This window comes from Simochromis diagramma, unplaced genomic scaffold (assembly GCF_900408965.1).
Source record: "Simochromis diagramma unplaced genomic scaffold, fSimDia1.1 OVJJ01000205.1, whole genome shotgun sequence".
Classification (NCBI taxonomy): Eukaryota; Metazoa; Chordata; class Actinopteri; order Cichliformes; family Cichlidae; genus Simochromis; species Simochromis diagramma.
This window is the reverse complement of record NW_024386782.1, coordinates 14,696,521-14,833,431: the sequence shown is the minus strand read 5'-3', so window position 1 is coordinate 14,833,431 and position 136,911 is coordinate 14,696,521. Positions and strand designations below refer to the sequence as shown.

The 136,911-nt window shown below is 40.5% G+C and overlaps 9 protein-coding genes across 15 annotated transcripts; 2 read left to right on the top strand and 7 right to left on the bottom strand.

Moving 5' to 3' along the window:
- Positions 1-32,191: 32,191 nt before the first annotated feature.
- insl3 (insulin-like 3 (Leydig cell)) lies at positions 32,192-34,043 on the bottom strand. Its single transcript, XM_040022107.1, has 2 exons — positions 33,720-34,043; positions 32,192-33,550 (listed from the first exon to the last, which is right to left on the bottom strand). Exons 1-2 carry the CDS (start codon positions 33,910-33,912, stop codon positions 33,354-33,356), a joined length of 390 nt encoding a protein of 129 aa, XP_039878041.1. The 5' UTR covers positions 33,913-34,043; the 3' UTR covers positions 32,192-33,353.
- A 1,573-nt stretch (positions 34,044-35,616) lies between these two features.
- si:rp71-39b20.4 (potassium voltage-gated channel subfamily V member 2) lies at positions 35,617-41,522 on the bottom strand. Its single transcript, XM_040014000.1, has 4 exons — positions 40,996-41,522; positions 40,264-40,897; positions 39,602-39,727; positions 35,617-38,376 (listed from the first exon to the last, which is right to left on the bottom strand). The coding sequence occupies exons 1-4, from the start codon at positions 41,520-41,522 to the stop codon at positions 38,059-38,061; spliced, it is 1,605 nt and encodes a 534-aa protein (XP_039869934.1). The 3' UTR covers positions 35,617-38,058.
- Positions 41,523-42,663: 1,141 nt separating this feature from the next.
- On the top strand, positions 42,664-45,721 carry rps28 (ribosomal protein S28). 2 transcript variants are annotated; one of them, XM_040022105.1, is made up of 4 exons: positions 42,664-42,729; positions 43,033-43,080; positions 44,794-44,916; positions 45,604-45,721. In XM_040022105.1, exons 1-3 carry the CDS (start codon positions 42,691-42,693, stop codon positions 44,914-44,916), a joined length of 210 nt encoding a protein of 69 aa, XP_039878039.1. In that variant the 5' UTR covers positions 42,664-42,690; the 3' UTR covers positions 45,604-45,721. The 2 variants fall into 2 exon arrangements, with proteins under 2 accessions (XP_039878039.1, XP_039878040.1); XM_040022106.1 differs by having other exon boundaries at positions 44,794-44,936.
- Positions 45,722-60,167: 14,446 nt separating this feature from the next.
- On the top strand, positions 60,168-66,492 carry angptl4 (angiopoietin-like 4). The gene is made up of 7 exons (XM_040022103.1): positions 60,168-60,813; positions 61,598-61,708; positions 61,830-61,923; positions 64,426-64,539; positions 64,631-64,726; positions 64,907-65,191; positions 65,299-66,492. The coding sequence occupies exons 1-7, from the start codon at positions 60,286-60,288 to the stop codon at positions 65,481-65,483; spliced, it is 1,413 nt and encodes a 470-aa protein (XP_039878037.1). The 5' UTR covers positions 60,168-60,285; the 3' UTR covers positions 65,484-66,492.
- A 2,565-nt stretch (positions 66,493-69,057) lies between these two features.
- Positions 69,058-85,667, bottom strand: LOC120727679 (dipeptidyl peptidase 9-like). Of its 3 annotated transcripts, none has more exons than XM_040022101.1 (21): positions 85,511-85,667; positions 84,121-84,204; positions 83,738-83,976; positions 83,419-83,531; positions 81,718-81,891; positions 80,207-80,375; positions 79,854-79,964; positions 79,112-79,240; positions 78,948-79,009; positions 78,735-78,835; positions 78,335-78,512; positions 78,078-78,237; positions 77,873-77,952; positions 77,026-77,178; positions 76,259-76,394; positions 73,007-73,152; positions 72,687-72,833; positions 72,438-72,590; positions 71,867-72,009; positions 71,093-71,204; positions 69,058-70,187 (listed from the first exon to the last, which is right to left on the bottom strand). In XM_040022101.1, the coding sequence occupies exons 2-21, from the start codon at positions 84,174-84,176 to the stop codon at positions 70,095-70,097; spliced, it is 2,655 nt and encodes an 884-aa protein (XP_039878035.1). In that variant the 5' UTR covers positions 84,177-84,204; positions 85,511-85,667; the 3' UTR covers positions 69,058-70,094. The 3 variants fall into 3 exon arrangements, with proteins under 3 accessions (XP_039878035.1, XP_039878033.1, XP_039878034.1); XM_040022099.1 differs by having other exon boundaries at positions 80,207-80,378; positions 85,511-85,666; XM_040022100.1 differs by lacking the exon at positions 85,511-85,667 and adding an exon at positions 85,269-85,504 and having other exon boundaries at positions 80,207-80,378.
- A 420-nt stretch (positions 85,668-86,087) lies between these two features.
- On the bottom strand, positions 86,088-88,630 carry rps15 (ribosomal protein S15). The gene is made up of 4 exons (XM_040022104.1): positions 88,520-88,630; positions 88,036-88,121; positions 87,392-87,626; positions 86,088-86,250 (listed from the first exon to the last, which is right to left on the bottom strand). The coding sequence occupies exons 1-4, from the start codon at positions 88,520-88,522 to the stop codon at positions 86,137-86,139; spliced, it is 438 nt and encodes a 145-aa protein (XP_039878038.1). The 5' UTR covers positions 88,523-88,630; the 3' UTR covers positions 86,088-86,136.
- A 3,246-nt stretch (positions 88,631-91,876) lies between these two features.
- On the bottom strand, positions 91,877-98,072 carry cnn2 (calponin 2). Its single transcript, XM_040022098.1, has 7 exons — positions 97,890-98,072; positions 95,246-95,367; positions 95,053-95,119; positions 94,592-94,729; positions 94,374-94,490; positions 93,532-93,678; positions 91,877-92,954 (listed from the first exon to the last, which is right to left on the bottom strand). Exons 1-7 carry the CDS (start codon positions 97,944-97,946, stop codon positions 92,649-92,651), a joined length of 954 nt encoding a protein of 317 aa, XP_039878032.1. The 5' UTR covers positions 97,947-98,072; the 3' UTR covers positions 91,877-92,648.
- Positions 98,073-102,760: 4,688 nt separating this feature from the next.
- crsp7 (cofactor required for Sp1 transcriptional activation, subunit 7) lies at positions 102,761-108,464 on the bottom strand. The gene is made up of 3 exons (XM_040022093.1): positions 107,662-108,464; positions 106,545-106,619; positions 102,761-106,453 (listed from the first exon to the last, which is right to left on the bottom strand). Exons 1-3 carry the CDS (start codon positions 107,731-107,733, stop codon positions 104,783-104,785), a joined length of 1,818 nt encoding a protein of 605 aa, XP_039878027.1. The 5' UTR covers positions 107,734-108,464; the 3' UTR covers positions 102,761-104,782.
- Positions 108,465-109,770: 1,306 nt separating this feature from the next.
- On the bottom strand, positions 109,771-132,339 carry crtc1a (CREB regulated transcription coactivator 1a). 4 transcript variants are annotated; one of them, XM_040022094.1, is made up of 15 exons: positions 132,131-132,335; positions 128,949-129,065; positions 127,355-127,480; positions 125,931-125,992; positions 125,422-125,516; positions 124,503-124,588; positions 124,377-124,417; positions 123,717-123,907; positions 123,426-123,571; positions 123,205-123,297; positions 120,373-120,471; positions 118,843-118,947; positions 116,182-116,265; positions 115,888-116,065; positions 109,771-115,115 (listed from the first exon to the last, which is right to left on the bottom strand). In XM_040022094.1, exons 1-15 carry the CDS (start codon positions 132,254-132,256, stop codon positions 114,910-114,912), a joined length of 1,755 nt encoding a protein of 584 aa, XP_039878028.1. In that variant the 5' UTR covers positions 132,257-132,335; the 3' UTR covers positions 109,771-114,909. The 4 variants fall into 4 exon arrangements, with proteins under 4 accessions (XP_039878028.1, XP_039878031.1, XP_039878030.1 ...); XM_040022095.1 differs by having other exon boundaries at positions 114,910-115,115; positions 120,373-120,468; positions 132,131-132,339; XM_040022097.1 differs by lacking the exon at positions 118,843-118,947 and having other exon boundaries at positions 120,373-120,468; positions 132,131-132,334.
- Between the last annotated feature and the right edge of the window lie 4,572 nt (positions 132,340-136,911).

The window sequence follows — 136,911 nt, the reverse complement described above, 5'->3', positions numbered from 1 at the left end:
TATAGTACTGTATAAATTTACCAGCCAATTTGTTGTGGACACCCATTCAAGTGCTTGTTAACATGAATATCTAACAAGCCAATCACATAGCAGTAACATTTAGGCATGTAGACGACCTGCTGAAATTTAAAGCGAGCATCAGAATGGAAGAGAAAAGTGATTTAAGTGACTCTGAAGTGCTGATCTGTGTGGGATTTCCCCACACAAACATCTCTAGGGTTTACAGCCAATGCTAAAAAAAAACAAAAATAAAAAAAACAGACTGCAATGAGCAGCAGTTGTCTGGGTGAAATGACTTGTTGAGAGCAGACAATCGAAATTATCCAGAAGAGCATCTCTGAATAACACATTGAACCTCAAAGCAGATCAGCTACAACACCTGAAGACCACATCTAATGAGATGCTTAGAATCAGGAACTGAGGCTACAGTTCATAAGGGCTTGCTGAAATTGCATAACAAAAGACTGAAAACACTGTTGCCAGCCTCAGTTTGTCCTGTACAGTTTGGATGGCAGGGTCGGAATTTGGATTAATCAAATTGAAAGCCTGGATCCGTCCCGTCCTAATGGTTCAGGCTGGCAGTGATGGCGAAATGGTGTGAGGGATATTTTCTTGGAACATTGGGCTCCTTAGTACCAAGTCAACATCATTTAAACACCACAACCTACCTGAGTATTGTTACTGAATATATCAATCCCTTCTGACCACATCTCCTCTGATGGCTGCTTCCAGCAGGATAAATCTCCATGTCACAAAGCTCAGATAATTTTAAATTGGTTTCTTGAACATGACATTGAGTTCACTGTATTCAAATGGCCTCCACAGTCACTAGATCTCAATCCAACAGAGCACATTTGGGATGTGGTGGAACAGGAAATTTTAATCTTGGATGTGCAGCTGACAAATCTGCAGCAACTGTGCGATGCCAATCTGTGGAGCAAAATGAGGATGTTTCCAGCATCTTATTGAATCTATGTCATGGAGAATATAGACAAGTCTTAATGCATTTATTAGGTACACTAGCAAGGTGTACCTAATAAAGTGACCAGTGAATGTATGTGTACATTGAAACTGGTCTTCACAGGGAATTGTTGAATTGAATCAGGCCTGTGGGCTTTGTCCACTTCACAGTCAGTATGCAAAGAGGGTGAGTGAACCTTTTCACTGTGTGGACATGTGACTGTTGTATTGAAAAAGACTCCTGCATGCTTTTGTAGTTTCATGGTCTGATGGCTAGTATGTAAAAGTGTAGGCACAAACAACTCAAACACAGCATTTTAGCCAAGAGAGAGAAGCGGAGACTGAGCCAAAGAGACAGGAGAGGATAGAGGATGGAGATGAAGACGCAGCCAACTTTTACATCATACATTAGCCATTCTTAATAAGTAATAATCCTTCCCTTAAAGCTGGCTCAGCCATTTGAAGGTTTGATGGGTCCGAAGACTGCAGAGGTGGCACACTTTGCCTAACAACTGGAAGAAAGCTGTGGTACACTCTGTTTTATAGCTATGTCTATGTACTGCAGGAATTTGGAGTAGAGCTCTGGCCAAGGCTGCATTAGAAACCTGAGCATTTTCATTAAGTAATTGGTCGCTGTGACCTGTGTGAGTTCCTAAGCAAGATGGAGTTTCATTTGCTAGTTTGGGAAGCAATGTTACTGCTTCCACGTGAATAATTAAACCAAACTTTACAACTGCTGGACACACACAAACACCCATCCACCAACCAGCCACACATGCCAAAACCCACACTTTATATCTCAGTTTTCCTTTTTTTCTCCTTTCCTCCTGGTCCAGACCTGCAAAACAGCATATTGTGTGTCCTCGTCTCTGTCGGGTGCTGTAGGGAGACACTGTGACACTAAAATGGTAGAGGAGGAAACATGGAAGAGGCCAGTGGCTGCAGCATGTAACACAGGAAGTAGATAAGAAACCTGTAATTACAGAGAAAGAGAAAACCAACCAGGGTGAAGCGGAGAGATGTGTAAGAATTTGTGTGTGCGTGAGAGAGAGGAAGAAACTGATAGTGTGTGCATATGTGAGAGAAACTGGACAGAGAGAGAGAGAGATATCTAAAAGAGCAGGTGCACCATCACAGAACAGATCAAAAGAGTTCAACTGAAAAGAAGAGGAAAACAAAAAATGTGCTGTACTGTGACATAAACCAAAAAATGATTATACACAGGTACAGAGATTAGCCATTAGCAAAACACCGAAAACATCCACACTGAAAGACACGTCATACCTGTTTCTAATGTTCTTTGCATCTCACTATGTTTTGTGTAATATATCCAATAGCATTTATTTAATATTAATGTGACAAGCTTTACATTTACAGTATTAGGTAAACTGATGTGACTTTGACTTAAGTGTTTGGCACGACTTGCTCAGAGACACTTTAATTGAGCACATGTGGGGTTTCAAACCAGAGTCCAGCTCCTTGTTACCAGCTGCGACACTATAGCAGGTATTGTTTTCAGCTTGTGTGTCTGTGTTTGGTGTTTGTGTGTGTATATGTGTACTTGTGTCATCACTGCAAAACAGCACTCTGCTCCTGGTGACGTTTACTGTAACGTGAACTAACCTAAAGGTGGTTTTAACTGCTTTAGCATAAAGTACATCTACGAGGGGCTGATTATGCACACCAAAATGGTTTGTACAACAAAGCTGAAGACAAATGGACATCACATCCTCTGTCATAAACTGTCATAAACAGAGGGAGATGCAGCAACTGTTTGAAAAGATTTTATGGAAAAAGCCTTGAAAAAAACAAAAATTCTTCGCTCCTATACCAGCGTAAATGTGGAGGTATGGTCTGAGTGAGGACACTTGATGTGCACCCTATTAAAAACAAAAAGCAAAGAAAAAAGGAGAGAAATCACACTGAAGGAAGTCAGCTGTTAATAGAGTTCTTTCAAAATAAAGGTACAACTAACAGGTTAAGAATAGTTTAGCTAAGAGCAGTTTAGGCTAAGGTTTGCTATATAAAGCTTAGCAATACTAACATCAAATAGCATTAAGCTTAACTGTATGTTGGACCAGTGGTCCAACAAACAAAGAACTGGTCCTCAAGGGAACAAACCAGAGAAGGAGAAAGAAGTAGGCCTGTGTTGGACTAGTGGTTCTCAACTGGTGTACAAAGAGGTAAACGAGGCATTTTGAGGTACATTTTAGGGTAATGAGATAGCATATTAAAACAGTACAATGACAATGCTTCCTTAACTTTAGATAAATGGGTGTAGGTTGATGGCAATGGATACCTGTGTGCACTCTCACAAAAGCTTTCATGCATTACTAAATCATCCAGAATATTCACAGCAGCATCAGACGTGCTGTATGTGGCCCGTTTAACTTTTGTGTTCCATAATATTAAAAACAGTCATAGAAAACGGATGTTAGACCAATTCACATCTCATAAAGCTGATTTAATCTGATGAATGTTAACTTATTTCTATTAGGCTAATTTAACTTTAATGTTAGACCTTCATAAAAAAAATGTTTTGAGACTTACCTAAACTTTCATCAGTTATCATGAATATAATTACATTATTTAAAATTAGTGCGGTGTGCCTTAATGATCAGGTGTCACCACTGTTGTGTCTTAGCACCAAAACAAAACCGTGTAGCAGATAATGAGCAAAAATATATGATACAGACTACACATTCTGCACGCTGTGAAATCAGGGCTGAAATGGAGGAGATTTTAAACTGTCCAGAGTTATGGACATTTCATAGAGGCCAAAACGGAGAGAAAACGATGCGTTTTCAAACGAAAACGCATTAGTGTGGACGTAGCCTCAGGGAGGAGCAGCCATCTGCCACACCTGGTTGGAGGTGAGAGGAGGAAGACCGTACAAGAGACACGCTGTGGTAGAGGACCCAATCAGGGTGATACTATGAGGTCTTTAAAAGATAAGATGAGGCCTGATTGTTCAAGACTTTAAAAAAAAAAAACAAAGAGAAAAAAGCCAAAATCTCATTTCAGCGTGCACACCTTACAGTGGACGGCAATACTGTAACAATGAGACTTTATTTATTTTCCTCTTATACCTTACATGCATTGAATAATTTTTCTTGCAACCTTTTGCCACTCGTGAAATTCTGACAGATTGTCATAGATCTGGGAAAAATGTGGATTAGTTGTTATTTAACAGTGTAGTCTGATTCTTGTCATTGCTCTCTTGTTCTGCACAGAGGCCTTACCACCAATTGAAATCCAAATTAGTCACTAAAGTAATTGCAAATCAATAATATTGCAGCAAGCTTTGTCAGTGGTGTAATTTTGAGAATAAAAAGTGATTCTGCATCCTAAATGACCAAAAACTCATCAAAGTCGCCAACAGTAAAAACAAAAATTGCACTGCAGAATTTTCATGTTACTGTGACAATTAGGGAAACACACACACACGCACACCTCTCTATCAACACAGATTAGGCAATTTAAGAGAACACCAACTTTGAAGTAAAACGAGTGCACGAAATATAAAGGTAAAGGTCTCCACCAAAGATCTAAAATAAAGTTACACTTTAATTCATTGCTTTTAGGGTATGGCTTAGTGAGAAAACCCTTTTTTTTCCTTTTATATTTCAAATAGCAGTCGTAAATGACTTTATCACTGCACAAGCACATCGGAAGGCTGTTATAAAGACAAAGCTTATAGTAAATATCATATGTAAACAATGTTGTTAAGTTAAGCAAAGGTTTCCAAATCACTTCTTTCCACATCAACTTCTCCACATTGTTACTTTTTTCCATTATAATGGCTGAGTGTATGGGAGCCATCTTGATATTCACTGCATGTTATTTCTATGGCTGTCATCTCACTCTAAAACTACTTACTGGGACAATGCCTCAAAGCCAGACTTTGGTGCAGTGGAAGCAAAAGTAGGCCTTTATACAGTGACCAGTGAATAATGTGACACATATTCTGCGGGACCAGTGCAGCTTGCCTGTGCTAATGCTGATATGCTCCACACATGATGAACTACCTGCGATCCCAGAGATTAAAAAAAAGAAAGAGTCGTGACTCAGTTCAGCTGCAGCATTAACACGCTCATGGTGCAGTTAGTGTGAGATGATACCAAGGGGCAGGCTCGACACAGCGCGTCTGGGAGATACAGGCTGCCAGCCGCGGCAGTGGCGGTGGAAGGGCCCCGTGCCCAATGGTGGAATTTATCTCTGACAACTAAGATCATTAGTCAGATTTGCTCCACCACTCAAATGACTAAGCAGCTTTGCCATCATTCAGGAGGAGGCAGGTACCGGAAGAGTCATTGTTAAATATCAGCTGACATGTTTGCATCCCACTGTCCCATAAATGAGCGGAGAGTCCTGCAAGGCGGACAACTGTGATGAAGTGTTTTCTATTACTGCCACGGAAAGGGCCAAGGCACAAGGAATGATGGAGTGGCCCATGCAGGCAGCAGCTGGAATGAACAGACATGCCAGGTACCATCCGAGATGAGATGGGATCCCATTTGAGGAATTGAATAAAGGAATACCACATCCAGGGTGGAGAGACAGAAGAATGAGTGTTCTCATCCACCTCCAGAATATAACCCAGAATCCAATTAGTCCCCTTGAGCCACAAAAAAACAAACAAAACAAAAAACACACACATATACGTTCAGTGAGTAACACGTTGATATAACCGTTTCTATTGATTTAGTGTAGTATTATATTTGCTATAGTGTGTAATGTTGAGATTATGAGTAACAAAAAACCTTTTTATTTTAGTAAGATGACAACTAGACACAGCAAAATCCTCACATGAATGTGACACCTACTGCCCTTTAGCTTGTTTATCTCCACCTGAGACGTCATCACATTTGCTTTAAAGTGCTGTACATCATACAACTTTTAAATCTGATCAAGATGTGGCCGTGTTAATGCAGTAATGACAGAAGTGTCACTGGACTTTGCCTGACGCCGGGTCCGCGTGACGTCTTCTCGGCTCACAAACACCAAACACCTGCCCCGCATTTTCTGGTCTGGCCTTTGCAGGAGCACTGGGCCATCACCCTCTTTTCACAGAGCACAGCATTGCCACCGCACTAAATAGAGCAGTTGACGATGAGGGGAAGTGAAAGAGAACAAAGAGAAAGATAGAAAAACACAGGGCAAGGTTCATTTATAATGCAGCCCGGTGTGTGTGTGTGTGTGTGTGTGTGTGTGTGTGTTTGTGCTCCTACATAAGTGTAAAGCTAGTTAAGACATGATATTTGATTGTATGTGTGTGCGCACACGTTCCAAACATGTGCCTCTGGACGTATGTTTGTGCATCAGTGTGTTCTTGTGAACAGATGTGCACACTGGTGCACCACAGTGTGGGCGGATGGGACCAGCGTCTGACTAGAGAGGCTCACTTTGTCCAGTTGTAAAATATGGTGATGAGAGATAGAGAGGCGAAAGCTCATCACTAATGCAAAGGTTCAAAGACTTGGTCCCTGTCTCATCATCAGAGCCGCAACAAACACAAAGGAGATGACCAACTGACCCCCCCCACCACCACCACCACTCCATATTATCCACAGCAGGAGAAGATGGACTGTGCACTACTCTGTGAAAGGCTCATCTTATGAAACCTACCTTTAGAACACACTTAATGCCACCTAATGTAAGGACAGCAAATTGTAAATAATGGCGCACACGTGCAGCATTAGATTATCTAATGCAAGAGGATATACCTTTATATCCCACTCTGCACACCAGTGAGAAAGAAACTGTCCATTCCTAGTTACTCAGTATAGGTGTGTGGCAGATAAGAAGCTTCAGCTCTGCAAATAAAAAAAAGAAAGGGGGGGGGGGGGGTCATGCACTACTGCTGCAAGGTGTGGAAATGCAAATAAAGGGAGACCCTGCAATTGGAATTTCATCCTGCAATCTTTTCAAACCCCGTCCTTTTGAACTGATGCTGATGGGAAAGAGAATGAGCAGGAAGGCAAAGAAATGAGGAATACCAGGAAAGAAGGGGAGGACGTACCTTTTATTTGATAGAGATTGCACAGGAGCTCTCCTTGGAAGACACATCAACGATGATTATAAATGACAGAAAGAAAATCAATAGTCTCCTGCTAAGAATAGGGGCTCCCCCAGTCATTGCCGTCTCCTGTCGCGTGTAGCATGGAATGGAAACGGAGGAAACACGTTGTGAAATTTTGCAAGTAGCTTATTGTTACAGCTGCTGGCTGCTCTCGTTTCTTTGCGCCTCGGTATTTTCCCCTCTTCCAACTGTTTGTGCGCTCACAAAACGCGGCTTCTGCTACGGAAAGTGTCCCCCTCTTCTTCTTTTTTTTGAAGAAAAAAAAACTGATTTATTTTACTTTTTTTTTTTTGCCTTGAGTGCTCAGTGAAAGCTCATTCCCATTCTCCGAGTCACGAAATTAATTATAAGGAGGGACGTTTTAATAGGATTTAGAGAGGAATCGATACCATTTGGACTTTTTTTTTTATCAATTCAAGGCGATGAAATAAAATCTGACACGGTGTGGGTCTCGTGGATAAAAACAGAGATGTGAGCCGGGGCAAATCATGAAATGTGCTGGATGGGGACTGATGTGTGTGGGAGGGGGAGGGGGGTGACCTTGTGTGAGCTGACTCCCCCACCCGCCCCACACCTCCTCCTCCTCCTCCTCCTTCTTCTGAATTGATGCGGGGATTCCTGGTGCTATTTTTAGCCTCTCGGTCGTGGAGAGCCGTGCGTGGGAGGAGAGAGAGCGAGAGAGGGAGAGAAGAGGCAGCGGGAAGAGGAAGAGGAGCAGCGGGTTGATGAGGAAGAGGGAGAGATGGAAGAAGGAGAAGAGAGGAGAAAGAGGTGAGAGGGGGGTATTTGCATGAGGGGGGGGGGGGTTCCCATGCGGACTTCAACTGCAGCAGCATCCACACACAAAGCTCCACGCTGTGAGGGCTCTGAATCGTGACCAGACAGCCAGGAAAAAACAGAAAAGGGAGCGCCGTGTCCCCCCCCCCCCCCCCCCCAAACACACACACACGGACACACAGAGGGAGAGAGAGAGAGAGAGAGAGATTTCTCTTTGATTGTAATTAGTTTTTATTTATATTTTACTTTTGCTTTTTTTTTTTCAAACACCAGCCTTAAATTAGGTCTTTGAGAAAGATGGAGGAAGAGAAACCGCGCAGAGGTGCATGACATTACATGAGAGTGATGTGAGAATGATCAGCTACAGTGCACGGTAATAAATGCAATATTTAAAAAATATACAGAAATAAATACTTTAATACTTAATCACATTATTGTCATTTTAATTCAATCTAAAATTACTGGATGAGATTAAAGTCTCAGCTGTGTGATGTTGTATCAGAGGCAGGTGTTCTGCTTTAAAAAGGGGAATTTAAACTGAGCAAACCTTTGCATCTGATTGTGTTTTATCCCAACATTTAAACTTGGTCACACCACTAAAGATTTCTATTTAATTCTTCGATTTATTTCACTCCTGTAATAGCAGCTGAACTCAGCATTTGGCTTTGACGGGAAAATTATGTGCAATTTTCCTTCAGTAACAAAAAAAAGAGGGGGGGGGGGCATTAATGCACACCATTAATAGCCTCAGCTCTTGCGTTTCTATACAGCACGAACCCAGCAAATTAAGTCATACAATTAGCCGCACAGACTGAAATCACGAGGAGAGGAGAGGGACGCTTGGCATATGGAGAGAGGTTTTATTATTTATCACCAGAGGACTATTTTTAGCTCGCGCTGCGCTGTGTTGGCGTCGCGGTGTTTCCGGGCACGTTGTTGGCAGGCTTCCCCGTCACCCGCAGGTCACACGGTGGGGAGATCCATACATGCCATACTGCAATGAAGGGGGGATTAAAAAAACATGCAAACGTCACAGAGAGGACTCCTGCTCAGCCTGCCAGCTTCATCGCAGGCGTGCAAATACTGACAGAAACAAAAGCAGGCACCTTCACCGGGGTAGGAATGCGTCAAGGAAGAAAGAGTAAATCAAGTAGACTCTTGGGCAAAACAGCTTTTTAAATACAGTAAAGCTCTTCTTTTATTTAATGTTATTATTTCCAAAATGGCCTTCAAAAACAATACTCAGTAAATAGTCACTAATATTGCTTTTATATGGCAGAACAATAAGCTGCAGGCAAGTTTTTTGGCGTGTGAGGTAGAATTCAAGTATGATGCATTAATGACAATTTTCAGTTTTCTTTCCCTATTTTTATGCCATTTTTTGCATCTTTTGCGTGCTGTGGAACCACCTGAATAGATGTGGGCTGGTGAGCTTAGTGTAAAAGGAATCGATGGAGTTTCTACAAAGGAGAAACTGGACAAACATTTATGAGAAAAGTGCATTTAGGGTTGAACGCATCCTCCTAAACTGGGAAGCAAAGAGGACGAATGCATGCAGTGAACAATAAAATGAATTATATAAAGCAAAAAGACAAAGAGAGAGAACAATGGAGGTAGTGAGGAATGAAAACAGGGTTGCCTGATTGAGGGGGAGGACGGTGGAGGGACAGGGGAGCGAGACAGATAGAGTGCATTAGGAATGATTGGAGAGGAGCGATACAGAGAGAGGAGTGGATGGGGTACATTCAGATGTTCTGGATGATAATTCTGCCTTGTGTCGTAATGAAAAAATCCTGATGCTATCTGGATGCTGGAAAAAGCTGCCCCCCCTTCCTAGGAAGAGAGTAAAGCCACTTTAGATATAGCATCTCTTCACTACCAAAGTTGTCCCCAAGGCATGGAGTGGTTGCAGGCCTGTGCTTGCTGCCTGTTGCACTGTCTGCCCTCCATCTATTCTGCATGGATGTCTGGATTTCTGCCACCCAGCCTGCCTGAATGTCTTCTTATCCGTCAGTCTCCATGCGTCTGTCTGTCACTGTCTGGCCAGCTGTTTGTCCATTCTGTGTATTATTTGTATTCCACGTGTATCTCCGTGGTCCAGCTTTTCTCCGTTTCCTCTCTGACAGACTCCCTCCCTCTCACGTCTGTCTGCATGTTGACGCTAGGTGCCTCTGTCTATTTGAATACCTCCATTTTGCTGGACGTCTTCGCTGCTCACTGCCTGCTGCACGCCAGGCGGCCTGTCTGCTTCAACGCCTCGTTGCCTCCCCTCGGCTTCAGGAAACAAGACGAAGCTGCTGCCACACCCAAAAACAACATTAGGCCTACTTTGTTGGTCACGATCTAACCTTTAATTTGTGAATTTACAGCTTAACAGCTCTGTATGTGTATATTTGAGTAACTGTGGCTAATTTAAAATGGAGCTGAGGGAAATGCAGAACAATGACACAGACACAGTCCTAATTAAGGAATTAAAGCAGCTTAGGTTTATTACGTGACAAGGTCCATTCATCTGAGAGTTTAACCGTGCACCTTGAATTTGCTGTTCAGGGTGCGGTTTGAAACTGACCTCATGTTCATGGTCTTTAAGCATGGTGAAATATCAGCCATTAACAGCATTGTTTTTAACCTTCAAGGGACCTTCAGCTGTATTTTTTCACCGATTCCTTGAGGCTACAGAGTATTTTTGCACGCAATTGCTAAACTGGTGAGACAGCCACATCTAGCTTTTGTGAAACTAAATTTATTCATTGATTTTTGCTGCTTATAAAAAGAAAAATATCCATTTTGATAAAGGGGCATTTTGGAGGATTTCAGTTAGTGATTTGAAACTAAATTTGCAAGCGTTGTAGCTCAATCAAATCACCGTGGAGAAAACAACCCATCAAAACGTAGTTGTGACAGCTAGTAAAGCAGATATTTATAACTGTTACGTAAGTTATGATGCTGCTTTTAATAGAAGTGACGACTGTTAAAAAAACAGACAACATCTGGTAAAAGAAATGTCATAAGTTTTAGTTTTCTGCCTTTAACCTCTATCTGGTCAACATCACTGCCGTGTAGTTACTGCCCTCTGCTTACTTTTAAAGTCAGATTACAGTAAAAGACCAGGTCTGCATTAAAATGCTATTTTACAGTCTATCTACTGTAATTAATAACAACAGTTTCTTACTGTAAAACGTCTTTGGCTCAGTGTGCCATATATATAAAGATATTACTTAGTGTTCCTAATGTTATTTCCATTAAACAGTTCATTACTTTAATATGTAACATGGAGCTACAAAACCTCACACCTGCACCCAGAATTCAGTTTCACATCTTTCTTAAAATTATGACAAGGTATCAGTTTTGTCTATATTCCCCTGCTCGTTGCGATGGATGGTTACAGGAATGCTGCTGTGTTGATGTGATTAATCACCACAGGTGTCTATTCTCAGGTGCACAAACACAGGAAACTACATAACGCATGCACGACTATCAAACTCTAAACACCAAATTTGAGCTGAAAGAGTCGTCACAGCTTTTCCAAATATAGATTTCAATTAAAATGTTTACATTCCTGTCAGTTTGTGCACAAAGAAAAAAGCTGTGTACATCCAGAGCATCAATTATATCCAGATGATTTTTACAAATAATGCCACGTAACTGAAGAAAATTTATTTTAGTTTTACAGCAATTTGTTAAATGGTAAGACAGAGTCAGCAGGTGTTTGATTTAATGCCTTGGCTTTAATGAGGGCGTGCTGCACACAGCAAAATACTTACGTAGACTGGACGTAAAACAGTAGCGAATCCTTGTTTTTGGATGGTGCTGGAGCTTCTTCCAGACTGCTGTGTTTTGGATCTGATGCTGTTTGTTCTTAATGGGCCAGACAGATGTGGTTGCTATCCATCAGGCCACATCTTCCATGTGTCACTAACAGTCTATTTCCCCGTGGTGCTGCCTCTCTTTAAAATGTGTCACTTTATTGTTCTGATTTCTCTTTCTTCTCCTGGGAGTGGAATATGATTTCACAGAACATTAAGTGGATGGGATCTAGGGGAATAGAGTAGGGACCGGGGATGGGAATGGCGGTGGCAATGGCGTAGAGCATCGGTGATCTGGCCTAATTAAGCCCTCTCCCCATTTCCCTCCTACCCCCTTCCTCCTCCACCTTTACTCCCACCCAGCGGTCCCTACTCCCTGTGCCTACCCCCCGTGCTCTCTGATAGCTTGGTGACTTTCACCGTGGAGTGTGAAGGACGAAGGAGTACTTCTTAAATCGTAATCCGCCTGACTTTGGGAGAAAAAGGATTAGTCTAGCAGTAGCCTGATTCAGTATCCTGTGTCTGTCTAACCCACATGTCAAGTACAAAGATGAAGAAAGGGTAAATGAAAATATATTAAGACATCAGAGCAACTAAGGTTAAACTTTAATGCAACCTAGTCTTTGTGGACTGAAATTATACCAGGCTATGAAGCCACAGATAGCACAGCACTGCATCCAGACACTTTCACCTTAAATGCTGTGGAATGCAATCTTCTGTTATCACTTGATAATGATGCTTCCTCCCTAAGCTATATTAGGGTTTATATAGGCTACATTTCATATGAAGGCATGACCTCATATTATTTTAATAGCACTGACCCAGGTATCATTGAGTGGCGCCAGGTGGATCCAGGCTAACCTTGTTTCACCCATGGCTGGCGCAATTAGTAGCTAATCATCTCCTGTCATTAAAATCATAGGACTCTGCCAAAAAGGGAAGACCCACAGAGGTCACGCAGGGACGAAAGCCCTATATACAAAGCACATGCTTTGAACGCACAATTCAAACGAGGAACAATTGTGAGGGGCGGAGGAAGGGAATGCATTGTCAGAAGGAGGGAGGAAGTCCTGCAGCTACAACACATGCCCCCTCCTTCGCATCGGGCACGAGGCAAGTGTAGGATGATTGATAGCGGTGCCAAGACAACATCTCGTCAGGGGCCCAGTGCACAAGGGTGCCTAGCAGAGCAATGATGGACGAGCCTGTAGACCCTACATAAAAATCGAACCCGGCATATATAACACATTCCCAGCTCCCTTTCTTAACCTGTAATGTATCGTGATAGAAATTTGTTTCGCAGTCCATTGCCACAGACAGTGATGGATGCCAAAAAGAAAGAGAGGGAAAAGGGGAAGGGGAGAGAGAGGACATCAGGCGCTGGGGTGTGAATGTGTTGTGTGCATGTGCTGAGATAAACCGAAGGAATCACTGAGAATCTCTGTCATACCTTTTGCTGCTGTACACTTTATATACATATATATACAAATCTGCATAGACTAAGAAAAGTGAGCGCAGGTGTGCAGTCATCTATTCACACAGAGGTTCAAATAAATTAATAGTAAGGCTAATCTTACATTATTAGCACATGATAGACGCATGTATTTGTGGTTAAATCTTCAGTCTGATAGCCCGGTTTCAGCTAAAATTCATGAGTGTTGAGCATTTGTTTATCCAATAACATGCACTAAGTTTATGGTTGACTGATGACAGAAGCTAAAATCTGAGGTTGAGTGATCCTGCTGATACCAACCAAGCATCTGTAGGTAAGATGTGTTTGGTGCTTCCTTGTTTTGGAGAAGGCAAATGAGCCCGGCTGGGGTAAAAAGACAGCCAACTCTGCGTGTATCACTAGCATATCACTCAGCAACACCAAACATGGAAAACTGGCCTATTTGAAGCAGGTAAATTTTACAGAGGATTCATTGCCTTTATTTCATGCTTTTAAATATGTTTATGCATTTGCACATTATTTAAAGTGCGGTCAAATTTGGATGAGACAGCCTGAATCTAACTGAAAATGCAGAAAATATTAGGCTGCCTTGCCGAATATTCTGGCAAACTTATATTCAACCAAAGAGACGTATCCAAGTAGCTGTATTTAACTGCTGAATCTGATTGGATTGTCTCAATTTTGATTCAGGGAAAGCCCTGATTGGTAACTTCTTTAGTGAATTACTATGTCTAATTGGGGAGCCAGTGCTCATGTGGTAGAGTGGGTTGTTATCTTTGCTATTGCATGGTTGCTGGTTTGATCTCCAGCCTCTAGCACACGTCTAAGTGTTCTTACAGACACCGAGCCCAAGTGCCCTTGACCCGATGGCAGGCCAGTCTCTTGTAGAGTGTGCATGTGGTAAAATGCTTTTGCTATCATCTAATATTATGAGAGAACATTCAACACATCACCTCGCCCTCTGTGCTGGGACTGAGTTTGTGCTACTTAGAAATAGTCAAGTGATTAAAGTAAAGGCCTTCTGTGGGAATTGTCATGTGTGCACTATATATGAGAACACATGAGACCCATATGCATGCTTGAAACACACACTGTGCACGTGTGCTGCTGCTACATGACCCATCATCACATCGCAGGCTCTCCCAAACCCACACACACCCACACACTGTGATTTCTTTTATGTGCAAAACGCTTGCAATTAACACAAATGTGTTCATATTTATGTTTTAAATGAATAATTTTACATTTAGACTTAAATATACTTAAATACTTAAATATTACTTTAAGTACTTAAATATTATTTTCTTGTGTTTTTTGTGTTTATTAATCATATTAATCAATCATTTGATTAGAAATAACCACTAGATACTCTGTATTGATGCAGGTGGCACCCCTCTGCCTCCTTGCACATGCCCGCCCATGTGTTGTGTTGTTTATGCCTTCTTTAACGCAGACTCACATACCTGCCTGTGCACAGAACACCGACCACCACGGTGCATTGTTAGCCGATCAAATTGACTTGTCGTCACGAATCTCCCAGTAGCTGATGAATTTTAGATGGGAGCAGATAATACCTCGACAGAGGAGGCCTCCCCCCACCAAGGCAAGAGAGGCTGCGCACTCAGCAGTGAAGCGCTGCCCACTGAGACCAAACCCCGGCTGCTGAAAGATTCCCTTGCAGTTGCGTGCTGTATAATTGTGGGTGGATTTCATGTAACTCGGAGAGCTAGAGGAAGTGTGTCCATGTGTGAGTGAGCACGTGTCAGCAGAGAGAAAGCGAGAGGGATGATGGAAAGAGGTATTCATCTCCATCTATCTCTGCAAACCTCCAAATGGATTTAGCAGCAGGCCTCTTCATCATGAACTGCAACGGACTATATTCCAAAGCCGTAGCTGTAAGAGGAGCCCCTCATGGCTTAAGTTTTTTAAGTTAGTGTATGTGTGAGAATGACAAGGAAGGGGAAAAGCAGTGAGTCAGAGATTTTGCATACATATGCATGGTTTTGGATTACCTACCCCACATGCAGATCCACATATAAGTATTAATAACTGTTTGTGACATTACTCAGCACATAACGATTATCACAGGGGACCTCTTTACTGGTGCCGCAAATGTAAACAAATGGTAGCCAGTCACAGCACAAGTAAAAGGTAAAATGTTCTAGCCACAATTATTTTTACAGAAACACAGTTTATTTAAAAAATAAATAATTCTAAATTATTATTGCATACACAATTTTATAAAAAAAGAAAGAAATGATCACATGATTGTGAAAATCCTCTATCCAAAGTCCAAAAATGACTGAATGGGACTTCATGAGATGAGTTAAGGAATGGGGTTGTTTTGACAATGTTCCCATTACGTCAAGTCAGTCCTTTTTTTAGACACTGACTAAAGCTCTTGCTGGAGATTTGAATAAGCAGAGTGGTTAAACTGAGAGAAAACATGGATTGAAACAGAATTCACAGAGACGGTATGATTTATTAAACACGGCGAGGTTACATTTTGATTTGTTGACATCTTTGCTTTAATTTCCACAAGGATCAGAAAGAATTGGACTCATATAATTGATGCAAACACATTAAAGGACAGTTCACTGCGCATGACTGGCATGCTTAGTACACAGCAAAGTGGGACGTATGTTATGTAGCTGAATCTTGACATGTTGTAATGCAAGAACTTTGTTGTTTACGGTATTGGCTGGGCTTCTATCTATGCATGAATCGTCATGTACAATTGGCGAACGTGTCTTGTGTGCTCTAACTGTTCTGTTGGAGCTGTGAATTAAACCTGCCCTGATTTCAGCTGAATAGACATTCTGCAGAAGACTTGAGAATAAATGAGAAGTATATATAGTTTTATATTTTAATATATATTGCTTTGACTAAATCAGACATTTAAACAGCTGCAAAATGTTGTAAGGGTCTTTTCGTTATTTCTTGCTGCGATAGGCAGCTCAAGATCATGTGTTGTTGTGAAACACACACACACACACACACACACACACACACACACACACACACACACACACACACACACACACACACACACACACACACACACACACACACAGGCAGATAGAAAGACTTAAAAGATGAAAACAATACCACATCAGCAGATGACTCTGCATTTTTACACGGTTCCCCTTGAGTTTTAAAACAGATTTTACCATTTTGCTAGAAGTCTTGTGTCTCTGAATCAGATTCTTTTTTTTGATGTTTGTTCTTTGTAATCCACGTTAGTTTCTTAAAACCTCTGGTTGCTTCCAAATGTTATAACCATTGGTTTGTTTTCCAAGGTGACTGGACCTTTTCAGCCCTCAGCTTTGGAACTCTGCCCGAGCAACTCGGCTCGCCAACTCTGCAGGGTCTTTTAAATCACTTCTTAAAGATCACTTTATTGACTTGCTTTTTATTTGACTAAGTCTGTATTCTTTTTCTGTTCTTACCTGTTTGTTCTATAGTCCTCCCCTCATTTAATTCATTTAGATATTTTGTGTGCCCCTTGCTGATTCTGTTAATCTTTTGAGGTCTATATCATTTTTTATCTATGACAAAAAAAAATTTCATAATGTTGTATCGTGATTGTCAGGATAGCTTTGGGGTTAGGGGTCCTTACACCTCAGTGGGCTCATGAAAACTGGAAAAACAATCTAAATTCTGATGCCTCTTCAATAACTAATTATACTCTGGTAGGTTTAAGGCTTAAAAATTGAAAAATTGAGCCCCAACATGGCATGTAGAAGTCTAGGCACTATTCGTGATATTTTTGCCTAATTAAAAAAACAAGAGTGTGACATCAGCAAGTTATTCCCCAAGACACCCTGGCACAAGAAAATCCTTGTGGTGATGTTTTGTTTTGGTCTGTTTGCTCCATTTATTCACCTACATATTTTATGGTCTTAGTTTCTTTTCATTTCTCTAAAATAAAAAAGGTGCATTTTTGTTTAAGACTCTAGGTCAGAAAAGCTTCTCATACAGCAACACCTTTATTTGCATTGAAAATGCACTGATAAACACAATATATGCCCAACCTTTCCCATGCAGCAGAAAGATAAACGTGGGGATGAAAATTGTGAATATTACACTTGCAACATCAATAAGGTGACCCAGTCATATTTCTGACCTGTTGCCAATTAATCTCATCTTTTTAGCACCACATAATTTTCCAGCCTTTTGTTGCCCCCATTACAACCTTTTGGTAACGTGTTGCTGCCTTTAAAATTTAAAATGAGCTAATATTTTCGTGAAAAAGTAAAATGTTTCTCAGTTTAAACTTTTTATATATTTTCTGTGTTATATTGTAAATAAAATATGTGTTTCTGAGATTTTCAAATGATTTTCTTCTGTTTTTACACAGCACCCCACATTTTTGGATCTGGGTTTGTATATGTTTACCTGATGGCTCCTGTAGCCAAAATTGAGTTGCAACGTTAGTCCCTGTCATCTGCTGTGTAAAACAGCTTTGTTTAACTGAATGTCAAACAACCGTATTTGCTCTGTACAGAGTAAACAGCTCAGCATCCTGCGACTGTAGCTGAAAAAGAGTCAATGAACTTCACAGTATTTTAGTAGCCAATAAAAAAATAATAATAAAATATAACAAAAAACACAGGAACTTAAAAATAGCCTGCCCTTCTCCTGCAACTCTCTCCTTGTGCTTCTAACACCTCCATCAGAAAAAATAGCTAGTGTTTACAATTGCTATATATGTGATCAAACTGAGTCCGTGCTGACTTTTTTGTTCTCATGGGAGTCAAACTATTACTTCTTCAACTTCTTTCCTACATACTTGATTTGGTGGAAAAACCTGTTATTGGCCAAAGTCTCCCAATGACAGGCTAGTTTTCCTCAACCCTGAAAACAGATCCTAGAGCACATGAAGGAGTCTAATTCCTTCTCAAACTGCCTGAATCACAATGTGGTAAAAGTCTCTTAGGGATTCTTTTTTTCTTTTTTGTAAAGTGATGCCAAAAATTATGATGACTACAGCAATTTTACATGTGCGTTCCTTCATTGCCATTACGCGTGTGCAAACGGTAAGAGCTAAACTGATCTTTACTGATATAAACTACCTTGATATTTAAATCCATCTCTGACACAGTAGAACTCTCCCATTCAAAGACGCCGTCAGTTAAATAGGAAAGATTGGCACCAGCTAATTAACATATCGAAGGATCTACCCAACAGATGGCCTTGGATTATATTCAAGGCTTGGCTCAAGTTAGTGTGATGGAAATGTCTGACACAGGAACTGCCTCTCTGCATGCTCATCGCTACTAGATACATGTTATAGTCATGAATACTTACCTCAACTCCAGGAAAAGTTTCATCCCTGAATGATGAGCTGATGCTTGATTTTTGGTCTGTACCAAAACCATTCAAAAAGACCACTTTGCTCTGTCTGTAGAAACTTGTGAAAAACTTTTGAGTTACTTTGCATATGTGTAATGAATCACTGATATCCTACCCTAACGTCAGCTATGGGTGAGCAAGCAGCCAGGTACATTACCAGTTTAAATCCTGTAAAGCCTTAAAGCTGGTGACAGGGCCACCAGTGGGCCAATGGTACAGTAGCTGCTGGAAAATACATTAGCTGATAAGATGGAGTACTTTGCGTAATAGTACTAATAGTGCTATCCATTGTTTTGAGACCTGATAGCAAAAGTCACAGTTTAAACATGCCTGCTGCTGGAGATGAGACTCATGAAGAAAGTGGCTCTATTGTCTTGGGTCTGGATTTTATTAGAAGTACAGCTAACGTTAGATAGTATTTTGCCACATTCAAAAGCTTTGTTGGAATCAGAGTTGGTTGGGGTGGAGGCTGGGCATACAAAGCACCTGACTCTTACACCAGGCTGATCAAAGTTTTGTTTAAATGCAAAAACTGTCCCACTTATTTTTTTTTTAGTAGCATAAAATTAAAAATACCATTGCCCTTATTAGTAGAATTGCTTAAGATTAAGTTACAAGTTTGAATACAACATAAATTGGCAGTGAATATATTAGTAACCAGTATCAGTGCTTCGTAATTGCACTGAGAGAAAACAGAATCTGGTTACATTTCCTACATTTGCCTTTGTATTGCATTGAAATATAAAATCATCAGTTCAGGGATGTTTAATGGAATCAGCAGCTGTTAGTCACATCTGTGTGAGCGCACAAGCCGAGCCTGGTCTTAATAGTGAAGCTACGGGATTTACACAGATCCAGGTTTGAGCAAAAGCAGGTGATCACTGATGCAGTACTAGCTCAAATTAAGTCAGTATTTTAAAAAACTATGTAGTTACTGTCACTTTCCTCCGCCCCTAACTGGTTGTATTTCAAACATAACATTGTTGAAGTTAAAGCTGCTAAAGACATATAATTTTTCAATACAGCCCGCGGTTTGTGTCTTAAATTTGTGCCCTTTTCCTTTGAGCAAGAGCATGGTGTCATACCGCATGAATATATAATCTAAGAGATTCCTACATTTCTAATAAGTTTCACTGTGGAGGAAGAGTGTGGAAGTGAAACCGGGAAACAATAAATGTGACCCGACGTATTTTTTACTTGTTGAGTGAATGAAAAAGACATGAAACTGACAGAAAGAAGGAAGTCTGATACTTCAGGCTCATTAACATGCACATTAACAAGGGTCTGGTCAGGCCCCAAACATCACCTTGTCTAATGTTGGAAGAGAAATACACAGGCTGATGGAGATCCTGCATTGAGTATTGATGAGTGTGACTGGATAGGATGACAGCACAAAGTGAAACCGGAGACCCCTCACAGAATGAGATGGGGAGGGAGGCGGTGGTGGCTCTGGTGGTGTGATTTAGCATTTTAACATTATCACTTAACAAGACAGGCCTGGCACTCGGTCCCAGTGTAGGCCTAAAGAGAGCAGGTGGTAAGGGAAGGAAGGAGGAGAGACATAGAGGAAGAAAAATTGAGATGTTCAGCAAAGACTTACCCATCTTATTCACAAGAGCACAAGAAAGGAAGACTGATAGACATGGAGGGAAATGGAGGAAGAGGAAAAAGAGAAAAATGGAGGAAGGGTGCATTTCCACTGGAAATTTAATTATGCATGGCAAGGCAGCTGGAGCAAAAGAGCGGAAGAGTAGTGGATGGAGAGGGAAAGAGGAGAGTACCCACCAACGCAGAGGAATGAGGAGGCAGGTTAAGAGCAGGGGGAGTAGGAAGGGTAAAGGAGATAAAATATGAGAAAGTGGTGGCAGGCATGGGGGGTGGAGGTGGTTCTGTCATGCTTAAGGGTGGATGTAGGTGGTGAAAGTTGAAATATACACATGAGAGCCCATTGTGTCGGCTGAGCGGTAGGTGATTACGCATTCAACAATTATCGTGTTCGGTTACTGAAACGAGCATGTGAAAAAAAAATATTTCAAAATAAGAGTGATTAGCATTCATATTCAGTATTTGTTCTGCAATTACATTATTATATTATCAAGATCAGCAACGCCACAGTGAAGGGGAAACATAAGCTACACTAACTTTTGTCATTGCATGAGTCATTTCGTTGCGTTCATACATCTCACTATACTGCCTGTATGTGAATCTGTTCTCTAAGTCACTCGTTAATCAATCATTTCGACATAAAGAGTTATTTATGGTCCCACAATTCTGTCCATTTGCATGTGCATTTCAATTTGAACACCAAGCCGAGGGTGATTTCACCCAGTGAATCCCAACAGCATGTCACTGGACCTGGATGATGTATTCGTTGGTCAAATGTTAACAAGTGGGCCACAATCAATAGTTTTCACACAACGTCAGAGCTACTGGGACACGCCCACATCAAAGGCAAAACAGTAGTGTACTCCTTTGCTCTCCAGTCATCCTTTAGTTTAATGCTGGACAGCTGCTGTGCTACCGGATGCACTCAAAGTTTATTTACAGCTGCCAAAAGATCGTAGAGTATGACACACACATGTGAACACACCTCTTGTAAACCTGCCTTAAAGTAGACATGAAACACTTCATGTATAAAAAACAATTCACACAACTGAGCTTAAAGGTGCTTAAAGTTAAAGTTTTTAAAAGATTTTTAGCACCAGTGCAGAGCATGACAGCATTAGGTTGGTTGGTTGCTTGTAGTCAATAACCTTACATTAGTTTACGTTAGCTAACAAAACCAGTAACTATGGGGAAAATAAAGACACCAAAACTAAAACTGAGTTTAAAGGCATCATTTTTGTGCTGGCCTTGGCTGTAACAATGAGTTTTATGTTAAGAAACCAAGGATGTATTGTCAACTTTCGCGCTATGTTTCTTTGGCTGTGGGAATCCCATCAGCATGTCTGCAGGAAAAATAAGGTGAGTGTGTGCGATCGACAAAAAAACCAAACAAAAGGGTTTTAGAGACAGAGATGCCACACTTTTTGGAGACCCTTGTTTAACCTTACATCATCTCATTAAATTGATTCCTTCATATTAGAAGTGAGGAAACGCGAAGCACAAATGTAAGTGAAGGATACCATAAGACCCAAATTGGGGTTTTTTGCGTTCTTTATTTTTGCTGCAAACATGCTGAGGGATGTCAGGACCCCTGATCGTGCTTCGATAAGAAAAATAGTTATGTTTGTGATGTGCTTAGTAACCTGTTGTGTTGTAAACTGCTTGGATGTACTTGGGAAAAGAGAAAACGTTTTATTGCAAAAACTAGTGTTGATTGCATCAGATGAATGCACCACTCAGTACATCCGGCCAGAGGAGGAAATCACTTCCTGACTCCAGCTTGTCGGTCATGTGAACCACCTGTCACCTGACTCAAACAGTCTTTCCTCCACACAGTGCACACATAAAGCACTTTACAAAACCAAAAATTACAGCTAACAGGTGGATTTTCCTATTTGAGTGCAGCTAGCCAAAAAACAAAGAGCCAATTACTGCTAAAGAGACAGACAGTGAAAGTGGACAGTACATCCTTGGCTTCTAAGGAAAAAACTCATTGCTGCAGCAAGAGGCAGTACAAAAGTGATCCACTTAGTCTGATTTTTGGTTTTAGTGTCCTAATTTTCCACTGAGTAATTTGTTCTGTTACCAGTTAACTAACAAAAATGAACACATGTGGCCATGGAGGTGATTGGAACACACAGTGATTTAAATATGTGAGTCGTTACATTTGGCAATATAGTGTATAGAAGAAGTGCCAGTGTTATAGACAGTGCTGGGTAGGTTACTTTTAAAATGTATTCCACTACAGATTACAGAATGCATGGCCCAAAATGTAGTCTATAATGTAAAGTTACTCAGTGTGAGTAACGTATTCTGAATACTTTGGATTACTTAATATATTGTCATGCTTTTTACAACTGCATGAATGTACTATTGCTGTGTGATTTTTATTACAATTACTGCAGCCTACTTGCCACCGAGCTAACGTTGACTGACTTGATGGATAGCATTAAGAACCTGCTAGCTACAACTAGTCATGTGCAGTTCTGAAAGCAATACCAACTAAATTTTTTAATCTTAATATAAAATGAGTAACATTAGGGTGGACATTAGGTGAGGCTGCACTTCTTGCAGTGATCTCTTATGGAAAACTATTTCTGTATCAGTAATATGTTTTCTTTCTGTCTGCTTTCAGAACTGCACATGATTATTTGCAGCTACCAGGTTGTCATGCATCCTTTATTAATAGTAATAAATCACACAGCAATAGTACATCAAAAATACTGAAGTGGTACATAACCCAGGTAGCTACCACAACTAAAACAAGGTAGCTGCAGTAGGCTAACATTAATTTTTTTTTAAAAAGAACTTACTTCCAGATGTTTGTTTAGGTTGGAGGTGGAGTCTTTTGATGCTGAGAGCAGCTTGGTTGCTGGCAAACAGAGTTTGCATTGCACGGTCAGATTTCGTCCATCCCTTTCTTCTTTAAATGTGAAGTGGCATTGGAATTTTCAAGTAAGAAATGCATTCCTGCCTTTGCACTGCTGGCTGTGTTGTACTGGCTCCGGGTCCATTGTGTAACTCACGCCACCAATATTAACAGGATGCTTACATTAGAGCCTCTTATTGCGTGTTTTGTTAGGATTTCTGGCAATGCGTGAAATTACCAAAATTAGAGATGGGATAGACAGGCCTAACATATGAAACAGGAAATTGCTGCCGTGTAATCTATTTATCTCAAAAAAGTAACTGCATTCTAATTATCACCTATTTAAGTGGCGACTGTAACAGCCTACAGTTACTCATATTTTGTATTTTAAATAAGTAACGCCCACACATGTATTCCGTTCCTCCCAAACACTGGTTATAGAGGGGGTCAGGGGTCCAAGGCCAAGTAGTATGTCACAATAATTTACACAATTTGGTAATGAAAAACTTAAAACACTCACATTGCCAATAAAGTAATGCTGTGCTGTCTCAGTTTAGCTAATTATTCGGTTCACAGTAGCTTAGTTCTTCTGCAGCAACCATGGTAGCCAGCATGAATGAAGAGGACACTAGACAGATGGGTCAATACAGGTCAGACTTTGGGAAACACTCCTGTGTTTGTTTGTTTGTTAGACGAACTATCAAAGTGCATTACCCCCCCCCCCCCCATTATATACTGGATGTGTAAAATCCGTGTTAACATTTTGCACAATATCGTGTAGAATGTATTTTTTCAAACCAAGCTTGCTTGACTTTTCCGACTTTGGGATCCAAATAAACCATCAGACCACTGCATCTGGCTACAAGTGCTCTTGTAGCTCAAAACTTGCACCTGTACAGAATATACCAAAAGTAAAATAATAGCCATTTTACCTCAGACACACAGCTAGACACTGCTCTGGGTCAAATCTGTACGAAAGCAGTCGTGGTACAGCTTCAACTCCTGGATCAAACCATGAGATTCTCACTGCTGCTGCCTTCACGTGAGAATTGGATGAACCCAGAATCTCTGTTTCTTCTCTTTCTTGTTCAGAAACACAGCTCATCATTGCTTGATGCCATTTTCCTTTTTTTACAGTGCTTTCTTTTAGGGCAAATATTCAGCAAAAACTAACCACATTTAGTGTTTATGTACGTCACATGACAAGTTTGGAGCCAAACGGTACTGAATTTTGTGTCGCTTTTTTACAACATGCTGTGTACTGGCCTTCATTCTCATTTATAAAGTAGAAATATAAGCCCTCTTCTTCATGTTCACTTCCCAGGCTCAGGTGAAAACTTCTTTAGTGATGCCTTTAATGCAGGGGGGCAAACCCCGAACAATTAAGCTATCATATTCGTTAATGGGTCGACTTAGTAGAAGTGACAAAGAGCCAGCGTTTCAACTTTTTTAAAAGGTACCTCACTGTATTAAGATACTGTACCTGCTGTTGTTCAACTCCTCTGGGCTTAAGTAATGCTCTGACTCTCTCTCACACACACATGCACAGAGGGAGAGAGAGGCAAACAAAGGCCAAAGTGCGTTACACAAAAAACACATGGAACATGCACGCGCACACTCATAACATCTCAGCTTGCCAGGAAGCCCATGTCTCTCAGTCTCTCTTTATCACACATCCTGATGGGCTGGAGAACTGGAAGTTTCACAAGCAGCGTAGCTTTGATTAGGTGAAGCATACTGAACGGACTGCTCATGTTTTAACAGCCACCTCCCCACCCCCGAGACGGTCTGACGACAATAGTGAAAGGAATTTCAAAAGAGACGAACGGGCGGGAACGGAGCCCCCATGTTTGTGTGTGAGCAGCGGTTTTGTGGAACATTTAATGTGTTTTATTTCACTTAATAGAGTAAGGATCTCAAATAACGTTTAGACAGCCTTCCCAGCATTGATTTCTCCACAACATCATTTAACTCCGTTTTACTATTCCATCAAGAACAATCCTCTCCTGCATCTGCACAGCGGCTTCTTTTAAACGTACATCCGTGAGACGGTTGCACATCAGCTAAGTACTCCCACTGTGGAGTGTTTTGTCAAGATTACATCAGCTACAAACAGCCCAGTCACACATGAGCGTACGGAGGGACGAGCCGGAGGGAGTGATGGACGGAGAGAAAGAGGTGCAATGGAGCAATTGGGAGCAGCTGTGAAAGAGCAGCTGGAGTAATCGCTTTTCTGGGCCTGCCCACCGCTGTCTCCCTCTCTCTCTCCCTCTCTCAGTCCCTGATCGTTTTTCTCCTTGTAGCCTTTTCACTCACTCAGTCACTCACACACACACACCCTGACAAGCATTTTCCATCTTAATCAATTCTCTATTTCTTCATTGCGCTTGGAGCCTAATCTCCTGTTTTGCTTGTGTCACTACCGTGCCCTGCAATTATGAGGAGGTTACTCCGCCTTCTACATTTCAACGTCTGCAAACACGTGGTGTGGACGGACACGCGTGCACACACACATGAGACGACTGCTGGGTCTTTGAGCTTCATCCAATTAGCTTCAGCTTCACATGGGAATTGCATCAGATTAGGTGCTACCAGGTGAGAAGCACCCCATCACATTTATGACATTTTGTGAGCACCCCCCCATCAGGGTGAGCAGAGAGGTGTTATAAAAATAAAAAATCAATATGCAAGTTGCAAGGTTAGAAAACCACATAAATAACTTCTACTGCGCTTATTTGTTCAGCACTGAGGATCTGTGTCATTTTTAGGTGCTGAAACTCTTTTACAAGCTCAGTCTGCTTTCTTTTGATTAGAGTTGTTACAGAAAGTGACTCAAATAAATGTAAAGATCACCTTTTTTAACAAGCTTTTATTTCTTTTGTTTTTGATTTTATCTTTTCAACCACAAATTAGTTTTCTTTAATTTGCTCGGTCGTAGGGCAAGAGGTCGGGTGAGAGGATACAGCCTGCACAGGTTCGCTAATACAGAAAGATGGATGACCATTCACGCTCATTTTCAGCCACCCTACAGCCAACTTAGAATCAGCAGTTAACGTAACATATGCGTGTCTTTGGACTGTGGGAGGAAGCTGGATTATCCACACAGGTACCAGGAGAACAACTTTCAGACACAAAGGACACAGTCAACCAATTTTTTCTTTGAATATTTTATTTTTAATCTCACACAAAAACAGATAATTATTGTGCTTATTCATTTGAATTTTGCTTGACTAACATTTTTTGTTTTTAATTAACATTTTACAAAACTACATGCAGTACTCCGAAGTACCCATAGGGGTGCTAGTACACCTAGTTGAGAAATACTGTCCTAGATAAACATAAGGAGTGCTTATTAAAAAATTATAGGTATGGACAGATTTGTTGTTCTTCTTCTTGTTTACCACAAATTATGGGAAGTCTGCTTACACCTGGGAACATTCCAGTAATTCTGATTTGAGTACTTACTGAATATTTATTTATGCATCTATTTTAAAAAGTAGTATACAGCTCACAAACGCCAGACTCTTACACTTACTTACACTTTAGTACTTTGTGGTGTTAGTAACATGACTAATAATTTTTAAAATGTAATCCTTGTAAACAAAAAAAGAAATGTTCACTGACAAAAAATAATTAGAACCTAACTTAACAGAATGACAGACAAGTGTTAAATTAATCAACAGAAAATATCAAAAGGCAAATGTTTCACTTCATTATATGTTAAACGCAAAGCTATTTAGTAACGTCAGTGAGTAGCTTGAGGGGTTACATGTCGCCGGACAGATATCTGCTATTTTCTGTCCCTCTCTGGACTAACTAATAAAAGTAATAAATGACCAAACTTTTACATAATACTATCTTAAATGAAAATGCACACAAAAAAGTAGGTTTTTAATTATTCAGCAGTGGCATTACACTCAGCTGTAAGCGGTAGACTGGAGCATCACTTTATCTGTGCTGCACTGTGGCACTGAGCTCTGCAGCTGCAGAAAACCTGCCTGCAGTTGCTTTAGCGGCTGCTGCTGCCACACTGCCCTCTACCAGTTCAACTCTATTAGTTCAGCTTCACCACCTCCCAGCGGCCCCAAGGTTGTGACAAAGTGGCAGTTGATGTCTGTGTGTGTGTCTGTGCGTGTGTGTGTGTGTTTGCTGGATGAGCATCTTGTCTTCCACTAGACAGATTAAGGGGCTATAATAACGAGCATATGACGGACTGTATAGGGCGAGAAAGTAATTAAGGGAGCTAAGGTAATAACTGGCTTTGGTTTGGGGGCTGTGGGCAGTGAAAATCTGAGGACATTTAAGTTGCAGAAGAATGAAACTGAAGGATACTGACACTCCTGGCCCAAAGCACTTTACAACAAAATATTAACAAGCACTGCAAAACAAGAATCTCTGTGGCTATATCGCCCTCATAGATAATCACTATTTGTACAGGCTTTTGGAAAATGTAAAGTAAAGCATAAAGTCTGAACTGTTACCTTAATAAGTTTGATAACTTTTCCTATTAATAAAGACCCCCCCCCCACCCCCACCCAAGTAATTAAGTAAAAGATACCACAATTAAATTGGCAGAAAAGTTGCTGCTTTCCACTCTAATATAGAAATGTCTAATTTTTTTACTCTGTTGTTGTTTTTTGTTGTTGTTTTTTTACAGTGAGTCCACAGTAAAGGACATTTTTTTATGAATAAATGAAAACTTAATATGTTAAAGTTACAGGAAAGTCTACCAGAACCTGTTCTGTAATTTTACATATTAGCTTCACTGGTCCAGCTGAATGTGTCCACAATGTAAAATGAGTTGTCTGATTTGAATCATGGCATGCAGTTAAGAAATGCAAGCATCTGCAAAAAAGAGGTTTGAAAACAGGCAAAAAGCATTACAGCCATACTACTTCACTTCTGTTTTTCTCTGGAAAAACTGTGGTTTATTTGCTTTATCTCGTAGTACCAATGCTAAAGATAGGGAAATATAAATCCCAGATGACAGGAGATAAGAGAACACCCAACAACAACGGGCTTCCCATGGGAGCAGTCTGATTGCACAATGCTCTTGAAGCTGTCACTGCTGGTCAGGCCATCTAAATGCTGCTGAGCAGAGGAGAAGACAGACCCATCATTTTGCAGTAGATGGTGGATGCAGCAGATGGAAGGATAACAAAGTTTCACAGTATATGGGATGATGTTAGGAAATGGTTTTCTGCAGATGAACTAGGGATAGGTCTGAAAGATGTCTTATCTTTTTTTAGAACTTTCAGGACCGCGTACACTCTGTTGATGGTGTGTTTATTGGTTTACAGAGTCCTCATGACCGCATAATGATTTCAGATTTGATTAAAGTGAAGCTTTGGAGCTGACCTTAAATAAAGCAAACATTAAATTAGTTTTAAAACTAGCTGGATGCAGAACAACAGTGGAACAGTGAGTGATAAATAAGTTTCTGCATTGTAAATTGAAGAAAACAGGAGTAGGGGAGGAGTGTTTTTCTCTATCACAGCACAAAGAGCACCAGTTTGTCCGATATCATTACTCATATCTGTTCTGGCTGCATGTGCCACTTTCTGCTGCTTGCTGCTTTTCGTTTTTTTTTTTTTTCTTTTCTTTTCTTTTAAAAGGTATGTAGATAATTAGAAGTTACAACTTATTGTGTTAAATCTCGTTAGTTTGTTCAGTGTTTGTCTCTGTCATATGATAGAGTGAAATGTTTCCTGTTATCTGTGTCTGGCTCCATGGTGCAGTGGTTTGCACAATTGCTAGAAAGTGAACTATTCCTTGTTTGATCCCAGGAGGAGACATATGTCCCCTGGGGTTTGTGTAAGGAAGACCATCTGATGTATAAAAAAAAAAAAAATCTGCCAAATTAAGTATGCAGAGCTACCTGCCGTGGTGACCCTTTGTGAAGAAGGGAGGAGCTGTAAGAAGCTCTGCCGGTTCAAGACACAGTCTGCATATTTAAAGTATTATGTTACACATGCACTCACCGACCACTTCACTGGTGCACCTTTTCAACCGCTTGTTGACATGAAAGCCTAGTCACCCAGTCACATGACAGCAACTCAGTGCATTTAGGCATGTCGACATGATCGAGACGACAGCTGATTTAAGTGACTAGGTAAATACTAGAAGGGCTGGTCTGAGTATTTCAGAAACTGTTGATCTACTAGGATTTTCGTACACAACCATCTCTAGGGTTTATAGAAGATAGTGTGAAAAAGACCAAAAGAAAAGGCCTCATCAGGCCTCAATCCAATGGAGCATCTTTGAGAGCATTGGGAGATTGACATTGTAGCCTTGCAGCCGTCAAATCTGCAGCAACTGTGTGATGCTATCATGTCAACATGGACTAAAATCTCAGAGGAATGTTTCCAGCACCTCGTTGAATCAATGCCATCAAGAAAAAAAGGCTTTTCTGAAGGGGATCCCACCCAGTAGGTGTACCTAATGAACTGGCTGCTGAGCATATTTTAACATATTACTGGACTTACAGTTTACAACTTGCAATGCAAAACAAGCAATTTGTTTTAACCCTCACCAGCTCTGCTATCATATAACTGTGTGTAAGACTGCATAAGGAACAGACTAAATTTCTCTACCCTCCATTAAGATTGGATTAGTAGGAAGTATTCTGGCTTTTGAAAGAATACCCTCAAAAACACAGAATTATCAGCAAAGTTAAGATTGGAATAATTGGAATTTGATGGGAAAACCTGAGTTATTGAGATATTATTAGCAGCATTCAGAAAAGTTCCCAAAAGCACTAATATTAGCATTGTTATTAGCACAGACGTATGCAGAAGATCCATTAAAATAAAATCTGAGATCTTTGAGAACAGGATCAATCATTCACACCATTTCCACGATCTGGAGGAGAGCAGAGCCGATCTATGCCATAAAAGGGGGAATATGACAATCCCGGAGTAAACCTCATCTTCAGGTTTGCCGTGTGAATCAAGACGCACAGCCTGTCACAGAGGATTTCTTTGACACAACGTCTGACAGCTTATGTTGCGTAAAAGCACGGCTTGGAGCTCTAACAATAAAGGACTCACAAAAACAGACATGTCAGTCATTGTCCTGACTTCTGCTCCCCTCTGCACACCCACGTGTGCTCGCTGGTCACAAACCTGCACAAACCACATGCACATTGGTAAAAAAAACAAAAAAAAACAACACGCTTTAAAAAACAAGCACAGCCACGGACTTCAAATGGGTTTCCCGGTCTCGTACGCCCACACAGATTATGCAGAGCACATAGACATATGCAAACACCGACACATGAAAACATGAAACCTCTACACACACACACATTCACAAAGTATGGCATCCTTAGCCTTGACACTTTTACTGTTGGAAACAAGAGCACTGAGAGCCATTTCATTTACATGCAAATTGACACCCACAAGTCCACACACACACGCGCACACTCTTGCCTGACGTGTATGTGTGTGCGTTTGTGTGCTCATGTGTGAGCCGTGTAGCTGCTCTGCTGGCACTCAGCAAAGGTGCTATTCTGCCCTGCTGCTTTACCCGCTCACTGAAACTAGACACAAAGAGATAGAAAGGCAGAAGGAGAGATAAAGGCTCTGATTTCATTTTCCATATTTGGTTTAGCAGCTTCTCAGTTGACAAAACAGGCATGGACAGAAGCCCACCAGAGGGGCCCCCCTGCAGCCGTGCGTTTGTCATCTCATGTTGGCACTGCATAAGGACGGGTTCAGGCCTAGAAGTGTCCTCTGATCACATTTTCCCTCTTGTCACAAGGAGATAAAGGATCACTCGAGGTGATTGAGCATTTTACGATAATGAGCTGCGAGAGGCTGATCATCGCAGCAGGAAATGTGGCTGAAATACACGAGAAAAGAATGGGATGGATACAAAAACAAAAACGCGACACCCTTAACCTGACAGAATTAACCAGCTCATGCACAGAGCGATGGATGGGTGTCAGGTGGGAGATAGCAGTGTAGCACCTCGCATAAAATCTGATATCTGTCACTCTCTGCTGGTTAGCATGAGACACTGCATCAAACCTTTCATGAAATCGTTTTGTTTTAGTTCACATGTGTTCTTCTTAAATTGAATTAGGAATAATTTTACTTCATAATTTTCATGACCTACTGTGGGGCAACTATAAAACTGCGACTATGCTTTTCTCCCCGTCTTTGCAGGACAGCAAATATTAGTAATATTGTACAAGCTGAATTATGCTTATACACTTCTTTTATGCAAGTTATGGTGACTAACAGCAATGAATCTGTGGGTGTAGGAGAATGTTTTTTGGAATTATCTTATAATTAGCATAAAATTATATGTGAGTGAATGGGGGGGAAAGATGAAGGGTGACTGTAGTGTTTGTTTGGTAGTTTTTGTCCTTTCATACCCTTTTTATATACATATGGTGCTGTGCAAAGGTCTTGAGCCATCCCTTATTTCTTTATAATTTGATTGGAAAATGCACAATAGGTGTTTGTATAGTTCTAACAAGCTTCAATGTGAGAATTGACATTTATTCTTCAACACAGTCTCTCTTAGTTCTCTAATCTGACATTCAATGCTCTTCTTTGGATGTCGAGTGGCTTTTTTTCTGTTCTCTGTATTTATAAATAATGTTGAGGTGCGTGCTCTGGGGAGGCCAGTCCATGACTGATAGCGATCCACTGTGTGTTTTTCTATGCAGGGATTCTTTCACTGCATTGGCAGTGTGTTTGGGGTTATAGTCATACTGAAAAATAAAATTGTTGTCATATGATGGGTCTGCATGACAGATCAAAATCTGACCGCAATTCAAGTTTGATGAGATCCCAGATTCCACTAACTGAAATGCAGCTCCAAAACACTGCAGACAGCAGACACTGTGTTTATCCTGGCCTCTTCCATATTTATTGTTGAAGATTTGAACCCACAATTTCTAATTTAACTTCATTATTCTGTCTCTGATAAGGCTTCGGTGAACAGTCGATGATCAACTGAAGGGTGGGGATACATGGGTCCTGTGTCAGGTCTTTGCTGGATTTTTTTTTCTGCTTCTTAAGGACATCACTTTCAGATACTAATCATATTCTGCAGATAGTTTTTCATGCCTACCACACTGCACACTGCACTGAAATATGCCAAGTTTTCACCTAATAGCTCTTCAGGAATCACCTCGTTGGAACAAAAATGCTACTTTATCTTATGTTATGTTTCATAGAATCAACAAAGAAACCCTAAAAATAACATTTCAAATGGTCAGGTACAATGACTGGACTAAAAATGATTTTTTTTTTTTTTTTTATTTTTTTAAAAAGTCTTTCAAAAGATCTGGAGAACTATTGCTTGAGTCTGGTCAATTCTAAGAAAAATATAAAGAAATGATGGGTGGCTCAAGACTTTTGCACATTACTCTAAGCATGGGCCATCATACTACTAATACTGTAGTATGATGGCTGACAAATCTTGAATGCATGCCATCAGTTTGAACCCAAAATTTCTAATTTAATTTCCTTATTGTTTGATGGATTAAGCCAATTGTTACAGGCATTATTAGTGTGCTGTATTCTCTGATTATCTGCAGTTAAAACCTTTCTAACAATATAATCTGCTAACAAGTTGATCTAATTTTAGCATTCATCTTTGCGCGCTTTGTCTGATAACACAGCAAATAAAACCAATTACGCAAAAACAAATCGTACGTACAGCACAATCCATTCTTCCCTCAATTAAAACAAATTAACCAATCAGTCACTGTAGGCTGATTTCATTTGCTATTAGGAGTCATTCGGCGCAGGCTGCAGTATAGAGTGGCAGCTAATCAGCGGCACATTTGATTATCTGTTGAGAGAATTATACACTCCTCGGTGTGAGGCACAGGCCGGGTTACAAAGATTATTTCTGTTAAATAGCTCAATGGCTAGGCCAATAGCCTCAATCCGATTTAGCTCCTTTGGCACCAGTAAACTGCGCTCACAACAAAACTTACATGGATCTTAATATATACCAGTATGCATATACAGCAGAAAAAAAGCTCAAGTGTTAAAATGGTTCTCTGGCATCTGAAGTTTTTTGTATGCTTTGCATTTGTTTACTTATCATAATTGTCTACGATTTGGGTCAGTTGATGCAGATTAGTGTATAGGACACAAGCAGTAACTGAAACCTTCACTTCATTGGGAGTAATATTTATTGTCATCTTTGTTAGGTCTGAGAAAATAAGGGTTTGATTCTGGGACTTTTGTGATTTCTTATGGACTGACTGTCCAGTAATATCGGTTCAGTTAATATACTATATTTACATTGATAAAAACAATAAATCAAATAACAAAATCCTGTGTGCACTCCAGTTTTATCTTTGATACTGTTAAATGTCATAGATAAATATCACCAAGTACATTCAGGATCACTAAAAGAAAACCCAGCAAAACTCTGAAGATAATCACTTAACTCGTTCTGATATGCCACCGGCTTCATTTAGCAAAACTGTATCAGCTCCTTCATGCTACATCCTTTCTCACAGCAAATATCAGATATTTTTCCAGCAGTTCGCCTGATCCGTGATGACAGAAGGTGAGGAGCCAAGGAGACGGCGTCCTTTTCTCCATCTGCCCTCGAAGCCGTGCGTACAGTCCCTGAAGTCAGGTACTCTTCTGTGGAGGAGATCTGCTCCCCTGTGCAGAGGCAACACATCTGGGATTTAGAGAGATCACTGTAAACGTGCAGCTTCATCCCCAAAAAATCTTGCAAACTTTTGATGTCAAGAAGCAAGAGTACGTCTTTCCCTGTTTACCTTTCATATATGTCATGAAAACACAAATAAAAGATTGTTTAAGTACTTACAGAGAGGAGCGTATTGATTCTTTTCCAGTCCTAAATCCGGGATGCTTCTCCTGGCCCGGGAGCTGCCGCAGGATGAGACGGCCAGACGTATTAGCTCTCGTCCACATATCTTGATCCTCTCCTGTGCATGTGCCACACACACTGCAGCCACTAGCACCGCCACGAGAGACACCAAACACCTAGCAGCCGGCATTGTATGATGTGTTACTGCTCCTCAGTTGGTTGGCAAAGGCAGAAAATGAGTGACCTGAGGAATTTGAGGGGGTTTATATAGGGAGTGTATGTAGTGGCCACAGGTTGCTCAAAAGTTGCATTCAGCCTTGGTGAGGGAAAAGCATGTCCTGATCAAAAGCTCAGCATGAAAGTGATATGGAATCTCAAGGATGAAACTCTCAGTGAGATAAAAAATCTGCTCTGGCACTGATCTTGTTTTTCAGGGTGGAAGTAACAAGTCACTACTTCTGCAGTTACTGTTGTTAAGCTGCTTTTCTTTCTTTTCTTTTCTTTTTTTAATGAGTATTATTATTGTGTTATTATCATTATGAGTATTATTTTGGCTCGGGAGAAAGAGCAAGTCCTTTCCCAGTCTGAAGGTTGGTGGTTACTTACACGTAGAAAGAAGTGCATCCATATATACATACGCTGACTTTTATATTTGAACCTCTGACCATGTTTTTTATGGGCATCCACCACTGTCCACTTTCGGTGTATTTAAACAAAGACTCAGTGCTTATATTTGATTAGCTTTTCTGCTTTTAGTCAACTTTCCTGTTGTTTGTTTATATTGCATTGTGCAGAATCTAATCTGGGTTTGGTGCTGACTTGTGGTTAAAATATTTTCCTTGACTATGAGTCCCTTTAGCATCTTATCTTAACACATCATGAAGGATGGGATCTAATCGGAAGAGAGTGTGACCGGAAAAAGGAGATGTCAAGGATTATGACGCAACTGTTCACACACATGGTCACCCTGTGGCTATACTGTAGTTGCTTAATCATACCAGAGGTGACTGCTTCATATCTCCAGCACAGATGAACAATATGAAAGGTGACACTTTAACATCTAAAATGCACTTCTGGCTATGATTAGCATTTTAACCTCTAAGGATGATATCACTGGTAGGCAGTGGCCTGTTTGTTATTCTCAGCTGCTGTGCTCAGAGCAAAGCACCTTGATTATTTTTTTTTTTTTGCCTTCACAGATTCTTGCCCTTTATTTCTTGCTGAGGTTGATGCTGTGTGTTAACATTTTCAACCATTTAGCCCAGAAAACACAGATGTCAGTCAGTTTGCAGATGTCAAATAAGCTGAGTATGCTTACCTCATCATGGCACTGCCTACTGCACCAAAGTGGAATCAAAGCTTTACTGCAACCTATGATAACTCATTGTTTTCTCTTTTGCCGATGTTCTATCATATGCCATATATAAATATATGTGTATATATATCTATCTATATATATATATATATATATATATATATATATAGATAGATAGATAGATATATCTATCTATCTATATATATATATATATATATATATATATATATATATATATATATATATTTCTCTCCTTCTGGCTGAGTCATGTGATACAGCCATACTCTTGAGGTGTAATTGATGCTGACGGCACAGTAAAACCAACAGTACCTATATCCTGTAATAGCTTCATTCCTCAGAAAGATAAGACAGGTGTCCACTAATAAATACGGACTTTAAGGTTCTTTTACATTAACTAATTTTGCATAAGCGAGGTCTGCTGAAAGACAGTAATTTTTAATGACAAATAAATGGACTTTCTCATTTTTGTTTTTGAGTTTTAAATGGGGATACGTAGATACGTTTATTGTAATGAAGTAATTGTGATGTGACCTTCTTCTTTTACCTTAATCTTCAAAATTGAAACTTGCTCCAACTGTTGTTTCTTTCAGGCAATATCATAAAAATGTAACCATACAGTCTGATAAAAATCGCCTAAAAATTTGTTGACTCTGTACACAAATGATGTTTTATAAGCTTTCTCCCCTGAAAGCTACACTTCCACCACTGTCACAAAATTCTATCATAACTGAGTCACGTGTTTCTCCCTTACTGTAAACTGAACCACAACACTTGCAAACTACCCTGTTTAATCTGCACTTACTTTCCAGTATAAACTTTGGTATTATTATCATTTAATTCATTTTTTAAAAACATTTCAGAACATGAAATTGCTAACTTCAGCCACACATCATGCACAGAAACAGTGTCTGATTAAAAAAAATCTTAAATTAATGATATAACATGTAATCTTTAAATTTCCAAATGAAATCATGTCAGTCGCCATAGAAACCTTCCTTTTGTTCTTCAGCTCTGAGAGTAAAATTAATACACATTAACATGTTTTGCCATCACTCATCAAAAATACAGCCACTATACCTCTAGCTAGCAGACAGGTTGAGATCCAAATTGCACAGGAACAATTTGTGCATTAAATCTGTTGAGCTGTTTTGAAACGTTGAATTTGTAATTACCTGCCACTTATTAAAAGTTATTCCTTTTATGCTCACTCCTCTTCTGTACCACAAACACAACTTTATTGACAGGGATGGGACGGAAAAAAGGACGTGTGCAGACGGGATCATGTGGTGAACCCGTGTGTGGCATCAGAATCATCCAGAAAGACTGCAGAGCATGAAAACTGAACTGTTTGACAGTGTTTTATATTAAACTTCCTATCAGATATAATTACTCAATAACTGAAGGTGCCACCGTTCCGGACCACTTTAACCCCAGATCAGAGGGTAAATTAGACACATCTGACACTACATTTGATCGTTCGCTCGTTAATTAGTGCACTTGCACAGAACTTAATGACAAGGAAACATCAGTCACTAATGAGTCATTGTCTCTGATTATTATTCAAATGGATGAAGTCACAGTCTGCTGTAAAATGGATGTTCGGGATGTCTTTCATGAGCAGAGGCTCAACACAATATTCCTGCAGTTGGAAATGGAGTGTAACTCCCACAGCATCTGTCGTGACTGACCAGAGAACTTGTCTCTAATCCCCTCTATCTGTCCCTCTTATTTAAAACCAGTGTCGAGCAGATGAGCCAAGAAAACTGTGGTGTCTGTATCCGCGAAGAGTTTTTGTATGTTTGTTTAATATGTTATAATGCTGGTCTTCTGGTGCCCAAGGCAAGACTTGGGTTTATGATCTAATCATAGCATCACAGTGTGACGACAAGGCTTAGACCATGATTGATCCTGACATCTCCTGGTCAAGAACGGAAAGCTCAATTCTCTCTCGCCGCAGGGATCGCGACAAATTCTGAGCTGTTGGATGACAGATATAGGCATCACTGCCCATGTGTTAGTAGGAGTGAAAAATCACTACGCTGGAGGCCTCTATTGTACGTCTATTAAATATAGCTTGTAAGTATTTAAATACGTCCTGTCTGCGCACACCTGATCAGATTCCTTCTGTCACCAAAATAGCACAGTACTTGATTGACTTTTCCACTTGTCTGACTAGGTAGGAAACAGACAGACAAATCCTACTAATCCTTGACAACCAAATTACACTGAGGCTCCTGATGGGTATACTGACACCCGCTGCTATATCTCTCACCCCACTTGGGTATCTTCAAGACCACACTGAGTGACTGGACAAAAACAGAGGGAGTGCTTTTTCGATAGGTATGCCACTTCGATGAAACATAAATTGTGTCAAATGTGAGAACTTTCCATTGATGGTGTTATAGTTGTTCTGAGATGCACACATAAATAAAATGTTTTTATTGCAGTCAAGCAAATGGTGACTTAAAGCCGCCATGATGTGTGGCGGTACATGCTGGTAATGGCCAAAAGCTGCACTAGTTAGAGCTTGAAGGTACAATTTCTTTTTTGCTGAGCATCAAAGTAAAATGTAAGAGACTATGTAGTCACTCAAAACTGTTCATTAATAGCACTTTCAATGACAGTAGTCTTTTCAAAAGGATATAAGGGTAAGTTTTGCTTCATTCATAATGTCACTGCTTGACCTCCTTGTGTCAAACATCTATTTCTGTTGAGTGAGCATTAGTTGTAGACGTGTGCTATTTGTGGAAACACATAACAAGTTGTCTAGTCTGAGCATCTTGTCCATTTGACAGAGGAATTGTCGCTATAGTGTGAAAACAGTACCTACTGCAAAGCTGAGGCTTAATGCTTGTCTCAGCTTTCTGCTTTCCCCCATCAGATCGCTTTTATTCAATGACATAGGCTGAGACTTAGAGGCAGATGGAGTCTTTTACTTTTGTATACCCAAGGGTGATAAGGCAATTTAGGGTTACTGAGGTCACAACTAGGCAACTTTTCTTATTCCTCAATCTCGGGGGTAAATTGCCTGCCACTGGGCCGATAGTGTATCTCATCATCCGAGTCCTCCGGCCGGGGTTCGAAGCAGCTGTCAAACTTACGCCTGAGACGTTTCTTGAGCTGGAAGGTGCGCACCGTGTTGGAAAAGTTGTATTCCTGCTCCTTCAGTTTGGCATAGTAGTCGGAGAACTTATTGAACAGAATGGAGATGGGCATGCCGTTAAGGATGATGCCAAAGGAGATACAGCCGAATGCCACACAGCGGCCGAGGTAGGAGATGGGGACAACATCTCCATAGCCCACAGTAGAGATGCTGACCTATAGGAAAAAAGGAATAGCGTCAGCTTCCATAAAATTACTCAAAGCCAGTGCTCTCTCGTGTAGATTTAAGTAGGGATCAAGAGAAGAGCAGAAGAAGTTTTCAGTTTAATCCTCACAGTACCTGCCTTTCACCTGGCCTCACGCACTTTGTATCCATTACTTTCTGTGAATCGAGTAATTAAAATGCTTTTTTTATATTTCTTGAATGCAATCACTCTGTCTGGCTACAAATGAGACGCATTACGCAGCATTAGAGGGAATTAGACACATATAAATTCACAGCTGCCACCAGATAAATGAAAACCATGTCCTCAGATGATACTGAAAGACACACAGAGTACCAGGCTGGTGACACAGTGTGACCCATGTGAACCTTCCTAGAAATGGTGTGATATTCATACCTCTAAATATTGATCATTTATATATGAAGCTTGAAAGTAAATTTGCATAAGTTACTGTTTAACCATATGACAGCTTGGCGGCCATCAGTAGCCACTCTCCACATCTGTATAGGCTAGATAATTTATATCAAGTTTATGTGACCCTGGAGTTACTCCACATCTTTCTCTTCGTTTCACATATAGTACCAATTATGGAAGATACTTTGGGGTAAGAATTACACAAAGGCAAATCCTACATTTATTATAGTTAGTAGGTTTTTCTGCAAGAGAGACGATTTCAGAATATTATTTAGCCAACCATTAATTCACTAAAGAAGACTGTGTTTGAGCTCTTGAATATAATCAGTGTTTACTGCATTTTAAAGGCATAAAAATAGCACGGAACATGATCTGTACTGTGAATCTGCCTTGGTCTGACTAAGCAGGCAGCACAAATCCAGATAGACCTAATCCGTGACACCCGAAATGCACTGCACTGCTTGATCATACTGACACACCCCAACTGAGCTTCCCTTCAGCGCTGTCAAGAGGAAGAGCTTACCAAGCTTCATAACTGAGTTAATTGATCCGGAAGAAGCTGAGTGGCAGCCGGTGAGAGCTGGCTACACGCTCTAAATGCTGTAAAACATTAATTGCCCCATTCATAATGAAAAGATGTGGAGCAACTGTGGTGTTATAAGTAGGGTTACATCATCAGTGTGGCTGGATCTAAAAATTGGACTTGAAAATATTTTCAAAAATAATTTACAATATCATCACAGCATCCCAAACATATTAGAGCCATAGAACTTTACTGGACGTAGAGCTTGTCCCGTACTCACCGCAGCCCACCACCAGGCATCTGGTATGCTGCTGAACGGTGTCCCGGGCTGATCCACTTCCACAGAATGCATCAGAGCAGAGAAGGTGAAGATGCCCATGGTGATGAACAGAAACAGACAGCACACCTGCAGCACCACAGAACAGAGCACGTCAATGACAGCGCTTGTTTATATGAAACTATGTCATAAAGCAGATACTATTTTAGGGGCTTGCATCCAGTAATATGACAATTTGAGATGTTACTATAAAGCCTTCCTGACATTTCTGCACTCGGCTGTGTAAGCTTTGTTCAATTAATGGGTTTTAAACACATCATATGCAATGAAACCGTTCTGTATTTTGTTAATTAAATGAATAAATGTGATATTATGTTACATTAGTGAAGTTTAGAGCTGCTGGTAGGTGGATTTTGTTCTTTATCATAAGCTAATCATCTAGTGTCACTCTCTTCAAGAAATAAAATATGCAAATTTAAATCGATTGTGATATCCTATTGTAAAACTATCATAACCTTCTTCTCTACTTCTCTTCTCCTAGTGGTGACTTTCACATAAAACTACCTCCTGTTCCTCTTATGTCTCTTTGCCTTGCAGGTTGCCATGTTATTCAAAGGCCTTCAAATGTTACCAGCATTTGTGTTTATTGATTATTCCCTTCATACCTGCTCAGAGCACTGGCGGATGGTGAAGCCGAAAGCCCTCATGCCGGTGGAGTGACGGGCAAGCTTCAAGATACGGAAGATGCGCATGAGCTTGACCACTTTGAGCACCTTGCTGACTTTGCTGACTCTTGACATGGTCTTCAAATCCTCCTGAGCACTGATGTCTTCAGCGTCTAATACAAAAGTCTCAAAAATGATCTGGAGGAAGTAGGGCATGACGGCTACCAAATCGACAAAGTTGAGGGAGCTCTTCACAAAATGCTTGATGTTTGATGTGGTGAGTAGTCGCAGAAAGTACTCCAACGTGAAGAAAAGGATAGAACTAACCTCCACCCACTCCATGTAGGTTTTGCCTGCAAGTTTGTACTGCCTAAGTTCTTTGACTGTATTCAGAGTCATGGCAACGATAGAGATAAGCACAAAGAGACTGGAAAACACTGCAAAGGCTTTGGCTGACAGTGAGGAGTAAGGATTCTCCATCAAGTCCCAAAGTGCTTTACGAAAGTTTCCAAGAAACATGGTGTTGTAGCCGTTGTCATCATGGTGAGGTTTAATCTCATCGATGAGCTCCTGGTTAACCTTCAGGTTTTCTCTGATGTCGTCCAATTTCTCCTCAAACAGAATGCGGCAGCACCTGAGAAAGACAGACAAATGCTTTACCATAGCTACATTTTAAATATCCACAGACAAAGCCACAATAGATACACTGCATATCAAATATCTACAGCACACCTTGGAGTATCCTTCAGTTTGAGCCCCCAGAATGAGATCTCTTCCTCAAAGTTGACAGGACACAAGCCATCCATCACCCACAGAACATTACTGCAGTAAAAGTGAAATATGTAATGGAAAAACATGGGGTCCCTGTCAAAGAAGAACTCGTTGTTCTGAAAATTATAATCGTCACAGAGCGTCAGACGCTTAACTGGATCATTGCACAGAGCAAGGACTCCGATCCTGGTCTTTGGGTATCGGAGGACCAAGTGTTTAGGGATGTGAAACACCTTTCCGCCCACATTTAGGTTGACAATGTTTGATTGCCAGGGGTTTGGTGCATCCTTCTTCTCATCTTTTATCACCTCTTTTCTGGCACCAGGAGCGTCAAGGTTGTCCATAGATGTCCACGGTTTTACTGCGCTGTCCTGTGAAAAGGGGAATTCACTCTCCTCTTCTTCGATGCTTTGAGTGAAACTCAAGTCGCGTTTTACGGATGCAAAAAGACTGGAGCGACGTTTTTTTAGAATTTTCCACTTCTCCATTGCGACAGCTGCTCAGAAGACCAATCACTGGAAAATGTTTTATGCCAAGTTTGAATCAAATCACAGGAGAAAAATGATAATATATTTTTTCTTTAAATCTACAACATCAAGAAAAAATATCACCATGGTAAAAAAAAATCCTCCAGGTTGAAATAAAGACAAAGAAAGAGCTGTGGTACTTTTGAGTCACTGTGCAAGAAGATCAACTGCATGAGTTAGGGCTTCAGCCTCTTCACTGATTCTCTAATCCTATTGCTGTTCTTTCTGTCCCAGCGCAAGTTAAAAATACTGTTCACAAGGATTAGTGTTGTGATTTAAGGCTTTGACTTCTGAGAGAGGAAGAAAAGCAGAGAGGGTGGTGTCACGACAGTATTGCATGGCTAACAAGGCTAGAGAGAGCTTTTACACCGGATATTCAGGTAGATTACGCAAATTATCAGCTATGGCCTTTTTGACCTATTGCCGAACTAGTTAAACAAGCCTGATTTTAGAATTAAAGTCAAAATACATTAAAATCAATAATGACTGATAAAAATTGTCTTTGTTTTCTGTATATTCTGCACAGACCCTTATCACTGTTTATCACTGATATGTTTCTCTTTACAATAACTCACTGGTATAATTGACAAAGTATTCATTTCAATATTAAGTCAAGCCAACTAAAAACAAAATTTTGATTATATAACAGTGAATTTATTTAATAATGTACTGAATCAGTAACCTTTTTGATACTGACTTTGGATAAATAGGCTGTGTTTTTTGACTGATATCACAAGCATTTGTAGTTACTCCAATAATTCAGTATTTGAATTGTCTGTATGTACGCACAAAAAAAGAGATACAGTTACACAGAGACAAATTCCTTTCTCTGTTTCTGCACATTAAAATAGTTTTGGAAACTCTGTGAATAATGGTTTGGCCCAGGTTTCCACCATGGGTGCTTCGAATGGTATTTCCCAATCTACCGGAAAAGAAGGTAACTACGAATGTATAATAGTTTTTATTAAAGTTCGTTATTGTTGTTATTACTCGTAAGTTTAGATTCTGTTACTTGTAATTTGATTAAAAAATAATTTAAAATTTAAAATTTTAATAAACTAAAAGATTACAGTTGCCATATATGCCATCCGTGCACCACGTGACTTCCTTTCCGGTCTAACCTGACAACATGGACGCCAGCCGCGTGCAGCCCATCAAGCTTGCAAGAGTAAGAAAATCTATAAAACGCTGAAAATTATCGTATCAAAGCGATTAAATGCCCACAACAATAAGTATTGATTCAAATGGGCTCAAAATTTTTAGGCTAAATCCACTTTTTGTGTCGTAGTTAGCAACCGTTTCTTCGGCTCGTGCTTCTATCATGGAGGCCTGTCAATGCTACAGTCTCTGCTAGCTGCCGCAGTACTTATGCTCACTTTTCTTTATTCTCTGTGTTCGTTAAAAATTATATATATGTATTATATTGAATTTAGAGATTTGATGTTCATGTTGCTCGTGTTTTCATTTTCAGGTTACCAAGGTTCTCGGGAGAACCGGTTCCCAGGGACAATGTACACAGGTATGCTAGTTTGGCTAACACCTCACATTTTATCCGGCACAAACCAGCATATCTGCGATTAATATTTACTTTTTATATGTGTAAGCTTACTTTGAGTTATTGCCAAGGATATACACAATCTAGGGCTGTAAATTCATGTGAAATTAAAAACTAGATTCTAAACAAAGGAAAAAGTAACAAACGATATTTTGTACCTCTTAAAAAGGGCTAGGATGAAAAATGCAAGTTTCGTGTTGTCTTAGATAATTTGTTTACACATTAAGTATGAGGTATTGAGACAGCTGTTTGAAGTTTGGACATTGATTTAGCTGTAAGTCAGGGGTTTTGTTTGTTTCTTTAAAAACAAAACAAAAAAAACTTGATCTGAGCTTAACTATTTGCTCCTGATAAATATCCTCCATAGTACTGTAACTAAAGTCACTAACGTTGAAACTGGGCAGATTCACTCTACCAACTAACTGAAACTAAGCTGAATTATTATCAGAAGTTTAAGATGAAAAACTGATTAAGCTACAAAATATGACTCCTCTGATTTCTTTTACCACAAAGGAGGCAGGTTATTTTGGGGGGGGACAAAGTTTTAACCTGGATTTTAACTACTAATGACATACTCGAGCAAGCCACTGATCCTAACTGGAAACCACGTTTAATAGAGAAACCAGATGTATCTTTAAAATGTATCAATGCTTTTTTTTTTTTTGCTTTTTTTTTTTTTCTTGCCATCACCAGTGTGTGAATGGCAAGCTACATTGTGGCTACAATGTAGCTTGCCTTAGGGGGACTAAGTCCTTAGGGACTAAGTAAAGCGCTATACAGATGCAGGCCATTTAACTCAGTTGTCATTTAGTGTGCTGTTTGGTGTACTGGTTACTTGGGCTAATGATGACAATTTATGTTACATTCATAGCTACACCCAACTTAAGCCCCTTTTTTCTTAGTACCTACTCAGATTGACTTGCAGTGGTTTTCGGGGTTTTCCATTAGGTCATACTACATGCTACCTGCTAACGGGGTTACAAAGCGATCTGAGCAGGTAGGTCCTAAAATGTTGCATCACCAGACTGCATGCCACCGATTTGCTGGTCAGTGTCGGGATGAGAGCGTTACCAAGTCAATCTGTGTAGGTACTAATGGGGAAAAGGGTCTATAGTTAACATACATGTGTTTATACTTCCATTCTTCAAACTGCTGTAACACTGTGCTGCCCTCTAACTGAGTACTGTATTACTAAAATGGGTGTTCACTTGATTGCTTTTACAGCATTGCAGAGTGAGATCCTCAGATACTGTTTTCTGACAGTGAAACAGCAGGGAACGGAGTCGGGGTCCCAAAGATTAAGCAGATTATAAAAATAACTTTTGAAAAAAAATGCCATCCGAATAAATTTTTAGGTATTGTGCTATATCACCCCACAGTTACTCCTTGTTGAAATTGATTATCATGACCATTGGTTTATTTTCCATGTTAAGTGGATAATTTAAACAGCTGAAAAATTTCAAAATAAATATATATTTTGAATTACGACTGCTTTGCTCCCTTGCCACAGAAAGGAATGCATAACAAAAACAAAATGAGGAAAAATCCATATAGGCTGTCTGTAAACATTTGAACAAAACCCTCTTTAATTGGTACATCATTAATTTAAACAGAAAAATTTGTCTGCTGTAGAGTCATTTTAATGTTTAAGTTTTGGGCACTCCCGTTTCCCACCAGGTCCGTGTCGAGTTCATGGACGACAGCAACCGCTCAATTATCAGGAACGTGAAGGGCCCAGTCAGAGAGGGAGATGTGCTGACACTCCTGGAGTCTGAAAGAGAAGCCAGGAGGCTGCGATAGGTGAGACAATATAAGCTCAGGTGATCAGTGTTTTGAGTCATTAAACTGTCAGCATTGGTGAAGCCCACAGTGAGAGTGCTGATTTGACCTTAGATACTTTGATGATGCTGAACGTTATTGTTATTAAAAACTTAGTGAACCAAGAACAGTTTATGATAATAAAACACTGCGGGGGAGGTGATGACAATGTTTGCCGTTGTATTATAGTTAACAAGAAGTAAAAAATATTCCCATAGTACTAACATGCACTATGGGAATATTTATATTCCTTATATAACCTTATAAGGTTAGAAAAAACATAAAAAAATGGCTTGCAGTAAATCATATTGCGGTTCGATCTGTTTTTGGCTTTGAAATGTCCATAACGAGTCTTAAACTCAACCTAATGTTCTAAGTTCTCAATTCAAATATCTGCAGTATTAGATCATAATTGCATCTGGGCCACTGGTCAGAAGCTCTTATCTAGTTAAAGTGTAACAGAGCTGCACAAAGGTTGCCTGTTTTCAGTGTGTAGGGAATATGTCCCATGGTGGTCAGGGGTTGATGTTTGAATTCTTCCTTCAGTCCTCCCGATAGGCTGCTCATGTCTAATGCTGCTCAATTCAGAGCGTATCAGTGTTCCAAATTTGGGAATGTATAAGACTTAAACACAGGCTTAAACCTTTCTCACTTGCTCTGTCTTCACAGTGCCCGCTGAAGCTGCCAATCCAACACTGTGGAGCATCAACTACAGCAGGATGCAGTCTTTTTCAGTGGACTACCCACCACTTGTTCAGATGTTTTGAAATAAATTTGAGTTGAAAATGATCCTTGAAGTCTTCTTTCTTTTATACTAAGTGATTTTTTTTAATTCAATAAACTGGAACATTAGCCTGCCATGATAAACTTGCGTGAGACAAGTAATAGCTCATTATTGATGCATTAATAATAGGTGAGGTGTGGCTGTCAAATTCTTGTACGCTGAATGTGAATTAAGCTAAATAATCCAATACTTCTATACATTTAGTTACTCTGAAGTGTCAACTTCTCAAGTCTATCATTCCATTACAGTTCAAAAGTATTAAAATAGACTAGTTTTAAACTACTCTTTCAGAGTAAATGGATGTTAGTTCTTTCAACGGTTTCCTTTAGAGGTCATTAAATGGAAAAATTTACCACCATCTCACCCTGTCCCTAACATCCGCGTCTGTCATACAAACTCCCTGCATGTCCTTTATCATGCCCATGAACATCAATTGTCAAGTATATCCACCTTCACTCCTGTGCATGTGTCCAAACCATCTCGCCTCTCGACCTCCAGCTCCTGTAAATAATTCTATAATTACTTTTTCCCAGACACAGATAAGTAGATTTATTTTAAAATAGCAAACATTACAAGGCTAATATAGCTGTTTTCTGTTGCACTGTTGTGTATGAAAATTAAGGAATTTCCACAAATTTAGCTGGCACGCCATTATTTCACCTTGTGCAGTTTACGTTCCGTCCAGCAGGGGGCAGTGTCTGAGTTTTAAAAGCTAACGGAATTGACCTCCATTTCAGGTACAACACAATCGACTGCATGTAAGAAGTAAGCAAGTGAAAACTATTTACAGGCCAAGCTCTCTCCTTTAAACTAACTTAAACATTCATGCCACCGTTCATTTCCAGCAGTGTTGTTTCTCCATCATAAACTAATAATAAATAATGGGACAAGCTGAAAAACATCCGCACAACATAATTTGTATCATTAAAAATCATTAGAATTTGTCTGTTTATTTTCCACCAAAAATCATATTTATCCACATTAGTTTTATTTTATATTTTTAACTGCAACTGCTCCCCACTTTGAGCACCACTCCAAAGCCGTGTAGCTTGTATAGCTAATGAACACAGTACAGACAGATTCAAATTGTTCAAAACATATGTGACCCGTTTTCTCAAATTATTTAAGATAAAAGCTGAGGATGTACTAGTTAACACAGCTATAGTAATGCTTTCCCCTCCAGATCTACTTGCTGTTCTGCAGCATTAGAAGTGAAATCTGGTCATGAATGCTGGTGATCCAGGTTTAGCGTGGCTATGTTTAAATGTTGAGGTCTAAAGAACTTTAAGGCCAGTTACCTCTGAACTAACGATGTGTAAATGTCAGGAAATACATCAGAGGAATACTGAGCAGTCTGTAAATTAGTACTCTGCAAAGGTATCTGGCTAAATTCCAGCTTGGGGTTCCTGAAGGATCTCTGCGGTTGTTTAAACAGGAAAGGAGGTCAGGTTGAGTTATGTACACTGTAGGTTTAATGATCTCCTATTTTACCTTGGCCTGTTTTACAGACAGGTTGTGTGCAAAGCTGAGTTCAACTTAAACACTTAGGTGCCTTTTTCAGACATACAGTGCAGTGAAAAAGTATTTACCCCCTTCATGATTTCATAGTTTTATGCACATTTGTCACACTGACATGTTTGTGCCAACCGTAGCAGCAAGAACTGCAATCAAGCACTTCTTTTAACTGACAATGGGTCTTTCACATCCCACGTGGAGGAATTTTGGCCCACTATTCTTTCCAGAAATAATTAAATCAGACACACTGAAGAGTTTTTGAGCATGAACGATCTGTTTAAGGTCAGGCCAAAGCATCTTAATCTTTGATTTAAGTTCAGACTTTTACTAGGCCACACCGAAACCTTCATTTTGGTTTTTAGCCATTCAGAGGTGGACTTGCTGGTGTGTTTCTGATCATTGTTCTGTGGTAGCCTATAATCCAGGCATACTTGAGTTTCAGGGCATGAACAGATGGTCGGACATCCTCCTTCAGGATTTTCTGGTAGGGAACAGAATTCATGGTTCCATCAGTTATGGCAAATTGTCCAAGTGAAGCAGCAAAGCAGTCCCAGCCCATCACATCCTCACCACCATGTTCGACTGCTGGTATGATGTGCTTCATGAAATGCTGTGTTACTTTTATGCAGATATAACAGAATTCAAACTTTCCAAAAAGTTCAGCTTTTGTGTTGTCAGTCAACAAATATTTTCCCAAAAGCCTCTGGGATCATCAAGATGTTTTTTTGGCAAATGTGAGACGAGCCTTTGTGGGGGGGGGGGCGTTTGGTCAGCAGTGGTTTTATCCTTGAACTCTCCCATGGGTGCCACTTTTGCCCAGTCTCTCTTTCTTATTGTTGAATCATAAACTCTGACCTTAACTGTGGCAAATAGGCCTGCATGTCTTCAGATTACATTCTGGGTTCTTTTCTGACATCCTGGATGAGTTATCATTATGCTCTTGGAGTAATTTCAGCTTCCTCCAGTTGTGAATAATAGGTCTGACTGTGCTTCAGTGATGTCCTAACACCTTAGAAATTACTTTGTAACCCCTTTCCATTCTGAGAGATGTCAGCGACTTTATTTCTCAGCTGTTTCTTTAGATCGAGGCACAATGTGTTGCTTTTTTGAGATCTTTTAGTGCTTCACTTTGTCAGATACCTTCTATTTAAGTAGTTTCTAGATTAAGCAGGTTTGTCAGTAATCAGGCTTGAGTGTGGCTAGTGAAACTGAACGAAGGTTTGAGTTCTAAAACGATTGAGACAATATCTGTGACTTCTACAAGAAAGGATCAGCGTGTAGTATATGCGGAACCAGAGAGGAAATTTGACACCAAGCCACAAATTAATACCTGGAATCTATTCAGCTGCCAGGGTAAAGGGAGAGCGTGCTGGCACTTGACGGCTTTTCCAGGAGAACCTGAAGGAGACAAAATAACACGGTGAGAGAGGTGAGGGACAGAGGAGAGAAGAGACAAACTGCTTTGTCTCTTTTCAACCTTCAGACATGAATCCTGATAAACCCCATTTATCCTAAAGTGGTTATTTACCCAAATGAGCTTTACCTGCAAATCAGAAAACACACTTCAGCTTGTAGCTGACTGTTACTCACAAACGCTTCAAAATCAGCGTTCTCTGGAACAACAGACGTAGTCCATAAGGAAGAGGAGAGAGTCCTACTCTGTTTATGTTTTCAGTCTTCGGCAGCTCCGTGCATGAAAACAACTTGCTGTCACCTTGGCCCCTACGTCACTGTCATTCTGCCCCTCTCCAACCCTCTGCGTCAACAACCCTTCAAGAACTTCGGTTGGCATGTGTTTACCACCTCTTCCTTATCGCTCCCGTATCTCCCACCGGTCCTTGTTTCCACTCTTTTTTTGAAGCAGAAATACAGCAGGTTAGAAGAAAATCCATCCCAAGGTCTCTACTTGTTTGCCTGCATGCCACCAAGGTCTAACCCAGCCAGGAGAAAACATCAGCAGTCTGAGACAACAAGTCTGTTTGTCTCAGATCTTTAACACGGTTCCAGAGAAACCAGGAAGAAATCAAGGACATTGTGACTTGTAGAAGTGCAGCTACTGTAGCGCTGTTGGTGTGCTTTGGAGTTGGTGGCGAGGACGACAGAGCTGAAAGGTGTGTGTGTGTGGATCTGTGCAGACGACCTAAACCAAAACTCCCAATGAATAATAATGTTGCTAAATGTATCAGTAAGTATAAAAAGGGTTTAACAGTGCATCTTCTACAACACGAAAGTACTGTGTTTCCTATTCTGCTTGATCAAAATACAACTTTAGCATCATCAAAAAGTATCAAACTAAAGGTAAAAATGTTTATAGTCATATAGTTCATTATTAAATTGTTTGTACTTAGTTATATAGCCATCAATAAAGCAAATAGCTATTGTGGCTTCTTTTAAAGCATCATATACTTTCCTCTGTACCAGTATGTTCTTTAAGGTCTCAAGAAATACATTGAGAATAGTATAGTATGTATAAAGGTATTATTTGAATGCCTTCATGAAAACGTTCTTACAAATATTAGAAGGGGACTCGCTGAAAATAAGGGAACCTGGCTAAAGGCTTTGGGCTTTGTTTCTCATGCAGGGTAACAGGAAGGGCAGAGGGGGGGTGATGGAACCTACAAGGGGAGACAGGCCACCGATGTACACACTCTGAACCCAACCACGACCTGGGTCAAGGCCATGAAATTTACAAATGGGGCCCATAGGACACATAGGCCCAGAGGACAATAACCCCAGAGGTAACTAGAAGTCATTCCCTGCCCCTCTCTTTCAGTCCCTCTGCTGGTATCTAGTTCTTTGGCACCCTCCCTGTTCCCCTCCATCCCTGCTGATTACTGAACTGTAGTACACTCTGCATTTGAAACGGTTATCCTTATTTCCTGCCTTTAATTTGTGGAAAATGAGGTTGGTCCACTTAGCCAGATTTTCACATTCAGTGTCAACGAGAATTTTTATAAGAAGGAAATGCTAAAAAAAAAAAAAAAAAAAGATTAAAAACTTTTAAGCATGCACAGTGCATCTTTCACTCAGAACATGCTGATTCTGTTTATCAGTTTGCAAAATCACACAGGTTTTCATTCCCAACTGTGGACAAACAAAAAAAAAACAGTACAACGTGCTGAAATAACACGCAAGACCTTGCCTGAACTATAACTCTGAATACAGACAGAAAGAAATGCACATATAACCATGTGACCATGAACAGCATGCCACAGAAAAAAGAAATATATAAGCACAAGAAGGCAGCTGGGTGATAAAATACAAAACACAGTTTGGACATGCTTGATTTGCTTTTATGTAAGCTAAAGTGCAAAGAGGGGGGGACAGCTTCCTTGTGCGAAGGTCAGAAACACAATACATTCACTCATTTATTTATTTATTTTATAAAGCAGCCCCCACTCCCACACACACACAGTGTGCATGACTTATGCAAAATATCTCACAATTCGCCGCACAACAGCAGGTGCTCGCACAGACGGGAAAGTGACGGGCTCACATACAGGGTCAGATTCTTGGCGTCTGATAAAAAGCCTGTTGTGGAGGGACGGTAATGAAAAAAACACTGTTTTGAAGCTCTGTAGCACAGGGTTTTAAGTAAACACTGTAACAACAAGGCTTTGTGTTCTGGCTCCATAACTGCTGGAAAAACTTCAGTACTGGCACAGTATCATGTATTATTCCAGACCTGAAAATGTCTGTGTGGGGTGATGTGATCTGGCTCGTCTTATGGCCCTGCTATACGACTTTGGGGGATTTAAAAGTACAGTCGGGTTCAGTAAGCACTCACTCTCCACATCGCTGTATTATTTCTTCATATGGATCACAGATTGTAGGTAAAAAAAATGAATCAGTATGCTGCTCATCACTGCTTGTCATTGTAGCGTCATGTACAGTACAAACCACAGTGGCCAGCGGGCTTAAACAAATGTTATCTGGGTTAAAGGTGGTGTTGATTTCACGTCAGTTCAGATGTGCTCTCTAAAATACAGAAAGAGACATATTATGACAGTTTGAATGCACTACAATATGCAGTCGATGGCACATGCTAAAATTTTACAGAGGTCACTGAAGAGTTAAGTTCTAGTGGTGTTGCATTTAGGGTTTATATTACATTCCTGAAAGATTTTTGCATTTATTACATGGGTTTGTAGAGCCACAGAAAATCAAAATATGGCTGTAAAAGCCCGAGCTGCTGACACACCCAGCACCCACGCTTTAATGGAATTTGCTGTGCTAAAATCCAAGTTTAAAACAAAAAATTTTTACCAAATTTTACTCTCTCTGTCTATCTGAACTCAGGTGAAGGATCTTCCTTCTATTATGTGTAGAAAAGATCATGTACCAACTTTCAGCCCAGGTGAAAAAACAAAATTATTTTTATTTACCACAATAAAGAAATAAAGAAAAAAAACACACAAAATAACATACTGGCTAAAACTGTTGTTTATGCATTATTATTATTATTACTGCTTCTTTTAATTCCATTCCTGCACTGCTGAGAAGAATAGCTCTGATTTGCACCGTTACTTGTGAAAACACAGGGAAAAAGCAAGGCCTGAACTGCTTTCTGGTACCACAGTTCCAATTAGGATTCTGGATTTGGATTAACGCGGATCAAGGCAGTCACTCTGGGTTTTAATGGGGATTCAGCAGATGGTCAGAGGTCATGCACTCAATGTGGAATCTTATAAATCTTGAAGTGGTTCAAGTGGTGCATTTCCTGAGAAGACACTGTCTTCTCACAGGAGGTGGGTGGTTTCACTGCAAACAAATTTAGCGTATTGTCATTTTCGCAGCAGGAATAAGAGACATAAGAGCACGATTCCTGCAGAAATGTCAGTGCTAAAGAGTGCACATCTGCTCGGACACACTCACGGGTCAGAGCCTCCACTATTTAGCAAGAACACTCTGTAACACAAGCCTACTTTCCTTCTCTTTCTTCTGCAAACCACCAGCTGCTTAACGCTGGGGAGGTTGTCTGCCAGTACCCTCAGCTATCCCACAAAAAGCCTCATTCATAGTCAGATCCCACTTCAGTTCAAGTGTCTCTTCCACCTCTACTCCTGTTGATTAGAATTAATTGAGAAGTGAATTAGTATCATTGTGATTAGCGACCTACACCCTGTGACCCAAAGTGCTTCTTACGCCGTGGTGAACTCAGTGTGCGTGCGTGAATGTTTCATAAGAGGCCGATTAGTTCATGGGAATCAGGCTCGGTAACTGGGGTACACACCAAGGGGCTCATTTTGGGGACAAACAAGGAACAAAGCTGCATCCTCCGAAACCCCAAGGAGACTAAACAGCCACAGAGATTTGCGGTTTAAGTCCATAAAATGTAAAAGACGGGTTCTGGAGAGATCATTCAAAGCCCGCAGCCTCATTTCTGCACAATCCCAAGCCAATATAGATATTTGTTTCTATTTATTTCCAGCTGCAGCATTTAGTTAGGAATTCACGTAAACTCTTTTTGTTCTCCTGTGGCTTATATTTTCAGAGCATCTTGTACAGGGAGTGCAGAATTATTAGGCAAATGAGTATTTTGTCCACATCATCCTCTTCATGCATGTTGTCTTACTCCAAGCTGTATAGGCTCGAAAGCCTACTACCAATTAAGCATATTAGGTGATGTGCATCTCTGTAATGAGAAGGGGTGTGGTCTAATGACATCAACACCCTATATCAGGTGTGCATAATTATTAGGCAACTTCCTTTCCTTTGGCAAAATGGGTCAAAAGAAGGACTTGACAGGCTCAGAAAAGTCAAAAATAGTGAGATATCTTGCAGAGGGATGCAGCAGTCTCAAAATTGCAAAGCTTCTGAAGCGTGATCATCGAACAATCAAGCGTTTCATTCAAAATAGTCAACAGGGTCGCAAGAAGCGTGTGGAAAAACCAAGGCGCAAAATAACTGCCCATGAACTGAGAAAAGTCAAGCGTGCAGCTGCCAAGATGCCACTTGCCACCAGTTTGGCCATATTTCAGAGCTGCAACATCACTGGAGTGCCCAAAAGCACAAGGTGTGCAATACTCAGAGACATGGCCAAGGTAAGAAAGGCTGAAAGACGACCACCACTGAACAAGACACACAAGCTGAAACGTCAAGACTGGGCCAAGAAATATCTCAAGACTGGTTTTTCTAAGGTTTTATGGACTGATGAAATGAGAGTGAGTCTTGATGGGCCAGATGGATGGGCCCGTGGCTGGATTGGTAAAGGGCAGAGAGCTCCAGTCCGACTCAGACGCCAGCAAGGTGGAGGTGGAGTACTGGTTTGGGCTGGTATCATCAAAGATGAGCTTGTGGGGCCTTTTCGGGTTGAGGATGGAGTCAAGCTCAACTCCCAGTCCTACTGCCAGTTTCTGGAAGACACCTTCTTCAAGCAGTGGTACAGGAAGAAGTCTGCATCCTTCAAGAAAAACATGATGTTCATGCAGGACAATGCTCCATCACACACGTCCAAGTACTCCACAGCGTGGCTGGCAAGAAAGGGTATAAAAGAAGAAAAACCAATGACATGGCCTCCTTGTTCACCTGATCTGAACCCCATTGAGAACCTGTGGTCCATCATCAAATGTGAGATTTACAAGGACAGAAAACAGTACACCTCTCTGAACAGTGTCTGGGAGGCTGTGGTTGCTGCTGCACGCAATGTTGATGGTGAACAGATCAAAACACTGACAGAATCCATGGATGGCAGGCTTTTGAGTGTCCTTGCAAAGAAAGGTGGCTATATTGGTCGCTGATTTGTTTCTGTTTTGTTTTTGAATGTCAGAAATGTATATTTGTGAATGTGGAGATGTTATATTGGTTTCACTGGTAAAAATAAATAATTGAAATGGGTATATATTTGTTTTTTGTTAAGTTGCCTAATAATTATGCACAGTAATAGTCACCTGCACACACAGATATCCCCCTAAAATAGCTAAAACTAAAAACAAACTAAAAACTACTTCCAAAAACATTCAGCTTTGATATTAATGAGTTTTTTGGGTTCATTGAGAACATGGTTGTTGTTCAATAATAAAATTATTCCTCAAAAATACAACTTGCCTAATAATTCTGCACTCCCTGTATATTCCTTGGTATGTACACACTGTTAAAGGAATATATAGAAATGAACTGATTAGGTTTTTGATCTCACTCCACATAAAATCTGTGCTTTAATAAATGAGAGAGTTACAGCCTCAGAGGCTGTTACCTGACCTCAAACATGGGGCAGGTCTTCCTTATTTAAACACTTTTGTTCTGATTAAAAAAGATACACCATGATCCCTGTAAATGTTTAGAGTTGCTGTGAGGAGAATATTTTTTGGTTGTCTATTTGTGCAGAGCTAGGCAGGCGTTAGATTTACATTTTTGGAAGTACACTAGATATTTTCAATATTGAGAATTTTGTCTTCTTTTTTTTAAAGAAAGAAAATAAGTGGCAGTCATTCCTAAGTAAAGGTTAATTATGAAGTACCACAGGGTTCAATGCTAGGACGAATTCTATTTACATATATATGCTTAACTTAGGCAGTATCATTCCAAGACGTGGCATACCAGGGGTTTCTTCCAGAAAAGAAAGTTCTTCCTTCCCACTGTCAACAAGTGCTCGCTCATAGTGGGTCGTCTTATTGTTGTGGTTTCTGTATTATTGTAGCGTCTTTACCTTACAATATAAATACCTTGAAGTGACTATTGTTGGTGCTATATGAATTGAATTGAATTGAATTGAATTGAATTGAACTGAATTGAATTGAATTGCTGGGACCAGTTAGCGTTGCACAGATGTGGAAAGTAGTTAACATAGAACATCTTTCTTTTTATCTTTACAAAAAGCAAAAACAAGCTGAAAAGCAGCTTTTGGGCTGTTCTCTCAATGGCTTCTCTGGTTGCTTTCATTAGTAACCATCCCAGCAGTTCAACTTGGTGCTGTGCTTTTATAGCTGTTGTGTAACTCTGGATTTTGTGGCCAGAAGGGAGGAAAAAACACATCACGCTGCAGAATTGACTCAAATTCTTGGTGCAATCTGTCACCCAACTGTCCTGATATTACATTTCTCTGCATAGTCTTACAGAATTTAGCCTGAGGACGACTCTATTACTATTCAAAGTCTTAAATGGATAGCATTAGTTTGCTCAGTTTACTTGGTTTAACCCCAAAAGTGTGTAAATCACTGTGGATCTCCGGCACCATCAAAACAAAAAAAATGTATGATGGGAAGACAGCTGCTGTTCTCAGCCACAGTCTATACATATCTAAATTTTCCAAAATGGAAAATGTGTGGGCTACATTCTGTACTTTTCTGCTTGCTGCATCTGGGTTACTCATTTAGTCCATAAGCAATAAAAAAATAAAAATAAAAACACTGAGGGAAAAGCATCCAGCATCTGTCTGCATGTGTTCCTTATATGTCCAATCGGAGAAGTTAAAATATCCAAAGCTGTGAGTCGAGCAGAAGCGCCATGTTCTTTTGTATCCTGCAGCATGTCTGTGCATGTGCGTCTGAGGTGAGGTGACTTGTAAAAGGTGTTTGTCTGTGTGCTCGGCAAGAACGAATAATTATATAGACACGCAGTAGACTGTGTGTGTTTTGTCAGCTGCACAAAAAGAGCAATAGTAATTATTCATTCTGTTCCTTACATAACTTGTTTTTTGTCCCAAATGTTTTGAACTCAAACAGAAAAATGGCTCCATGATTTTACTAAAGAACTGAGAAATCACAGTTCGGTTAAGCAGGTTGTTAAAGTTCACAAACAGGCATAAAATCTGGCATTTAGTGTGTGGAAACTGAAGGATTCTCTTGGAACATGCAATATGTAAACAGGTCCATGTATTGAACTGTTAATTTCTATTATCCCCCTGTATCCGCTTCTTCTATGTACACAATGAACCCAGCTGGAGGTGAAACAAGTCACACCTCGTGTTTCAGGACAGCTGGAGGCTTAAAAGAAACTGGCAGGTTTTGATTCGCTCGATGCTGCGTCGCATTCAGTATGCAGTGCTTAAGGCGAAAGCAGTAGAGCAGGCACTGAAGACCCACCACCACCATCACCCCTCCTTGTAGACAGAGGAGTACAAGTCAAAGTTGAGCAAGTAGGCAGGGTATGCTCTCGCTTCTGGCCACTGGGAGGCAGAAGTGCGTTTTCTTTGGCATTTATTTGGAGGACAGGAGCTGGAAAACTGGTTCTAGCTAGTTCCCCTCTACATCTGGATGGTGCCTGAGTGTATCTCTGTTTAAATAAATGTCTTCAAAGATGTATATTTTTAAAATGTCCACTTTTTACTGTAGTGTCAGACACACCGGTCTGATTTATAACTGTAAATTTGAATAAATGTTTAATTAGCTGTGGCTGCAATCCACTATGGATCTCTTATAGTTCATGTTCCATGACTATGAGGGCCACCTTTCATGTTACCGTTCCTTTAAATAAAAAAACTAATACACCAGGAGTAAAACTGTATTATTGTAGGGTCTTTGCCTTATAATATAAAGTGGCTTGAGGCAACTGTTGTTGTGATTTGGTGCTATATTCAATAGTTAAAATTGAGTTTAAGTAAAAGCTATATATATAATTCAATTGTCACCCCTATTATTAAAAATAAATAAATAAATAAAACCAGCCTTTTATCGATGACCAGTCCTGTTGTACGCAGGCCTATTCGTCTAGAGTTGCATCCTTAATCCATCTTCACTGAGGCAATCACAGAGCAGTCATGAGCTCCATTCGCCGGCTGTGCAGTCGGCTCGAAAGGTCACTGCTTTCCTGCTCCTCATGAATATCTCATGATGTGTGTGATGGATGTGTTTGAGCCTGCCTTGTGTGATCATATATTTATAATCTCATCAAACTGGGACATAAAAGAAGAAGCTTCAATTGTTTTCTTTCCTCCGGGTTTTTCTTCAGTTTTTCATTTTTATTTTTGTTTTATTCATTTAAATCTTTTTGGATGTGAATTTCCGGCAAAGACAAGTGGAAAAAAACTGTGATGTAAATCACCCAAAAACCTCGTGAAACAGCCAGCCCATGAGAATCGGTTTACTGCCTCCAGCACCTGCTTTTTTTTTTTCTTCTTTCATTCTTCCCATTTTCCATTCCCTCGTGCACAACCATGTCTGTGGGGGTGAAGGGGGGGGGCTGCACTAGGATTTACAGATGTTCTGTGTTTGGAATCTGGGTAAAAGGTCAGCATGCCGGCCAGAGATGGGAGCGGCCATTTTGGGAAATTGAATAAGCAGCTGTGGCAGTGAGGTGTGGATGCGGTGATGAGCAGGGACACACACTCGCTCGGAGGAAACGGGGGAGACTGATTCCCACACTGTTTAACATCCGTGACATTAAACAAATTTTTAAAAAGTGATAACAACAGTTTTTGTAATCAATGGGTTTAGTCTGTTCTGGGGTAAATATATAAACTGTCTGCTCATCAGCTCTTCATGTTTGAGCTGATTTTATTCTTGTTTTTACTCAAATACTAAGCTCTGGGGTACTTGTACATACTTTGAGTAATTCCAGTAGCTACTTTGTGTCGTAAGTCCATTACATTTTGATAGATCGTGTACTTTTTACTTTACACTTTTTGGATCGCAGTTACCCTTTGTCGTATACATTAAAACTCTACACATATGATCTTGTAAAATATAATAACACTGGCAATGATTAAAGTTTCCAGCAGCATGTCAATAGATGTAAACATTAAAATGCAGCTTAATGTTAATAGTGTACCTGCAGCATGCTATAAATCACATAATTAAATGATATAGAACAGAATAGACGGCTTTGCTGTGGGTAATGAGCACAGTTTGTGAAAATACTTGTGTGTACTTGAGTAAAGCATCTGAATACTTCTACCCCTGATGAAATCTAAATATCTGAAAGACAACATTTCTTCTAGACAGTCTGAAACGGTCCAGTGTGCTGCATGTCAAGGTCTCCTTCAACAGACACATTCAAACAGCTTGTTTTTTTCCACACATGACAGATGGAATATTTAGCAATCTTTACAGGAAAAAAGTAATCCTTACTGTAGCTCACATCCCTCCCAAGTTCTGTATTGTCCTGAAGGACTGCATAAAGGCTGGTGTGTAATCAGCATGTACCATCATGACACATGTAAAGCAGACAGTCATCGGGTTCATTACAGGAATTGTTGGATGAATCGAGTCTGTTTTTGTTATGCAGTAATCCTGCTTGTCCCTGCTCTACAATCACTTGGCCTTTCATTAAACCGTAAAAAAAAGATAAATTCAGTAAATATACAGAAGATGTTTACGTTCAGTGATAATCCTGCTCTACTGTAACTGAGAGGATATGAATCATCCCTGCAGTGCGTCAGTTTGAGAAACAAAGGTAAATGTGTGTGGGTTGACCTCAGCGCTCCTATTACATGAAGGGCATAAAACTGAACAAGAAAAGCCTATTTTTAACCGGAGCACTGAGGGCTTTCAGTGGAAACCCCTACCCTGCTGAGGCTTTGGGGGGAAAATAATGAATGTTTGTTGCATTCCAGTCCATGAATGAGGGTGCTGAGTTTCCCCATCCCAGCACTGTCAGCATTCTCTGAGTCACCTTTCACCTACTTAGTCTGGTCTGCAGACAGGAGAGGGTTAACCAGGACCTTCATTTGTGGTCTCCCCCCAGATCACGTAGGGCTTGCCAATAGAGGTTGTTTAAAAAAAGAAAAATCCTAGAACCCGTAATATTGGCATTCTCTGTGCCGTGTGAACTTTCCCCTAATTCTCACAGTCCTCAAGGCTTCTGAGCAGCAGCAGAGCTTTACTATGGAGAACCTCAGGCCAAATAATACGAATGTTCCTCTTCCGATGACACACATTCCTTGTATTATCCAAGGAGTTATGATAAAGAAAAATCCAGATAAAGACTAAATAGCTATTTCTCTGGACTGACTTTTTCCCAATAGGATGTCAGCAGAGAAATTCAATAGCTATTTAACTTTATCTTTACCCATTCTTGGTATTTTTAAAGCAATTTTTTTCATTTTAATTTCTTTGTCCCAAAGTCTCCAAGATGAATAATTGAAGATTATTTATATTTTTGGAAACTGGATGATTGTGAGGGTTTTTTTTAGTGTTTAACACAAAAGATAATTTAAGATTTCAGTGGACAAACGTGCGGTTTCACTGTTTTCTGACATTTAATAAAAAATGTAAGTTGCTCAACAATAAATCCATTAATGAATAAAAATATTCAGCTAAAGACGCTCGTTTCAGATTAATGGGTTTCATTTCAGTGGTATGAATTTTAAATATTTCAAAGTTTACTGTGAAGGGAGATTAATTTATAATTCAGGTATGGATAGATTTGTGGTCATCGTGCACCTTCTCTCGTATTTTTAATTTGAATCGCAGCTGTAACATTTTGACTCTGACATTTTCACAGCTTGCTATCTGCTAAAATAAAAACAGCATGAGGCACATGAACTAAATAATACAAGCGAGTACAGAAGAACACAGAAAATTGAATGCTGGCTTGATTTTAAATGATGAATAAAATAAGTTCAGCTATTTCACTGTCAGCATGAACTAATGACACAATGAAGAAGCTCAGTAAAGGTCTGTGCTTCATCTTTATCCAGCACGAACTCGCCAAACACAGAACCACATTGTTCATCAAAGAATATAACCTTTTATCTGGCTTCTGGTATCATTATCAACTGTTCATGTACTCATAATCATATTACAATCATAATGATCAGACTATACTACTATTACAAATCATAGAAGGGTACACAACTGTCCTGTCTCCCAGCGCACAGAGATGAACACCACTTTATCATTTCTGGCGTCAGCCTCTGACAGGAAGAGTTAACAGAGAGGTGGAGGAGGGACAGAAACCTGAGAGTGACTGCACGCCTCCTTCTCCTCAGCTGGCCAATAGCAGGCGGCTCACAGCTTTGACTTGACGGCTGAGAAACTATATAATAGCGGCACTGAGCTTGTTTATCCAGGAACCTGAACTATCAGATCCAATTCGAGAAGAGAAGGCAGGACACTGCACAATTCTGTGCACAGTTTACAGACGTATTTCAGAAGTTTAGTAAAACGGCAGAAATGAAGACAACACTGGCAACTCTGATTCTCTGCCTGGTGGTGCTCATGGCCACAAGTTTCCCAGTGGAGAGGAAAAGAGCCTCAAGCTCTGGTGGTGCTACCAAGGAGAAGCGTGTCCAGTATGCAGCATGGGATGATGTTAACGTCCTTGCCCACGGCCTCCTGCAACTGGGCCAGGGGCTGAAGGAGCATGTGGACAAAACTAAAATCCAGATGAGGGACCTGTCAAGCAAACTGAAAGTCTTCAATCGCACTGTGAGCGAACTGGGGAAGGAAAGCCAGAGGCTACAAGCAGAGGGGGAGCTTTTGAAAGCTCGGGCCCAGGGACTGGAAGACAGAGAGGGGCAGGTGCTGAATGTCACAGCCGAGCTGAGGGATAAGGCAGAGGAGATGCAGCAGGAGAGAAGGACAATGAGTGAAAGACTCAGCCGCCTGGAGGAGAAGGTGGACGGCATGTTGCAGGGAGATGGAGGGATGTCTGACATGAATGCTGGTGCCAAGAACAGCAGTGATGCTCACAACATCCAGGTAAGATTATGTGTGTAGGTTAATGATGATCATTAGAACTATGTTGGATAAGGTGAATGAAAGTTAGTCTGGGAGGAAAATTATCTGAAATGAAGCTTTTCCACTGTGTGCAAACCATTTTTCTTAGAGTTAAGATACTTCCATGTAGGCCCCTCAAAGTACAAAGGGATTTTGCACTGGTTATCAAGTCAGTGGATTTACAGCATCCAAGGATTACAAGGTGTGTGTGTCTGTGTGTATGTGTGGTGGGAAGGGGGGTGTCTGAACACTCAGTGGTCCTAAATAAAATTAAACAGAGCGTAAGCAGCGGGTGGTGGTAAGCCGGAGTGGAAGGTTACTACTGCAGGCGCGGATAAACGTGCAGTACGTGCAGACAGAGCTGCCGGATAAAAAGGCTCTGCCAGCATCAGATGCAAGAATTTTCCGTTTTTCCACAGCTGTTGCATTTTGCAGCACAGACACTGAAGGGGCTCATGAAAGTTTTGCTTTCTTAGCAAAGCTTCGTTTACAAAGCATTGTGTGAGTCGGAGAGCTTTGTATGGTGAGCTGGAAAATCCCGAGCGGCGAATGGGTTACATAACTACACCTACACACTATTGGCTTGTCATTGTAGGATAAAATAACAAGTTTCAAGCAACAGTTTGAAACTTACGGGTACCCTATTTGCGGTGTTAACTGGAGGACCTCCTTTGAGCGATGGATTTATTTTACGCACAAACACGTCGTCGAATAAAAATGATATAATAATTAATATTGTTGCACCTGTGTCATATTTTTCTGTCAGCTCATGCTGGAGGCCCAGAACAGACGAATTGATGATCTGATGGAGCGCATCAGACTTCAGCAGGATAAGCTTGACAAACAGAACGTGCGCATCAGGACCCTGCAGAGTGAAGTAAGCAGGCGCCACATTTACGCACACTGCTTGCACAAAAAATTCTTTAAACATCTTTATCGTTATTATTATTATTATTTTGTCATTTTTTGTCTCATCACTGATTTGCAACCTTTTTCAGATCCAGCAGTCAAGACAGAAAGCCTCCCAGCGGAGCAGCAAATCCGAGAGCTCCGTGCAGGGTGGTGTCGCGGAGCAGCGCGACTCGCCGGCCGGTAAGTAAAGCCAAAAAGCGTCCAAAATCCCCCCTTGACACTGTCTTAAGTCGACTCTACAAAATCTGACGCCAAATGTGACAGACCATCTGTCTAGTAAGGCCACAAAGAAGCTTAAATCACTAGCAATTAAAATCAAGGAAACTAATTAATTCGGGACAAGCTTATCAGCTCAGCGTGACGCCAAAAATACCAACAGGTGCAATCCCTGAGAGCGACTGAAATATTAGTATTACTCGTTAAATACGATATAGCATTAACCCTCTCCAGGCAGACGTTGCAGATTTGCAACAGTTAAGAACTAACATCCTGATTACCCCACATACATATTTTATGAGTTTCTTTTACTCAGAAGTAGCACTGCAGGACTTGGTTGTGCATTAGCAACAAAAAACTTAATTTGAGCCTGAGAGGGTTAACACAGTCACGTGTACAACATATTTAAAATATAAAGTATAGATTTGGGGTTTTTTGTTTGTTTGTTTGTTTGTTTAATTGTAAGCTGAGTCTATCGTACATTTGAGGGATTTTAATCACAATAGCAACAGGAAGTTGCTGGAATATCGCTGCAGGAGTTGTACGGGAAATTAGTAAGGTGTTTAGTCAGCACCTCTGATACTGTGGTATACAGTAATTATGAAAGGCTCTCAGACTGCAGGCACGCCAAACAGCTGCTGTAACTGAACCAGCATGAATGACTGGTTTCATCCAGACTGGACTGGATGCTGAACAAATGGGGAAGCGATAAGAAACTCTGAGCTTTCTATCAGATTAGATATAGATCTCATTTTATTCCTTTTTAGTTTTAAATAACGCTGAAATCTGCACATATGGAATAATTGCAGTAATTATGAATGAATACAAATGGAAAATGATATATTCAAACTGAATTCTCGGGTTGTAATAGCCATGTGTGTGAACTAGGTGAAAGGTGAATGTGGCTGAGGTAACATTAGAGTTCAGTCATTGAAATCACAATTACACCATAAAGCTCTGACATCAGCAGGATTCAGGGATGGGGGAGAGAGGGGGGGGGGAGTTATTCTGGAAAGGTTTCAACTGGGGGAAAGTTTGCTGGTCTCTGGGAGAATTCAGTCAGGGTCAGACAGCATGCCAGGATTACGCGCAGATCATTTCTGCGCTGTGGAGGAGGGAAAGGGCAACAAGGTTTTCTTGGACTCTTGTTCAGATTTCTCACCTTGGGTCTTAACTAAAATAAAAATAATAATAATAATAATAAAGGAAAACAAAGGGGAAAGGCAATCTAAATTTATCTCTGAACTTTGTACAGATATCGTATGTTGTTTTGAAGACACTCACCTCCTCCCCATTTCCAAGATGTCCCACCTTTTTCTGTTAAACAAACATTTTTACATCCCTGAAGAATGAGCAACCTTTGCCCTACAACAATCAAACAGGCATTCCTCCTCCTGAGCCTCCTTTCCCTTTGGTCGTCCTCTCCTCCCCCATCCCTGTGCACAAACCTCCCACCGCCCCCCACCCCCATCTCCTCCTTATTTCCAATTATAATGAATTAGAAATGTGCTAAAGTTCAGGAGAACCCTTGACCCCTGAGCAGACAGTCACCACAACAAAAGTTCATTTCTCTAAAGAAGAAAAGGTCACCTCACACAAACAGATTTTGCTACTGTGTGATCAGCTGATGAGCTTTCACTGAAACAACTAGAACAACCAAATTTAAATCTATATATATGCACAGTAAATTGTGACGAGGCTTTGGCAGGATATTAAACTGCACTACATGATGTCATCCTTACTAAAAAAGGATTATGCCAGGGGTGCAATTAGCCTCATCCCTTATTAAAGCACGTGCCAGCTCTGGAGACCCCTGCTCTGCATACAATAACAGCCCCCCTCATCCCTACACCACGCTGTGATCATTCCCCATGCATGCAGCAGCCATGCACATCTTCGTCACCAAGCGGCTGCTGTGCACGTGAGGGAGGTGTGACAAGCCAAGGGGGAGGAAGGGGGTCGGATGCACGCGCGAGAGGGGGGGGGGGGGGGGGGGGGTTGTAGAGGAATGTAAAGGATAGGAGTATGTAACTCTATAGGTTGCACAGACCAGCACTTAAAGAGGGCAGGCTGCCTGGGAACTGGGAGAAAGGTCATGTTTACAACAGTCCTGCTGAAGCTAGGTCAAAGTTTTTGTTTTTTGTTTTTATCAGGAACACACTCATATCTCCAGACATAGTGATAAGCTTTTATTTTTCTTTCCCCTGGAGATATAGTCTTATTTGAAAACACTCTACTCGAAGTGTGCAGCAGCCCATTACTGAAAGATTCACTAACTGTAAATGACCTATTTCTGAAAGCTGGGTAGGATAACCAAAATAAAAACATTTGAGGGAGCTGGGGCGAAATCTGAACACAGCGGTTGGACTAAAAAGGCAGCATGTCTAAAGCACATCCAGGGAAAAAGGCATCCGTGATACAGTCCAAGTTTTGACTTTTTTCCCTTCTTCTTTGTTCTTTTTCCAGAGACGCCATCGGACTGTCACGAGCTGTTCATGAGAGGAGAGACCACCAGTGGGGTGTACACCATCCAGCCAGCAAACTCAGAGCCCTTTGAAGTCTTCTGTGAGATGACAGCTGGTACGTGGAACAAAACTCCTTTAGATTTTGAACCTGCTGTTTCATCAGATGGAATATGTTCTGATCATTCTTTCTCTGTTTTTCTATCCAGACGGCGGATGGACAGTGATTCAGAGGCGCCAAGATGGTTCAGTGGACTTTGACCAGCTGTGGGATGCCTACGAGAAAGGCTTCGGCAGCCTGAATGGTAAATGCTTTTGAATTTTATTTCACTGGCTGATTGGTACAGTGTTCAGACAGGTTATCTGCTTTTTAGTAACGTTGCATCAGTGGACAGAAATACCCTCCAAAAACATTTTAGCACTTAAACCTGAAATGGACCACATGCAAACAGAGCTCAAACTCCTCTTCTTTCCTTCCTCTCCAGGAGAGTTCTGGTTAGGTTTAGAGAAGATTTACTCTATTGCCAAAGATGGCAGCTACATCCTCAACATCAAGCTCTCTGACTGGGTGGATGACCTTGCAACCGTCCGTCTCCCGTTCCAACTGGGCGGACAGGAAACCAAATATTCCCTCCAGATTCAGAAGGGTGGCACTTTCAGTGACCTCGAGAGCTCCCTGGCCACTGACACCGCCTCTGGTCTGCCTTTTTCCACCCATGACCAGGACAATGACCAGAAAAGTGACACCAACTGTGCCAAGCACCTCTCTGGTAAGATACAATGATACAACATCCTTCAGATATTAACTCGTAATGTGGCTCGCATAGAGTCCAGTAAAAACGCATCAACTAACCTAATATCGTCCTGTTTTTTCTAGGTGGTTGGTGGTTCAGTAACTGTGGGCGCGCCAACTTGAATGGCAGATATTTCCAGAGTCCTCCTCCCAAGCAGCGGCACCAGAGAAAGCAAGGCATCTTCTGGAAGACTTGGAGAGGCCGTTACTACCCTTTGAAATCCAGTATGATGATGATTGCTCCCGCTGCAATCGAGAGCAAATCATAAAAAACCGGACGAGGCAAAAACAAGAAGGGTTGTAAGAAGCAGGACTATTGGTTGATGAGGTAGAGCTTGCCACTTCCTTGGTTATCTCCCTTTAGGGACTTAATCCGAGAGCTACAGCCCTCAAAATCAGGACTGTTCTCCAGAGAAGATGAGCCGATTCCTTCCCGGCATTGATGGCCACAGAAGAGACAAAGCTAAAACGTGCAATGGAATTTAAAAAAGAAATTAATATGTCGTAGCATTGCGCAGTTTCTTTCTGCTGGTTTGAAGCTGGTGCTCCCAGTCAACAGGACGTCCCATCACAGCGTGTCCCAGCCTGTCCAGTGAGCTGTAAGCAAAGAAGCTTTTCCAACAAGTCCAGACTCCTCATCACATGTGAGGTGTCAGCTGTGTATGCGGTCTGTTGATAAGTTTGAATGTAGCAAGGACTGTCAGATTTTTAATAAAAAGGAAAGAAAAAAAACATGCAGCATGCATCAAGCAAGCCTTTTAAACCCAATGGGGCAGACCAAATGGAGACTTAATTAAAACAGTCATTTTCTACGTGAACATGACGACAGAAGCATTGTGTAAAGTTGTACTTCACTGTAAACTAGATGCAGAAACACTGTTCCAGCCTTTTGTACCACATACTGCACGTTCTGCCTGCAAATTTGAATCAGTCGAAAACTATTCTTAACTGAGTTGTTCTGATTTTCCTGTGGAGATGTTGTTGATAATAAGTCATATTGACTACTTTTAAGACGAGTTTTTGTAAGTAGTATTTGAAGGACTGTGGACTGTTTTCATAACTATAACTGTTACTGTTGTCCAGTGATATTATCTGTGTCCTTAAGACTTGAGAGCTACTGTAGATGTTTTTTTTTCCTTATTTAAATGTTGTAAAAAAAATCACCTGATAAATGTATATATCTATCTATCTATATCTGCTGTTTGTAATTTATGTTCTGTTTTTTTTTAAGAGAAAGATTTGGGGCCATAAAGAGCCAATAAAACTGATTGAAACCAATATCTGTCTGCATTTTATCTCTGTTATGTTCAATGCAATTCAGTTTTATTTACACAGCCGCAAACCTCAACAGTCACCTCAAGATGCTGTACATGCAAAACCCCAAGAATCAGATGACCAAGGGCGACAGTGGGAAAGAAAACTTCTTGCATTTTGCAGTAAATCAATAACCAAGATGTGATGCAAGGCATGTAGTCTGATTTCACATTGTGGCTACCTCATGTAATTAAACTGATATTTATTTTTCTTAGACTTGTAACACAACACTGAGTTTGCTAACCGCGCAAACACACATCTGCACTAAACCGCAGCCGCACGTGGCAGACCTCTCGATCAGCAGCTTATACCTGGAAGAAAACCTTAGTAACTCCAAGGTGTCAGCTTTAATTTCCAGAGCACCACCTTCTACATCCTTGTCAGGCTTACTGTTAATGTGCTTCATCCACAGTGATCCTCCGAGAACTGACAGCCGGGTCAAGATCAACATCTGAGACAGCTGATCTGAAGGAGTTTACCCTCATCTCAACTCGCCTTTCTCTTCTGGGCTACGGTGTTGCCAGTGAAAGTCGACGCCCTAATGTCACAGCTTGGGTGATGTAAAAAGAACGGGACAGCACTTCCTGCAAATGGAAAGCATTTGGTGACTTGTTGTGGTGACTGTCTGCTCGGGCGACTGTAAGGCATGGGAACAGATTTTTGTTTTTGTTTTTTTAAACCTTGGTAAATAAGGTTTACCATTTTTTTCATTTAGCATGCATTTAAAGTGTTCTTTCTGCAACTCTCTAAATCAAAACTAAAACCAATTTATTCTTGAAATGTACTATTAGGGCATACTAAGAAACTGTGGCAACACAAACCTATTTGCATTTGTCTAACACCTTTAAATATCTCTCTATTTTTTTATTTATTTTTTTGGTCGTGGTGGTGGGGGGCTTCTAAGCCCAGACATTGGGATAGTCTAAATATTGTTATTCCCATTTGATTTGCAAGGTTTTATATGAATGAATGTAAACTTGCTAAAATGATTTTCATGGTTCAAAGTCAAGGTGGGCCTATAAATTAAGTAGAGTTTTAATTTGAACAATAAATAAATAAATAAAGCTTTCACTTAAGGCGCTTTTGGTTTATTTGTGTTGACCTCCTGCTGTTTTGTTCTCTTTGGCTCTTTCAGGAACAGTGCCAGTACAATCCAAAGCATTAGCTGTCTGGCTGTACTCCCTACCAAGAAACAGTCCAGTGTTTCTGTTTGTTTGTTTTAAACAAATTAAGCACACACCAGATGAAGCAGAATAATTCATTAAATTTAATGGAGCTGGTAGACAGATTTGATTAACCTTAATCAAGACCTTTCTCTAAACGAATCTAACCAGTTTTCAGCTGTCACTTTATTAGGTACACCGTGCTAGTACCAAGTTGGACCCCCTTTTAACCTTCGAATCTGCCTTAATTCTTCATGGCACTGATTAAAAACAAGATGTTTGAAATGTTCTTTAAAGATTTTGGTCCATATTGATATGAAAGCATCACACAGCTGCTGCAAATCTGTGATGGGAATCTCCCCTTCCACCACATCCCAAAGGTGCTCTATTGGATTGAGATCTGGTGACTCTGCAGACCATTTGAGTACAGTGAACTCATTGTCATGTTCAAGAAACCAGTTTGATTTGAGCTTTGTGACATGGTGTGTTATCCTGCTGGAAGCAGTCATCAGAAGATGGATCCACACTCAACAACACTCAGGTCCATGGTGCTCAGTTGGTGCCAAGGGCCATAAAAGTGTGCCAACCGGCCTGAACCATTGATATAATGCAGGATGGATCCATGCTTTCGTGCTATTTGTGCCAAATTGTGACCCTACCATCTGAATTTTGCTGCAGAATAATCAGACCAGACTACATTTCTCCAATCTTCTGTTGTCCAGTTTTGGACAACAGGCCATTCTCTATGAACCCTAGATTTTGCTTGAAAATCCGAGTAGATCAGCAGTTTCTGAATCACTCAGACCAGCCTGCCTGACATCAACAACCACGCCACAGTCACTTAAATCACTATTCATTCCTTATTCTATTGTCCAGGTTGACCTTTAACAGGCTGCTTTGACCATGGCTACATGCCTACATGTCTAATTGCACTAATAAGACATGGCTGATTAGAGGCTTGCAATAACAAGCAAAGGATCAAATATTGCCATTTCCTTCTTCTCCAAAGGCCTGCTTGTTTATTGAAGTGATTTTAAGGGCAGTGGAATCCAGTTAAGTCTCTGCGGTGCTCCCAAATCAATATGAAGCACCACTCAATACATCTAAAGGTTACCACAGCATCAGCTGCCACATGTTTGGGGAGCTTCAAAGCCCTCTTCTTGTAGCTGAGGTGGATTTCTTTAAGTCAGGTGCAGGTCTGATGTGAAGAGGAATACAGGAGCCGGGGTGTCTAATTGAGGCTTTAAGCCACACTTGACATTTAAAATAATAATTTTAAAAAACCTTTTAATCCCAGAAAATATGAAGTACAACAAGACATATAACCCTTCACAGGTAGAAAAACAAGACTGCACCAGAAGAAAGCTTGTGATTGATTCATACATTTATTCATTATCATGTACAAATTGTATTTCGGTGGTACAAAGCTGTTGTAAGACTCCAGTGCTCACCCTCTTGTTGTCTTTATTGCAGTAAAAAAGGGAAATACCAGCATGATCAAGAGTCAAGAGGTACTTTGGCAAATATAAATTATGTGTTAAGAAGGCAAGCAGACATCTCGAGCAATGTAATATGACGGGGTAAGACGGCGCAAAAACATCAATGAGTGCCTTCCATCAGCACTCATGAAAAAAAAAAAAGAATAAAAATCCATAAAAATATTTCATTTTAAACAACAAACGCTAAAAACACAGACAGAGGAAGAGCCTTGATTTTCTTCCTTTCTTGATTATTACACCAACTCCGAGGTACAGAACCACAGTATGTATGGCTATTGTGAGGGTGGGTGTGAGTGTCTGTGCTTATGTATGAGATGAACTGTATTTTACATATGCATGTATACTGTAAAGGTTTACGTCTGCAAATGCGTGGACACATTTCCATGTCATATCTGTGAACTGTAACCACCGCTTCTACCTCTGACTGGAGTAAACAAAACAGGCTTGGGGGGGCGGGAAAACAATTTGATAACGTTTGGCAGAAACCATCGTGGCTGTAGAAATGAAGATGTGAGTGAGCAATGAGTCAGACTGACACAGCCTGCAAACATTTCTTCACAAGTCTTTGTTCGGCTTTCTGGGTGGGACACCACATGTCGTGCACGTAAACCTTTCTCCAGACTGTACATGGGGGTGAAGGGGGCGTGAAGAAGACTGGGAGAGCAATTGAGTAACAGAACAAGACAGAGAGGAGGAAATGTAATGCAGAAGTGAGACGAATAGTTGGTTGGGAGGAAAGGAGCTGGTGGCTGCTGGGTGTCTGATGTGTTTCTTGCTGACAGGGTAAACAGTTAGAAATGGGCTGGGGTGGGGAGGTCATGGAGAATACAGGTGGGCGGACAGTTGGGAGGGGTAAAAGAAGGAAGAGGGGAATTTGACTTCACTTGTCCCCTGTTGTCTGATTTTAGAGGTATTGTTGTAGAAAGTGCAGCAGCATTATCTCGTAGTGCTCTCCAGACTCAGGGCAGCGGATACTGTGCCGCTCGTTGGGGTAGACCTTTAAAAATGAAAACAGAGCAATCAACCAACATCAGCAACTTAATTTATAAATTAATACACATGCTCTCTGTGTGTGTAACCAATCATATCTAATCTAGAAAATATCTTTTTTGCCTTTGAAGCCACTCATGACCTTCTTTACAAAGGTTGTTTTTGTAGCCTAGCACCTGCTGCTGCTAGGTTACACAAACCACCTCCCTAATCCATATATACCTGGGCCATGAGGGACAAACAAGCGCCGTTTAACCTTTACCCGTGTTGAAGTTGACACTGTGAAGCTCAACACTTCTTGGTTTTGATTGGTTGGTGACAGAGAAGTGGTTCAAGAGTTAACTTGTATTTCCAAATGAAAGCACTGAAAGCGCAGCAGGAAAAAGAAGCTGCTTTGCATGATCGCACTGAACGCTGTCGATGCAAAGTGTCACAGCATTTGTATCGAACACAGAGGCTGTCATTATGGAAATAGCTGCCCGCTGACACTAAAGGTTCAAAATTCAAAACAACAATCCTAATCCTAATATATAATCCAACTACTGTATTATGTTAACTGAAGTGAATTTATTGAACTATAAATAAGTGATACAAGAAAAATCCTGTGAAAACTAAGATGGCCCTTAGCAGTAAAAGTGCACTTTCTTCTATGTTTCTGGAAGCATGATCTGTTATCCAAGTGCTGGTGATGTTATATTATCACCATATAGGCTATATTATCATAATAATAATGTTGGTCCAGGATCAGCCCTGCATCTGACCAGTGATGTTGTTCGATCACTCACTATCACTAACAAACCAACATAAGTGATCAACTGCAGCACTGATCCTGGACAACATGATTGTGATAATGCTGGAACAACATAAACATACACACACACGTGTATTATGCTCTTAAGATATGAAACAAACCTGAAGCTGGTAGGGCTTTCCAGCCCGGATTATCTGTGACACTAGAAAATTGGTGTGGAAAAAGTGTACATTCTCATCCAGAAAGCCGTGGAGAATAAGCAAACGGTTGGGCCTGAAGAAGAGAGTTACGATGTGATTAGTTAAACTGCAATGAATACGTGTTCCGAGAACAGTAAAAACATGTTCCCAACATTACAAATGTTTTAAGTGGCACAAAGAGATTTACAGAATGATTACACAAATGCAGTTGTAAAAATCTTTTACTCTCTCTTTCAGTTTCACGTTTTTAAGGTCATCACTAGAACCCTAAATAGTGAGGTTCCGTCAGGATGCAATCTTAATGTTTGCAGAACTTATTTTACATACAAAAAAATAATAATAATAATAATCCACAGCTTTTGACTTAAAGGAAGACCCTGCTACTGAAACATCAATAACTCAACGTTCCTCAGCTAATGAAAATGATCCAAGGACACAGAGGCAAGGTGTGGCATGCACAAGCACGAGTTCGAGAGTTTAAATGTTTTAAGAGTCACATTTAAAGGCGTTTCATAAGAATGAGACTGATTTTTTAAGAAGTGTTTGAACTGTCAGTTGCGCACAGGAATCGGACTGACCAAATGTGAAGCACATTTAACCAAAATATGACATTAAAGATCCTACAATCGTTATTAAAATGCAGAGACAATATGAGAAACTGCAGAGAATGTGCGTTTTGATTTTAAAAAAAAATTTCTTTCTTGTTAACTTAAATAACAGTGTGTGTGTACTGACTCGCTAGGGAGCTTGTCCACATGCAGCGCCACAGATCCCTCCTCGTAGCCCTGTTGGTTGTTCTCAGGCACATCCATGTAGCGCTCTGTGTAGCCTGTGTCATAGGCCATCCACACAGTCACTGGGGCACCTGCAATAGCCAGCTGTCAGGGATGGAAAAGAAATAACATTAAAAGAAAAAGAATTCATCTTAATCTGGAAAGAAGTCACTTTGCAGGAGAGTAATTGTTTAGGCCTACTGTGTGTGTTATAATACGATTATTAATGGTATATTCTGATGTCATTGTTTTACATCTGATATGCACACATGTCACAAGAAAAATCTTGATGTATCTGCAGACATCTCTACTTAATAATGGCTAACACACTCCAAGACAGACACCATGTGGATGCAACTGGCAACTGCATCACAAATGAGGTTATGAGCAATAAGGAAACAGAGAATTAAGAAATGATTTCTCCATTTTATATTGCATTAAATAACAAATGCCTGCATGTTTTGGGCTATAGGCAAAAGTTTAATATGGTTTTAACAATAAACGACAGCTTGAGGGTAAACAGGCAGTCCAACCTTAAAGACATTGGGTCGCTGGATGAGGCCCATGAGAGAAAGGAAACCTCCATAGGACCAGCCATGGATGGCAACACGGCTCAGGTCCACAAAGTTAAACTTCTCTGCTACATACTGCAGCCCCTCCACCTGGTCTTCAATCTCTACTTGACCCTGGAGAGGCAAACAGAGTTATTTCGGCTGGAGCTTTCACATCACATCTATTTCTTTAATGATACTGGATTATTATTTGTATGTGTCAAACTTTACCATTTTGTTTTTCAGTGCTCCTTCAAATTCAAGGCCCCTCTGACAAGAACCCCTCCCATCAATGACAACCACAGCATAGCCGAGAGAAGCCAGCGTGTTCAGGCGGAGGTATTTCATGCCCTTAAAAGAGTTGTTAACCAACTGCACCTACATATACAAAGACATAATCACGTTCTTATAAACATTTTGTTTACACAGTAATAGACTTTCAGAGCAGCATTTATTAGCCACAAAGGGAAGGCAGCAATGATTAAATCTTATGTAACAAAGCCGTATGATTACACAGTTAGAAGTAAGATGGATAAGATGCAGCTACAAACCTGTGGGCCTCCGTAGACAAAGAGAACAGTGGGGTGTTTCCGCCCAGACTGCAGGTTGTGAGGCTTGTATACCATCCCATAAAGATGGAAGCCTGATTTCCCCGGAAAGTCGAAAATCTCAGGTGGATTGTAATCTCCCGGACAACCTGGATGACATCAACAAGCAGTCACCAGGTTAGGCATACGCAAACAAGGTTTTATGTCAAAAAATATATAAATTGTGAAATGACTGGTTCTCTTATATAAAGCTTTTCTACTCAAAGTGCTTCAAACAGCATGCCTGAGAACCCTTTGTCAACAAATGTTGCAGCAGAAAAAACCTCAGCACTCTAAAACATTTTACAGAACTAAATGATTGTTTGGGAATAAAAAAATGAAACGTTTTAGTGTTTAAGGTTACTGATACTCTTGAACCTGTACTATATTCCACAGCTGGACTCTGCTGCAGGTTTATTTTTCATTCCCTCAGCCAGATTTTTACAGCTTCAAAATATTGTTTCAGCTAACAGCACAATCATGACAAGCAACTCTGTAGAAGCTCCTGCAATGGGGTGGCGGTTAACAGGGATTTATGTTTTAGTGGGAAATCTACACCTCAACCACCCTCCCCCCCCAAATTCCACCACATAACCTGATGTTCACCTCTCTAGAAATTTAACTACAGATTGCATCGACTGTGATTGGCTTGTTCGTGCATTGTGCATGTTCGGCTACTTTGAGTTAGTATATTGATTGTTATTCTCTAAGTGGCTAAATACAAGGAAACATAATTCTAACATCAATGTAAGGACTCTCTAATGTCAGTAAATTTCAGGTGGGAGATTGCAGAATTTATCAGAATGGACGTGAAGGAAGAAAAAAACAAAACCAACAAACAAACAAATAAAATGCTGTCTATCGTCTGGCGCCACACATAAAACACCAAGATACGGCCACAAGGTAATTACACATAATGCACCTGCACAAGCATAAATGCTAGCAACGATGTCGGCCACTAGATAGTTTACACCGTCTGCAAAAATTCCCTGCAAAAGTCTAAATCAAGACTTCTGCTTCAATTCCTACTCTTCCAACAAAGCACAAACTGTTCAAGCTGACACCCATATAATGAAAACTACATTAACTAATGGTGTAGTGCTAAAAAAATTTATATAGAGCAATTTTCAATCCATTGTGATGGTTTGGTCCATGATAAGTAGTTTGAATTAAAGAGGTTAATAAACTTTAAGCCTTAAATTTCGGGAGTTCCAAAGCTCCCAGAAACAGAAGAAATGTGATGATGTTTAGGATCTTCTCCTGATATGAACACTCACACTTGGACAGACTATCCTCTGCACAAAGCTATACTGACACAGAGAGGCTTTGTTTTGTTTAATGCCAGACTTGTAATTTTTTAACTGCAAGAGAGGTTTTAAAAAAAAAAGGGAACAAAACATTTACCATGTGAAAACCAAATTTATCAAATCCTTTGAGAGATTTTAAAACAATGACTCTTGGCTGACTTTTCCTTTAGTAATGCATAGCCACAAAACGTCAAACAAGTACTTTTCGTTGGAATTAACCATTTATACAGGGAGTGCAGAATTATTAGGCAAGTTGTATTTTTGAGGAATAATTTTATTATTGAACAACAACCATGTTCTCAATGAACCCAAAACACTCATTAATATCAAAGCTGGAATGGAAGTAGTTTTAGTTTGTTTTTAGTTTTAGCTATTTTAGGGGGATATCTGTGTGTGCAGGTGACTATTACTGTGCATAATTATTAGGCAACTTAACAAAAAATAAATATATACCCATTTCAATTATTTATTTTTACCAGTGAAACCAATATAACATCTCCACATTCACAAATATACATTTCTGACATTCAAAAACAAAACAAAAACAAATCAGCGACCAATATAGCCACCTTTCTTTGCAAGGACACTCAAAAGCCTGCCATCCATGGATTCTGTCAGTGTTTTGATCTGTTCACCATCAACATTGCGTGCAGCAGCAACCACAGCCTCCCAGACACTGTTCAGAGAGGTGTACTGTTTTCCCTCCTTGTAAATCTCACATTTGATGATGGACCACAGGTTCTCAATGGGGTTCAGATCAGGTGAACAAGGTAGGCCATGTCATTAGTTTTTCTTCTTTTATACCCTTTCTTGCCAGCCACGCTGTGGAGTACTTGGACGCGTGTGATGGAGCATTGTCCTGCATGAAAATCATGTTTTTCTTGAAGGATGCAGACTTCTTCCTGTACCACTGCTTGAAGAAGGTGTCTTCCAGAAACTGGCAGTAGGACTGGGAGTTGAGCTTGACTCCATCCTCAACCCGAAAAGGCCCCACAAGCTCATCTTTGATGATACCAGCCCAAACCAGTACTCCACCTCCACCTTGCTGGCGTCTGAGTCGGACTGGAGCTCTCTGCCCTTTACCAATCCAGCCACGGGCCCATCCATCTGGCCCATCAAGACTCACTCTCATTTCATCAGTCCATAAAACCTTAGAAAAATCAGTCTTGAGATATTTCTTGGCCCAGTCTTGACGTTTCAGCTTGTGTGTCTTGTTCAGTGGTGGTCGTCTTTCAGCCTTTCTTACCTTGGCCATGTCTCTGAGTATTGCACACCTTGTGCTTTTGGGCACTCCAGTGATGTTGCAGCTCTGAAATATGGCCAAACTGGTGGCAAGTGGCATCTTGGCAGCTGCACGCTTGACTTTTCTCAGTTCATGGGCAGTTATTTTGCGCCTTGGTTTTTCCACACGCTTCTTGCGACCCTGTTGACCATTTTGAATGAAACGCTTGATTGTTCGATGATCACGCTTCAGAAGCTTTGCAATTTTGAGACTGCTGCATCCCTCTGCAAGATATCTCACTATTTTTGACTTTTCTGTGCCTGTCAAGTCCTTCTTTTTGACCCATTTTGCCAAAGGAAAGGACGTTGCCTAATAATTATGCACACCTGATATAGGGTGTTGATGTCATTAGACCACACCCCTTCTCATTACAGAGATGCACATCACCTAATATGCTTAATTGGTAGTAGGCTTTCGGGCCTATACAGCTTGGAGTAAGACAACATGCATGAAGAGGATGATGTGGACAAAATACTCATTTGCCGAATATTTCTGCACTCCCTGTAGACAGAGGAATGCAGTTGCTCTTGGATACTATCTCAGTGTACACACTGCTGACAAGCAGTGCCCCTCCGTCTTTAGTACGAGCGATGTTACATGGTCTTTTTTACATCAGGCTCTGTTTACCTGGCGATTCCATCATGCTGGCCCAGAACTCAGGAACCATGTGCAGCGGGTCACCTTCTGAGCCAGTCAGCTTGTAGACGTGAACACAGGGAGGAGTACTCACGTTGCTGTAGTGGCTGACAAAAAAGTCAAAGTTCTGCAAGAAGAGAGAAGAGAAAGAGATGCCTTATAAAGAAGAGGAAGGAAATAAAAGGCAAGAGGGATGCAAAGTTGTATCACTAACTACAACAAAGCCCGACATGAGACACTATCAAGTATGCTGTCAACACTCTCTTTAACCCTCTCAAGCCCGAATTAGGTTTTTTGTTGCTAATGCACAACCAAGTCCTGCAGTGGTACTTCTGAGTAAAAAAACCTCATAAAATATGTATGTGGGGTAATCAGGATGTTAGGTCGTAACTGTCTGCCTGGAGAAGGTTAAACGCTTCCTTCAAGCCAGTGCTTTATTTCTCACTGCTCTTAAGCAGGCAGTTTCTCTCTTTACTTAAACCTTCTCTATATCCTCTATTAGCTGTACTTAATCTGGACTGGTCTTGTTTCCCCAGGTGTAAGACAACAACACTTATATTTATTTATTTATTTTTCATATATTTGAAATGTAATTCTGGCACTGACTGAAGTATTTGTTCCCACCAGAACTACTCAAAACAGTAAAATATGTTAAAGCAACTCAACTGTTGAGCAACATGTTAAAAAAAACAGCTGGATTACTGAAATTTGCACACAGAGTTAAGCAAACAGGTACGTGCACAAATAAATGATAGTACCTGACTAACAGAGCAGCTATGAGAGAAGCCAGGCTTAGTTAGTCTGACCACATCTCCAGGTGACTCATAGCTGACCACGTAAAGATGATGCTCCAGAGGAGTGTCTCTGGTGCCCTGGAAATACACCAACTTTGTTGCCTCATTGACCCAGATCTAGCAAAGGAAACATTAGAGAGCATTTGAAGGTGAATGAAAACAGCAGCTCTCAGCAAAAATACAGCAATGGTCTTTTCAGATGCCATAAAGTAGTCCATGACAAACCTAAATAAAGCCAGTGAAAAATCTTTGTTTCAAGTAATATATTAAATAGTTTAGAGAAGCTGACTCCTAGTCAGCATTGGTGCTGAACTCCAGAATACAAAATACAGAGAATACAGTAAAATGTACATTTCAAACAAACATGTATATTTGACTGTTCTAGTGATTTTTTTTAAAGGTAGCATCAGGTTAACTTGTCATCTTTCAGCTTCAGTAGCATTTGACGGTGTTTGCATCCATACTATGCACAATGTCAACATGTTTAGACATTTTTTGTCCATCTGTTTTACCCAGACTGAAAACAAAAAAAGGCCTGAAACAAGCAAAAATTGAAATTGACTGCAGCAGAAGCCTGACAGAAAATCTCCAGGGAAATACCAAATGTCAGTTGATGTGGATCTGTTGTCAACTTCAGACACTGCAGCACCAGTCTTTTTATAAACACCCTAAAATTAGGATTTAGAATCAACACTCCAAATTCATCATCATTACTTGAGATTAAAATTGAGAACTGCCCAAATATTTTCTTACTGAGATCACCTGTATCTCTCATAAGTGTGATTTTTTTTCTTTTGTATTTGGCACTCACCTTGGAGCCATGTCTTGCCAACACTTCCCATTCCCCACAGGTCAATGTAACCTCTTCTTTGATTGCACATTTAAAGTCTCCTGGAGGACAAAAAAGTAAAAATCAACATTCTATAATGTAAACGCTAAAGACAAAAGTAATATCAGCCTAAAAAATCTGATTATTTCATTTCAAATCAATGCAGAGGCATCTCCTAGTTCCGTACCCTCTAGGTGCTGGTATTCCTCTATCCAACGGTAGCAGCCTGGTTGTAACTGGGATGTGATTTTATACAGATGGCTGAAACCTGTTTTAGACTCATTTACCCAAATGAAAGTAAACTCATCTTCTGTCGTTTGAATAAAGGGATAGAATATATCGTGAACCTGCAGAAAGAAAGAAAGCGTCATAATTAGAATTTATAAATGTACTTAATCAGTTTATTTTAAAGGTAACCATAGAGAGCTGTGAGAAAACATTTACATTTATCCAGACGTCAGTGGTTTCTTCATAGATTATGTATGGCTGCGTGTTAGTGGGCACAGCCTCCAGACTCTCCTGTCTTAGAGCTGGATCATCTGTCACTGGGATGAAGAGGGCGGGTGGCAGCAGAACAAGTTGCAGTTTCCTCTGACTGCGGTCTAACAGCACTGCCCAACCACTACAACAGAGAGCAGACAACGATCAAAACACTAATTTGTATGGAATGATGAGCAATCGTGAATGAAAAATAGTTCCCTCCAGTATAACTTCTGTAAAAACTAACGAGACTGTTGTGTACGTCCATAGCTTCCAAACTGATGCCACAATTTTAAAAGGTTCTCAATCAGATAGTTTCTAATGCTGGTTTATTCTGAGAGTGGCAGAATTTTGCAACACTCACTATTTGCCGTCACTCGTCCATCCTACTCTGGCGATGTATTCTGTCCCAGGAAACAAGGAGTTAAAGGGGGCGACCAGTTCTTTGTCGTGTGTGCTCACTATCTGTAAATACACATACACATGCATACGCACACGTGAAATAAAGATCATGCTAAAGAATGAAGATGCTAAAGCACGTAGAAAAAAAGTGAAGAAAAGAAAGTGAGACACTTGCTCTTCCTTGATGATCTGTCTTGATCTCTGCCAGTTTAAGTGTAGACTGGGGATTTTTGCTACCTGTAAATAAGAGATTAGAAAAAAATACAAGTTGTAGAAATGTGTGCGTATGTTTTCACTACTCTAAATCCTTGTGCATACATTGTGCAAACCTGCACTGACCTGTGCGAGGATATCTGTATGCGTCTGCTTTCCGCTCCTCAAGTGCCGGAGATGGAACATGAATAATTTCTACCTCTGTTTCATCCACCTCTTCATACAGAAGGTACACTGTTTTACCTCCATTAGGGTCTGACGGGAGAAAAACAATTAACGCAATTTATCCAAAGAAACAGAACCTATAACATGGGCTGTAAGAATTGTTCCTTAAGAATTGCTTTTGTTAGTAAGAGCCATTGAGCCAAGAACCTACTCGGCTCAACTCGACGCAGCTCGATTCAACTCAGTTTCGGAAGTTTTCCATTACAATTGAGTGCCACCTAATGTACATGGGGTCGTTATAGCAGTGCAGCTGAAAGTTCAGCGACATTATTTGTATGCAACACGAACACCATCACAATAGAGGGCGTCGAGGTGATGGTACAGCCGCTGCTCAGTGTATGGCTTTTTGTCAGGCTCGGGGACCACAATGTTTTTTTTCATTGCCAGGTTTAAAAAATGGCAGCTTCAATTTTTGTGAAGGAGACACTCTCATGACTCATCGAGTGACGCCACTGACTGACAATCGGTCGCATGCAGTCTGATGACATCACATTTTTTGGATCAGATCTCAGGTCACTTGGAATCCTGGCCAAGCGGGTACTAAAAAGTACCTGGTACCAGGTACTACCACCTAATGGAAAACCCTAAAAACTGAGTCGAGCCGAGCTGAGCTGGTACTATTGGAAAAAGACATACTGCTGACCTTCTACTGCTGTGGGGCTCCACCAGTAGCCAGTGAAACGGTCAAACTCTTCCTGGATGACAAAAGTTGCTACACCTGCAGACTTGGGGTCCTCCTTAACATTATCTAAACCTGGAAGAAATTGAATAAATTAGCAAATGGGTTCAAATCCATATGCCATATTCATATGCCTAAACACAAAACTGAACATGTGGGATCTCAAAGTTGTTTTCTCTCTGTGCTACAAAGTGAAATTGGATGAGAAAAAACAGAGAAGATGAAGTGCCAAAACAAGACACACACTAATAGTGTGAAATTTGTAAAGCTCACTCAATAAAAATACTGCTTAAATAAAAAAAACTGAGTCTTCAGACCTTTATGGCAGTACGTGAGTCGCCTTTCCTCGCCTGTCTTAATGTTGGCTATCCACAAGTCATTGTTGTTGATAAAGGCTATAAAGTCTGGATCTCCGGGGCAGATCTTGGGGTCCATACGGGTCCCTGAGCACTGGGTCTTGATCTCCATAGGCTTTACAGGAGCTGACTGCTAAAACCAACAAAAACAGTCTTAGTCAAAAGGAAATTGAATGTTACGTGGACAGAGCGAGAGCCTTATGAAAACATTAACCTGATTCATGAAAAAAAAAATTGGAAGTTTAGAGGAAAGACATCAGGACAATCAAAAAGAGTTCTGTAAACTAAGTTAACTCAGTCTGTAACATCTGCTGACTTGAAATACTTGTTGAGTTGTAAAGAGAAGCTCAAATAACAGCTTGAGATTGTTGGTCTGCACAGCCAAGTAAATGACAGCAAGTACAGACCACCCATATGGATGCACGTGGTTATTTTCAGTGACTCAGACCAGCTCATGATTTTGTAAAGTGACTCAATGCATTCGAGCTATTGCAATTTCTCCTACCAGTGAGGATGTTGTTGTATGTTTATACAAATCTCATTTATCTATTATTCAACCAGTTTGTTTATTCTTTTTATCTTGTTAAACCCATCAAGATTCAGCAGCAGCATCATGCACTCCAAAAACTCTTCAAATACAGTGTAATGTACAAGGGTCTAAGGAAATCCCTGTTACTTCAAGCAGGTTAAAAAGCTGCATTAAAATTATAAAAGGCACAAGCACAGGGGGAGAAAGACCTGAAGTGCACCTCTGACAAACAGTAAAAACAATCTAAATGAATCTTAATCCAAGGCCCAAACCGAGTTTTACAGCTCTTACTATTGATAGACATCTAAAACATGTTAACTCTCCCAAGATTTGTAGTCGATACACCTATGGTATCAATTTGAAACTCCTATGTCGCCTTGTTTTTGAGTTATTGCATTCACAAACTCAGGTGTTCCATTGCTTGCCTGTCTGTCCACCAGGCAGGGTGATAGCATTACCCCATCAGCCTTTTAGAGCTGATGGGTAAAAACTGAGCTGTACTGTGGAAATTACTTATATTAAGATGTCGGAGGGATTCATTGTGCAGTTACACTTCTTTACACTGACAGAAAGGGGAGTTTCAGTTTCATGGCCGACTTAAGAGCAAAGTGGCCCACAACGCAAAGTCAGTCTAACATTCCTGCTCTAGCCATTAATCACACAAACACATGAAATGTAATAACTTATAACATTATTCTATGTAATAACACTATTCACTGACTGTGTGTCTGGAAGAAAGTCTGACAGGAGACTCACAGATAGAGATCATCTCTACCTTGCAGGTATTCCTTGGTATCCCTCTAATTGAACGGATGCACAGTATTTAAAGGTTTATGAGCCAAAGTAATGTATTTAACATAACAGTGTCTTTACACAGCTGTACTGATCCATTCTTTAATCAAGAGAATCTAAGAATTGCAAAAAATTGAGCAGCTGTACTCACGATGAAACCATTGTTGCCACCGTCTTGACAGTAGAATAGGCTATTACTAGCCTGGAAGAGGAACAGTCCAGTCTGGGAATGGTAGTCATAGGACGTAATACCAAATGCTCCCAAACGTTTACGCTCTCTCAGCAACTCCTCCTCTCGAGAATATGCCCCCTGGTGCGGCGTAGCCTTAGAGCAACAACAGGAAAACATGTGGATAAGATTTGAATTTACCAAAGGGATTTTTTGTGTAAACCTGTGCATATGCAACGGTACATATATGTAAATATTAGGGCTGGGTATCGTCACTGATTTCTAGAATCGATTTGATTCCAATTCACAAGGTCCCGAATCGATTCAAATCAATTCGAATCGGGGAAATTTTGCCTCAGACAGTAAAAAATATTATAATTCAGATCATGCATCAGTACATTTCCATATTTATTTATCTATAAAAAGAAAGCTGACACTTGCGAGACTTTATCAAAGGTGTAAGCATCACAGCAGATGCCTTTGTGTCAAAGTAGCTGAGGATAAAACACAGAAAAACATGAAGGTGATTTTCCTGGCCTGGGATTTTATACAAATATTCTGCAGTAGATCAAAAACGAAGGAAAAACCATTAATCAACATATGAACAATACCTGATGCTGCTGAAGTGAAGCAGAGCAAAGTTACAGAGGTTTTATTAGAGACACAGCTAAGCGTTTTGCAATTTTGCATAATTTTAAAAAGTTTAAATTTGTTCAGTAGCCTATTGAACGGCAGAAATGAGGCTTTCTTTTCAGAAGTAAGTAAAAGGAAAAAAACACAGCAGCCGACAGCGCTGTAAACAACGGTATAATTGTGCGCAAGCGAATAATAAAGAAAACAGATTTTTAGACGGGAAACTGTTCTTGAAGTATACAGAGAGAGAGAGAGAGAGAGAGCTGTGCATGAAGTGTGATTTTATCGTGGTGGAAGCAAAACAGCAAAAGTAAGAAGGAATCCATGACGATGTTTATCAAATGTGAAGCGTAGTATGCTGCTTCTTTTGCTGCTGGTTCAGGGAATTTTGGTTGAAGAGAGATAAAACCTGCAGCTCAGAATCTAGTGCAAAAAATACGTAAACACAAAGCGCGGACCCGCCGAAACATCAGAATCAGCGAGCTGTCGGCTTTCAGCCCCGACAGTGTCCGTGCCGTCGGGTGAGAAAGGCGACATCTCACTGATTCTGATGCGTCGGCGGGTCCGCGCTTTGTGTTTTCGTCTTTGTGCAGAATCCGTGTACCTGCTCACATTTACTGTTTTAGCTGTTTGGTGGTTGTTGAAATTTTGTGAGGTTTAACCTGAGATTCTGGCTTTTCGGGCAAAATAAATTTATATTAAAAAAATCGATTCAGGATTTTAATGAATCGATATTACGTTATCCAAGCTAGAATCGATTTTAATCGATAATCAAAACCCACCCCTAGTAAATAAATTATATATATATATATATATATATATATATATACATACATACATACACAAACACACACACACACACACACACATCTATATATATATTTATATGTAACATAATAAATGAGAAACACATGATTGAACCACCTTCATCTGCCCCATCATCCCTTCATAGTGGTTGGATAGTATTTTGGACTTCAATAACAACATACTGGGTAGTTTGGTTGTGGCACAGCACAAACAGAGAGGAGAGAGGAGAGATGGGGAATTCACCTGAAAGTGATCCAGCATCTGTTTCCATGACAACACTAAGAGGGCCTCTTTCCGAATCTTCTTGGGGATTTCTGAGTAGAGTAATGAGTTCTCTCTGCTTCCATAAGGCATTCCTGGTAAGGACAAAGAAAAGCAACAAAGGCAGTGTCAACAAGAAACACCAGGCATTTCACCGTGACTGTTTTAGTATTATGAAGCAATCATCCTCTGCTGCCTTGAGCAGAAAAGCATGACTGAGGTCAACTGAAAGGAGTACAGTTGAGAAAAAGACAGAAATTACCAATTACAAGCTGATACAGGGCATTTTTGTGCGGCTTACCGAGGTAGTAGAGCCGGTGGGAGTGGGGTCCATTTTCATCATTTTTCTGCACGAACTGAAAGTCATGGGGAGCCTTGTTGGCAATCATGCCTGAGTACTTCCTGCTACAGTGGATAATATCTCGCAGGCCCTCCCAAGAGTGTTTCTCCACAAAGAACTGAGATGGCACATCCTCCATTTCCACCACCTCTGCATTATCCGAAAGGCCGTCCACAGCCGTCATGCTCACAGTCACACAGCTGCACGTTGACATTACAAAGAACTGATAAGTGGTGCAGAAACCAAGGCACACCTACACAAGGCCATTCATTTATTGGAACTGGTTTAAATATTATTCATCCATTTTTTTTAACCAAGGCAGAGAGACTACATGAACACTGTACCTTGTCCAGATACCGTCTTTATTGTCACAAAGTCTGACCTTCTTGACTCTATGCATTCACTGGTTAACACGTTTGACGTCAGATCTGTAACCAATAGAAGAAGTACAGATGTAATGTTAAAAAATTGTAAATAGAATTAGTTAGCAAACTTGGAATTTGGGTCATCAATTCTTTATAACAAAAGCTAGACACAGTCAAGAAATCTGTCTGCACCAGGCTGTTCTTGTCCCATTAGATTGAGCCACAGTACATAACACAAATACAGAAAGTGGGCCCCAAACAGAGAGGAAAATGTATCCTTTATTAAGACTTCAAAGGATACTTGCATACTGCAGTGTCCACTAAAGATGTGAAATCCCCTGAACGATTTTTATATGCAAGTCTATGATAGCACAAAAGCAGCTGCCACATCTACAACTCAGCTTCAGGTGAAACACAGGATTTATAGTATAGCCCACATTTCTGCCTTTATAATCTCTGTTTAGTGAGAGATTATATGACGCAAACACCTGTGTGGGGGGATACTGTCTAAACAACCGCGATGCTTTTCTGATGCTACTCCTTTGGTAATTATAGTTGACTAATCTAATATTATGGTGAGGCCACTTACATCTGTGTTTAACAAACTCGCAATCAAAACACCAACCAGCATGTACCACAGAATTCGTATAGATGGCCCTAAATAGCGAATTCAACAATAATTTGTTAATCGTCATGTACGAATGTATAATAGCCATACCGTAAATCTTCGCTTGGATGAAGAACATCTGTAACGTTATTACCGTATGTCTAGTCCTTGTAATCCTCCTATTAGCAATTAAAATTTAACTTAACGTGGCCTCGGTCTTACTAAACACGTTAAAATTACAGGGACCTATGTGCCAGTTGTAAAATAATATACGGAAAGAGCCCATTTGAGTCAGGTAGATACCTGACAGCGTTTAAAGGCTTAATATTAAGGATGGGAAATTAGTAGAGTGAAATGGTAAAATAATAATAATAATACCGGTGCCGCTGATGGTAACAGTTAAGGTTAGCTTGCCTACAATAGATCTTTGTTCTTGATTTGCAACTACTCACTCACGCCGGGAAAAAACACCGGCAAATTTATTTGAGCGAACATTTCAAACTCAGCCGATGTTATTTACATCCTGAGGTGAACAACAAAACCCCAAAGATTTTAAAAACAGGCAGCAAAAGACAGTTATTAAATCGTGTTTGCCTTCGCTGCCTTTTGACAGGACTGTTCCCCTCTGTCATTCTCGCTCTGAAGCTAATAAGCTAGCTGCCGTTAACCGGGCTGGAAGCTAGGTTGCCACAAGCTAGCGTTGTCTGGTTTTCTATAAAAACAGGCTCTGTGAAAGAAGTTAAAATTTAAACCAACACTCACCAATTCGGCCACTGTTTCTTTACCCGGCTTACAAACCTTATTAGCTCGATGTCAATAAACAGTTTTGAGACCGCTAGAGCTTGTATCCATGGCCCAGAATGGCCACACTCAAATTGCAGCTGGCTCTGAGATTCAAGAGGCGGAACATTCGTACTGGTGGAGTACAAACCCGGTGCTTTTTTCAGCCGCACCGCTGTTGCTGCTCTGGTTTCAGCGGCGGGAGGAACTTTGTGGTCAGTATTACAACTGCTCACCTTATTTGAGCATGAACAGCTTCCCAGGTTAGGCGCTGATGCCTGATGTTTAAAGCTTCAAGATGAAGCAGAGACCATGTCAAAAAGGCTGAAAGCCGCTAATTAGCAAGTCACCAGTAATTTTGATGTACATAGCATCTTTTGTTTTGTAAAGAAATGTTACATTTCAGGGACTTAGACCATTTCAGCATAAATCAAAATTCAAACAAAAGCACCTTATCTTTGAGTCTTGCATTCACGAGGTTTCTGTCACCATGCCATCTTTAAAATATGCATTCAATTTTCATTTTGACCCATAATGTAAAAGAAAATCAACACAATCATGTTGTGTGGAGCACCCAATTTTTTATTTATACAAATAATACAGCCATTCTACTTCAGAGGGATGAAACGAGAAGAGTGTGTGGCTCCAATACCAGGGCGACCGTGCTTCACTGGCTTGTAGGTGATGGAGAACTCTCCCAAGTAGTGACCACACATCTCAGGCTGTAGAGAGGGGACAAACAACATGTTAAGTACGGAGCAATAGAATTTTATGTGACAGAGATCAGAACAAATTTACTGACGTTTAAACAAAACAGCTTCTCCTCAACAGCTTGAGCAAAGTGTAATTTGATGTGTACAAACAGGGTTGTGGATTTGAAAAATACAATACAGTAGGAATTCTTTTATACAGGATATGCAAGATTTACTAACGTAATATATGATTCAAACTACTTTTGGCTGTCCCCTTCTTTAAAAGGTGGATGCCCTTCCTGACAACCCCAAAGAGATGTGGGCCTACTCCCTGGATCAACACAGGAACCTTTGCTTGTCAGTGTAAACCTGTACACTTTGGAGCCACTAAATAACACACTGACTTGGTCACTACCAAAATAGGGAAGCTTGGAGGCATGCAGGATCTGTGCACATTGAAGCTGGCGTACTTAAGGGGTCTTACAACACCTGATTATTATGAATCATCCTGCATTCATAATCAATCACAATGGGTGATTTGGCTCATAGCATATTTTACTGTCAACTTAAAAATTGATGTAATTTTTTTTTTTAATTTAACTGGACAATATGGCAGGTTTAAAATGATGTCCAATACTGCAGTAGATTATGCATCACAGTGTACTCAATGTAAAGCGGTGACTTCAGGAAAACCAGCTTATAGGAAATACATTCTTGGAAAACTGATAAAGACCCCTTACATTTTTTTAACCAACTAAGACGTCCCATATTTTCTTTCAATTTAGTGTATCTGTATTTTCCCAGTGTACTAATTATCAGTCATGTTGAATCACTTTGACAACCATGGTCAGATGTAGCTACATTTCCACATTACATTTTAGTTACATTTGATAAAAACGCTCCGTGAGCCACTTGAGCTGAAAGTCTATTTTTAGAGGGCAATGAGTGAAAACTGAATGAGTTTGTAAATGGGCAAAAGGTCAATTTATTGGTCAGTTATACCTGCTGGACCAATGCACACTTTAGTTTGGGGCCTTTGTTTTTCCCCAAAATAAATGATCATGGCCTATATGATCAGTTTTATTGGATGGGTGCGCTGATTTAGTTCAATGGCAGAAATAAAGCCACCCCAGCTTTTCAAACTGTGCCAATTACCAGACTGACATCTCACCTTGATTTCAACCTGATTGAAAGTCTTGCCATTGTACACTCCAACCATAGACCCAACCATCTCAGGCAGGATGATCATGTCCCTCAGGTGGGTCTTCACCACCTCTGGTTTCTCCATGGGAGGAGCCTCCTTCTTTGCCTTGCGCAGGCGCTTAAGGAGAGTCTGCTGCTTGCGACGCAGGCCACGGTTCAGCCTCCTCCTCTGGCGGGCGCAGTACAGCTGCATCAGCTGCTCACTAGAGGCAGGACACAGAGGAAAACAATTTAAATCAAGTTTCAGGCCTCCAATTCCCAGATGCAAGTAAGAGAAGAAATCACGTGTCCATACACAAACTATTCAATGCTGTCAGACACATAAAGGTAAAAAAAAATGGCTGCCAATATTAGACAAGTAAATTCTAGTTTCAGTGTCCAGTCTCAAGTCTCTTTATTCAGTTTTGACCTGCAAGCGTCAAAGTTGAATAAATCATCTTAAAAATTGGACAATTTTATTTGATTTTCAGTGAGTCAGTATTATCACTTATAAACCCCTCTGTGAGTGTCTTACTGTGACAAATTACGTTATGTCAGGATGTGCAGTAGTAGTACAGTAACTCTAGTTGACTGAATGACATCACCAGTGACCGTATCAGTTGTGTCACTTACTAGGACATGTCCAGAAGCTGGTCCAGGTCCACACCTCTGTATGTGAACTTCCTGAAGGTACGCTTCTTCTTGATCTCGGTATCCGCCTGGAAGAAACGGGATCACCCCGGTGAGTACGTAGCTTAGCATTTTACACTGATGCTTCAGAATTTAACAGGCGTCACTCATTTTCACCATTAAACGTCTACAGGTCGGTTTAATAACCCATGCACAACCAACTACAGTAATATTATAATGATTATTTTATTTCAGCTACTGCTACGAGTAACGCTTTACCACCGGGTTAGCTTAGCCATAGCTCCGGCTAGTACGGAGGCTGTAAACACAGTTTAATCTTTCATTTGGAGCAACGATTTTCTACTGGATGGTAATAAAAACTGTGGAACTACTCGATGACACAGTCAGCTGTTCAAATCACCAACTTTAGAGCCCCGATGCATACAGATTGTAGTCTGACTAGCTGTGAGACGGCACAAACACCTACCATCTTGCCTGATGTTCCGGGGGAAAAGAACGGCCAGAAGTCTCGCAAGGCCAGATATCGCGCGATTTCTGGCAAACATCCGGTGATGTTTTCCGGGCGTTGATCTCCTCTGTGAACAGCAGGTGGCGCAGCTGCAGAGTTACTGCAGTTTGTGTCCAGTGTCAGATTTCAACCAACGTGTCCTGTTTTCATTACTGTCTGTGTTACCACAGATATGGCAGGGTTAGTTCTGCTTTTTAGGAGGAGAGAAGAGTTACACAAACAAAAACATTACAGGAAAGTAGTGAGCAGACAGATCTTCGCAGAAAGGCAGTAAAAGTGTTCCGAAATTCTTTAAGTCAGATGAAGTATTTTCAGTTCATGCAGTGTCCCAATTGGCCTCAAATCTTATGAGACCATTTCATTTAAATAACTAAAACTCCTCACGTTTATCTCATGACTACATAGGTCTAGGTCGGAAACCCCGGGACTAAACATACACAGTTGCAGTCAGTAGTTTAAACACACTGGGGGTTATGGGCATGAATATCATGGTAATTTGTGGCTTTTAAGAGTCAAGAGTCCAAGATCATCAGTTCAAATAACTTTACATCAGTACACGTTATTCAGATGTATCACCACTTTGCCAAGGTCTGGAAGAGGACCCAAATTATCACCCTCAGATGAGAGAAAATTGGTTGGGATGATCAGGAACAACCCGCAAACTACAATAAACAACCAATTTGTTGTATCTTTAAGTGTCCTTTTTGGCTTGCCTGGTTTCACCTTGTGTATACAAGTGCTTCAACTTGACTTTGTATCAACAGCTAGACAGTTAACACTTGGACACAGTTGGGTCATCCAACAAGACAATGATCCCAAGAACATATTAAAACTGGTTTTCAAATGGCTAAAGCAGACCAACATTCAGCTTCTAGAATTCACCTCCCCAAAGCCCCAGGCCTTGATCCTATTGAAAATTGAATGATCAAATATTCAGTCAGAATTATTTGTTGATGTCGATTTCTGACCATACGTGTACAGTTTCTAACTGTCCGGGTTTATATAAAACTAGTTAACAGACTACGGATATATAGCAATATGTAACTTATTTTATTTGTTATACTGGGACTTGGTTACTTATTGCAATGTTATTCATGACCCTTCCCATCTTATATTACGTCATCTCTGCCTGGTTTGTTCTATCTTCAACTGTCCTTTTTAGCTTGCCTGGATTTACCTGTGACGGATGTATACATTGTTTCTTGGTTACACATAAATGCTATGGCACAAATTCAAAATATGTGTCAGTCTAAATAACACGCCCAAGTTCACACCCCGTATGGATTTCATAGTGAATAAGTATTGAAAAATTATAGCACCAAATCAATTGTGGTTTTATTTTTTTATTCTGTTTTTTTTTATATATATATATATATAGATAGATAGATATATAGAGAGAGATGGGAGTGTTTTGTTCACAGTTACATCTTTATGAACAATCTATTATCTCCAACATAGCCCAGAATCTATCTAGCCACATTTAATGAAGCTTGGTGAGAGTGTTTTCAGAGGAAGACACTGCTCAATTTTGTACAGATCTGCATCACTTTCCTTAAAACTGTGAAATAGTACACGGGCTTTGGCAGACATCTACGACCTCTGAATGTCTTTGTAGTTAGACAACTACTGAAAGGGCAAACCACACTGATTGCTGAACTCAGCCTTCATTTGGAGCTCTGCTGCACTGCTGACAAAACAAACACTTGCCAGAGCATTTGAAACACAAACTTACAGCTGTTAATATGACAGTAGGTGTCTCACAGTTTTCCATGACACATGCACACAGACACGCACACACACACCTACAAGGTCAATATAAAATCAGTTATGCTTATGCAGATAGTAAATTTGTAAAGCCAAATTCAAACAGCATTTAAATACACGTTTCATTTGACTGAACTGACACCAGCACGCACTCACTGGACAATTCATATGCTACACCAATATGGACATTTTAGCCCTTATTGACATGATGCCAGATTGAGATCTGGTTACTGTGGAGGTCACCTGAGTACAGAAAACTCATTGTCATGTTCACAAAACCAGTTTGAGGTGATTTATGCTTTATGACATGGTCCATTATCCTGCTGAAAGCAGCTGTTAGAATTTTAAAAGGGATGGGCATGGTCAGCTACAATATTCATGTACATTGTGGTGTCGCCCTGTGCTGTCTTTTGCTCCTGTAGCCCATCTGCTTCAAGCTTTGACAGGTTCTGCATTAAGAGATGCTCTTCTGCATACTTTGGTTAATGAGTGGTTAATTTGAGTCACTGTTTCCTTCTTATTCAAAGCATTCTTTGAACTCTGACATCACCAAGGCCCAGAGGACCAGTTTGTGGTGTTGGATTTTTTATTTTTATTTTTTTTTTAATTTCAGGTTTATTTTCCAGAGTGTATTGTTTTACATTTATCAGTTTCAGTGTTTTAATCTTTTGAATTATTATTGTATGAAGGGCATATGCCAGAGGCAAGATTTCGAAGAATCAGTGTAGGTGTTTTAATAAAGACAGATGACTCAGTCGTGTAAATATCCAAAGTCTAAATAAAGATCAGGTAAGTTGTAATAAAATTAATTAACAAATACTAAGGAGGTTTCTTCTGTATTTGTTTTCCACGTTCACAAAAATAACATATCCATTTAAATTTCATTTTCACATCACGTTTTATTTAACAATAACCTTGCAAAGAAAAAGTGCTGCACACTGGTTATTTTCTCTTTCAGACCCAGAGATGGTTGTGTGGGAAAATCCCTGCAGATCAGCAGTTTCTAAAATACTCCGATCAGCCTGTCTGGCACCACCAACCATACCACATTGAAAGTTGCTGCCATGCAATTGGCCGATTAGATATTTGGATAAATGAGCCATTATACATAGAGCGGCCGTCGAGTCTGTCTTAATTCAAACACACACAAAAAAGCAGCGTAGTCCAATACCAAATTTTATTCAATGTCAAGGTACAAAACAGCCTCCATTCAAAAAAAAAAAAAAAAAAAAAAAAAAAAAAAAAAAAAAACATAAACATGTATAAATAATAATCTTACATGATCAAATATATGATTGGTTTGCATATCAACCAATATCTAATGAGTCACTGAAACATTGTTCACTGAAAAACAAAGAAGAATCCAGTATTCTTGATTGGAATGTTCAAAACTTCACTTGAGTATCATTTTATCCACTCCTCCACTGTCCAAAGAAAACAAGCCTCTCTCCAGTCAGATTGGTTATGCAAACAAAGGAAATATTTCCTCTGTTAAAGAGTGAAATAAAGAAGTGAGAGAAATAGCAGAATTTAAAGAAGACTGATTTGTTCTAACAAATCCATTTTGTTCCCTCATCTGTCAGAATAACCAAAACGGACGATTACCGCGTGTCAATACTGAAAGGATGAAGACGATACTGAAGTAACAACTAACACGAAATAAGTTTACATTCTCATTCACAGGATTTTTTTTTTTCTTTTTCCTTTTAAAACACAGATGATACAGCTATTACAGGAACATAAGCACTGGTGATTTCATGGAAAGATGCATTTTCTCATAACCATTTATTGTTAACACAAAAAATAAAATAAAATAAATCCCTAAGGTTTCACTTTTAGTTTATGTTGCCCTTAAAGAAAATCTTGGGATCCCTCAATGAAACTAATGACTTAGCAAAGCCACAGGAGGACAAAAAAAAAAAAAAAAAAAAAAAAAAAAAAAAAAAAAAAAAAAAAAAAAAAAAACAAAAAAAAAAAAAACACAAAAACCAAAAACACCAACACAAAAAATAAACCAAAACAAAACTTTGGCACATGGACAGAAATCCCTGGGATATCTAGCCAAGCCGAGTGATTGGCTTTTGTGGTCACTTCAAATATATAAAGAAATTACAGAAATACAGCTCATGATGATATGTGTAGATGGTTTTGTACAAACAGGGGTAAGAAGACATTTTCGTACAATACTAAGAGGATACGGCCTACAAAGGAAAAAAAAAAGTGCAACATCCTAATGATATAAAAGATAAACCACCTTTCTGTCTCGCAGAACTTGCCAGCCTTACACAATCACGCTTTTCCTTCCTCAGCTCCCTCCAATCTTTTAATAATCTGTTCCATCATCTTGGTACACCTGCTCCTCTTCCTGGTAGCCTTGGTAGCCCTCGTCTTGGTAATCTGGGATGTAGTCACGGGCGACACCAGCTCCATTTTCATCACCTGGAATCTCAGTGGCTTTGGGACAGTACTTGGCATCGTAGATCTGCCGTCCCAAGCCAAAGTTCTGCCCGCTCTGATTAGCCCCGTCTCTGTATCCCATCTGTAGAGACATGGTGCTGTTGTCACACTTCTCTGTGCCCAGCTTCTGGTCGTAAATGGCACGCCTCGTTCCTGGAGCCGTCATCCCAGCCTGAAGTGGAGACAGGAAAAGGAAAACTGTCAGATTTTGTGGAATTCTCCCCAGCATCCCCCCCTTCCTCTCCTCCTGCTTGGCAAACGCGAGACTGGCCCCAGACATTTGGCCACTGGGTTAAAGAATACATGTCATTCATCTAGAAAAGATCAGCAACACAGAGGATCTGTTGGGGAAATCAAATGCTACCCGGCAACCATTTATTTCCACTAACAGCAGCTGCCATGGTTTCAACAAACACAGAGCCATAATGTCATTAATGTACTCACTGTAACAAAATGACCATTTTTATAAACTGAGAATATACGTTGATGTCAAGCTATCCTTAATCTAGTATTCTGCTGATGTGTTCAAATTGTTTCCTTAGTCTGTGTTGTAATTTGTTATGGCAAAAATATAACAAAAGACTTTGCTCAGACAGAGACTGAGCTTTGCCTTTTAGATAATACAGGAGTTTACAGCTTTCTACAAGACCAAACATGACCGTAGTTTACAGCAGGCAAAGAACGCCAAGGACAAGCCATAACCAGTGTCCCGAAGCTTATTTCTGCTGCAGTCCTTTAAGAATGCATACCTGACTCGCCCCTTTGTTTGTTCCCATCTGCAGACTGATGGTGGTGTTGTCCATGGGGGCCTGGACTGGAGCCTTGGGATCATATAAATGTCTCCTGGTGCCATATGCACTCATACCTGCCTGACTGGCACACTTATTGGTCCCCATCTGAAAAATAGAACAATCACTTGTTGTATATAAATGATCAGTCATACAAGATCAATAGAGTTTTGGTGTAAACTGTTGCACAACATCACTGCATTTCTCACATTTTATTGTTTTGAGCAAGTGTGGGACTGTTGATACTGGTGCAACACTAACCAAACGTGTTTTAAAAAGTTTTGACTAAGCTGTTCCTCATATTTGCACCGCTCTCAAATTACAGTCGAGGTATTTCTTCATTGCTTGAGAAGTGCTTGTGTTTACTTGATACCCTTCCAGGTAATCGAGGGGGAAGGAAAGAAAAGAAAGCAGGGAGGTTTGAAGCATCAGTGACAATGTGCAGCTCTCGCGCAGAAGAACGCTACTCAACATGAGATCATCATGACAAAGCCTTCTTTCACAACAGTTTCGCCACTTGCAGCAGTGAGTTCAGCTTTGCGAGCACGTAGCCCGCCTGTCAAAACGCAGCCAGAATGATCAGATCATTTAAAAAAAAAAAAAAAAAAAAAAAAATTCTTATTTCTAATTTTTTGATCTTTATATTTCAGAAGGAAAAAAAAAAAAAAAAAAAAAAAAAAAAAAAAAAAAAAAAAAAAAAGAATCAAGTTTAGTCCCTTGTCTGAATTTCCTTTAAAGCCCTGGCCCCGAGTTTCACTCTGCGAGCATCAGTCCTGTGATATTACTGACACTGAAAACTGTACCTGTAGGCCAATGACACACTGTCCAGCCTTCATCTTCTCATCGTCAAACATCCTCTGCTGCTTGTCCGCATACTTCACGCCAATGTCAACCCGCGACTGGCAGCCCTTGGTCTTGGCCTGAGAGAAAAGGCGGTGTAGAAGAGTTCTCATTAAACTGCGATCATTCCCCACAAAAAACTACCACTACCGTTTGTGATGCGACGTTTTTAGAGACTCACCATGCTGGCGAGGGCGAGCAGAGTCGTCTGGACCTGCGTCATGTTGCCATTCTCAAACAGATCATTGGCCTCGAAGATATCATGGGGCTTCAAGCCGTACACTGTGAGAGCTTTGATGAAGTTTGTCAGGTTCTCCAGCTAAAGCCGCACCAAAGTAAACAAGAGCGACAGGTTTTAAGCTGAAGCCGGGCGATTATTTCTCTGCCTGTATCCTCTCATTAACAAGTTGCAGTCAAATATTTTTATAAGCACTAACTATTAAGAAACCAGTTTCAGATAAAAGCAGAAGCAACACTGCTAATGTCCAAGTATAGCCATGAGTGTGATTCAGTGCACTGACATCCTCAGCACAATGCAGGGAAGAGGCAAGTCTAACTACTTGCTGCACTTCTAGCGTCAATGAAGTGCTCCTGCTCACAAGTCTGCCACGCCCTCAATTAGCTAAAATAAGACAAACTCACCTGGTGCCAGTTCAGTGCTGACTGGTTGATCTTTCTCACAGAGCCTGGCTGCAGCCTGTTAATAAGTCTGCAAAGTAGAGAAAGAACAGGGAAGAAAGAAAGTGAGCTTTCCAGATCTGTGTGCATATTAAAAACAGATGATCGAGGCCCTGGTGGTTTAGCGTGACAGAACTTTGATGTAGGCTCTGCTTACTCGCACAGGAGGACTCCGTTTTTCAGGCCTTTCTGGAAGTCGGGGCCGATGGAACTGCCGGTGATGTCTTCGATCCAGATCCTGAGCTCCTCTTCCTTCTGAGGGTCGTACTTCTGTGCAATCTAGTTGGTAACAAAGGTCAGAGGTCACATGTGTGTTCTGCAACCAAGTGGGTGGCTCTTTTGAAGAACAGTAGATGCAGTCACACCAGCTTCTTTTGTCAGCAGTGGAATAGCTCGCCTTGTCCTCAATGACCTCCCACTTCAACACTCTTAAGATATAAGAATTCTATTTTTCTCCAGCTGCTGATAACGGAGCCGCGCAAACACCAAGGACCGAGGTGATGATAACCAAAACACACACCACGAAGATTTCAGTTTTAGTTGTTGTTCGTTTTAAAAGGTTTATTGTGACTGCATGAGGCCAGGCTTCATGGTCATCTCCACATTTTCACTTTGACCGACTCCTACAGACAGAGTTGGTCAGATTTCATTCTCATAAATGGTGACTCCACCGTGGCCCGACACACAAATACACACACCCCCACAGAAACACACACGGATATCCTGTTTGGTAAACTGTAACAAAGTCACCGGAGGCACAGGAAGGGAGCTGCTGTAGAAAGAACAGGGAGCGTCAGTTTTTAAGGGGCTTAACGTGGTCTGCTGACGGCGTCACGGTTGAGGCGTTACTCTGATTTAAAAGCTTTACCGACGGATGCAGAGCATGAGAAAGAGGCCATTCAGGAGGAGAATCGGGGGTCACGTAAACAAACAGCAGTTTCATGAGCTGAATCTGAAAGGCGGACAAATGGAGAAAAGTGACCTAAGAGTTAAACAGGTCAGCTTTTCTCCTCCTCCAGTGAAAGAGAAGAAGAAGAAGAAGGGGGAAAAAAAAAAAAAAAAAAAAGTTCTGCGTGCAAACTCACAACCAGCCAACAATTTTTCCTTGTCCCCGAAGGCAATGGGAAACTAAACCGCAAAAGTAACCTACTATTTACATAGAAGCAGGCCGCACACAGCTCACAGCTGGCTGCGCTCTTCAGGAATGCCTGTCTTCTAATTAAATTCCCTTCATCCAGTTATCCGCATATTAAAAGACAACACTGGCCATTTTAATTGCCCGCAAGGAATCCGACACAGATGTAATTTCCAGCGACAAGCTGAACGCGAGGAATTCAGCCCGCAGTGCTGGGATAAAGGGAGCTGAATGAAGCGAGAAGGGCGCCGGATTGTGTCTGTGTGCCGAGCCGATGAATGAATGTGCACTGAGATGAATAAATAAAACAGTTATTGCAGTGTGAGTTTGGGGATTACTCTTACAAGCAAAGACTGTCTGTGTTTATCAGTTTGTAAAGGGGGGGGGGGGTAGGTGGAATTTAAAAGCCTTAAAAGCCTCACATTTTAAGGGTGAGCTACGTCACTGACGGCAGGAAATACCACTCTCTTTAGTAGACCCCCCCCCCCTCCCTCTCTCCTCCTTCAAGGACGCCTGTGGTAATGCACAGAGGAAATTTGCATGCTTTCTTTACGTCAGCCACATGTTGTTCTGTGGAGATCTGGGGAGGGGATACGACCCTCTCTTTCTCCCTCTCCCCCACACAAGGGAACATCCAAAGAATGCAGAAGGGGAGGGGGATGAGGTGGAGGTAAGTTAAAGTGCCCTTATATGCGGGTGTCAAGAGAATGAACAGAAGGCTAAGGACAGATCAGCTGTGACACTTGTGTGAGGGGGGGAGAAAAAGCAGTCTGCTTCCCAATAACAACGAAATGGACAGTAAGTCACATTTAAAGTACTTAAAAAAAGGGGGGGGGAGGAAAGTTGGCGAAAAGTGATGTGCCAACGTGATCGGGCTTGACACCTCTGAGGTTTTAACTCGATGCGGCTGTGTCCAAATAAACAAGCTGCTTTCCTCACGAAGGTCCCAATCAATAAAGTTACACATTACCCAGAACTTGCGGAGGGGGTGTCAGTCGACACCTTGATTTTTCACAGAGTGAGTGGCTGAGGAGGAGAGAGGCTTTGTCCCTGCACTGATCTGGCACGGTGTGGAGAGCAAAGTTAAAGCACGAAGAGCAGCGCTACACCTTACCGCATGAGGGGAAGTGGGGAAACTATTCTTGCAGAAACCACGAGAACACATAGAGAAGCAATGAGAACAGTGGCATCCAATCCGAGGGCTAACAGGTCAATTACATTATCTACTAATGCGGGTCACAACGCAGGGCAGAGAGCTGCACGGGCGGCGGAAAATGCTGGAAACGGGGGTAACTTTTTTTTTTTTTTTTGCCACAACGACATGCTTGTTTGCCAAGAGGGACAACGCCCATGGTGCGATTTTAAGTTAAGTCTCCTGCACGAGGAGAGGGACTAAGGAGGTCCAAGGTGTCTAACTAGACCACAACTTATTTCTTTGCAAACTATTCACACTCGACCAGAGTTTAATTATTCATTTTCCGACTTATATATATATATATGTATAAAATATAGTTTTAAATCTTTTTATTCAAACTCCCTTTTTATCCCCGCTGATTACCTTTTAACCTGAGCGCCATATTAAAATGGAGGCCAGGTGATTCTCGCGTTAAGAGAAAAGTTCAATGCGACTTAACTTTATATGGGAGAGAAAAGTATGGCCACCTACCTTGTTTTTCACTTCTGCGGATAACCCATAAGCCGGACCTTTGTTAAAGGAAGACATTTTCAAAGTGTTGAGATTTTTCCTTTGAGAGTGGCAAACAATAATAAAAGAAAGAGACTCCGACTTGAAGATAAAAACTGCGCTAAAATATCTTCGAGTTTGTCTTCCAATGAAACCTCGGACTGAACTAAATACTTCCTTTCTCTTTTACGGGCGCCAATTAGAGCGCTCCCACGGTTTCTGTCAAAGAGTCTTGATTCACGAATCAAGATAGTTCACCCCTGAACGGTCCGTCCCGGAAATGACCCTCCGAAGTTTCTAGGTGTTTTTTTTGTTGTTGTTGTTTTTTTGTTTTTTAATTGCAAACTAGCTGAAAAGAGTGATTTATTGAATATTTAGCACAATTTCATACAGGTGAAGAAGGAGATCAGTTTCATGTGCTCTTGGTTACGTAGCACAGTCGTATTTTTTGTTTATCTTGTTTTTATTTTATGTGTTTTGTTGTTTGTATCTGCATCTGTCTGGGTTAGCCGGCGTTAAATTGCTTGAGCTTGCAGAAAGACTTTTAGGATTTTAGCATTTTGTGTGTGTGTGCACTGGAGAATATAATTCACTGAAAGCATGAACCAGGTAACTAAATACATTAAATATGGGGGGTTAACTTTGGATTTCCAGTTTCATTTCGTTGTTCTTATCTTGCAAAGTGGCTTTACATATTTTAGTCTAGCTCAGATTCTCTAAACACGATCAGGTTTCAGTTTCATTTTGCATTAGCTGTGCTGTTAGTTTTAGTTTCTATCATGGCTGCTGTTTTCACATGTGATATTTGGAATAAATATAATAATAAAACCCTTTACTCAAAGTCAGGTACATGTCCAAATCTCAGTAAACATATGCACCAAATACTCTTCAAGCTGGTTATGCCAACAAATTTGGCCAGGCTGACAAAGACTGAAACTGAAGATATTTCCTGTATACTTTTTTTAACTTTAGTTTTGCGAGTTTACAGCATTGTTTCAGTTCACTTTTTATTTATTTTAATGTATCTCATACCCGAAAAATACCTTCTTTTTTTTCCCCTGAAACCAGTGCAGTCTTCTTTTTTTTTTAAATCTTGGTCACCTTGTATGCATATCAGATTTTTTTTTCTATGTAAATAGACATTTTATAAGCATGTATCCTACACTTAGAAACTGTTATGTGGCTGTTATAATTATTGTATTTATTATAAATGTGTATTTTTTTTAAGTTTCTTGTAATGCTCTTAAGATAAATAATCCTTATAACAGAAACATCTATCGATTTTGTTACACTCATCCAGTTGAGGGTCGTGGGGACTGAAGTCTGTCATGACTGTCGTGGGGTGAGAGGCAGGGTACAACCGGAACAGGACACTGATATGTGGCATGGGTTGAAGCTAGAGTACCCAAAGAAAACCCACAAAGAAAAGGAAGCTCCACACAAAAAGGCCTCAGACTGTATTTGAACGCAGGACCATCTTGCTATGAAGTGACAGTGCCAACTGCATGAAAGCTTTCAACTAATATGTAAAAACGACCCATTAGATAAAGAGCACATATATAAATAATTAAGAAATGCCTGTCATGAGTTTAGAAAATTACATACTAAATGTATTTTTAGGCCTCCATTCAAAACGCACTACAAACAAAGCGAGAGAGGGGACTTCTCTTGATAGTCCTGTATACTCTTCGTTCCACGCTTCGTTAATCGATCCTAAGCTCCACCTTTCCCCTGCTCTTCCTTAGGTCGCGATTTATATCAAAAACTCCTTATATGGAAGGAAACTTCCCAAATTCCTGAATAGTGGGAGTGAACCTCTGGTCCCACCCTGCATACCAGACGTGGAGAGAGGACGAGACAAATTGTCGCACTTTTTTGAGTCATGGTCAGGGGGGAGAAAAAAGTTATTTGGGAATGAGCTACTGGGCTGACGTAATGTCGGTGGTGTGAGGTTTTCAGATAACAAAACTTCTCCTGGCATGTCAGCATGTGTGAAAGTCCAGGATGCTATGTAAGACGTATCTAAGACAATGTATTAGTGGCGCATAATATGATTTAAGCTGGCAGTGAGCTGGACAGGTCAGGGGGTTCTTTCTTTATCTTATTTCGACAAAAAATACCCACAGAGCAGAACAGAAACTCCTCTGAGTCTTTCTGGGAAATAGATGAGCTTTAAGAGAAGTTCATGTAAGAGAGAAAACGTATTTTACTGTACAATAGGCTGCTTTATGACAGTGGTACATCAGATTAGTATGACTCCATGAGACACCGACGGTTCCTCCCGACATGGACACATGCTGGAGCCCATCAGTGTTACTACCTGTACTCATCGGATACATCTTTCTTTCTTCTTCAGCTGATGTCTTTGACATCCCCTTGAAAAGTTTGTCCAACATATACTGTAATAAATATTGTAAAAGTATGGGGGTTTTGACTGTTGTTGTTTTTTATAATTTTGAAAACTGTCCCACTGACTGGGGACAATCCCACTGACGCTATTCTCCATCTTTCTCGACTATCCATCCAGTATCAAACTACTTCCTTTCAGCAAGTGGGAAGGAAAAACTTCCTTTTAACAGGAAGAAAGCTCCAGCAGAACAAGGCTCAGAGAGGGGCAGCCAACTGCTGCAACGGTGAGGGCAGGGAGACAGGACAAATGACACACTGTGGAAGAGAGCATTGATTTATGAGTATGAATATGCGGCCCAGGGACCCAAATTAATCCCACCAAAGCTTTACTCTTGTGAAAACTGCAGTTAAATAATTAATACCTGAAAATATTTCAATAATATGCACCACTGCTGGTGGATTATAAAAGAAAGTTTCATTCCTAAAAACTCCTTTCCACTAGGATCCATAAATATTAATGTGCTTGCAATGACAGTAGACTGAATGTGGAAAAAACAGAGATATTGTTGAAAGTACAAATATTTTTAAGATGTGCCTCCTAATAATTTGTGCTGTAAACAGATGTTTGATTCATTTTTAGAACGCATATTCGATTGAAGATGAAGATCTATGAGTTATAAAAGTCATAAAGGTTTTCATTGAAATTGTGTCGTATGTAGCCTGTGAACTACAATGACAGATTAAATACTTTAGAATTTTTTTAACATTCGAATCCAAGTGAGAACCATCCAATCCTCAGTTGGTCACTTGGATCATTTATTTAGATGTTTGATGAGACACGTTTCTTCCAGTCCATTATATTTTATATAGTTCCCATTTTCAGAGGCTCAAACGTAATTGGACGTTTGACTGAAAACTTTCAGGCCAGGCCTTTTTTTTCTCGTCATTTCACAGCAAATTGAACAGATAAAAGATCTGGAGTTGATTTCAAGTGTTGATCTTTCATTTTGCACGCCTGAAAAACCCAACAAACCAGTCAGAGATAGCAGAGACTTTAGGAGTGGCCAAATAAACAGAGTCCTTAAAAAGAAGGAATTCATTGTCAGAAAGACCCCAGGAGACATCTAAAGTGCATGATAAGATAATTATTTCCATGGTTAAAAAAAACCCCACTACAACATTTAGACACGTGAAAACACTCTCGAGGAAGTAGGTGTGTCATTGTCCAAGTAATGTGAATGCACAGGGTGCAAACGCCTGGTTACACTCAAGAACAGGGAGGACTTTGCCCAAAAAAAAGCCTTCACCGTTGTTTGGATTCACCTTTTATTATGGATGAAGTTTGGAGAAAGAAAGAACAGCCCACGATCCAAAGCACACCATGTGTTAAACACGGTGGAGGCAGGGTTAGCGCATGGGCAAATATGTGTGCCAATGGAAGTGGGTTACTAGTGTGTACTGATGATTTGATTGTTGATAGCAGTAACAGGGTGAAATGTACAGGGCTACAGTCTCAGTTGCAAAACTGTTTAGGCAGCACTTTACAGTGCAAACAGATAAGCCGAGGAAATAGGATAGTCTTCAATGTTCAACAGTGCGTGCTTTCAGGTAGCACAAAACTGAATGCAGAGACCCACAAACAAGCTACAACTGAAGGCGGTTGGATTAAAAGCAGTAATGAACATCTCTGGGGAGGAAACATAAGATTTGGTGATATCCAGGGCTTCTAGGCTTCTATCCTGATATTCAAAATTATTTATTTGTCCAATTAATTTTGAAGCTGAGAAATTTGGGGAGAGGGTTTAAAAATGGCTATAACTCTACAACATTTAATGCAAAATTGTTCTCAAATCCAAGCTGAAACTATCCTGTTTTAACCTGAGCAGAAGAAAGCCCCATAAAATATCAGTGATCTAAGCCCAGGTGTATCTCCTCAGTGTCTGAGCATCCTCCTGGTCATAAATACAGCTGGATTTCTTTGTACATGTAACAGATGATACCGTCATACAGGTGTGCGGCAGGCTGATTCAGTGCGAGGGTAAACGCACCAGAGGGCACTTACTCATCCTGCTGTCTTATGTGATTACATCAGCTGACTGAGTCATAGGAGGAGTGACGTAGGCAAAACATTCTTTAGCCTATTGAACATGTTGCAACCCAAAGGCAATCAGAATTACAACCAGTAGGTGCCGAAAAACTGTTGCTTTACTACACATATGGCCAGTTTAAAAGGGTGGGATTATACTTTTAGACTAGTAAAATGTACTGTTTAATAACAGAGGACCTTTTGTAGCGTGGGCCCAGTAAAATCATAAGAATTATTGATGAATTTGAACCGATATTACTCTCATCATTTTACATCTCTGGTGCAGACAAAGAACACACATGGACAATGTGCACCCCCACATGGACGACATGTGTAAATGCACCAATTAAAAGTCCACCTTCAAACAAAAGACACAGTTTAGATTAACTACTTAAACCATAAAAGACCTGACGGCAGCCAAGATTTAGATCTTTTTATTTTTCCAAACAACTGAGAGATGTTAAACACTGAACAAATAAAGATGCCCCATCAAAACTCCAGAAAAAAAACAGATTCTTTTCAACCAGTTGTAGCACTTTTCCATTATTGCCAGTGGTGTTGTTGATGACGACGTGCAGTTTCTCGTTGTCTGCAGCTTCACCCCCTCACTAGATCAGCGCGTAGAAAAAGTAACAGAAAACGGTGCATATACCAGCGTCAGATTGATCGTGGGGATTTGGGATTCTTACGTACAAATCCAGCTCCAGGCAGGCGTGTTTTAGGCGGAAGCAAATCCAGATTTACTGTTTTGTTTTTAAACCAAGGCACATTGGTAGGTAGGAATGGATGACCAAAAAGAATGAATGGACAGAGAGGCTGCACAGAAGCCAATCTTCATTTAAATCATGTGAGAATGGTGGTAGCGACCAAAAAGGGAGTCGAACTGAAGTACTGTCACATGGAAAACGCCAAGAACATCGGATGCGCACAGCTCGCTCTGTGTTTCTCTCTTAAATGTTTGAATCACTGTTTTGAACGGGAGCAAAAGAAGTGCCACCCTCATTCTGCAACTTAAATGATTTCTAAAGCCTGGAAAAAGCAGCTTCGAGAGCCGTAAATGTGTCTGAAATTCGTATTAATCCATGGGCACATTGTGAGAGAATCAGTCAGTTCACACTCGAATGAATGAATCAGTAAAGAAAATGACCAACAAGTCGTCAACTTATGTACAAGTGCATAAGAGGTCTCAATTCTGTACATTCACTAAGGCGGTATAAACTCAGAAAAAAAAATATATTAGCAAGGAATTTCAGAAGGCAAGCGATATCTAAAGAAACAGAAAAAGTTCCAGCATTCAAACATGTCCTTGCTTTTGTCATTGAACAACACCAGCAGCTGGGACATTCTTTAATATTTCGGAGAGAATTAATGGATGGAAACATTTGACTGCACTATTTTTTTTCCTTTTTGCATTAGCACCACACTACTTTAAAACGGTTACATCTCCAGAAGAATCTTCATGACCTGGAACCTTTTAGGAGCCGAGCTGATGAGACAGAGAGAGCGGAAATTGGTTGGAGGGTGGAATCTGGAATGTAAATAACCAAAACAACAAAACAAATCCGCACCGGCCAATCTTAAAGAAAGGACAGCACATGGGCTTCCTTTAACATTTAAGATTCAGCTGAGAGCACAGTGATGCAAACAGAAGAGAAAACAAAAAGAATCTATAGTTGTTGTTGTTATCGTCCTTTTTTTTAACATTTTTTGATGAACATCCCGTAAATGAACTGGTCAAAAATAAATAGATGTATATATGATAAGAAGTTTATAATTTACTCTTTTATATCTCACATAAAGCTTCTTGTAACTGCCAAATATGTTCCAGTAACTTCAAACCCTGGACATGTTTGGCTCTAACTGTGCTAGATGAACTCTTATCAACATCTTTCTGGGCACCAACATGGTGGTCTGTGCAGGACAGCTAAACCCCAGCCTTCCCTCAGGTTTAACCCTAGTTCAAAACTTCTTGTTAGAAACTAAACAGGTTAAAAAAAAGAAACTGCATCATCCCAGTGTGCCTCAAAGAGGGGTACAATTCATAATATTCAAAAAAAGAAAAACCTCACATTGTTACACCTATTTGGGTGATCTGGGATAATTCTGTCTTCTTTTTTTGCCTTTATGGTTAGCAGCAGTACTCTGCAATACGGGCCTCATTCCTGTGGCTTTCAGTTTGAAAAATAAAACAGAAACAGCCCTTGATATTACAAACTCAACTAGTCTTTTAATCTTTACACTTCTTTTATACCAAAATCTTAATAGATTATCACAGAAAGAGGAAGAGGCGTGGGGGAGTGGAGTTTGGCAGGCCTGATTTTTGCCAAACTCACAGTGAACAAAAAAAAAAAAAAAAAAAAAAATTAAATCACCAAGTATCTCGTCTCTGTGGTGAGATGAGGAAAGGAGTGGAAAAGTACTGCAACCTTCCAGTACCCCTTCAGTCTAGGCAAACGTATGGCAGGATGTTCAATTTGCTTTCATCCCCGTGAGGGTCCAGTGATATGCAATCTGTCCAATCGTACCAGGTGCCCTTGGTGTCACAAACACCATTCACCCCCTGCCAGTGCTGTGTGTGTATCCTGTCCAAGTCCTCATCTGTCACGTCCCGGCTCACGCCCGGTAAATCCCCTGTCAAATTGTCCGTTTGGAGAACGTGCATCTTCCGCGACTCCTTAATTTCCTGTTCTTCCCTTTTCAGATATTCCGACATGAAAAAGTGTGCACTAGGGGCCTGAACCCCCGAGGAGTTAAGGACATTGCTCTGAAGGTTCAAGTAGGACTGGATGATTTCATTTCTAGACAGCTCCTTCCAGTTTGTGTGGTGGAAGGGGTTAGGGCTAGGACCTGGGACTGTGGCGGTGGCAGCGCACTGTTGTACAGTGCTTTCAGTTCTCTGCCTAGACTCAGCGGGGTCAGGAGTGGGTGCTTCATCTGTTTGAGAAGGTTCTTTATGCACCAGAGGTTTAATCTGACCTGTGACCGGGTCAAACGTTAATCTGCGTTCTTTTAACCGAACGGGTTTAGTGGTGTCCTCCATTTTCTGGCCATCTAAGTTGACAGAGTAATCTCTAGACCTGTACTTCCTCCTTTTATGTTCCGAATTTGGTACCGTTGGCCCATCTGCGTCATCAGACACAACCATAGCTCCCTCAGAAATCTGTCTGTGTGGTTCTGAGTTCTGCTGGGAGAGAGAAGGTGAGGGGGAGACTGATGGGGATTCCAGTGTTGCAGATATGTCTTGTGATGGGCAAAGAGAGGAGGCTTCTGAACTGCTGGCCCAGTGCATTGAAGACCTATTAGAAGAATGTGGCAGCTTGTCAGCATAAGATGAGGCCGGGGACGACACAGTGTGGGAAAAAGATAAGGGAGAGTCCCTGGAGGAAGGGCTTGGGACCGGCGTTCCTTTTGGTGCATATGCTGAAGAGCGCTTGGTCATTGTATCTTGCTTCGTACTCCTTGGGCTGGTAGTGAGACCACGAGGACTTCTGGCTTGATAATAGCCCCCGCCTCCTTCATCCAATCTGGCCTGTTGCTGCATCACAGCAACTTTAATCAAAGAGGAAGTGCTGGGTAGTTTGGCCACCCCGGGAGAGCTGGGGCGAGGCTTGACAGCATTAACAGGAATTCTGTTCATTTTATCATTATCAAGGTGCTCAACTCGAGATCTGTCAGGAGACGGGACAACCTCCTGGTCAGGGAGGGCATCCGGACTGCCTGCAATCCCATTGGTGGGTGGCGTTGAAACAGAGTTATCATATGGGGACATTTTGGAGATTTTTTCTTGCAAGTACACTCCACTGTCTCTGTGCTCTGCCCGCCGCTTGCGGCTGCTTGATTTCTCAGCTTTTGGTGAGTATGTGTTGTGAACGTCATTTCTGATTTTGACCTCAGGGACACCTTTCCCTGGCACAGAAATGTCAGAAGGAGAGGCATCGGTTCTGCAGGGATGAGAACTGCCATTGGTAGAGCCAGGAACACTTGCAGCCACAGCTGGCCCAGGTTCAATCAGCTTTTGCCAGTTCCTCAAGAGTTTCTTAGCTCGTTTAGCCAGGTCTTCATCCTTCGTCTTCTTCCTCACATCATTGATCAACTTTCCTAGTCGAGTTTCCTACGTTAAAAAACAAGCACTAGGATTAGAAACACTATTCAGTTAAACAGTTTGATATAAAGCAGCAGCTAAGTTCAGTCGACTGTCTTACCTCAAGTGCTTCTTTGGTGATAGGATACTTTTCAAGGCAGGCAATTACTTCCAGTACGACCACCATATTGCATATCTGCAAGGACGATATATAGAGCTTCTAAAACATCACGGTCACACAAAGTGTATATTACCCAAAAATTACTGCTTAAGTAACAACAAAAGAAGCTGTTAATGAGAATTACAATCACATTTATGATATTCTAGAAAGGCCAATGCTGGTGACAATTCAGTGATTAGCCAAGAGCCCTGCACTAATGCTGATCGTGGAAACTCCCTAGAAATTAGACAAATTCAAGGGAATTGAATCGTGCCTGCAACGTGTTTGAGGGGCAAGTTAGCTTAGAAGTTAGCAAGGGGAGGGAGGGGGGCGTTAGCAAGGGGAGGGAGGGGGGCATTAGCTTGTCTGTCTGCTTCAAGAGCAACAAAACGACGTTGCAAAGTAAAGATGGAAGTGTCAACTCACAAAACCTTCTCCTTTGTAATCATTATAACAATAGGGTAGCATATAGACCAAAACGGAGAGCACAGATTAATTAACTTTACGCGAGTTTCTTATCTTGTTGACAAAGTCAAGCGGAGCTCAAGTGTCTGTGAATTTGCCTGTGCTAGCCGATTTAGCCGCGGCTAGCATTTCAGCTGAGAAGGAAGGGTGGACTGTTTCAAAAAACGTAGCTTTAGCCGCTGGAGCTAAGAGTTTGCTAGCTCCCGTCCATGGCTTAGTAACACGAGATTTTTATTAAGATGAAACAGTTTAGGGTGAAAACCAAGTACGAGGTGAAAATAAATTCAGAATGGAAAATAATTTGGAAGGAAATTAAGCAAATAGTTTTCTTTTTAACGTATACGCAAAACCCGCTGTGGCTAAGTTAGCCGCTAGCATGCTACACGCCAGATTATGGTCTGTCCAGGGTAACGCTGGTAGCTAAATTAGCTTTCAAGCTGTCAACTCAAGTACTCCCATCTCTAATTCCAACTTAAAATATACAATAAGAATTTTGGGCACAGGAATATAATTAAATAAGAGTTGTCGGGCGAATTCTCAAGTCGAGTTGCCCCAGAGTGCAGGGAAACAAGGTAACTTAAGCTAGATAGCCTGCTCGCTTTAGCGCACTCACATTGCTCTGACTGTCGATGGCCTGCAGCAGCCGTTCCCTCATCTGCTGCGGGGTTGCTGAGACCGTTGTCATTGCCTGTTCGGTGCGATCCGGAGGATGGAGGGAGGAATCCTCCAAAATGAAAACCGGGTGACAATGATGACTCAAAAGCCGCTTCGGGAACACGTCAGGCGTCCGTACAGCATATTTTCTGTCGCCTGTAAGGTAACGGCTCGGCTTATCTCACATGGAGTGGGGAAACGTGTGAGCTATGTTGCCCGTTTGCTGCTGCCTCCTCGGCGCTCTCGCAACTCACTACCAGCTGCAGGATCGCTCCACGGCCTCCTGCTGCATGCCGGGATACGTTGTGTGCGCTTTGACGTCCGCACGTCCTCAAGTAAACATACCTGATACACTCAGGGATGTGCACCACCGCAGGACTCCATCTACTTGTGGTTACACAGTAAACACTGTACAGCAGATCATGTAGTATGTAAACGAATTACGCACTGCCTTTGACCCCTAAATAACAAATAATGATACTTTTATAAAAGTGATTTGTAGCGCAAAATCTAATGGTTTTCCAACAGTTTCGTGCTTTGTTCAAAATTGTTCGCCACTGTCAGAAGCCAGCTAGCCACATCCCAAAAATACCAAAGCTCCCCCACGTTAACTTCTCTAAGACAGATTTAACCACAACCACTTAGTATTATTTTTTAGTGTCTAAACGTTTGCTTTGTTTTGTTTTGAGCATTAGTTACGCACTCTGTTGCCAAAGCTGCACACATTCTGTCAGGCATTCGAATAAAATAAACATATGTGTGTGTTTATCGCAACGAAGTACAGTAGTTACTCATGTCTAAAATCGATCCTTCTATATTACAGCATTTCACCAGTAGATGGAGTCCTGCAGTTTCTAAAACAACAAAGCATACGTCAAAGAGCACAGCCTGTCCCTGTCCACAGGAGCAAAGCAGGACGGGCTGTGCTAGATTGATGGGGCCATCAGATATGATGCAAGAATGACTTTGCTTTAAATGTGACCCCTTCTTACATTCACAGTTGTCGTATTTCATCAAGGTTTCTGAGATTTTGATCCATATTGACATACTAGCATTACACAGTTGCTGCAGATTTGTCAACAGCACATCCGTGATGTCAGTCACCGCAGCAGAAATTCAAGACATATTAGACCAGACAGCATTTTTCCAATATGCTATTATAGAATTTGGGGGATTCTGTGTGAATCATAGCCTCTGTTTCCTGTTCTTAGCTGGGGTGGCACCCGGTGTGATCTTCTGCTGCTGTAGCCCATCTGCTTCAAGGTTTGATGTGCTGTGTGTTCAGATATGCTCTTCTGCATACTTTGGCTTCAATGAGTGGTCTTCATCCTGAAGATGGTCTGGTCATTCTCCTCTAACCTTTGACGCTAACAAGGCATTTTAGCATTTGGGCATTTTGAAAATGTTTTTAGTTAGTCTTAATATTTTTAAGTAATATTATATGAAGGGCGTGTCCCAGAGGCAAAATTTACAAGAATCAGTATAAGTATTATAATTTTTAAAAAAAATGCACTTTTACACAGCAGTTGACTCAGTCTTGTAGACTGTAGGCAAGTTAGGATAACAAAGCTTAACCAATAAACAAATAGGAAGGGCATTTCCTCCGTATTTAGTTTTTATTTTTAATGAACATTTTATTTCAGATCTAGTTTTAGTTTTAGTTAAGGATAATCAACAATAAGAAGAGACACATTTAGGGTTAACTGTTGTAACCAAATAGAATTAAAACATTTAATCTCAAACTAATTTCTTGACAACCACAGCATAATCCAATCCACGCAAAGCCCAGAACACATTTAAGTCATAGAAAAGACTGTCCTCTCACCAGCAGTCTTAGCTTTAGTATCCATCCCACATAAAAAAAAAAGTAGAAACTCATTAAAACTGTTGATGCGGAAAGAGTGGGAGAGGCAGGGCAACTGAAGTCCTGGAGTGGGTGAGAAAGTCTAAGTTATGCCAGTTATGGGGGCTGCAAACACCATGAAACTACTGCTGCACGTCTTTGTTTTCTAGTACTTTTTGGAGTCAAGCTAATGAGAAAAAAACACAATACGAGAAATCAAGTGTCTTGGCTTATTCAGATATATTTATTTTCATCTCATTTACAAATAATAATGCAAAGATACAAAGACAGAAGCCTTCACACGAGAAAAATACATCAGGTACATTTTAAATGGAAAGCCCCGCCCCAAATCTATAACGTCGCTCACATTTACAGCCAACTTGGATTATTTTGGTCCAATTTTAACAGTTAAAATAGAAAACGCACAATTTGAAGAACAAGGTTTGGACCAGTTGCTTTTAAAGGGTTAGCTCAAAAAGAAAAAGTACAGACCCGCCAAGCTCTGCTGCAGAATGCTAGATTTGCATATTATACGAGCATAATGTTTCCTGTTGCTGCGAGTGCACTACAGAAACATAGTGCACCTCTTCACGGCAACAGGAACATAGTGCATTTGCAGTGTGTGGAATAGTTTCACTCAACTTAAAATACATTGTAGAACGTTTTAGCTGCCATTGTGTGAGTCTTGAACCAGCACTGGGCCGTCCTCGAAATGCACTCACAGGATTCATAGCTGTGGGCAACCCACTGAGTGACCTTACATGACCGTGACTCTGTTTCATCTTCCTGATTCAGTTTGTGTTTTAACAGCTTGTGTCACAGAGCCACTATTAGTCTGACTGTACAGTATTTGTATGTGATTTTTCTTACTCGTGTTATTTCTCATCGTGTCCATGTTATGTCTCAGTGTTTTTTTTTTCACTACAAAATACGATTTCACCACAAATTTATAAAACAAAGGCAAAACTAAATGGTTAGTTTAAAGCAAAATACAATATGTCAAGATACTTTGAAATTCGGCATCATGCAGAAAATAGATTTCTCATCTAGTGGACAGGATATAGCAGTCATTTCTTTAAAGGGGACCTGTTATGCTCATTTCCAGCACCAAATTTTAAAAAAAACAAACAACTGCTGACTCTTCTAGAGTAGACGTGCAGGATTCACAGTACAGAATAACCCCCACGTATCTTATAGAGGGCCCTGGTGCAGCTTCTCAGGACATCTTTTGTTTATGCAACAGGCTGTTTTAGCTTTTTTTCCCCTTAAACATACAGAAGGTTTGAACGAAAGGTGGGTGGAGTTCAGACCTAGTAGTTGGTGCATTGTATTGTAAATTCTCTTTGGACAAGTCACAAAAAAAACCAAGCAGGCATGCAGGCGTCTGCAAGGGCCTTCACGAAAGTAGCGTCACTGGGACCCAAGTGGCCCGAGTGACATAAAGTATAAGACCCACAGACACGTTTTAGAAATCAATTTCATAGTGACTTCACTTGCCAAACAATCTCTAGGCCTATCCCACTGGGGCCTTTGATGAGCATATTAAGACGATCCACTCTCAGTGACATCATACAGAGCCAAGAGTAGAAAAAAACTAAGCATTTAGGACAGGCTTTGGATAAAGTAATTACTGTGGTCTTGTTTATTATTAGTGTCTCCCATTCTAAGAGCAAATATAACTGGAAGGAGATGCATAACAGGTGCCCCTTTAATTCATGTTGTAGAAATCAGTAATTGTGTCCAACCTAAACAATGACTTTGTAGGTAAATATGAAATAATTTGAACCATAATGGGATCATTTGAGGAAAAAAAGAGGATGTTTTATAAAAGTTTTAAATTTTTTCTCTTACTTATGGCTATCTTTTTTTTTTTTTTTTTTAACCTTTGGTTCAACTGTTGATTTTACTTTAAAAAGAAGGAGAAAAAAGATACAGTGCTGTAGACAAATCTGCTCTGAAGTAAAGACCAAAAGAATCTAAATAGTCTAATATGTAACAGGAAGTGGAATTCCTGCAGAATAAAAGTTTTTCAAGTAAATGAAAAGTGCTTCAAGGGCCTTGAAATGCATATGGACGAGGTCCAAACGAAATATCAGATAACTCTGAATTAATAAATAATAATATTGAAATAACTGTTCAACCTTACTGATTCACTGTTTAAACCACAAAATTGTTTAGTTAATCTACACTGCAAGTGGTTCTACATGCATGTAGTCTGTTTTTCCAGATACAGTATTTAACTCAGCTGAAACATTTTAAGGTAGAGGAAAACAAACGTTGCTCTGCTGTAAACTCTTGTCTCTGTAAACACTGGTGCGATACCTGAACGTTACTGCTTAAAAAGGTGGCAGTAACAGGCGACGCATCAGTCAGCGCTTATCTACATGAGCACAAAAAGTGTTTAAAAAAAAACACAAAACAAAAAACAAACGGAAATAAAGAACCCACAAAAGATGTCAGGCTCACTATAAAGTCTGGAGGTCCAGCAGAGAATATAGAGCCACAATGACATATTGCAGCACAGTATTTCTCAGTGCATTTTCTTACTTTGACATCATATCACATAAAGCACAAAAAACATTGTTCCTACCATACAGCAATATACAAAGCTAGTCTATAGATTTACCATGACATAATCAAAACTGTGTGGGTGTTCCACGGGAAAAAAAGCGCATACTGGATATTGCGGTATAAAACACAGTATCAAACAACGGCTTCTACATGTGCATGAAAGGCTGATTACTACATATCTGATGCTTTTAGGCTTCACTTAGCAGTCACGTAGCCTATACACGATGCAGAATCAAAGAGAGACAAAAGACGAGTTTAGCGAACAAGGGGGAAAAAACAACACGCTTGCTTAGACAAACAAAACCGACCTAACCCTTAAAAATAAAATAAAATAAATTGTTAAAAAACAAGCCATAAAGAGAAAACACTTAAGGAGATTCGTGCAGTCACAAAATTATTAAAATAGAAAAACAACCACCCCACTTTCCCACAGTGATAACTAGAACGCATGATCACTGACAAACATGATGCATCTGAAATATTAGAGTTTTGTTGTTGTTTTTTTAAAGGAAAAAGCTTAAAAATCTCATTTTAAGATTCAATCATAGTTTTGTGTTGCATGAAAATAAATATGCTGGCACAGGGTTCCTCGACACACATCGACAGACGCGATGTTTCAGGAACATAACAGCCGAATAGTGTCCTGGGAATGAATCTATATCTATTTTACATTTTATTCTACCTGCACTGAACTGCAATATTAATTCTGCAAAATACTTTTCAGGGACTGACTCATCCCATCTGGCACAGTATTACAATAACACTTACTGCAAATGTCCAATGCACTATTTTTGTAACTTGAACCGTGGTTTGTTTTTCTTTTTTTCTTTTTTTTTGCTAATTAATAATTTATTACAAACGTCTTCGAGGATTGTTTGGTTTTCTTTATTCCGACATGATGCAGTCAGAGCTGCAGAGACACGACAGACACACCTGCGTGCAAAAAATTTAGGAAAGAAAAATGTGTAACAGAGTAACAAAATACTCACCGACTGAGTAAAAACTCAGCTCTCTTCAATAGATTTTTTATAGAAGTTTTCAAAAATAACTATAATTCAATTTGCTTTTTTCATTTGTCTTTTCTTTTTTCTTCGTCTTCTTCTTCTTTTTTTTTTTTTACAAGAAGGCAAGTTTTATCAAAGACAGGACAGACAGGTCCAGTGCACATAACAGTCACGAGGGTAGGTGGGGACGGGGGGTTTGGTATATACACTCTGAGAAATCAGTGTTTTAAATAAATGCATAAAGTGCAATAATGAGACACGTTTCTGAATGAACTCAAAGGACCCATCTACTGAAACACGCACTGATTTCACGGTGGATTTTTAAAGCACGAAAGCATACGACTACGAGAGCGACCAGAGCGATACGGAACGAACCGATAAAGGGCACGGACAACACGAGCGCTACGAGAAAACGGATACATAGAGTCGCTGTAGTGCCAGGGAAACGAGCAAAGCAACACGTAAACTTAAAGCAGGATGTCATATCCGCTTTGGGGAAACAATATGTGTCCTTAAGGACATAAAGGCTAGTTATGAGAGGCAATGAGGATGACAGGATGGCAACAACATGGTTGTACAGATGTGACCTAAATACATTCTCTTTGTATCAACAATTCTGTTCTATTATAGAGGCAGTTCAATTGTCTGGAAAAATATACATATATATATATAGATATTTCAACTACGCTGAGGTCACATCTTTGGGAGTAATCCTGTGTGCCACGCTCAGTGTGCCTTTTCCCCCCACCATCTCTACACCTCACTAGTCTGAAAGAACGGAAACAGTTTCAAAAGTAACATGGCACGGTCGCCGTGCGTCCTCTAAGAATCCTGCACGCTGCCTTCCTGCGTATAAGGGTTCGATGTGTGTGTTTCATTTTACAGTCCCAAATCGATCGCTGTAGTTTTGCATAGATACCGTTACGCAAACTCTAATCACATTCTGTACATGTAAAATATAAAACAAAGCCTGTAAACATCTAGCTCGTATTCCTCATTTATCCGTTTAGGTGCGATAAATGAAGTTGAAAAATGATATGGTAGTGACGACACAACGGCGGATTACGTAGGCCAAACCACCTGTAAAAAATTACTCCATCCCTAAAATCCTTCTTTGTTTTTTTCCCTCTTTCTTCCTCATCTACATAAGAGTCATCTTTGCATGAAAACCAAAATGTAGACGCTATTAAGGCAAAACAAGTATGCACAGTGATTTGTGATTTCATGCATAAACTGATGACCGCCACTGACTATGATAAAAATCAAAATTCACCATTCCCTAAAAATAAATGAGCTTGCAAAAGGGTGACTCATCGCCTCACCGGGGCTTCCATTACAGCTTGGGACAGAGGGAGGTTAAGCTCAACAGGTGTTTCCTCTGAGTCATCAAGCTACTCTATGTTAACAGCCGTGCGATCGCTATAGTGTGATTTATTACGGGTTTGCTCTACAGACATAGTTTAGTCAGTCATTGATGGAGAATTAGAGACCGGGCTGTTTATGCCCCCAAATTTTCATTAAGCTTCCTCGAATAAAAAACGGGTATATCATCTAAATCGCAACTGGATCCATCACAAAAGGTAGTGAGAGAACCATTAAAGGGAAGCTGGCAGCAGTCTTTAGAAACATTTTAAGAGCTCATTTGTGGGAGTCGATTGTGTTGGTTCGTGTGGAATTGATGCTCAGCCCAGATGAGGCCTTTGATCAGCCTGATTCTAGATACCTTCTCCTCAGAGACCCTCGGCTTTAGGTAGCAGAGTTCACACACCTGTTACACCCGCTATTTTTGTTACAGCCTGTCAAGGCGAAATGCATCCTCGGTGGCGGGATCGGTGAGGACCATGTCCGGGTCATTGAGCATGTGCAGGCCATCCAGCGTCAGCGGGTCGATTTTCAGATCGTCCAGCGGGAACTGAGAGTCCACATCAAAGCTGACATCTGTGGGCAGGGAGCCAGACAGGTCCTTGGGCAGGCTGGGTGGAGACTCTCCACTCACTGTGGAAAGACAACAAGAAAAAAAAAAATACTATTCATCTCACTGAGGTTTCTAAGGGAGAGAAGGAAGGCTAAAATTAGAGACAACTTCAATGAAAACAAAAGAATGCAGAGGAGTGTGGGTTATGATTTGATAACAACTTAAGGGGACAGCTTGGCATCATAATTACATATCTAAGTGAAGCTGATTATTAGGAGGGCTAATTTTTTAAAAACTAATAAAGGCAAACCTTAAGAGGATGGTTATCTTTGAATCTACATGCAGATAAGTGTTATACGTCTCTGCAGCATTTAACAATGTCAGAGCTAACATTCTAGTGATTGAATGACAGTTTGGTAACCCGCTACTTTCATACTGCTCAGACCATAAATAATCAAGTTGGACTTTCATTTTTTTTATCCTGTGATTTATGCCCGATTTAGACTTCTGTGGGAAATCTACGTCGTAACTTCCATCATAACTGCAACCACCTTTTTAATCCTTGATGTGCAACTCGTGAGAAATGTAACAACACGTCGGGTTGCGGCAGCATGCAACGACTGAATGACAAAGTGCTGTTGCTTCCATCCATTATACAAATCCAGTAATCAACCAAATCATTGTGAAGCTTCTTCTGTTCAGTTACTGTCACAAGACCCACAAGAAAATGTGAATCACAAGCATTCCTCCACACTTGGATCTACCAGTTCTACACTTTAGAGTCTGGGTCTCTGCCTTAACAGGCCACTTGCTGCATGTCTTGAGAAGCCGTGTGAAGTGTCGAAACAGCACCTGTGAGAATGATGTTGGGGATGTTGCCATGGCTACTGTATCCAAGCTGCTGCGAGTCCTGAGGGTTGCAGTGGCCAGTCAAACCCATCATAAGAGCCTGGGAGTAATTGAGGGTGGAGTTCTGGTTGTACAGGCTGTCAGAGCTGATGGGGGTCTCCATCATGTTGAACTGCTCCAACTGGCAATCCCAAAAGAAAGAAATAATGCAACAAGTCCCTGAAGTAGGAGAAAGGTAAATGCAGGAAAAACATGCGAAGATGATTGGTTTCTATCTGACACAGACAGAGCCTGTACCTGCTGTGAGAGCGCACTGGCTTGAATGGAAGGCAGCTGCTGGTCGTAGAAGTCTGCAAACACGCTGCCCAGTATGGAGTTGTGCTGCAACAACAAACAAGCAGTGATCGGTTTATTATAGATGTAGGTCAAAATTACAAGTGCGCACCATCAATATGAGCATATATATGTATTGCATCAAGGCTTCAGACATAATACATTAAACAAAAAACACGGGATATACAAAACGAGACAGTCAAAGCAGCTAGAACACTGCAACATGTCACAACGTCTGGAAATGTGTGAGGTTTTTAATGTACAAATGCCCACCCAGTTTGCATATGCCAACACATTAAGTGTTTTTATGTGTATGATGCACCATCAGCGTATTTATTTTATCTTTTGTGTTTTAAAAAGAAAAAATCTCGGAATTACAGCACCGTCTAGGCAATAAACTACCAGATGTTTTACTGGAATTTTACACATTTATCATGTAGTTTCACTGGTCTGACCCACTAACGATCAAAGTGGGCTGCATGTTTGACACCTCGGGTCTAAACAACCAGATACAAAGGCTTAGAATAATTAGCATTTTTTTTTTATATGCCTCTATAAAATGCTTATAGCTGATTTTCTTTCATGAGGAGGCCTTCACAAGTCTTTGAGCATCTGCCATAACGTTTTGCACATTTGTGTGACATTACTGCAGCACAAACCTTTTCATTTTAATTGCACAAAAACGATTTAAAACCTGCAAAAAATAAAAGAAAAAAACAGTTGTAGTAATCTGCAGATATGTAAATAAATATATTATATGATAAAATAAATAAATAAATGGCTTAATTAATCACACGAGGCAAAATCTTTCAATATCAGCTGCCGATATCTTACAGCTCTCTGTATACATAATACACTGAAATGCAAACCGGCCAAACGCCCCAAATCGTCTACGTAAGGACAACAAAAGGAAAGCCTTACATGAAAAAGGAGCTTCCTCTCCTGCCTTCTGGCTTCCACGTTTTAATTAAGACAAACCAAACAGGATGTAATGTGCGTTAAAATTAAGGGAATCACTGAAAATGTAATCCCCTCTGTGGCTTTATTCTCCCCTCCACCGACTCATCCAGCGCAAGCTAATTCTCTTGAAATTCCTCATTTGAATGTCCTCATCGAATCAGCAGCAGGAATTCTCCCGTTTCATTGTGGCCTCTTAATGTATAAGTAATTGGATCATATTCTCAGTCTGTGCTCCACCTAGTTCTAAACCACATTATCTGTGTGCGCTGCACAACTCCCCACGGGGCAGAGCAGGATAACAAGAGAACACAGACTGTCGGTTGTGGTTTGGCCCGTGGATAACCTCGGGACTACGAGTGAGCCACTTCAGCTCTGGAAAGACCCGAGTTGGGAAAGCAAACATATAGAAATGCACACACAGCATGAATCAACTCTGTCACTCGCCACGTTCCTCTCTCTCTCCACATCTCAAACACACAAGGGCACGTTTAAAAGTCAGAAACTATAACTTCAATCTTTGGACCAGTAAAGGCTTACTAGATGGCACTTTTAAAGGTGTAATTCAAGACAATATTTAAGAAAGAACACTTAGCAATAAGCGATTAAAAGATTATCAGCACTACCTTTTGCAAATCTTACATGCTTTTACTAAGTCTCACGCACATCACTGACAGCCCTAATCCATGTTTACCTTGGGTGTGTTCAGTTTATCTTAATGCACTACATTGCAAGCAAGGTTCAGTTTGCACAGCTTTTCCTGAAAAACCCTTCGAAGGGGATTAATACCTCCCTTGATGCTCACCCATCCCCCCCCATGCTGGTGCAAACCCACAATAAACACAGAGATCTGACAAACATGGGAAAGAACAAAACAAACTCCACTTCACAGTCTAATAAGCAAGACTGGGAGGGAAACGGTGGAGTTGCGATGCAAATACCACAAAAAGCAGCAGAGGAGGAGGAAGGTCAGGGACACGGCTACATCACAAAACACATCAATGACACTAAGAGACTGCTTAAAGAGACTGGTGGTCAGATCTGGGCAAAACAAGAGCTGCTCAGGGTTCACAGTTTGTCAACGCTTAATGTGATCATTCAGATCAGGAATAGAACAAACTTTTTAATGCACATTTTCTATGTATATATTATTAACTTTAAGTACACACAGACAGCTTTCTCCCAGAGTATTTCCTTCACTGCGCGGTTTCACTTCCTCTTATGTCAAGCATGGAAAACACATCAGTGATTTATAAGGTTAATGATGCCGCTGTGCATGTCGGTAGACTCAGACTCAAAGAAACCCCAGGATTTCCTGCTATTGCTCGTTAAAATGTCAACTAATAGAGGCTGCACTGTGTTTTATCTACTTATTAGATACTAATAGATATTATTCTTTTTTGGCTTATAAAACACAGAAAGTAATCATATGTAAATACATAAATAATGACAATACAATTAACTTAAGGGGGGAAAATGCTTGTTTTGATGTTATGGGTCTTGCTGAAGGGCTCGATTTTTATTTCATTTTTTTTGCCCAGATCTGTATCAACAAGAAAAAGCTGCACGGAGTCCTACTCAGCAGAGATAACCACAGCACTACGATGCAAGGGACGGTGATGTTTATACAAAGCGAGCCAGCAGCTCGTTCAGTCCATACGCCCTTACTTGAGGCGAGCCTCCGGGTGAGAAGCCTTGATTGGAGACGGGAGAGGTTGGAGATTGATTGGCAGAGGATCCAACCCTACTGCGGTACTGTTGAAGGGACGAGGCCTGATACAAGAGGATACATTTGAGTTATTCACACTGGAGGCCGTCGTTTTGTTTCCCCCCCTCGTTCGTTGTGTGTAAGTCTTCTCCTATTGAACAAGGAGCTTTGGTTAACCATGTCTGTGGTGTTTTTCTTGCAGGAGACTGGCGATCAGAGGAATATTGAACCTGTGCATACTTGTAGCTAATGCTGAAATGTAATTAGTATGATCACAATATGTGACGAGTGATGTGTAGATCTCACGTCAGTGGAGTAGTAGAAAAAAAGAAAAGAAAAGTGAAAGACTGAGTACTACAGGGGATTAATTAGTAAGAATATCGCTGGAAATTAAACCTGAGCAAGTGAATATTTTAAAAATAGTGACCAGGGAAAACCCACTCTGCTATCTCTTGTTCTGTCCTATCATCAGATGTTTTTTATACTGTCTAACAAAATTTAAAAATCTAAAAAGTACTATAAAACCTTCCAAGTAAGCAACTGATACGCCATCAAGTAATTGAGATTTATCAAATGAGGCTGATAATGTTTAATCATTTACAAGTCAACGAGGCGTTCAAACCTTTAAACTCCTAAACTATTAAAAGATAAGTTACCAAAATAATGGTAGCATGAGATGAGAGCGATAAAAAGGAGTTCAAGGTCTGTGGATAGAGCTATAAACCGGTGACCTGGTCAGTGGCGTCGAGTAGACCTGTTTGAACTCGCCTGAAAATGAAAGAAGGTCATGTTTTCCTTGACATTACTTTGACTGTAAAATGATAAAAACATTTCCTTATTAACGGTTTAATAACAAGAATACAAGTCTAAGATCCAGATCCCAGCGAGCTTCCTCTGCTTTTTCCGTGACCTCACGCCGCACAGTCTTTTACGGAGATGAAGAGAATGTAGGCCACTTCATTTCTGCAGTAATCCAAACACATTCCCATCGCAACAGTGGAGCGAAGCAGCGAGAGCCAAGATCTGAAGGAGAAACAGCGCCTTACAGAAGCTTTCAGATTCACGGATGTTTTGTGAATCTCTTTGTGCATTTTTTACATTCTGCTTTAGTGGTTTTTGGGGGAGACTTGAACTCTGCAGAGAAACAAAGAAATTCTGGGACTGCAAAATTATGGTTTTGTATCATAGTTAAAATAACAAAGAAAGAACAGTTGCACTGTCACACACAGTCCTATTTTCACGTCGTTTTTTTCCCCCCCAAGCAAAACGTCTGTTACAAAACACACTCTTGGACAACTTCACGTCACAGCTGAACGTCTACGAGATCAGTTCTGATTACTTCGACGTGGCAGTGTGTTCGCGAAACCCCCGAGCCCAACACGTTAACACCATCTGAAAACAGTTCTTCGGGAAAACTGGGAACCAGCCAAGGAGAACCAGTCATCGCTGGGTTGTTGTTACAACAAATCAGCGAGACACAGACTGCTCACCGCGTTCATGTCGATGGTCATGTTGGTTTGCGAGGACGCCTGGTTGTCTGACGGGGAGCAGGAGTTCACCGAGGACGGCAGCTGGACCAGACCCGCCTGCTGGAAAATAAGCAGTGGACTCATAAATAGATAACTTATCACACACGCATTATATTCATATCTTATTTTATTACATCTTGGCAGATATGAAAACACATAAAAAAATAAAATAAAAAATCACATAAAAGGCTACAAGTTGCCTTTTATGTGACATTTTTAGGAGTTTAGATTTTAGAGTTTTATATGTTTTTGTTGAATTTTATTGTCACAGATCATGCCAAAATGTAAAAAAACACACACATAAACTTTCTAGTTAAAGGTGAAGAGTCTGACCTGACTATGCACAAGGACTGCTGCACTGACAATCTCCTGTAAAATGTCTTTTGTCCCAGACCCCGAGGCAGCAGGGATATGGTTTTACTTTTACCCCTCTAAGTAAATCATTGTGTATTTTTTGTCAAAATGTTATACTTGCGTCTCATCTGTTGTTCTGGGAGTTGAGACACACGAACAAAGATTTTAGCAAGTTGTCCGCAGGTGTTTTGCAGTTGGCCTTGGGTTCTTTGCACCTTCTTCAGGACCGCGTGTATTCGCACTTGCTGTGATCCCAATAGCCCCACGTCATTATCTCCTCTGTTTATTTCATTGTGGACCGATGAACGCCTAGATTCTTGGAAATGTGTCTGTAGCTTTTAAGAGGTTTGTGCAAAAACCCAGCGAGAAAGCTTTTGTGACTGAGTCATAGTTATCACAAGAGAAAACTCTCTATGGCTTTCTTACTGAGCACAACCTCTACAACCCACACTTCTAGTCTCATCTTCATAATTGGAACACCTGAATCCAAACAGCTTTTGGAGAAGCAATTAGCAGGGATTCACTTTTTTTTTTTTTTTTTTACAGCCTCCCTGATAATAACTCAGTATGTTGAATAAAGACATGGAAAGCACAGTTGTTGGTGCGTTTTTATTTTTAGTCAACTGTGGCAAAAATGAAGATCTGCTCAAAAAGTAATCAAAGTAAATGAAATAAAAGCAGACGTGACAGGAATATCAAAGGGTTTGCGAAGTTTTCTTCCAACTAACTGGTAACTGAAATCATCATAGGTTTTATTATTTATTTGGAACCTTATTTTAAAAATATGGTTATAATAATTCATTTATGAACTGCTGCTCCTATAACTCTGGTGTGGTTATTCTCTAATTCCATCTCATTAAACATCTCAACAATAGAGAGGTGACTGAATCACAGACGAGTAAACGTAAGTAAGTCAAAGTAAGTCGAATGTTCCCATGAGAGCCAAAACGCATCATCGTCATTAAATGCAGTTTATCTATTTTTCCCCTCATTTTTCATCTTACTCACTCATTCACAATCTGGATGCTATCAATCTAATTAAAAAGCAGCAGCAGCTGCAGATAAACATTAAGTCTGAGATCTTAAAGTCTGGCTAACATCAAAGTTTTGTAATATTCTTTTTTTTTTTTAATGGGCTGTGGAACACAAAAATGCATTTTCATTTCAGTTAAACATGAACGGCTTCATGATTACAGTTTGTTAGGACACGTGTTCAGTAACATTTAACATAAAGCTATAGTTTCAAATGATTTAGCGTTCATGTGATAAACAGAGATAATATGTATGAACATTCTTAGAATGAAAAGAATGAAAACATTCATAAATCCAAAAATATTGGAAGAAGTTGGAAAGACTTGGAGATTGGGATTAGCTGTACTTGCATTAATAAACATAATCCCGAGATTGGAGGCTTAGGGAGCTGACAGACTGATGAAATAGAAAGCAGACCACAACGCCAGCGTCACAAACTGAAACACAGCAACAGGTTTGTAAAGGAATGGACTCGATCCTAATTTCCAGTGAAACTTCCTGAGGTCTATACCACAGCCACTGAAAATTCAGGACTCAGGATTGGCTGGAAGACCCAGAATAACTTTTACGGTACTAAGTAAATTATTTCATCAATTCCAAAATTTAGACTTAACTTCAGATGATAATGACTCATTCTCTACTACTACCAATAACAAACATGATCAGACGCTTCTCTGTATGTTGTACATGACATGACAAGTTCGAGAGTGTGATTCGAGTGTGAATCCACTGCAGCTACTATAGCGGACCCAAGAAATATAATTCCTTATAAGGAAGAGTTTAAGGAACGGCTGCAGCAGAAAAGAGAAAACCGGAGAGGAAATGCAACCAAAACTGCGGAGAAAATGAAAAGATGTCCACAAACCACAGGGTAAAAGCGAGGGAGTGAGAGAGAAAGTGAGTCAGTGCCAGGGGGAGGGGGCAGCGATATGCAACATCTGCACTGGCAGCATGTTGTGTAGGAGAGCACGTTGCTGAAAGTTTCCCTTTATCTTTTCGGCTTCAAATAACTCTGACCTAAGGTGATAGACATTCTAAGAGGAAGTGACTAGCAGTGATTTGGCTTTAGCGGTGGGCAGAAAGCAAGTTAAACTACTCTCAACTCTGAGGTGATTGTTTGAAGTAACTAACAACAGGGCAGGGCGACCAACTGTCAGCTGTAAAGCGGCAGACAGTGAGCGAATTGCTTCATATGCAGATGGACTAACGCTCAGCGATCCTCTGGATGTTTAAAACGGGTAAATGAAAACAAAAGGAGCCACACGTCCGAGTTAAACAACTGCTGTTGACTCATTCATTGATTTTTTTTGGCAAGTGGTCATAATACTATATAAAACTGGATGTTCGTACATATGAATGAGATGAAGTTTATTATGTTTTGAGCTGTGGCTTTGGATAGAAACTCACTTGCTGGTTTGGGTGTGTCTGGGACGATGGCTGCTGGCTGAAGAAGGCGTACTGGGACAGCTGCTGCTCCAGGTTCATGGCATTAATGGCTGCCTGTTGGGAGCACAGCACTTTATATGACAGAAACCTCAAAAAGCATTCATTTCAGTATTTGTAGCCTGCCTACAAATCATGACACTGTTTCTATGTCTATTAATGGACAACGCTTTCCTCTTGAGTACCTGGGAGAGAGTGAGAGGTGGAGTTGTTGGGGAGAGCTGCAGGTTCTGGTGCTGGTGGGAGTCTCCCGCGTTCAGGATGAGAGGAATCACATTATCCTGCCCGGCCTGGATTTCCATGGCTACTGTGGGTTGAGACGTGTTCACTCCTACCCAGCACAAGAAAACAGTTTCCTTAAAGACCCAACTTGGCACCAAACAAGTGGCAAATGCTGAAATCCAAGATCCTTCATATCCTGCACATAACTTTAAGATATGTCCAGAGAGAACAGAGCAGAGAGTGCTTATTACCACCTTGTGTGTTACCCAGAGCCTGCGTGCTGCTCTGGGAGCCGAACGAGGCGGCAGCTGGGTCGTCGTGGTCGAGCGGGGTGGGCAGCGGAGGAGGGAACTGGATGTTGGTCAGATCGGGAAGAGAACCGCCAGTGTTGTGGGCTGCTGGTTTCATCGAAGCGGTCAGCTGCTGTTCTGGAGACGGGAAAATGCTGCAGAAAAACAGATGGGTGCCGTAAACTCTCCAGCGATGACATGCTCGATATACTCGGTGATGAAATAGCAGAACCGCCAACACCAATAGCTTATTCAGATTACTTGGAAATGTCTCCCGAGGCAAACAAGTCCAGAGATATTTGGACTTCATGCATTTGGCCCAGGGTATTTTTGCAAATCTTTTGGCTCCACACTCTCATTCCTTTGGCAGTTGAGCGAGTCAAAATGAAAATGTTGAACTACAGTCAGATGCTTTCAGTTCAAAACTACGCTTTATTCACACCCATTCATCGGATTTGTGTACACACGTACCTAGCCGAAGCTTCCTTTCTGGATTTAAACACTATATCGTAACAGTGAGACCAAAGTGCCCCCCAAAAATATTTACACTGAAACATAATTTCATTGTGTTACTCAGACTATAGAGGAAGGTATCCTTAGACAACCTAAGACATTAAAACTCACTGGATTCCAGGAACTTTGCAGGGCTTGGATCTTGAAATGTTCTAAAGTGGGAGAAAAAAAGACAACTAGTGTATCAGGAAGACCAGTGAGATACTCAAGTGAAAAACATTTTGTGTGAAGATTTACTTTTTTGCTGTCCCAGTTATGTTTCTGTCCATCTTCATCCACCTCTTGTTTAATTGCTTCAGACCCCGGTACAGTGAGTAGGAGGACTGGGGAGAGAGAGCGAGAGAGAGAGATGGCGAAATTAAAAAATAAATCTCCTCAATCTCTTGGATCTACAGATGTCCTGCCTGTTGAAGCTCATAATAACTGCCTTCATTTAATCAGATCAAGTGAGTAAGTGCAGTCGTTAATGTATGTAGCATCAAGTTACAACATATATATACATAAATTTATATATATCCAAGCACTATTGCATTGTAAGGTACAAAATGATGACAAGGTACCCAGCAATTCCCTTTGAGTAAGCACTTGATGACAGTGGGAAGAAAAAGGTTCCTTTAAAAAGAGGAAAAACAAAAACAAAAAAAGAAAGTAGACAAGAAGTGTGACATTAGTAAAAGAAAAAAGAATTCTGAATGCAAATAATGGGTAAAAGCACAAGCACTTCTCCAAGATGATACATACAAATTCAACCAAAGTGCTTCTAAAATTGACATAATTCCCCTCACATGGCCATTAGGAGCGAAATTCACATGGTACTTGAATGCGCACCATCTGCACAGCAATCAATTTTCCTCCTCTTGCCTTCAAAGCCGCATTCAAACCCTTTCATCATACACTGGAGGGCGCTTCCACTGAGTCGTCAGGAGAAAGCAACAAAATACCACAAAAACTAAACAGGATCACAAAAAAAAACAAAAAAACAAATAACACTGAATTCTGCAGATAATGCAAAAAAACACTAATTTAAAAAGCACAAATAGACTAATTCAAGGCAGAGCTCATGCAGGGTGTCTGTATGAAGTGAGCTGACACACACCACACTAATGAACATGTCTCTCACACTACATGACGAGAACATCTTCGAAATCTTGTGTACCTCGTTTTGGCTGCAGCTCCTGTGATCCTCCAGTGAAGGAGGCCTGCTGGGCAGGAATTAGTGTGCTCTGATGCAGTGCTGAGTCAGAGTTTGTCCTGCAGCACAAGAATTTTAAACTCACATAAGGCGATCTATAGACAAAATCTACCCAAATAGCACAAAAAAGTACATAGTGGGCAACTACAGCACTGCGCGACAACAACATTACATGCAGCAGTCAGTTATTTTTAAATGTTTAACACTAGAATAAGGACACTGAAATAGTTTGAAGTGTAAATATAAACATTTCAATAATTTTTCTCAATGGCAGAAAACTGTGAAAGTCATTAAATATGTGACAATGCAGAAGGATTTCACAGTCAGAGTGTTAGCCTCTTGGGTCTTTCCACTCTGAATGTGTCTTGCGTTATTATCTGAACACGTTTCTTCATGACAGGTGAAAAGAAAAATGCATTTAGTTGCAAGAAGGCCATGCCGAGACATTGTGTCATTATCAGAGACCGTCTTACCTCCTCCAACTAGTATCAGGTGGCGGCGAGAGATATACTGAGCCATATGGACAGCTGTCAATGTGACATCGCAGGTTAAGAAATAACAGCTGGAGAATGAAAGCCTTGGCAGAATCAGTGTACTCTCTTCTGTGAATTCAAAAAATAAATAAATAAAAAAAGCACTGTGCTTGGTGATCTTCTACAATACAGGGTACACTTTCATTACCTACAGGCCGAAGTCTTTTACAAAAATGCCCACAAACAGTTTGATTAAGATCTAAAAATCTGAAATCAAGAAGCACTTCCGCTTCAAAAGCTGGCTGAATACAACAGCATTATTAATGAAAAGGTGTTAATAATTGCTTGTTCTGCACTGTGTATTTTCCAATAATGCTACCATGAAGGAGCATTTAAACACAAATGTATATTTTATGCATATATTAAGCTTTAAAAAACAATAATACAGTTTAAAGATTTGCATTGACTTCTGCTGGAGAATGATGAGAGCCCGCAGGTGGTTTCACTTATACTGTGTGATTAGTCCTGTTCTCAGAACTGTGTGGGTGTGTGCAGACTATGGTTTATTAACATCTCCACGATGCTAATGTTCAGCTGTTGACACCATGTTATTCCCCGCCAAACTCCTCCCACTGAATATTTATCATAATACATGAGATCTCTGTCTGTCTGTGCGTTGGTTTCTTTGTCCATCAACTCCTCCGAGAGCATTAGAAGATGAGCAACCAAACCTGTGCACACAAGTTCATCTTAGGCCCCGGAAGGTTCTTATCTATATCAGATACCGCGGCATCATCGCATTGCCTAGCAACCACCTAGCAACAGTTTGAAATGATCCATTTTTTTGCACTTATGCACCTTATAAAAGCACTGTATCGTTTGTATTTCACAACAGTAACATTTAATTTGTATTCGCAAAAGCTAAATTATGCATGACACATTATGATGGCATCATGTTGCCCCGCAACCACCTAGCGACAGGCTAAAATGACCTGTTTTTAGGCTTCGTGCACCTACAGCAGTTTATGAGACATCCCTATCGTTTTTCATTTCAAAGCTACTTCTCATTTGAATCCACAAAAAGCTGAAATATTCATGCCTAGTAAGCACCTAGGAATGGATTAAACTGACCCATTTTTAGGATATAAACATGTTTGTTTGTTTTTTCTCAGTGTGATTAAGTATATCAGGCTTCCAACAGCATGAACAGGCCAAAACAAATACTGTAGCACGGGGCATGCATTGGTAGGATAACATCTGTGTAAATTCCTAATAATCTGCAGAAATGCCACTCTACTGCTCCTAAAGAAAAATTTGACCGAGTGAAGTTTTGACCAAGCACTCTGATTTAAACTGAAGCTCAGAAACCAGATAAAAACCAACATTAAACAACACTTCACCCAACAGGCAGCATAAAAGGATATCTGTCGTCCGTGTTTGTCAACAGACAGGGGTTTCCGGTGGGGCGATGTGATGCGGTTCCGATCGCGGTAGACTCTTTCCACCAATCCGTGGTGTCGCGTCGACCTGTTCATGTCAAGCCCTGAATTCTGACAAATAAAGACAAGGGAAAAAATGCGTAATGAACTGGGCAAATTGCAAACATTACTTTTCAGCTCCTCACCGGCCTGCAGTATTAGAGCTGAATGTGTAACAATAACAAGAGAGTTTTTGAGGTCATTAATCTACAAAAAGCACTGCGGCAGCCACAGTAGTCAGCACTTTACCTCAGTTACACTGCTCTTGGCCAGCAGAGAATAAACACTTCCTATGAGCATGTAGCACAGGAATGAAAGGTAAAGTGGTCCGGGGTGAAAAGGATGGCGGAAGACTGGAAAAAGAAAATCTGAAATGTGTGCATTATGTTCTACGCGTGTTCTTCAACTTGTTTGTTTGTTGTTTTTTTGAGGGTTGTCATTTCATTGGCAAAGAAAATTAAAACTACGAAACTGCATTACATTTTCCTTTTTTTTTTAAGGTTGGTATCTTGTTCCATTTGTCTGAAGCTATTCCGTGGAAATTTCAAGGACAAGGGCTTTTTAGCCCACATGACAGATGTTTTCTGTCTTGCTGTGCAGCTTCAGTGCCTTTCAAGCAAGAGACTGTTTCCAGCGCTGGCTGAGAGAATGAAACATGGAGAAGCTCTTCTTTCTCATATACACAGACTGACACACTAAGCAACGCAGCAGTCGCGTTGCAGATAGCACTGAACGCAATGATTTTTTATTTTTTTATTTCCCCAAATAAAATGAAACCTATTATTCAGAACAAATTACACACAACCTCCTGACCCTTTTTCCCTTCAATTTCTAACATTCATTATTGTGCAATATCAGTTTTAAGGCTTTCACTGAAGACTGACATTTCTTTTATGTTTCTGTCGACAATTAATGCAAATCCTTTCCTGCCACCTTTGAAGCTGCTCCTGAAAACAATTTAAAGCAATAAAAAAACTTCTGCTTCTGTTCACGTTGTTGCCGAGTGCACTGAAGCCCAGCATGAAGCTGTGGCTCCCTGCACATAAAACACACAATTCAAATTTGGTGTGACAGACGTGGCTTCAAGAACGTTCTTATTACGCTGCGGCAGCAACATATAAACTTCAAAGTTATTGCAGGACTGTGTACACAGTGTTTATTGGACAGAGCCTGCACCGAGCCACGCTACAACCGTATACAAACCTAATGTAGGCTGTGGCCTTGGATACTTACACTGCCTCTAAATAAAGTATTATTTTTGTTCATATACTGCTTACATAAGTGACTTACACAAAGTATGTGACTTCCTGTAGAAGAATATTTAGTCCAGGGAAAAAGAACCTCAGGATGTCTAAAAAAAGCGACCAGTCAATACTGCAGGATATTACTTACCCATAGAGATTGGGAAAAAATGGGGGTATTTATTTATTTATATCACACAATATATTTTTGCAGTTAAGACCACAGATTGAATTGACCTACACCAGGTATATTTTAGTTGTAAATGTGAAAGGCAAAGGAAAGATAAGCAATCCTGTACCTGAAAAGGCACGTCGATCGTGCTGTTTCCAATCTGATTGACGTTTGGCAAGGATCCTCCATAGTACTGCCCACGGTTCTGCCCCAGCTGCAAATACTTGGTCTTCTGCAACTGCAACTGCAAACAGAACAACATCAGCTAAATCAGCAGGCATTTATGGGAAATTTAGAAAAGAAGTAAAAGGGTTTCTCGCTCGCATGAAGTCCAAGCTCCAGTTACAGCGATGTAATAAATTAGCTATTAACACCCCACACGCCTAAAAACCAAAGACCAGGACGTGATTTTGTTAATAACGAGAGCTGAATATGATGTTCTGCTAGAACATTTTCTTTTTAAGTTGCATGACTGTTTCATTTACATTAAAGGACTGTTTGCAGATTTTTCTTAAAGTTTTTGAAGTGCTACAAGTGAGATTTGCTGATTTTAGCAGTAAAGGAAAGGAAGATCGAAGTGATGGAAACTAAAAGCTGTTTAATTTAGTGACAAATTTTGTTGCAAGCTCTAACGTTTACTTCTAATTTAGTGTCAAATTTAACGGTTTCTTTTTTATTTAATGTGAATAGATTATATGAATGCCAAGGTGCAAGAAAAGCAGTATAGATATAATTCAGTATCACTGAATGTGCCTGTCTTCATTTCAAAAGAAAACCCTCCAAACTGTCACTCCAGTGTTTATTTCAAAACAGCCTCCTTTTCCATGTCCAATCAGAGAACCCATGACCAGTCAATTAAATTGTCTCATGCAAGCCCACTGCTTACTGTTGGCATGGCAGAAAATCTAATAATAACAATTACTATGCCTGCATCAGTGGTGTATTTTGATAAGCCTCCAACCTCAAAGTATATTTCTTTAGCTACACAAACGCAGTCTCTGATGCAACGGATTAGATACTGTAACAACAGAATAGGAAGTCTGGGTCACTTTAATCACAAGAAGCCGTGTACGGAGAAAAGCACAAAAGAAAAATCAGAGTGAGAGTTGAGCATAAAGGGAGGCAACAGTGTGAAAGGGTGAAACTCTAAACCCGAGGCATCCTTCCAGCATGTCTAACTCTGGCTCAAACAAGAGCTACCTAATGTTTGTCTTTCCATTAATGACTGGAAAAGTGCATCCTTTCACCAGTTTCACTGCCCCATCTCGCAGTTTTGAAGAAAGCGATCCAGCTTCGCTCTGTTTAATGGGTTTGCTCATACTCCACCTCTCCATTGGGTTTTAATTATAGTCAGCTTGGAGGTTTTTGCATAATTTTACTGACAGCCAAAAACACACAAACGACTGATTGCATACTTAATGAAATCTAGATAAAAAAAAAAAAAAACACAAGGCCACAGACCACTCAAAGGGGACCAACCTGTCGAGACATATCGTCTACAAATATGGACCTATAATAATAAAGTCATAACTCTGATGCAACTTGTTCTATTAGTTTCCAGATAAGGACGTGTTTAAAGGTAAAGCATAGGGAGGCCATTTTTCTTAACATGTATTCCCAAACTGATGATTTTTGGTTATTTGGTTACATGTACATGTTCCATGTAACTATGTTGCATAAGTGCAATGTAAAATGTTACATTTAAGTTACCTGTTCAAATGAAATGTACTTGATTGGTATATATTCAGTTTATACCAAGCGATTTTTGTCTGTGCTCTCACTGGCCATTTCTTTAAGATACACCTCCTCAACTGCTTGTTTATGCAAATATCTAATCAGCCAGTCACAATGCAGCAACTCAGTGCATTTATGCATGTAGACCTGTCAAGTCAAGATGTTTAAGTTCAAACCAAATGGAGAAGAAAGGTTATTTAAGAGATTTTGAATGTAGTATGGTTGTCAGGACCAAGTGAGCTGGTATTTCAGTATTTCAGAAACTGGGATTTTCTAAACACCTCTAGGGTTCATAGAGAATGGTCTGAAAAAGAGAAAACATCCAGTGAGCGGCAGTTTTCTGGGTGAAAACGCTTTGTTGATGTCAAAGGTCAGTGGAGAAAGGCGCGACTGGTTCTAGCTGATAGGAAGATACAATAACCCCGAAAAAAAAGTTCATTAAAGCCAAAGCATGCAGAAGAAGAAGAAGCATCTCTGAATGCACAATATCTTTGAATCTTGAAGCAGATAGGCTACAGCAGCAGAAGACCACACTAGGTGCCAGTCCTGTCAGCTAAGAACAGGAAACTGCAGTTAAAAAAAAAAAAATCACACAGAGGATTTAAGGCACTTCTTAATGGGCCAATCCATCACTAGTGAGGTGTACCTAACAAAGTGTCGGGTGAGCGCGTATTTCTAATAATATTTTTTTAAAGCAATGCACATGTTTAGAAGTTTTGCACTGCAGTCTGCCATTGATGTGTGACAGTGAACCAGCATCCACGATATCTACTGTTACATGATACTTCTGTTTTTCTGATTCTAGAAAGACCTTTAAGTTGCTCTTTATCGTCTTCTTAGCAGACACACAAACACACAGATTCAGAGAAACAGCTTAGATAGGATAGTGGTTGATGCTTGCAATGATGTTAAGTCCATCATATTTCCACTCAGTAGCGGTTTCCACTGAAGCCCTGCCTCCATAGGATTTATTCTGGAGGCCTGTGCTGTATGTGGCTTAAATTCCACATAATCTGCTGGCCTTCATCTTTGCAGTAAATGTCACTCATGTTGCAGTGCACACAGGCCTGAGGACCCGTCAGACAAGTTCACCGCGGTTTATAGGCACACAAACACACCTTAACATATATCCCTATATGCACCACGATTTTCTAATTCTTTTTTTATGTCAATCTCTACGTTCATGGATCATATCATATGCTTTAGGTTAATCGCTTCGTATCTAAGCCCACGAGATGAAGGGAAAATCGCGGTGCTGGACGCGCGCTGTCAAACACGGATGCACGCCCCTTTGCTTTACACTTGCGTGGGACAAAAATTGTAGCCAATAACTTTTAGGAAAGATGGTCCCCGCAGTACGCATCTACATTTGAGGACCGACACATCGTGTCGGCTCAGCTGGCCGTCCACCGACAGGAGAAAATCGGCCACAGCTGGCAGGAAGCGTCGTTTGTTATTGTTTACCTGTTCTGCGTGCAGCCGCGGCGCTACAAATGCCTATTTGACAGCTCGCTGAAAACAAACGGAGCGCAGACAGGAGGGAGGGAAGGAAAAGGCAAGAACCGGTGTCGTTACCCTCGCTGCTCGGGTTATGCTCAGGTCTTTCATCACTTCTTCAAACGCCGCCGTCTCCTCCGCCTGCTTCTGGTTATGTAAAGCGATTTTCTCGCTGAATTTCCGCGGATTGTTCGAAGTCGCCATGTTTCGCTCTTCTGCTCCGTTTTCCTTCAATGGTCAGCGTCAAGTAAGACGGAGGGAGGACGCACAGCTTCCGGTTAGAGAGGCGGACACAACGCAGAGCGTAAAAACAGAATACTCAAAAAAAAAAAAGGCAACGTTTACCTGCTTTCCCTTCATCCTGAATGAAAAGTCTTTAAACTTATTTTTTAAAAGGTTTTTACAGTGTCGTGCAGGCCAAGTGGGCTTCCCATATTTGAATTTACTGACCACAGGTGATACCTATAGTCTACAGCTAAAACAGTCTGTGGACTGACTCTAACTAAAACAACAGGAGCCAGTGTGTGACTTATTACAGGAAGGCCACATGTGCAGGTTCCCATGAAGCCTCTCCAGTGTGCTAATAAAGCGCTGCGTGATCCTGCTGATACTTATTAAACATGTTAGTGTGTGGGGAATGACGTCCGCACCGGGATCTGGGACTACCTAAATCAAATGCAGCCATTTTCAGTGTTAAAAGCTTCAAAGACCCTAAAACCGTCGTTACTAACCTGCCGAGGCAAGAAAGGGACGGCATGTGAGCCTAAAATCAACTTCCGGCCACCGTGTTTTTATTACATTATCTGTTAAGCCGTGCAGGCAGATAACCGAACAAACATTTACTTTTACTTGATTAAAACCAAACGGTTTACACATCTTTTATTATGAAATCTGCTGGTTTCCGGTGTACTCGGGGAAGAGAGCGGCAAACTTGACGCTTCTCCCTAGGTAGGCTTTGCGTGGTCACGTCGCTGCGCGGGGGTGTTGTGGAGGCGCACCGCACATCTGGACTGCGGAACCCCCGCAAAAATACACTATTTAAGAAGACATCATTGTGTGCGTGTCCCTTTATATTTCTGAGGACAGTGTAATCTACAGAATTAATAATAATAATAATAATAATAATAATATTATTATTATTATTATTATTATGTCATTACATTACATTCTCTCTCCACATTACATTTGTGGAGAGAGAATTTGCAGTTTGGTTTGGCCTTAGTGTTCATGACTTGAGCCTTGAGTGAGAATGTAGAAGTCTCTGAATCCCCCTGGGAGTGTCTCTCTCCTCCTAGTTTTCCCACTGAGCAGATACAAAAGCTGTATGGACTACACACTCGCTGAAGACAAACGAGCTTTTTGTGAAAAACAAATGTGGTATTTGTGCCATCGATGACAAACGAATCCGTCTGCAGGGGAAAGAGAAAAAGAAAAGGTCTTTGCGTGTCCGTACCTGTTTTTTGGCTGCATTGGGATTTTTTATTTCACCTGCACTGCTTCATCCCCCCTAACAACCCCCCCCCCCCCCTCCAAAAAACCCCTCTGATTTTAATTTATGACTCCGTGTGGAGTGCAGTAAAAATAGCTTACTTGCAGATTGAAGTTCGCACGAAACACAAAACATCTGGAGCATTTGTTTTGTTTTAAGGATAAACGCACCTAATTATTGTTTCTTGTTCTCAGACACTAAAGACACAGTGGAGCTGTTTCACCTGCCATTAAGTTGAGTGTAATTTGGTTGTATTGTAACCATGGTAACATAGGAAAAGAAGTGACTCCAGGGCAGGTGGAGAATAGGATTATTATTATTTATTTATTTTTATTGTTCAATAAGCCTCCAAGGGGCAAGAGGCTTTAAGTTGAGCCTGTATGTAATTCCCTTTTAAAACGGGGGGAAATGCATGTGGAGGATTTCTGTATCCAGCTGTCCTTTGTCAGATATTGTTAATGTTTATCTAATGCAAACATGCTGCGGTGACAATAACAGCCCAGCATGCAGCGACATCTCAGCTTTAGTGCACAGCTGAAAGAACATTTCACTTCACTTTATCGGCCGAGCTCAAAGTCTGAAAGTCATTTAAACATCTACACCAAATTTCACACTCTGGCTCCGTGTTGTTCACAAAACGCTGATGAGATGGTAACAGATATAAATGATAGAGAGTTTGGTGAACCCCATAGTCTTTGATAAGTAACATTATTCTGTCTTTTGTGCTTTGCTCCTTTAATGTAGTTAGACCTGTCCTGAAGCATGCATGCTGCTCCAGCAGAGTGTACTAAGATGGCAAATATTAATTATCAATAAAATAAGAAAGGTCTTCTTTTTTTTCAGGTATGCCAAGCCTTTTAAATGGTACCAAATCTGCCTCCGAAACACCTCCAAAAACCTTTTTAATCTTTTAACACCATATAAAACATATGAAGGCATGTGCCAGGTAACACAAGGTGATCCGCATGAACAGTCTGGTTGGGTCACTAGTTCATGACTGGGCCTTGGTGGACAAATGGATTAAACCTTTGACTATAACAATATTCTATATCTGAACTCAGTCCATCTAGTAGATGCACAGTTACAATGCCAATGCCACAATACCTGTTTCTGTCAAGATGATCCCACACACTTTTGATAAACTTGAGGTCCGGGTTCTGAAGAGGCCGGCCCATGACTGATAGTGTTGCACTGTGTGTTTTTCTATTCAGATATGCTTTTACTGCAATGACTGGGTTTGGGATGATTGTTGTGCTGAAAAATGAAATCATTGCCATTCAGAATTTTCCCAGACGGTATTGTATGGTACATCAAAATTTGATGGCAATTTTTTTCCTTCATATTTCCAACCATTTTGGCAAGATCCACAACAACATTGACTGAAATTCAGCCCCAAACCATGACAGGGGCTCCACCATGTTTTACAGATGGCTGTAGACACTGTTGTGCTTCTATCCTGTTGATGATTTCAACCAAACCTGTTACATTTGAATTAATTGATCAGACCTGTTGACTCTGATTGTCAGCTCAGGTGTTGTAAAATTTGGCAGACCTCAGCCTTTTCTTTCTGTTTCCCTTCCTTAAGAATGGCTTCTTGACAGTTGCCCTTTTTGATGAGACTTTAATGAACAGATGGATCAACTGGACTGGACTGCCAAGGACCAGCTGTATCTATCAGGTCCTGTGTCAGGTCATTGTTGGATTTTTTTTTAATTTTTTTTTACTACTTCTTAAGGTCATGACTTTCAGATACTGCTTATCTGCTGTAGATATTTTTGTTTTGTCCTTTTAAATTCCTGCTACTTTTTCTTTCGTCCTCCTCTCGCCCAGTTTCCTCAAATTTTTTAAGGAAGCACTACACACCGTGTTGAGATATGCTGTTTTTGGCTAATAGTGTTTTAGGAATCACCTTGTTGGAGCAAAATATTATTTTATATTTATCAAACTGTGTTATATTCAATATTTTTCATAGATTCAACAAAAGAAATTAGAAAAAATGTTTTTGTAACAGGCTGCTTTTAACAAATTGTCCAAATATTCAATTTAAAAGCGGTTCCTTGTTTTGTTGGCTGTTATGTGTAGACGCAACACTGGTTCATCCCTTCAGTTAGATGGCTTTTTGTGCTTGAATGATTCATAGGTCACTGCTAAATGGCGTAATAAGGATCTCCAAAAATAGTACTGACCTGAAAATGCAACCAATTACCAGAGAAAAACTTTTAAAAAAACTTCCTGAAAACCCCAAGAACTATTGCTCAAGACCACTTTAAGTACTGATTCAAATTCTTCACTCAACTAAAAATGAAAAATGACAGGCTGTGAAGTAAGAAAGTAGCTCTTTTTCTACCACATTTTTCATTTATTTATTCTGCAAAGCTAACTGAACCTTGTGCTGTAATAATGTAATAATAAAATACTATCAGAAGATGGGAATAAAAACTTAGCCTGAATCAATTAATTAGAAAAACAAAATCTGGGGAAAAGAAGTAAAATTTAAAACTAGCTCTATTTTCTTTGCTTCTAAACAGGAACATTGGTACAGTCAGGGGTTAAAGTGAGACTCAGCAGGTAAAGAAAGCCGAAAAATCAGTTTAATGACTCAGCGTGGGAAAAGAAGCACAGCTCAGATTTCCTTAATCTACATGCTGTGTCCAGCTGACCTGCTGCTCTTTGTAGAGTTTCCCTGGCTGACTTCCATCCTCTACCACTGACTGGATACTGTCAGTGGTAACTTTTTCCTAGACACCCAGTGTGCACAAGTCACACACACGTTAAACCCATCACAGTGCAGCAAATCAACCTGTTTAACCTGCACTAACCTGCAGAGGATGTTCATGCTACCTTTAAATAACACAGTTAGCCACAGTTTGTTTTGCACGTTTCACAATATGAAAAACCATAATGTCACATATACAGACCCAGTATCTGATTTAAAAACATGAGGAGCTACATTTAAGCTTTAACTTTCCAGTTTATCAAACACCACTGAGCCATCTTTACTTTTAAATATAACCTCTCTTCTTCCTCTTCTGTCTTTCTTATCTTTCTCCATCTTCGAGTGAAGTTAGCTCTCTTTCTTTTCTCTCTGTCAAAAACAGCAGCTGGACCTTTTCATCTGTTTGTGTGCAGGTTATCTGCACACAAACAGTCTGCATGCCTGCTGATAGAAATGCTGTATTTGAAATGACCTGTCACTTAAAAGATGTTACTGCCTTTATGCTCGCTCGTCTTCTGTGGGAGTAGCCAGATGCTGAAGTACAGCAACCTATGGATACTGCAGTCGTCCCGGTGCTGTACCAAAAAAAAGAAAAACAGAAAAAGAAAATACAACCCACTTTAACCCCTGACTTTGCCACACGATTGTGCCTCT

Bases quoted from the DNA above. Each gene is read 5' to 3' on its own strand.
- angptl4 (XM_040022103.1), top strand. From the start codon at position 60,286: ATGAAGACAACACTGGCAACTCTGATTCTCTGCCTGGTGGTGCTCATG. The intron at 64,540-64,630 runs GTACGTGGAACA...TTTTCTATCCAG, and splicing joins CTTCTGTGAGATGACAGCTG to ACGGCGGATGGACAGTGATT. The intron at 64,727-64,906 runs GTAAATGCTTTT...CTTCCTCTCCAG, and splicing joins AGGCTTCGGCAGCCTGAATG to GAGAGTTCTGGTTAGGTTTA.
- crsp7 (XM_040022093.1), bottom strand. From the start codon at position 107,733: ATGACAACGGTCTCAGCAACCCCGCAGCAGATGAGGGAACGGCTGCTG. The intron at 106,620-107,661 runs GTGAGTGCGCTA...TCGTCCTTGCAG, and splicing joins CCATCGACAGTCAGAGCAAT to ATATGCAATATGGTGGTCGT. The intron at 106,454-106,544 runs GTAAGACAGTCG...TTTTTAACGTAG, and splicing joins TCACCAAAGAAGCACTTGAG to GAAACTCGACTAGGAAAGTT.
- rps15 (XM_040022104.1), bottom strand. The intron at 87,627-88,035 runs GTAAGTGACACA...TCCTGCCTCTAG, and splicing joins CAGCTTCTGGACATGTCCTA to TGAGCAGCTGATGCAGCTGT. The intron at 86,251-87,391 runs GTGAGATGTCAG...CCCTCTCTACAG, and splicing joins TCAATCAGGTTGAAATCAAG to CCTGAGATGTGTGGTCACTA.
- si:rp71-39b20.4 (XM_040014000.1), bottom strand. From the start codon at position 41,522: ATGGAGAAGTGGAAAATTCTAAAAAAACGTCGCTCCAGTCTTTTTGCA. The intron at 40,898-40,995 runs GTGTGCTGTAGA...TGTCTTTCTCAG, and splicing joins AAACTGAAGGATACTCCAAG to GTGCTGCCGCATTCTGTTTG. The intron at 38,377-39,601 runs GTGAGTACGGGA...TTTTTCCTATAG, and splicing joins ATGCCTGGTGGTGGGCTGCG to GTCAGCATCTCTACTGTGGG.
- insl3 (XM_040022107.1), bottom strand. From the start codon at position 33,912: ATGCCGGCTGCTAGGTGTTTGGTGTCTCTCGTGGCGGTGCTAGTGGCT. The intron at 33,551-33,719 runs GTAAGTACTTAA...GCCTCTGCACAG, and splicing joins GAATCAATACGCTCCTCTCT to GGGAGCAGATCTCCTCCACA.
- rps28 (XM_040022105.1), top strand. From the start codon at position 42,691: ATGGACGCCAGCCGCGTGCAGCCCATCAAGCTTGCAAGA. The intron at 42,730-43,032 runs GTAAGAAAATCT...TTTCATTTTCAG, and splicing joins AGCCCATCAAGCTTGCAAGA to GTTACCAAGGTTCTCGGGAG. The intron at 43,081-44,793 runs GTATGCTAGTTT...GTTTCCCACCAG, and splicing joins CCCAGGGACAATGTACACAG to GTCCGTGTCGAGTTCATGGA.
- cnn2 (XM_040022098.1), bottom strand. From the start codon at position 97,946: ATGTCTTCCTTTAACAAAGGTCCGGCTTATGGGTTATCCGCAGAAGTG. The intron at 95,120-95,245 runs GTAAGCAGAGCC...TCTACTTTGCAG, and splicing joins AACGGAGTCCTCCTGTGCGA to ACTTATTAACAGGCTGCAGC. The intron at 93,679-94,373 runs GTACAGTTTTCA...TCTATTTTTCAG, and splicing joins AGTGTGTCATTGGCCTACAG to ATGGGGACCAATAAGTGTGC.
- crtc1a (XM_040022094.1), bottom strand. From the start codon at position 132,256: ATGGCGACTTCGAACAATCCGCGGAAATTCAGCGAGAAAATCGCTTTA. The intron at 125,517-125,930 runs GTAAGACGGTCT...CTTGTGCTGCAG, and splicing joins CCTGATACTAGTTGGAGGAG to GACAAACTCTGACTCAGCAC. The intron at 123,298-123,425 runs GTACTCAAGAGG...TGCTCCCAACAG, and splicing joins CACCTCTCACTCTCTCCCAG to GCAGCCATTAATGCCATGAA.
- LOC120727679 (XM_040022099.1), bottom strand. From the start codon at position 84,176: ATGCATAGAGTCAAGAAGGTCAGACTTTGTGACAATAAAGACGGTATC. The intron at 83,977-84,120 runs GTACAGTGTTCA...GTCAACGTGCAG, and splicing joins AAAGACGGTATCTGGACAAG to CTGTGTGACTGTGAGCATGA. The intron at 77,953-78,077 runs GTACGGAACTAG...TTTGTCCTCCAG, and splicing joins GGAATACCAGCACCTAGAGG to GAGACTTTAAATGTGCAATC.